Raw genomic sequence first — 144,179 nt, 5'->3', positions numbered from 1 at the left:
GGCGTGCTGTACCGAGCAGCACCTGAACTGGACCCGACTGCAGTGCACAATCAGTGGGGTAGGATGGAAAATGCCACGAGCGCCCCAGCCCTCGCAGGCCTGTCACAGACTGAAGGTGTCACCCCGAAAACAGCAGTTAAATTAACCTCAGTGGGCTCCAACCAAACACAGCCTGCAGCATGCCAGCAGAGCCCGGCCAAGCCAGCACCATTTCTGCCCAGGCCAGTCAAGCCTTCTCTGCTCTGGAGTCTGGACATTGCTGAAAGAATATTGGAATCATATTAGTACACTGTCAGTGTCATGCAGGATGGAGAAAGGTTTGGTGAGTAGAGTGTATCAAATTAATTAATCCCAGCGCTGTGCCTTGGAAGGCCACAGAGTAGCCATCCCCAAGGAAAATGTGAAATATGTAAAGCAGTATATAACTGTCTAGTGTCTGATGATCATTTGATCATTTTAAAGCGCCTGAGTGTTGCTAAACGGCACTTCAGCAGGGGCTCACTGGCTGTTGCAGGGTCCAACCTTCCAATAATGGGACAGTATTCCTAAGCACCAGGCCCCCCTGAGGCACGAAAGAATTTGACATGAAATATTCCGCCAATTTCAGATGAATCAGATGATCCTATCAATGAGATAATGTTTGTTAAATTCACATTTCCTCACAACAATGCATTTTCTATCTGCAATATAGAGGATCTGGTGGCCAAACTTCCATCTAATTGAAGAAGCTATGCAAAAGCCCAAAGGAGGCATACCATCAGAGCACACCAGAGCTGAGTTACTTAGAAGAAGCTTTCTCTTGTTTGCCTTGGAATTAGCTTGGAGCGCACAGACACACAAACACAGCCATTTCAGCACACACATACACTCACTCACAGCCTTTTTCACCCTTCTGCATCAATCTGTTCCCAAGCTGTTCCCACATTTTGGTGAATTTCCCAGGCTTATTCTCTGGCACAAGTGGGTACTGGGGCTGATTACTTTAGTGTGAACCCAACAACTTTGCCCAAATGCCTGCAAAGTGTGCATGTTCAAAAACCAGCCAGCCACCTTCCTCTTTTTGTCTTGAGCATCTCAGAGAAATTGAAAACGTGTGTATATGGACGTAAGGCGACGACGACACTGCTGTAAGATGCAATATTAACAATAACAGTGGTTTACTGATGAACAAGGCACACACACACCCTCTTCCCAGATGTGCCAATTCTAACACAGCATTCGCATCGATCTTTTATAAGGAGCAAACCACCAGCAACAAATTCAAACCTCATTAAAGAATATAAATTCAAAATCTATTCTGGCACTCAATCCACTGCAGATTTCCCCCTCTTTCTCTCCCATAAATTACAGTTCTGGTGCACTGTGCAAATATTACCAAGCTGTAAGACAGCTGTGCCCCATTAAAATGTGTTATGGTTGCTGATTTCCTACAGCACATGGTCATCATGCCAAATCTACAGCCAGTAATTAGTGGAGATGAAATGTTTAATTGTGCCTTAATTTTGATAAAATTTATCTGTCACCCATCCTATAATCAGACATTATGCTCACAAATCAACGTCAGCAGATTTAGGCAGGGAGACGTCCACTAACCTGACAGGCATGTCTCCATGTCACTGCCCTGCTCTCACTGCTCACGGCCCATGAAGGAGGGGCCATGTAATTACTGCACAGAGTACTACTGAGAGGGTAAGATATTACTGCACAGAGTACTACTGAGAGGGTAAGGTATTACTGCAGAGAGTACTACTGAGAGGGTAAGGTATTACTGCAGAGAGTATTATTGAGAGGGTAAGGTATTACTGCAGAGAGTACTACTGAGAGGGTAAGGTATTACTGCAGAGAGTACTACTGAGAGGGTAAGGTATTACTGCAGAGAGTATTATTGAGAGGGTAAGGTATTACTGCAGAGAGTACTACTGAGAGGGTAAGGTATTACTGCAGAGAGTATTATTGAGAGGGTAAGGTATTACTGCACAGAGTACTACTGAGAGGGTAAGGTATTACTGCAGAGAGTACTACTGAGAGGGTAAGGTATTACTGCAGAGAGTATTATTGAGAGGGTAAGGTATTACTGCAGAGAGTACTACTGAGAGGGTAAGGTATTACTGCAGAGAGTATTATTGAGAGGGTAAGGTATTACTGCAGAGAGTATTATTGAGAGGGTAAGGTATTACTGCAGAGAGTATTATTGAGAGGGTAAGGTATTACTGCAGAGAGTACTACTGAGAGGGTAAGGTATTACTGCAGAGAGTATTATTGAGAGGGTAAGGTATTACTGCAGAGAGTATTATTGAGAGGGTAAAGTATTATTGCAGAGAGTATTACTGAGAGAGTAAGGTACTACTGCAGAGAGTATTACTGAGACGAGGGTAAGGTATTACTGCAAAAGGCCTTGAAAGTCTGACATAACATAGAAGAACACAAACCTTTGAACTTCCGCATAAAATGAAATTTAGAGAATAGAGAAAATGAATGGTGTTTGTTTCACTTTAATTGTTCCTTAAGCTTAAACAAATGTACAAATGTCATGTAGCATTTTAAAATAATGGGGAAAAACATGAATTTCTTCCATTTGCTGTCTAGTTTCCGATGTATAAATCTTGAAAATGCTAACACAATTGAGCGAAATATCAACATGAATTCTTTGACATTGTAGTTTCAGAAACAGTAACCTAAGGTTTGTATGTGCTGAATGCAATATCCGGTTTACTGTACAGTACAGTGCACCAAACAAAAGATGTGTTGGGTGTGTATTAGGGGTGTCACCATACACTCAGTTCACGATACGATACGATACACGATATTGGGTTCACGATAACGATAGGATACGATATTTTAACAATATTTTTTTGCGATAATTTTGTAAGTTGAGGGGGCATCCTCCACGCTAACTTGAGTAATTTCACCATTTTCATCCTCCGTGTCTGTAACGTCCCTCGTCTGTTCAAACAAAGCAATGAAAAGGAGAGCGCGCATGCAATCAGATGCAGATCAGTGCCACCATGTTCAGCTTCTTTTTCTCGTGATATGAGATTTCATCGCAACAATACATATTGTCACGTTTTGATATCGCGATATATTGTGGGACGATATATTGTGACATCCCCAGTGTGTATCTCTCTGTGAACAGACACTACGAGGGGAGCCTGCGGGTGAATGTTGTTAGAATAACAGACAGGACAACAGGAAGAAAGCAATCGCTGACAGATGGATGACAGGAGCGCAAGAGGGGGAGAAGGTCAAGATGGGACAGACACAAAGCTTTCCACACTGACTGGGAGAGAGAGTGTGCGATGTCTCAGGGCACAGAAGCGCGTGGGCCTGCCAAAGCACGGCCCAGGCAGGCTGAGAGGGGCCGCCGCTGGCTCTCAGCGGTGACATCACTCTCCGGGGGATACCAGGACCCAGGCTGAAGTAGTGGAGAGGACCATTTATTAACTCCGCTCTGATGCTGAGGCTGAAAGAGATGGCTAACGACAACATTATCAATTTATCAACACCTGTTTGAACACTGCGGTCAAATGATTACAGGATAAACGATCAGCTGCTGCTCAACCCGGCAAACATTCTTGTTATGCTTGAGCGTGTGGCCTTCATTCCACATCATCTGATTCAAAGCAAAAATAATACATAACACACGTTAAAGTCACAAATTTGTCAACTTCTAGAAATCACTATTTCGTCTCAAACTATATAAATAACGCATTCTTAAGTATACAGTGAGCGCAACCTTGAACTGAACCAAAGCACTCTAAAATGTGTTTGCGAAATAACGTGCGCTAAGGACAGCAGCTGTTTTGCATATTTATGACTAATGTTGTCCCTGAGAGAGGCGGCCCCCTCCCCAGGGGCATTATGGGTGATTATTGTCATCTCAGTGCAGCCAGTTATTCACCAACATGCAGCGCATAAAACACATCATTACAAAGGGCCGCGACAGGAAATGAGAAGTAGGGCAGGGCTCCAGGAGCAGCCCTTTCTAATCACAATGGCCAACTGTCACCCTGTGCATCCTCTCGTCAGTCTGCCACGGCGTTAAGCAGCAGTGTGGAAGGATTTCACTGCAAACTTTTAAGTGGATCTGCAGTGGTAGGGACACCCTGCCTAACATGTGGCACCCATGATAATTACGGCAGAATTAACACAGGCGGGTTTATGGCCCTTCTGCCGCCAGGCGACGGCTGCCAGATAGACACAGGCCTCGTGTTTGAGCAGCAGACTCGGGTCCAGACGCCCACCCGTCTCTAACGCTTCTCACCACAACAACTGTTCCGGAGGAGAGGACCACTTTCAGCAGAGCTGCCTGTCACAAACCCTCTCATCCTCGCCGCGGAGCAGAGTGAATAAATTGAGCACAGTTCTTCTAGCAAACTGGCAAATTACAAACGCACACAGCAGCCGCCAAATGAATATTGTTAGTGCTAGACTTATAGCTTACATTTCTGACTATGATCAATATTGAACTACAGTACAGGCCAATGGTATAATAAGCACAATGAAGAGGCACTCCTAATCCATTTAGCATTTTTGTCACACTGCCAATCAAGAGCCATGATTAAAAAAAAGAATGAGAAAAAAAACATAATAATATAAAAACGTACCCATGGATTATGGATTAATTTAATTCACTAAATAAACAACCGGTGAGAAAACTTCGAAACAAAACCCTGTCACACTGCTGATCCTCTGCACCTCAAACAGAGGGTCTTCTTTTCTGCAGATGACAGAATACAAGATACCCTAACATTATTAGTTTCATAGGGTGACTGAACACTGACAACCAGGCCCATCAAAGCTTTTGTGTGTCCCCACAGAAACTCCATCTACAAGGGAGGGGACATCAATTAAAAATTAAAAAAAAGAGCGCCACCCTCCCGTCCTTGATTTCTTGCTTTTTGTTCTTAGATTAAAGCAGGACATTTGTGAATTGCATTTTAAAACATCATGATCAAAAACAATGATCCGCCCCCTTCTGTATTTCCCTCACAACAAATGAATGAGATTACAGGCCTTGATGAGCACCGGCTTCTTATGGCCTTGTTGCATTGATAATATTTGAAGTTTCCTGCAGTAACTTCATTAAGCGCATTTTGTCCAGAATTAGTGGAGCGTGCTGAAAATGGCTAATGACAGATGTTTCTCCACACTGTCACACTCCTTGTATCATTTGATTTGGAAAGCAACATACGGTGTTCTGCTCCATCAGTATGTCACAGACTGTCTGCAAACAGCTGGTCATAACTCAGTTCAGTGAAAACCATTACTTTCCAATGAAGTGCTGGACACCATCCAAATTGGGTTTTGGCATGGCCTCAGCTGCACCCATGATGCAGTGCAGCCCAGTGTTGCAGGTACACGGTGAGGAGAGAGAGGGGGGGGGGGGTGAGGGGAGCAGGTGAAAGGAGAGAGAGAGGCTTTCTAGATGCTCTCTCTCTCTCTCTCTCTCTCTCTCTCTCTCTCTCTCTCTCTCGCCACTCCAGCAGGGCAAAGCACTCTGCTATAGGATAAAGGATGAAATCTGGGTTAACCATCTACAGTGCGTGAACAAAGACGAGACTATTGACTAAATAAGTGAATCCCCATGGTGAGTTTATAGCCGGTGCCCTCTTCCTTCTATAGAACATAAGGGTTTGGTGGAAAAGGGGCATAAGTGACCGAAAATAAGTATCATACACATAGACTGTAAAGAGATCATCCATTGGAAAGCTCTCGTTGAGTTTATTAAGATGGTCAAACAGAACACACGTGATCGTAAACAAATTAAAGGGATAGTTGGGATTTTTTTGATGTGGGGTTGTATGAGGTACTTGCCGACAGTCAGTGTACTACATGCAGTAGAATGCAGCCAGCACGTTACCAGTTTGCAGAAATGGAGACTGGCAAATAACGTTAGAGCTGTCTGCCGAGTGTCAACAGGGTCATGAGCAAAAACGTTAAATAAATAAATAAATAAATAAATAAATAAATAAATAAATAAATAAATAAATAAATAAATAAATAAATAAATAAATAAATAAATAAATACAATTATTCCACACTGCTCACCTGGCCTAAGAGAAAGTCTCCACAAGCCCTGAGATGCCAAGTTGACTTGAAAAGACATCATTTACACCTTGTTTTTAGCTGAAATCTTCATTGTAGCCAGGTGCTCTAAGAAGTGGTGCTCCACACTTATATTCTTGGAGCACCTTGCTACAGTGCAGATTTCAGCTAAAAACAAAACATCTAATGATGTCTTTTCAAGTCAACTTGGCATCTCAGGGCTTGTGGACACTTGGATTATGCCAGGTGAGCAGTATGGAAGCATTTTATGTTTTTTTCCTGTTGTTTTTTACCTTATTCACACTCAGCGACAGCTCTACTTTCCAGTCTCTATTTCTCCAAACATTCTACTGCATGTAGCACACTGACTGTCTGCAAGTAAAGCCACATAAAAAAAGCTGAACTACGCCTTTGGAATAAAGGGGAAAATCCAAAAGACTCAAGCCACCAAGTCTTACTTAAACCCTTGATGAAATTTGGTGCGGAAAGGGTGTAACTGCACGTAGCTTTACACAGAAGATCAGTTTTCTGAATTTTTATATGAAAGGTTCCTGTGTTCTGTGCATGTAATGTACATGCAACCATTTAAAGTTTTCTTTTTGCACTGCCATAAAACAAAGAAAAGTATACTCATCTTCCACTCTAAACCCTTGATAATGTAGTTACTATTGTAAAAAAATAAAGAGAAAATAGAAGAAAAACCATCCAGTTAGCATTGACACTAAATTCTTCCATATTATAAACAGCCTATCACTGCCATATAATACTGTAATTAAAAGGTGAAGATTATACGTGCTCTGCTACAAAGCTCTGGCCAGGAAGACTCAACTGTGTGTCAGGCCATCTCATGGCTCAGCTGCTGCTTCCATGCAGCAGAAGTGTCATTGACACCTCGCTCCATCTCAAAAGGTTGACTCAAAAGTAATGACGTGCAAGTAATGACGTACCAGTAATGACATACCAGTATTCTCGGATTGTCTAGCCTGGATCTTATTCACTATTTGGCCAGAGAGGTAAAGAGCTCAACAAACAAATGACATGCTGGGGGGAAAAGAAGGAAAGGTGCTAAATTAATCTAAAATCAATTCCTTTCTTTGCCTTCCTCTCAAGACTACTGTGTCAAACATGTTGTTTTGAAGCAGGGGAACTTTGTATAAAATTATGTTTTGAATTCATTCATTCAGTGATTCACCCCCCCCCCACCCACACACACACACACACACACACACACACACACACACACACTCTAAACCATGGCTCTTCAATTGGCGGCCCGCACTGGAATTGCAAAAAAACAAAAAACAGTGCACCTGAACGCAACATGCAAGATACAGTACCCGCTGAATAAGGCTGTGTGTCCATCTAGCGTGTTTTTCTGATGGTTAAACGCTGGAAGTACGCTGGGGAGCGCTGATCTCAGCGCACAATATACAAGGAAGCAGTCTGAAAGTAACGTTAGCTCAATGCGGTAGCTAGCTTGATAGCTGACAGCTAACATTAGCTAACAACACACATACAGTGATTTAGCTCAACACTCACCAGAAATATTAAAGGAGAATTTTGTTTTTTTTTAACCTGGACCCATCTCCTGGCAATAATTATGATTTGGCCACTCACCCAGCGATGTCCGCGGCGTTTCTGGCCGTCCTAGCGTTGTTTTGAGATCAATAGCGTCCAAGTCAGTTGTAAAATGGAGCTGATTTGGGGCCAAGTGTGAGCCTGTCTTTCCTGCATCTAAATAGCTATTTTTATTCCCGTTTTCACCACATATCGTCGTAATGTGATCCCTCAACATCCACCAGAGTGATATTTCGCCCCAGGCCATTTCCTGGAGTCTCCCAGGGATCAAATTGCCTCAAACGTGATCTCGGTCACCAAGTCTCGTAAAGTCCCGCGATACTTTCCTGCCGACTGGCCAACTACAGGTAGGACGCTTTGCGGTGGTGGTTTTAGCGTAACCTATGTGGGGTTTGGCGTAACCTATCTGGCCCGACACTTTCTGGAAGAGTTCAAATATTTTCAGCTGGAAGCGCTGGGAGCCGGCGCACAAAATGCCGGAGTGCTGTGAAAATAGACGCTGGGCGCAGCGCACTTTCTCTAGACGTCCGTGTGCGCACGCATACGCTCACTCCTCATTGGAAACAACTGAAAAAAGACAGAGCTGATGAAAAGATGCTAGGTCAACACAGGCCCTTTAAGCGCAAATTATGCTCGAGCGAAATCGACGGCGCTGAATGCGCCGAGGGGGTCGCCGCAGCTGGGCGTCCTATCGGCGCAGCTCGGCGTAGGGGGCGTGCAGCTCCTCGAAAATGTCACTCTGCGCGTCTAGCGCCGTCAACTCATTGTTGTGAGAAATGAGGAAATGCCATTTCCTCATTTAACATCTAGCAAAGCCTTCTGCAGGCTCACCGGAATGAGTTTTGAAATGGAGGGACAATAAAATGTTCCCCCACCGACATGATTGCAAGTTCTTGGTAAACGACACGATAACGTTTTGGACGTGTTTTGAACGAGTTACGTTCGAGTATGCACAGTCTCGCTGTCGCCGCTCGGTGGCGGCAAGGCTCCAAGTTGTGGCTGCGCAAAACCATGCCGGGCGCTTTAGTGTCCAAATGTTCATGTCATTCTGGCCAATACTCCACTTCTCTTATAACATTTCAGTCTGGAATATGGAATATCTTCCATTAGAACACGGCTCTCTCGAATACTCGATTCTGATTGGTCAATCAACAATATTCACCGGTCATTATTTCTCGACAACCGACCGCTGCTCTGCCACACCTGGATTAATCAGTTGGTAAGAGCATTTTGTCCGCAGACGCTACTAATTAGGCCAACCAGTTGCAGCTGTGGTGTCTTGTGTGCCAATTACGAATGAAACCGCTTTGTGTTGAAAACGCTATTAAAAAATCTATTTGAATAATTATTTTTGTCAGATTATTGAATGATTTAGTTGTAGGCCGTGTTCTAAGCGGGATAATGTATACTGAGCCGGTGATTACTGGAAATAATGACCTTCAGGTGAATATTAAGCCCTCCGCTGCGCGTCGGGCTAAATCATTCACCTGTCGGTCATTATTTCCACAGTAATCACCGGCTCAGTATACATTATCCCTTACATAATCTTTATGACTAAAAGGCTAAAAGTAATATCATGTGTAAGAAATTACTGTTCTACATTGAAGTAAAAATTTAAATAATTAACTTGTTGGTTTTGGTTGGTTTGGTTTTATTTAGCTTCAAGAGTGCCTTTTTGTACTTGTGTGACCCTCAACAAGCTTTGAGAATCTCCGGCCACTTACTGATACTTATGCTTAAATTAACCCACTCATATTCTCGTTTATCTCAAGAAAAACATTTTGGCTAGTGGAAATTCTAGTTGGCTGGTAACTTTGAAATCTAGCAGCCATATTGGCAGGTGGTCAAAAAAGTTAATTTCAAGCCCTGCAGGGAGAGCAGGTGGTGACATAGGAGTGAGAAAAGGATAAAATATTGGTGGTTAAGACTGAATAATGACATGACAACTGTTAATTTAAAATGAGTTATTCCTCTAAACCTGCCTTCAAATGCTCCACATTTTTCGGCCCCCAGCCCTCGGCCCTCAGCAAAATGTGGCCCTTGGTGAAAAGTAATTGCAAACCCCTGCTCTAAACCCTTGATAGTAATGTATGTAATGTAAATGGTGTAGCCTATTATGGTAATGTTATGTAAATGGTCAAAAACACCAGCACCTAGTCTATCAATCTGGCAATATCTGGTCCTTTTTTCCTCCTCGCTTATAACTGTTTGGTAGCAAAATTGACGAAACAGAAGAGAATTGGATTAACGAAGACAAATGTGTGAACTCAGTTGTATGAATGTGGCGTTTCTCTCGCTTTGGATGGTATTTTATTTTAAGGCCTGTTCTCTCAATCATCGGAATCAGGCTGATCCCACTCAGAGGTTTGACAGCTCAGACAGCAACACTGACTGTACTACAGCAAGCTAGCACAGATAGCCTCAAATTGGACAACAACGCCTCAAAATGCGCCTCAATGCTTCACTAACGCTAGCTGTCTCTAATGAACTTATGAACTTCAACGTTACTTGTTCCTACCTCTCTTCATTTTCAAGAAGCTGACGACGACCCAGACCTTCACGTCCCCACTGTCACGCCGAGTGCCGCCCATGGTGCCGCCTAGCTTGTAAGTAAAGTCATCTCACGAGACCCCACATTTGACATGCTAATTAATTAAACCAACAAGCTAGCATCATTTGAGATGCTGCGTTCATGTCGAATGGGAACTTTCGGAACCACTGGACGGTTACAAGTGGTTTCAACCGGAAGTATCGTGAATTTAACTTGAAGTCGTAGTTGTGTCCTGCTGTACCTTTTTCAGGGATTAATTGATTTATATTTCAAATTAATTTGTTTCTTGATTATGGCAGAATTGAGAAATTGAGATCTAACTCCAAGTCCCAATCTATTACAGTACACCTGTTCACCTAGCTGAACGTTGACGTGAACAGTATTTTCAAGTAGTTCTTGTATTTCCCATGTGACACGAAAGCAGCATGACCTCCACGTGAAGCAGGCCAGAAAGGGTTATGCATAAAATCATTAGTATCAATCACAAACTTTTGCTTAATATGTAGTGTACAAAATTGCCCCACTGTAAAAACAACAACAACAACAACAACAACAACAACAACAACAACAACAACAACAACAACAACAACAACTTGGTTACAGCCTTGTTATGGAGTGTGAACAATATTTCCCAGTTTGCCCATAGTGTTAACAGAATAATTCACGAATAAAGAATTATTGTCTAAGAAAACAGACAGCTGAGCTAACAGCAGAATCCTACATCATTCATATCTAGTTTAAGGATGAGAAGCTGCCTTAATGTATATGGGTGTTATTATTTCTGGCCACATTGTTAGACCATAAGCAGCTCATAACCGCACACTACAGTGGAAAGTAGCACACAGAACATCTGTACAGGAATATTGTCCCATTAAGCGGCTTAGATGTCTCCCATGTGGATAAACCCTTTTATTTCTAGTATTAATGTTAGGTTAGTGGTTCTGTGGACTGGAGTACGTTAATGTGCTGTTTAGCTGTTTAGCCGAGAAGATGTGAAAAATGAAGCATCATTTGTGTTTTCATGGTTGCACTAACATTGAGCACACTATTCACAAAGCATATCATGTCCTCGCTTTTAATGGGGTGTTGTTTATTCCCAACGTAGGGAGACACGTCTTAATCGAGCTGCCTACCTTAACACTGTGTGGCCTAGAGATAGTTCCCATCAAGAATACCATTGCATTATAGTAGAAAGTGACAGCACTAATACTGCTAATAAAAGCTAATTACCTCCAATAACCCTGAATCAAGACATTTTACCATGTTACTATGCCCATTCTCATCTTCCTTCTCAAGACTACACCATGGCCCAAAACTGACAATTGTGTTAATTAGATTTGATGAGGTTAGTTGACACAAAATTACGTTTAACTAGATTAAAGTGAAAGGAAGATGACTTCGCCCTTTATGTCATCAGCTCAATCAACACTAATGAGTCTAATGCTTCTTCAGATTTAATACTGTATAGACATCACACACTTCAGTGAGGCTCAGCTCACACAAATCAGAGAGGGAAGGTGAAGGAATGGTGCTAAATTCTCTCCTATTCTCCTATTGTATTGTCATTTTACATGATTAGATTATTAAATGATTTGGGAGCTAGAGCTGGATGTCAAATAAAATCTGTTTTCCTCCCTGTCTTCAAGTTCATCCCTTGACCTTGACCTTGACGTTCTCCCCTGCTGTTGTCTCCCCTGCTCTCATACCAAACCGCAGTAGCGATCAGATTTTCACGCACAGCGGGACCCTCTCTCTCCATCTCTCCACTCACTCTAGCATGCTCTGAGGCGCTCCCCTCATTTCACCACAAGGATCCCGGGCAAAACAAAAGTCACATTTATCTCTGTAATTGGCCTGCAGCGTTTAAGTGGATAATGTGGTTATTACTGCATTCTTTGCTTCATTTTTTTCCCCTCTGCCGCTCCGTAGCCCTCTTTCCCCCTTTCTCGCCTCACCCCTTTTTTTCTGAAACTGTTGAGCTGCTAAGTTCAATGCAGAGGCACGTATGCACTCTGGAAAGGTAATCTAGAAGCCAGTTGAGCCATGACAAATAGGGACAGCTGGCCTAATTGAATCATTTGAGCTAAGACAGCTCAACTTGGTTATCCCCTCTGCAGCCCACACTGATATTAGTGCGGGAATCATTAGCCATGAAATCATGTCTGCTCTCTCTGACTGCATCCTTTATGACATGACAGCCAGCTCAGCCTGTCTCTTTCACTCTCGCACCAAAAGCAGCCCTTCATCATCATAAACAGAGGTGCCGGCACCTAGGGCTGTCTGTACATCAGCTGAGTGGGATGGATTTTTTTTTTTTTTTTTTTAGGATGCACATTCTTGTGATGTGAACCTGTTTTATCAAATGCCATGTACTGTGCTTTGTGGTTACATCAAGGCATTACTGTACCACTAAATCACAAACATGTCGTTTTAATCATATTGTGCTGCAATGGCCAAACAATCTGTTGTTATGATTGTCTCCAATTTATTTTTTCACCCAAAAAAAAGTTTGTTTGTCAGAACGTGTCTGTGTATGTGTGGTACATATTGCTTTGGAATTATAATTTTTTTCTGTGGGACTATCAGGCAATTTTTTTTATTATTTTTTTCGTAGGCGCTGCCGGTCACACTTCGGAGACCTTAATGAGACACAATTACAATCATTCCTGAAGATCATTTGCCAGTAATGCAATCAGGTGGGCATGATGGGGTCCTCCGTAGCATGGGGGCCTCTCGGTGCAGTGAAAGAGGGGTGCCACATGTTCTGGGACCCCTCCTGCCGCGCAGCCTGTTTTCTCTGGTTCCTCTCCGCGGGACGCCCCTTCATGCCAGGCTGGGCCATGGGCATCTACAGAGCCGAGAGGCATGGAGCCGCCAGACAGACATGGAGAGCGACATTTGGTCGGGCAAGAGAGGCTAAGGCATTGTAGCATCGGTGCATGGCTGTGTTTGATTTGTTCTTTACACATGGCTTCACGTTTGACAAAACCAAATGCACAATGGAAACACTGAAACTTTTAGTCACTCTTTATATGGCCAACTATCCTCACTATAGTCTTCTCTTGTCTTAGTGTAGTGGTGAACAGAGGGGTGCTAGTATATGATTAGATGATGGTGTATGAATGGATGGTCCTTGTGCTCAGTGTAATAATCTACATCCATCCCACAGTGCGGATGCCTAGCTTAATGGAGCTCAGACTGGGGATACTGTGCAATGTTCAGGCCCATTTCCTTTTGACTCACATTCCACAGGGGTGGCATGACCCCAATGAGACGCCTGCTTTACCCAGGTGGCAGTGAGCGATGCTCCCCCACAGTCCCGGAGCAGGGGAGCGAGGAGACCCTTCTTCACCCAATGGGCTGGGCTGGGGAAACAGACGCCACACACACACACACACACACACACACACACACACACACACACACACACACACACACACACACACACACACACACACATCTCTTACGCACACATACACTCAGTTGCACCCTGCACACCCTCAGGGCTCCGGCCCGCTTTCAAGGAAAATTTGACATGAGCAATTATTGAGGTCTTGGGAATGACAGGTCTATTCCAGGTTTCAACAGGCGCACGGAGGAAAGGCGTGCTGCTGACGATGGTCTGGAAAGACAGAATTACCACTCGTGCTAAGGCAATGTCCTAAGTGAGTTGCATCTCTCTGTCTCCCTCCCTTTCCCCCTCAGGGCTTTTTAGACGAGTGGCTCTGCCTCTCCCTGGATGTTTACACATCATTAATGTTCCTCGTCTCGTCTCTCCTCTGTCCTTTAAGGAACAGGGATGGAGATCTGAGGGGGAAGAAAAGACAGTTCCTGGTCAAGCGTGAGGGCAAGAAACCAGTGCTGTAGCACTTGATTATTGGAGAGGGAGCAGAGTCCCACAGACTGAGAGAACACTTCAGTTTATGTCAAGGAGAGCAGGGAAATACCTGTCTGCCATTAGGATCTTGACACTTTCTAGGGTTTACTTGATGTTCTCAAACAAACCTCTGCAATAGTATTATTATACGGTACAAGCAATAGCCAATTTGTAAAAGTTTTTGTTTTGTTCTGGCGTCAATGCGTCATACTGTATATTTATTGCATCATACAATGAATTGTATCCGTCACAGTTTTGCCAAATGAGAACATGAGAGAAAATGTTAAATTATTATCATTATCAAAAGTAAAGCAATCAGGAATGTTTTCATGCAAACGTCATCAACAGTGCTTTTAAAGAACTTTAGAAATCTTTTACTTCTGAAAGAGGGGGGGGGGGGGCGAGCAGGAAAGTCTGGTGGGTGGCAGACACGTTAGACAACACTGGTAATGAAGCATTGGCAGAAAGTGATAATTATTTTAATTAATGATAATGGTTTTAATGATTCAACATTTTGGCTAATTGATTATGATTGATTGCACATTACTAAACAAGGAAAGTGAATCAGGGAGGTAATCAGGGAGATGACAGCGCAGGTCAACACTACAGCGTGACGGAACATACACTACACATGCTAATCAGACCCACAGAGACAGAGAGAGGCAGAGACAGGCAGAGGGAGGGAGGGATGGAGTCAAAACACTGAATGGTTGCTGTAGAAAGAGATGCAGCAGGAGGGTGTAAAGAAATGGAGTAGACTGTAGAGATTTTTTTTTTACAGATTTGGAGAAACAGAGGAAAAGAGTGAAATAAATATAACACTTCATCCGCCTCAAAATGTGTATGTGCAATATATGGACCAAAAATCGTATCACCAAGCTGAATGGCGATACACATATCTCTGTAGGTATGTGTGTGTGTGTGTGTGTGTGTGTGTGTGTGTGTGTGTGTGTGTGTGTGTGTGTGTGTGTGTGTGTGTGTGTGTGTGTGTGTGTGTGTGTGTGCGTGCGTGCGTGCGTGCGTGCGTGCGTGCGTGCGTGCGTGCGTGTGTGTGTGTGCATACATATATAGACACCTTAGAAACCTTGTCAAACTAATTTTAGTTCACGGCCACATGCGACCCAGTCTGGTCTCAAGTTGGCCAGAAAAAGAAAATCAATAATAACCTATCAAAGATCGATCGCTCAAAGGATCTTCATCGATGAAGATGTTTGACAGGCTAACTCAGGCCCTAGACCCATGTTAGCATGGTGCAGCCCACAGAGGCAAATGGCAGCCAAGAGGAGAACACAGCGAACATATTAGGCCAAGAAAATCTCTAGTGATTGTTTTGGTGACATCAGTCAAAAGAAAAAAGTTTTACTTTGTGATGGTGGTTTTGCTATGATCATGTTGAGCCGGTCGGTGGTTAGCTAGCTAGCAAATTATTTTATGATAGCCTATGAGGAAGCTACGTTCTTTGATGCTCCTGTCAACGGTCGGATTAACAATGTTTACTCTCGCTGCAATTTTATTCATTATCTTTTTTTACACTCCACTGAATTTTCCAAGTAAAATGTCATTGTAACTGTTGAATCTCAGTTAAAATTGGCTAAGTGGTGTCTGTGGCAGCGGTGTGGGTGGTGGTGTGTGTCACGATTGTGATGTCATCAGTGATGTCACGTGAGCAATTGTGACATCATCAGTGATGTCATCAGTGGTGTAATCATAGATGTCACTTGAGCAATAGAGAGCCGCAGTAACGAGTCCGGAAATCATCGATGCTAACAGCCCTGGTTCTTCACAGTTTTCGCCTATGGGAGTTTTGAATGGGTTTTTGGCGCGATGCTTCTAATAAGCTCTCTGGGCAACGCTGGCTTAATCAAACGCGAACCAGTGTTTAGTAATATCATCTTCACACACGAGGACCACTTTTACGAGTTTTGAAGCTTTTACTTGCCGTTAAAAGGACGGCTAGCTAGCAAACGGCTAAATGAGACTACACTTTTGAGTCGATGGGGATATATACGTCAATAACGTCACCACTTCAAAGGGCGAACACGGAAATTCTCTCTCCCTCACCTGGTTCAGCCCCGTTCAGCCCGGGGTAATCAGTGCACACATCAACAACAGTCCAGGTTGAGTGCTGACGTGACGTGGAAGCCTATGCGACAGTGTGTAGTTCTGGATTAGCTTAGCTCGAGCATTTTACTTCTAGGGCTCGCATTTACGCTTCAAAACTCATGAAAGTGGTCCTCATGTGTGAAGATTATCCGACGGAACTCTGGTTCGTGTTTGATTAATCTTGCGTTGCCCAGAGACCGTATTTGAAGCATCGCGGCAAAAACCCATTCAAAAATCCCATAGACAGAAACAGTGTAGAACCAGGAAGTTCGGGACTTCCGCATTCTGCCTACAAAAATACGTCATCCCTGCGGCTCTCTATTGTGCCGTTATCAGTGATGTCATCAGTGATGCGATGTGGCTGAGGCTATAAGTGGTGGGAGTATAAGTAGGGACAAGAGGAGATGGAGTCGGAGCCGTCGAGCAGAGAGGGAGGTCGGCGTGCTGGCACGAGGGCCGAGAGGTCCGGGAACCACAGAGTTCGAAGAGAGCGAGGCAGCCGGGGGGAGGAACATTGAGGAGGGGGCGGCCCCCCGAGTCTGGGATTTGTGTAATATTCTGTGAGAGGCAGCAATGTGCTGCAAGATATCCATTCCAGTCTGCCGGAAAGCCATTAGAAGAAATAGGGGCAAGAGGACAAGTGGCACCTCATCTCCAGAGTAAGTGGTGGGAGACGTATAAGTAGGGAGGAGAGGACAAGTGGCGCATCATGTCCAGAGTCTTCCAAAAGACCAAAATGTTCTGAGTAAACAGAGCAGAGTGGTTGGATGCAGTTGCTCAGCCATGTTTTCTACTTTGAAAAGAGTCTGAATTTACCCAGAATTCATTATAGTCCTGCTTATAGTCAAGAACTAAACTGATTAGTGCAGTGGTTCTTAAACCTTTTCATGTCATGATGTCAAGGACCAGTAAACTGACACAATTTAGACCACGGTCCCATTTGATAAGATTTTGTGCATCTGAAAAGATTTTCGCTTCTAGATGTCTTATTACAGAAAGTGTATGAAAACCTTGTCGACAGATCGTCTGTGGCGCCCCAACGATCCTTCGGGCTTATGGGATAGGTGAAGGTGAATGTGAAGATATATGAAACCCATGACCAAAATAGTCATTCTGTCATTGTGTTACTTATGGATGGAATTGTGAAAATAAATGACTCCCCTTTTTGCTGGGGCCCCCCTGGAACCCCCTCAAGGACCCCTGGGGGTCCCCGGACACCAGTTTGTGAATCACTGGTTTAGTGCAATGGAGGAATTTAGACATCTATCTGAAGTCTGACTATTTGTTATATCTAAGCCATAGTCAAATCTAAACTGGCCCCTATAGTGTCTATGTTATTTAAGATGACTTTCAGCAAACGATATCAGAGGCATCGGCAGCCTCTGCATCCTCATGTCATAGAGTCACCCCAACCCAGCCTTACGCTACATTTCTCTCTTCTCCATCTCTTCCTCTCTTTCTTCTCTCCACAGTGTAGACACTTGTCAGAAGGATTTTGCTTCCCAGCCCCGCTGCCCACTCCACCCCCATCATCAGTTGCTATTGTCTAAGGCACCCCCCCCCCCCCCCGCCCCCCCAGAAGCCCGTGACATGCAAATCTGTCCCCTTGATTTCACTTTGGAGAGATGTAGTGAGTGGAGTGCTGGAGTGTCCTGCCCTCTGCCACCTTCCCCCCACCGCCGCCTCCGTCTCCTGCTCTCACCCTCCGCAAGGGGCACTCCTCAGAGTAGAGTGACTGGGTTCGGATTTAATTAATGAAATGTATGATAATGTGATTTCTTTAATAGAATGACATAGTCTAATGGTGTTGTGTGATTATGATTAATATAGTACTTTGGTAGGAGAGAGAACATCAGCCAAGGGCTAAATGAGGACCTTCTCTCTCTCTCAGTTCCAACCCTGGATCTATTTCAGCATTGCCTTGGACCTCCGCACTGCGCTTGTGTCTGTCTCTCAGCTGATACTGTGGAATTTATTCAAAACCATGTGGGTTGCTTTGCCTCGGTGGTCTACACAGCTTCTAATATCCACTGCTTTGCCTCGGTGGTCTACACAGCTTCTAATATCCACTGCTTTGCCTCGGTGGTCTACACAGCTTCTAATATCCACTGCTTTGCCTCGGTGGTCTACACAGCTTCTAATATCCACTGCTTTGCCTCGGTGGTCTACACAGCTTCTAATATCCACAAACATTTCCACTTATTTGGCCCAACATCCATTCTCTGTACATTGACAATTTCTAAGTCCAGACAAAGGCAAAAGCTTTTGTTGATTCCATCCTTGCTTCCCGAATTCAGATGGAACATATACCTCATATTTAATGTGCAACATGGTGAAGATTAATGTCTTAAAATGAACACTCGCGGTTCAGTACATCCTCTATTTGGAATGGACCCCACAGGTCAAAGGTTGCCATTTTCTCTTTCAGATGTAGTCTAGTCGAGTGGCAGTCAAGCATGAATCATATTATCCTTGAAGAGATGAATGTGTCTGACTGAATGAAGAGGGTAATGATGTGAACAAAGGGCACTTATTTTCCCTTTATAATGGGAGTGACTACTTTGCGCCATTATCTGTGTATAGTGTTTTCTTCATTCTGCAATTTATGGCCTAATTTTACCATATGGCAACAAAACTTTCCTCGGAGGCGAACGCTGTGCTGAAGCGTGGAAATGACAAAAGCCTGTGGAAATTTGGCTTTGAGCTTCAGAGGCCTTTGGCAGTCTGTGGGAGGTGATAAATCAAAATAGATGTTTCTCCTTCTCCCTCAGACATCTCGACGACACAAAGCCTTCCATCATATCTAACTGTTTGAAGGTTGCTTGAAGGACAGGAGTGAAGCCGTCGTCTGGAGAAACAGGAGGTTTGAGGGAAGCGCCTCTCCACAACCGTTTGTCACTCTGATATCTGGTAAATGTGATAATTAATACTGTAATTTAACTAAACCCACTCTGCGAGGTCTGTAATTAAAACTGATGTACCTACTTAGCACACCAAGCATCACAGGTGGGCCCAAATTAATCTGCAAATAGAGCTAAATTGCCTGCGCTTAGCGTTTTCGTCAACGTCACTCACTTTGGGGGGAAATATCTGTAATTAATTCTGATATAACAAAGTCATAAATTTGAGGTTAAATGCAGCCTTGCCAACAGACGCGGTGACAGCAAGAGACCTCATCTAGCTGTCCCAGATGGGATCCGACCGAGACTCTGCTTTCTCCCAAGAACTTGGCCAAGACTCCCTCTGAGCGGGTAAGACAAGATGTCATATTCAAAGATAGAATCGTTGTTTTCTCACATTCTCTTTAAGTCTTTTTTCCATTTCTGAGCAATCGAAATGAACTGGAGTGAAAACTGACTTCCAGGCTACAGAACGGAAAATGAGAAGATTAGTTCTGGGTGAAAGCCAAATGAATGCATTATTTTGAGTCACTATGAAATGAAGCTGCAGCCACACTACATGATGCACAACTCTGTGTAGTGTGAGGTGTATTTTTACTCCTCCCCGATGATCTCTCTGTTCATTCAGACTAAAATACTGTTCAATGTATACAGCGTTTTATTACATAATTTACATGACCTCCTGCTGCTCGTATGACACAGTTTGGTTTCTAATAGTAATGTAAATGGAATGATGACTGTTTTATTTGAGAAATAGCAAAACGTTTTTCCTTGCATGGATTTCACCAGATGTGGAGCATTTGAATATATATATATTTTTACAAACCTCTTGTTAGTCATCATGACCTCTGACATTACAGTAGCAACCAATGACCTTTCCAAATCATCCAAAAGCACAAAGCCAATGGGATTTGCCATGGGGATAATGTAAAATAGAGGTGTAATGACATCTAAGAGTAAAACAATTAAAGACAGCATTCTTTTATTTTCTTGGGTATTAGATCTGTGGACGCGCAGTATTGTTCATTGTTCCCTTCTGTGTTTTTGTTTTGCTTGGTGTACACAGCACAAGATGGCACGCCGCTATTGTTGAGCAAAAATAGTAGATTAAACTGAACGACAGTCAAATTAAAGAAATAATCACATATTTATGAATATTTAATATGGTCATGGCAAATAAGGCAAGTAATTAGGAGTTTCCATAAATTAGCAAATTGTTATTTTTTATGTTAATGAAAGATCTTCAGTCTTTCTCATGAATAATTTATGAATCAACAAAAAAGTTTAGCGTGAAGGAATGAAAAGTCTGACTGTTGTGTTGATCAGACACACACCTGCACACATACACACAGCTCCATGCTTTCCTTCAGTCCCTATTGTTTTGTTCAATTTGTCACTTGATATTTATTAGGATGAAGAGTGCAGATTTGAGAAACAGCTGAACTGACATTGCAGCCTGGTGTTGTTTTTACAATGAAAGGCGATGCTGGCATCACAGGCTACCGAGAAGAAGCCACTAAACCCTTGTTCACACTACAGACTAGCTTCCACCACAGTACAGCTAGCTTCCACCACAGTACAGCTAGCTTCCACCACAGTACAGCTAGCTTCCACCACAGTACAGTTAGCTTCCACCACAGTACAGCTAGCTTCCACCACAGTACAGACTAGCTTCCACCACAGTACAGACTAGCTTCCACCACAGTACAGACTAGCTTCCACCACAGTACAGACTAGCTTCCACCATAGTACAGACTAGCTTCCACCCCAGTACAGACTAGCTTCCACCCCAGTACAGACTAGCTTCCACGACAGTACAGACTAGCTTTCACCCCAGTACAGACTAGCTTCCACCACAGTACAGACTAGCTTCCACCCCAGTACAGACTAGCTTCCACCACAGTACAGACTAGCTTCCACCCCAGTACAGACTAGCTTCCACCACAGTACAGACTAGCTTCCACCACAGTACAGACTAGCTTCCACCACAGTACAGACTAGCTTCCACCACAGTACAGACCAGCTTCCACCACAGTACAGACTAGCTTCCACTACAGTACAAACTAGCTTCCACCACAGTACAGACTAGCTTTCACCCCAGTACAGACTAGCTTCCACCCCAGTACAGACTAGCTTCCACCACAGTACAGACTAGCCTCCATGACCACAGTTAGCTTCCATGACCACAGTACAGACTAGCTTCCACGACCACAGTACATACTAGACTAGCTTCCACCACAGTACAGACTAGACTAGCTTCCGCCACAGTACAGACTAGACTAGCTTCCACCACAGTACAGACTAGCCTCCATGACCACAGTTAGCTTCCACGACCACAGTACATACTAGACTAGCTTCCACCACAGTACAGACTAGACTAGCTTCCACCCCAGAGGAACAGAACAAAAGGTCCATTCCTTGGCTGGAGACAGAGTGTATAAGGTGGGAGACCGAGAGGTGATTAAAGGAGCACTTCACTGAAAAACGACAAGGATTTATTTTGCACATGATCTCACACATATCCGAAAACTGTAAACAGTTTTGCAGGCATTCCTTTCCTTCGTCAGTTATTGAGAGTTGATTTGAGTAAAGTGATGTCACTCACAATGCAGCGACATCAGCTTTGATGGAAGGTTGACATTGGAGTAGGGACTATTGAAGGTTAGTCTAATTGAAGGATTTGGAAATGATAGTTGAGAGGGGCTGGAGGTGAATATGTGAGAAGAAGGGTAGAGAGCGAGAGGGGGGGGAGGGGTCTCGCCTGGCTGAAGGGGTTAATATATGAAGGCGGAGGAGAGGAGTGGGTGGGGCAGGAGGGGGCAGTGAGTCAGAAAACAAGAGCAAAACAAATCTGTGATCTGGAACTTCGAGAGCAGCCACTCGGGAGGGATTAATGAGAAGTAGGAGGCTGTGAAATGATGTGGCCTTTGAGTGGGGAGAATGGCCCTAGCAGAGCATGGCCCTGCAATGAGCTGAGACAAACTTCACCTGATCCACAATTAACGGCATCACGCGGATGGTTGACAGAGGGTCACAGCAGGGGGAGGGAACAAATCACAATTCGCTTTGTGGCAAATTATCACCCCTCCGAAAAGGGCAGCCATCGGAAACCGGGACTCAATGAGGAGGGGAGAACAAGATTTTACACACCTCTCGTCTTTTTAACAGACAGAGAAGAGAAAGAGAGGGACGAGAGCGACGCTTGTTAGAAAGATTTATGCTTAACAAGGAAAGACAGTAGCTGGAGAGGGAGACAATTAACGGTATGGGAAAAAAAACATATAAGAGGTGGAGTGAAAGAGTGAGAGGGACAGAGGAGGTAAATAGGCTAGAGTGAAGGAGTGAGAGCGACAGAGGAGGTAAATAGGGTATAGAGTTGATTGCACAGGGGGTGAGGAGCCATAACAGGAGCATAAATGATTAAGTGGTGTTAGGGACTAGGAACACTTGTTTGCAAGGACAATCTTTGTGTGCTTCTGTTGTCTGCCGGCCGCCTTTGTCTTTGTGTAATTCTGCGTCTGATGAAATGTGTTTAAAGAGATGAATTGGGATCGGAGGAGCCGTCCTGACATGATTATGAGGGATTCATCTGCAGCCATCTGCCACCGTTATGAAAGGGGGGTGGGCGAGGGAGGGCTAGCAGAGAGAGAGAGAGAGAGAGATGGGGGGGGGAGAGGGAGGGAAGTGCAGACCTTCTGTTCAGCAACCCTGCCACAAACCCGCCGTTACACAGGCCCCTGGCCCACAGTTTAACATGGAGACTTCCTTTGCCCTAGTATTCTGAAGGTGAGCGCCGGGTCCAATTCAATCACAAGGAAGTAAAACGGGTTCATAAAACCTGTACACTTGACTGTGCATTTAAATAGCCATCGTGTCAACAAACAGAAAAGACACCAAACACGTGTTCTATAGGAAATCCATTTCTAATATGAGATATGAGGGGTGGGAATCACTGGTGCCCCACGATATGATATTATCACAATACTGAAGTCACAATCCAATAGTATTGCGATATTGCGATATGCTAGTATTGCGATATATTGAGTATTGCGATATTGCGATATATTGTGATTTATTACCTTTTTTCAACTGCAAATGATGTCCCCAAAGGAAAAAACTTTGTCAACATCTGTTTTATCTAATGAAATAAAGTTTCCAGTCTGTTCATCTCACTTCAATCATTTTTATTGGAGCAAAATGGGATTATCAAGCAGACAGACTGAGCAACACTGTCATAAAAACATAAATGTTGTCATAAATGTTGCATGCACTTGACATTTTGTATAATAAAATATCACGATACTTGGAATTGGATACGATACGATATATTGCCCACAAAATATCACGATACTATGCTGTATCGATTTCCGCCCCCACCCCTAGAAAATAAAGGTGCCGAAAATGGTTCTTCAGAGTGATGATAGATAGAAGAACTAGTTCTGCTTCCATAAAGAACATTTCAGACCCAGATTCTTTAAAGAACCCTTTCTGCACTCCTTTGCTTAGACATGCATTGTGTTTTTGTTTATCTGCTCTTGTATAGCCTCATATTGCACTATATATACAGGAGGGGTTTGGTTATTTTCCACATTTATGCCCACCATCCAATCACTAACTAGGCGTTCGCACCGGCGTGAATCGCACGAGTGACACACATTTTTGTGCCGTGAATGAGGCGATTTTCACCTCATCGCCGTGTTCGTTCAAGTTGAAATTCAACTTGAGTGAATAGTTTGTGCAAATAACACCGATTCCTAACTGGACATGATGCGAACGAACATGTGAACTCACAGTAAGAATTAAGAAGCTTTTTAATACCCCATATATATGGTTCTTTGTGGAGCCAGATATGGAGCCAAGGTTCTTCTATAGCAGAGGTGTCAAACTAATTTTAGTTCAGGGGCCACATGGGAGCCAATTTGGTCTCAAGTGGGCCAGAAAAATAAAATTAGTGCATAATAACCTGTAAATAACAACACCTCCAAATGTTCCCGTTTCTTTTAGTGTAAGGAATTAGGCCTATATTATGTACATTTTAAGAACATGGTTTCACATAGGGCTATCTCAGCTACCATAGGCCTATCATATCAAATCTACTGTCTGTAACTGTGCATTCCAATTGACGGCAACTGTGCAATTATTTTCTATATTATTCAAAGGTAATGAAAATAGTTTAACATTTAGTGATGAATACAACAAACATGAATAGGCTACTGGTACTCAATATGCTAAATTGCTCCTGGAAACTGCAGTAAAGTGCATCAATTTTAGGTGTCAAATCCTGAGCTTGAAAAATTGGATTGAAGGATTTCTCAGTGCAATTTTCACACTGTGCAAAGTTATCATCCGGGCCGGATTGAACCCATTGGCGGTATAGGCTATGGCATCATTCCGAGGAACCATTTTCAGTTCCGGTTCGCACCATTATTTTTCTGTGTGTAGGACTTGCTTTGATGCTCAGCCTAGACATGTGCCAATACTCGTACACTGAATGTAAGCTCCCACGTCAGCCTCTATGTGTTTTCAGTGTCACACTTAATGTACAGTAAGATCACACTTTGATCATCACTTGCGCAGAGTTTGTTGGGTTATTTTCCAGGTACCACTGGTATTATATTCTGACTTCACCTACAGAGTACACCATATTCACACACCAGTTGGAGGAGAGGGCACAGCAGATGAGTCCATTGCTCATCACAATGTCCACTTGTTCTAAAGGAGAAGCGGGGGCCTCAGACAGCATGTCTTAAGTTGTGTAACAGGCTTTTATTGTCACACGTGAAGTAACACTTTTCCCCCTGGTTGTTGTTGTGCTTTGCTTTTCTGACGGATTTTTTTTTTCACACCGCTAAACATCTATAGGTAAAATTGGATGAAGTGAAATTTATACTAAAGATTCAGAACATGCAGAATCTGATAGAGAAACAAAACTCGCAATGATTTTGCCATTAAACATGTTAATTTGTCAATATTAAAGTGCCTAGTCATTAATTGATCACTACTGGCAATATTGGATGGTTCTGGTGACTATCTCATTCGGTACGCGTGTGACAGCAGTTTATGTAATGGCAGCTATTTAGCTGTAAGTTTGTGTATCAGAGTATCAGAACACTGTGACTTACTCGTGAATAAAGCTGTCTTCTCTTTATGACTAGGTTGTTCTGTGGAGAAAGGTCTATAGCCTTTCTTTGTATAAGAAAAACCCTCTAAAAGTGTGATAAGACAAGGCCCCCCTCTCAGTTCTCCTGTGTTTTAACAAAGTGCCTATTTCATTCCTGCCCATTACGACTCTGCCATCACTTCATATTACAGGTCAACGTTATGGTGCTTAATTATGTGCCGGCTGCTTGGGGCTCCTAATAACCTGTCATTGAGGGAGATTTGAATGTCACACCATATTGTTGGGCCCTAATGGCAGCAGGCAGATCCACTGATGAGCCGTTTTGGGACAATTACAGCAGATATTCAAATCACAGGTGGGGTGTGTGGAGTGACCCGCCACACACCGCCTGACAGGGGTTCACATGCGGACACACACTCAGAGGCAAAGGCTGAGAACACACACACACACACACACACACGCACACACACACATGGGACGTGCGTGCATAAACTGATTATAAACTCACGCACGCACGCACTTGTTGTATCTCGACCCTGCAATCCGCCACTCCTGCCACATAAAGCAGACGCCTCCGCCCGCTGCTGCTGGAATAGTTTAACTGTAGCCTGATCGCTTTTATTATCCGCCTAATCCAGATATCAGCGATTTCATCAGGCCAGGACGATATGCATATCATGAATTATTTTGACACTGGGACCTTTTAATTTTCCCCGGCAATATTTCATCCCACCAATCAGTGCCTGGAGTGGTTGTCGCCGGGCGGACGTGGCGGTGTCAGAGGACGAGACTCCCCCCGGCGGCTCCAAATCATCCTCGGGGGCCATAATGAGCTACGGCCACAATTATGAGCTGCCTGTGTGCACGCATCTCATCAGGGCCCCAAGCTGCTAGGGCGGGGCGAGGACTGCACACACACACACACACACACACACACACACACACACACACACACACACATAGTGAGACGCACGCACGTGCACTGCACACATGCACACATGCACACATGCAAAAATCCATCTTGTAACGACTCGTTTCATCTTGTATTAATACTTATGATCCAATTTTTCTTAAAATAGGCGAAAAATCTGGTAAATTGGATGTGAAAATTTAACTTGTTTCCAATGCAAATTAACTTGATTGAAGAATTTTGTGAAGTTGCTTTGTGGATTTACTTAAAAAAAATATTGTGTACACTCGTTCCATATAATTGAAATGTGTTAAGTCAACACAAATGATTTGCTTTGGATTGAATTCATCGTAATTGATTATTATATAGCGTTAAGAGCAGACATAACAACATAATTTAATTGAGTAAATACAACATATTATGATTTTGTAAAACTGATAACGAATCTTTCCCTTTCCTTTTCCTCACGCATGTCTGTAGGCTGTATGGATTCACCTAACCCAGCTGTGTCTTTGCCCTCCTCTCTACAGAGCGGCTATTACAGTAGCCTGCGTGAGCAAATTGGATGCTCAAACAGTCAGTCCGTGACCTTCCCTCATCCTGGATGTTGACCCCCGTATAAAGAGAGACATTACATCTCGTTACACAACAACACGCCTCCGGCGGCTCCCGCTGCAGATAAAGAAAAATGTCTCAATTAAATCTTCGCCGGGCCCCCTGCCGAAGAGTTATCGCTGCCCCGGTAGCGCTGATCGCTACACTCACACATCCTCAAAAGTTATTTGACATAAATTGCTGGAGTCACATCATTTCCTGCCGCACTCTGAGCGGGATTTACGGCTGATCCCATTGACTGGGAGCTGAACCTCCAATAAAACTCCTCAAAGAGCCCCGGGGCCGAGAGACTCACCTATCTCCCCCTATCAGGCCCTCGCCCCGGCCTGCACACAGATGAACCATGCAAATACACACAGGTGGGCGGGTGATACCGGCAACACATTTATGCACAAATTATGCAATGTGGTGGATATGGCTGCGTGCAGAGGGGCTGTACACAAGACAGCCACTGATTGTGTTTTATCTGATGTGGGATGGGGAAATAGCAAGCTTATCTGGAGAACTCAAGGAATGAGAATGAGATTGTCTGTGCTTCTAATTTGAAAATGAGAGGTGAATGCCATTTTGTGTTCTCTGGAGGATATCTCCTTATCTGCAGGAACTTGTGAGTGCAGTAATATCATTACAAGGCAGCATATGAATCCACCAAGAAAATGATTTTAAACGGGAAGCAGAACTTGGGCAGAGCTAATGCTCCAACTTGAGTGTTATTGCTTTTTCCGCAGACATTATGTGCCCAGGCATTGTGAACAAAGGTGCAACAACCTGGCTGTAACCTACAATTCCCTTTCTGGCATCCCTGCCAGATGCCCTCGGCTATACAGTAGCTATGCTAGCATGATGTAAACAAAGATATCGTCCTAATCTTGCAGTATCAAAACTCAACTCTACTCAAACTGACCAGATGGAACAACAGCAGTTTCCAGCAAGGGTTTCAATAGCATTAGGAAGCGCAAGTCATCTAAAGCCCCTTTTAGACTGGCCAAAAATCCCACTAATATCCACAAACTAGTGGCATTTTCTTCAGTCTAAAAGTTTCCAAGCCGGGCCCTTTAGCCGATAGAGTGACCCTGCAAGTTAGGTGGGTTTTTACGCGACGGCTCTGCACGTCATGGCGATATAAATCCAGGTGGTGGTCCAACGCGTGATTTTCCGACCTTGCTTCTCTCCTCCTGAGTCGCCCCTTTTCCAGCGTGAGTCAGGAGAGATTCAGTGATTCCCACCGGCTGATTAATTAGGGGTTATGCCTTTTTTATTTGACTTTTTCATCAGATGTTTTGAGATTAAACTCCCGACCTCACATTTTTAAGTTTCTTCTCTTTGCCAAGCGTATTGTCACTCTCTAGTGGTGATGTATGAGAAATCTGAGCCAGCCCCACTTGCCCCGTCTCCTAAATGAAGATACTCATAGGTTTGCTCACTGTGAATTGTTGTATTTATCTACAGACTACGAACAAGCTGTCTGTCTGACGTACAGTAAGCATCAAGGTGTTGAAATGTAGACACACACTCTGTTTATGTACAGCCTACAGATTACTTCAGATTTTGGTGACATTATCTATAAGCCTGCAGCTGCCTCTACCTTGAAGGCTCTTAATGCAGTACACAATAAGTTATATAGAGCGCTCTGGTACTGTATAGAGGCCTACTGTTTCCACACACTGTAGCCTTTACCAAAATGTGGGATGGCCGTCCCTCTCAGAGAACAGATTGCCATGCTGTTCATTTACAAAACTCTCCTAAGCAAGTTGCCTTTTTCTTTCTTTTTTACCACGACCTGACCTGAGTACAAACATGGCTACTGACCCAAGGTTAGATTGGAGTAAAAAAGAAAAAAAGAGTCAGTTCTATGCCCCAAGAAAATTTAATCAATTACAAGCTGTGTTGAAACTGGAATTTTCTAATCACCAATCACTTGAAACACTTTTTATAGTGACTTCTTATTTCTAACGTATATTATTGTCTGTCCATGACGACATGTTGTAATTTGTCTGTTTTGTTTTTGGCTGTGCACATGGCTCCTATGTAAAAGAGATTTCATTTTCCCTGTATAAATGTTTAAGTAAATAAAATGATGGCCTGGGTCGATTCGAAATCATTCTGGCAATGGCTGATACGCCCGGTGTTGTCCAATACTACACACTAGCTCTGTAGTCTAGCCACCCTCCATCCAGATGATCAAGTTGTGGAGTGAGAGCCTCCTCTCCAGCTTGGCACACCATCTCCTCAGAGGCTCGGCAGTGGAGGCAGCAGCAGCAGTGGCTCCAGGGCTTCCAGCTGGGGCTGGCTGCTGCCTCTGCCTGCCTACCAGCACTGGGGCTGGGGGAGGTGGTGGGCAGACCACAGAATTGCCCCTGGGGCACCTCACTTATGCACCAGTAAGGAAAACACAATTTTATCTCTCTACTAAGAATGGTCGCTGCCCTCAGCAATTTCGTCTGACAAAGTACGGTCTCTGCAGCACTAGTGTCAGAGCGGTCACTGCAGATAACAAAGATGAGATTATCAGTGATATCTGGGAAGTGGCGGGTCGAGACCACCCATTCATATTCTTTCACTAGTATTGGTTTAAAATGGCCCTGAGAATGAAACGCACATGAGACACAGTTTTAACTTGAAGTCTGTTTAACATTATTTGCTTTAACAGTGAATGGGAATCAACAATTTTAAGATTGCAATACATTATATTACATTTGATGACTGATGCGCTCTGTACACATGAAGTTTCATTTCGGAGGACTTGCTTTGTCAACCATTCAGATGTAGTGAAACGAACAGTGGGAAGCGGGAAATTAACACTGAGGTGCATACAGAAAAGGACAATTCCTAGAAACAATGTTCAAGTATTCTATTATTCTATACAGGTATGAGGTGTAACAACAAATAAAATTAAATAAATGGTGCAACTTAAGAGACTTTGATTCTGTGCACACCGGACAAATAAGCAAGATTCAAGATAATTAAAATTGAATACTGATGATTTCAACTTGGCTACTATGACCTCTTATTCAAAACACATTATTTTGGAGGCTGTTGTTTGACAGAAATTACTGAGTTTAATTAAAATATGACTTGTGAATGTCTTATTGCTTTTCCAGTGAATAGCCACAATCATCTCAGGTCATCCAATGCCATTCCTCTAACAGACTGACCCCGTCACCCCAACCAACTGTGACGTCTCCACCATCAAAACAACCAAGGTTGTCTGGTCGGAATTTGATCGAATAAATGTGAATGACACTCACACAAATCCAAAGGGATAACAATCCAAACTGGTGTGAGCCACAGGATTGTAAGTGTTAAAGAACAAAACAATATCTCCCATTCTATGCTGCTACAGCCTCTCATTCTATTTAGCTAATCTAAGAAATTCAGACGATGCGACCAAAAATGGCAAATTACTATTACAAAAACAAACAGAAAAACAAAGTTTTGCAGCCTCTGTGTAAAGTCTGAGATCACAAGGTATCAGGCACCATTTACAAAATGTACAAATCCACACCCCTGATACAGTTTACCATTACTGCCCATATGACAGCATTGGTCAGTCCTGTGTGTGTGTGTCTGTGTGCGTGTTGCGTGTGTATGTGTGCGCGCACCAACAAGATCTTTGCTTTAAGGACACTGCTGGCTAAAGTGAAAATGAAAATCAAACAGGTGGGTTTACAATATTGTAAAATATCAATGAGCCTCCAGGATAACAGGATTTGGCAAGCATGTGTCAATCAAGACTTTTCATCAGGTTGTCTTCACCATGCTGACTGGGGTTATTGCTAAACTAGAAAAAGACGATAATCTTCATGTAAAAAAAACATTAGGCTAAAAGCAGAGGTAGCCTAAATCTGTGCAATTAACACAAGAGTTCAGTCAATTCATCAGCACATAAACACCAACTAACAGGACTCGCGCTTTTCTCTTCAATGCATCAAAGGAGTCCCAATTCTTGACAGAAATGACTAAAGCACAAGAAGGGACAGTATGTTAATTAGCTTAGCTAATCACTTCCCTTTTCAGTATGCACCAAGGAGTCGTACAGGAGGCGAGGCAGCTAATGTCAGCCAGCGGCTGAGTGGGCTACAGTCTCTTGCTGGTGTCTAGTTTACTAATTCTACTGAAATGAGATACAGAATAAGCTGGGGGGGAAGCCTGTTGCTGCTCGGGGGGCATTTCAACCCACCTGGGAAGCACAAACATTACATCGCACAAGCTAAAAGCTCTCAAATCATCTGAATCAAGTTACAATGGTAAATAAATAGTAGTTACAGTGAAGTGTCAACAGGCACAAACAATAATCATGGAACAAGCATGAACCGTAATAAGGGCAGTAAGCAAGAGTGGCACACGAGAATGACAGCATGCTTTAAAAATGTCCCTCAGGGGAGGGGAGGGGAAGTCAATTAAGTCTAATCAAATGCTTGACAAATAAAGAGAAAGGATGAAAACGGGACAGTGAATGGGGGGAAAAGAGAAAAAGCCCAAACCCATGCACAAAAAAGGAACTCGAGATTCGAATCAGCCTCAGAACAATTAAATATGACGTTCTGCCACAAGTCAACTCTGGCAACGCAGCGCTACACATTTCTGCAATACTATTTGCTTTCAAAACGTTGCCCGCATCAGAAGTTAAGGAAAAATGACAAGTTATGAAAAACAAACGTGGGAGACCAATTCTGAAGTCCTCTGGCTATGGCTTGTAAAATACATACAGTATGCAGCCACTATAGAATTGTGCATGTACAGCCAGTGGTGTGATTCTTTTTAGCTCAATGCATCATATTTACACAGGTTAAAGTTATTGCAGCTTCCACTTGGCAGTCCAGCGCGTGTTGCACATACAAAGCCAAGCTCTGTGTGCTCTGCAGAGGGGAGTCTAGACTAGTGGAGGCCTGAAAGAGGATGAGGAAGAGCTTAGGCCGGGACTAGGCTGGCTGACAGAGGCTAAGGTGGAAGTGGGATGGTATGTTGGGGGAAAGGGGGGAGCACAGAGCACGGGAAGTGGTCACCAGTAAAAGGAACGGGACAGGAAGTTGGCAGCGGTGCTGAGCCAGCCCATGCCGTCGGTGATGGAGCCTACGCGCGTCACGGCCTTGTCTTGCTCCTGGGACGGACTCTCCTCCTCGGGCAGATAGTCTGGGATGTCTGTGTTCTCCTCCACCAGCACTTCAGAGTCCTCCTGCAATGGCACCATCAGCTAAACAGACAGAAGAAATATATTAAGGGGGGGGGGAACAACACAATGATTTGCGTTTGAATTACCACTAAGCACACAAATGAATTACCACTAACCACACAAAACTAATTTATAAGATTTCAAGATCAACGCAGTTACAAACCTCAGGCGTTTAACAGCTGAATCAAAATACCATCTACTGTACTCTGATAGCCTACATGACTGAGTCAGGTCTGACCCCTGCTGGCCACAAGATGTATAACTAGAAATGTAACCTCAGCCTTTTTAACTGGCCCATTTTAATTTGAACAACACACATTCACATTCTTTATGCAGTAAAGAAAAACATGGGAGTTTCATTTGGTTTAAAGGCAGCAGTTTGAAACATGGCTTCAGCTTGCGTAGGTGCTGCAGATCGGGGCAGGGCATAATTGGGACTGGTCATGTGGAGCCCACAGGCTGAGGCAGAGATGTGACCAGCTAATCATGTCAGTGTGAATAACTCTCAGCCATAGGCAAGGGGCTATGCTCCCTTGTGAAGAGATACAGATACCAAACATAGCCCTATCAATTGACATATTACCATCTATGTAAAAAAGTGTTATGTGCAGCCATTATGGGTGTCCTCCTATCTTGAGTTTCAAATGTCACAATTTTTGCCTTTCTCATGTCTCCATCTCAACTGTCCTTACCTCTTCTCCATCCTCTGCCTTCAACACCTGCTGAGCCGTCATTACTTTGGTGGAGTTGATAGCTGTGCCCAGCGCCTGGGACAAACAAATTGATCGTTTTGCTTTCATCTCTGAACATCAGGACATTTAGCTTTCGGTCAAAATAGAACACTTTGGGGGTCATTTATTGTCAAAGAATGTTATGCCTCTATCATTGCGCAGTAGAAGTTCCTAGGGAGTTATCGAACCGTTTTCCAGACAGACACTTACCTCAGCTTTCAGGTCGGAGCGGACCCTGACCACACACCTCTTGACAGCCATCTGAAAGGTGAAGCTGATGACTCCTCTGATCTTCAGCAGGGCCTCCTCACACAGACTCCTCCGAGCCTGACAACAAACAGTATGATTAGATGTGATCAACAGCCAGGCAAACATGGTAGTTACTAGTTGGGAAGTCACTGTGGCTTAAAGCCCCTGATCCACTGATCCAGGCAAACCAAGATTCAGAGGAAGATATATTATATTTCAGTACATTATATTATATTACTGGCATTCTACTGCTACCAACCACATTCCATTGAGACATGCCGTTTACATGGCAGAGCTCAGCTGCCAGTCTTGTGTGCCTCTGCTGCAGTGTTAGCGTTGCTGCCCTCCAGAGGCCATCTGTCGGCTGTAATGTGATCTGGCTAGGTGCAAGCTTCCTGTAGAGCAGCATTCAGGTTCAATCTCAACGTCCTGCTGTTCAATGGCTGACATTTCACTGACCCGCCTCCACCCCCTACCCTACACCAGATAGACATGTTAAGACATCACCGTGACAACCACCACCACAATGCCCGCCTACCCCAACAAGGTTTTTGGTCCCAGCTAAACTGATCCTGTATCAGGATGTTTGCCTGCGCATTAAAGGGTGGCTTTACCGGTGATCAACCCACTTTGTAACATATATAATCTCGGTAATATAAGCACATGGGCAGTGTTTTACCTTCTCTCTCCTTTTACCTCACGGAGAAAAATGCTCCCGCTGCTGCCTGCAGAAACTCCGCCCTCACCAGCTGCAAGTCATTAAGGCTTGTTAAGGCTCTCCATGCGATGCTCCTTGGATGTGCACATACTTAAAAAATAAAAATAAACAATAAGAGCCGCCCTCAGAGCAGATTCTCCATTGTGATTCGTTGTGACGTAAAACACGTCACAACGGAGCGCTTTGCCAGAGGAGGAAATATGACATCTCCGTGAGGAAAAGTGGGTTGATTATCGGAAAAGCCATCCTTTAACAGACATTCGGTGTGTGTAACAATATGCATTTAAGATGTGTGCTAATGCATTATGTTCCTTCCTGCATGTGCGATGTATTATTAAGCACTTACGGGGTCATCGAGTCCGTCGATCTGCAGCACCACGGTCTTGGCCCTCTTGTTGGTGGAACCCAGGAAGAAGTGGGCTTTACGCCGGCAGGAGGCAGCGGCCGCTTCAGCCTGTTCTGCCTCTTCTTTCCCAGCTGCCTGCAAAATCTCATAGATCTCAGAGGCCAGCAGTTTGGTTTCCCCAGGGGATGTACTCCTGTAATGGGAGAGGAGTCAAGAGGATGAGTGGTGGTGGCGGCTGGGTCTGTTTAATTTCAGTTTGATTTAAATACAGTGGTTAAGACTATTGTTGGGTGCTACTGTTGAGTTTTTGAACTCCCAAGTGGGCCATTTCAAGGTAGAAGGGCCAAAGCTTACAGGTGATAAGACTTGAAAAATGATCTGCTGTGTTGATGTGTGTTAAGTTTAACAGTATGAGTACTGAGTGGTGGAACTGTAGTGCAGCTGAATGTAGGTATTATCAGTGTCACTGTCAACATCACCTGTGTAGAAGAGGATGGTTCTGTGATGCTGGAATTTTACTGTTAGCCCCCAATTCAGTTGTAATGACAACACTCACGAAGCCGGGTTTCTACTTATGTGCTCATGCAAGTTCAACAATAGGCATTTACATCAGATTTTGTGCACTTGAAAATGCCTATTACTCTGCCAAAATTGTTCTGTTGAAAGACAAAAGCATGCCAGCAATACAATTGCAAAGCCAGACCAATTATGACAAAATTATGTGTGAGACAAGAAGTTTAAATCCAACCTAAAATTGACATTCACCAAATAAGCTCACATTTACAATCTCCAATCTACACACTATGATCTCTTGTTTTATCTACTGTTCTCTCCAGAATGGCTTGTGGCCAGAATCGATCCCAGAGCCGAGAGGCTGATATTTCTAAAGGTCACTCTCCTTTGGCCCGACGCTGGAGAGCCAGAATCCAGCTGCAGTCAGGAGGAGGTGGTCGTTCTGCCACAGGGGTACCGCCACCTAACCTTTCCACAGCAAAAACAGGCACCCAGGTCCCATCCTGTCACAGTATATCCCACATTTATTTATATACATAACTTATGCCAAAATGTTAGGCTGTACCACTAACACACCATACCAGTCAACCCCACATTCACTATACTTAGTGCTTCACTAAGGTTTACTGCTATCTGAGCAGAAAACCAAAGCACAGCATACTATTAGTAGGCAGCAGCTTTCCTTGAAGACGCCACATGAGATCCGCTGTTGTGCCAGAACTGATCCTCTGTGTGGGATCCTGAACTGATCCTCTGTGAGGGATCCTGAACTGATCCTCTGTGTGGGATCCCGAACTGATCCTCTGTGTGGGATCCCGAACTGATCCTCTGTGTGGGATCCCGAACTGATCCTCTGTGTGGGATCCTGAACTGATCCTCTGTGTGGGATCCTGAACTGATCCTCTGTGAGGGATCCTGAACTGATCCTCTGTGAGGGATCCTGAACTGATCCTCTGTGTGGGATCCTGAACTGATCCTCTGTGTGGGATCCTGAACTGATCCTCTGTGAGGGATCCTGAACTGATCCTCTGTGTGGGATCCCGAACTGATCCTCTGTGTGGGATCCTGAACTGATCCTCTGTGAGGGATCCCGAACTGATCCTCTGTGTGGGATCCTGAACTGATCCTCTGTGTGGGATCCCGAACTGATCCTCTGTGTGGGATCCTGAACTGATCCTCTGTGAGGGATCCTGAACTGATCCTCTGTTAGCACTTTCAGACAGACACGGTTCTGGTTCTGGCTCTGGCTCCGTTCTGGAGTCTCAGAACCTTGGTGCTTTCTGGTGAACCAGCCCGTGTTCAGTTTAAGCGGAACCAAAGTGGGAGGACATTATTCGGTAGTCCTTCTTCAGTTTATTTTTATTTTTTTAAGTTTATTAATTATTTGGTCTGGCGTTCGAGTGAACCCAGCCTTGGCCCTCTCTTCTACAAGTTCAGCATATGACTTGCTCTTTCTTGTACTGCTTTCTAGCTTTTCTTGAGATTCGGTAGATGCCCAAATCGCCACTAAACATTTGGTTTCCTCAGGAGACCACTGCAAATTATTTTTCTCTGTGTTGTCACTGCCTTCTTCTCCTTCCTGCTCGTTTTCACAGCCTAGAATGAGACACGCCCACTGATGATGTCACGGTTCCCAAGGAAAACCAACAATTTTTTGGTTCCGCTGAGAACCAACTTTTCAGGTTCCGAACCAATTATTTTTTCGGTCTGAACGCGCCGGCCAGTTCAGATTAGGGTTCTGGAACCGGAACCGGCACGGAGCCCTGCCGGTGTGAAAGCCCTATGTGTGGGATCCTGGGATACGCCTGCAAGCTGTACTGTATGTGTCACCAAGCCATCACTCCATGAAGACTAGTAGGCAGATACGACATCAGCTGTCTGGCACAGTGTCCCTCTGGGAGCCTCGTGCTCCCCGGAGCTGTGCAACACATTCCTGCCCCAGCTCAGTGGAAGACTGTCGGCCATGCTGGAGGCCAAACATTCTCTTTCACTGAGCATGGACGAGCAGTCTGCTGTAAACAACTTCTCTCAGAACTGCAATTGCTCTGAACACTGTCTTCATTTTTTTAAGAGTTGAAGGAGTACAAATGATTTTCACACCTGTTTGGTGCAACTTTGCTCGGCGTTCCCCCTCAGCCATGTGTTTCTGCTCTGTCCAGCTATGATCGACCTCTACCCAAAGTCAGAGTGACTGGATTGCCAGGAGGGGGAGGTGCTACAGTTACTGCAGGGCTCTTCTTGACGGCACCCTTCACTAGCTGAAGTGACTGGCATATTCCAGGGCCAGCAAAAGCTGCCTGGACGGCAGGAAGATTTTTTTTATATACAACCTGCTATCGGCCACTTGAAGATAGGCCTATCCCCATCTGGGTGCTAATGATAAACAGCAGTCACCTAGCACAACTGCCACAGAGCCTCTGGTAACACTATCTGGAGCACAACACCCTCGTGACACTATGGGTGACGAGGATGTGTTAATACCATGTTATTTTAGGCAGGTGGAAATGGAATTGACGGTAAGTGCTTCTAAAGTAAGAAAGAAAGAAGGGAAAAAAAGGTCTGAAAGATATCAAGAAGACCCTTTTTACAGCAACCATTTTGAAGTGGTAAAGCAGGAAGTAAAGCAGGTGTAACCAATACTATGAATGATGGTTCCATTCCATTTAGTTGTTCCAGTGCCCTCATTAATGTTATTGGTTACACCTGCTTCATGACCCCAAAACAGTTGCTGTGAAAAAGGCCTTTTGAGCTACAAAACCACCAATGAAGAAATCCTCTTAAAAACATACCATACAAAATGAGCTGCCTCTGCGAAATGACCTGCCAACTCCCGCACAAAGCGAGAACAAATATAAGCCTACATCAGTAAAAACACTGAGTAGCTTCATCTTAAAATTCGAGAGAGGTGGCAGGATGTATTAAAATCTTTGACATGCAGAAACAGCAAATGAATTGTTTACCACCCTATTCTAATTCAACATGAATCACATTCATCCTGACATGGAAAATGGGAGGACATGTTCATGCCTGGAAAATGTGCAGACAGGCACACATTGTCAGCGCAAAACAAAATAAATCCCAGATTAAGGTTTGTGGGGGGAAACGCGCACAGTGAGCGTGTGTGTGTGTGTGTGTGTGTGTGTGAGGCGGTGGTGACAGGGACTTGCTTCTGCATGACATTCTGCAGACTCAGCATCATGCCCAGCTCGCCCTTCATCTTCTCCCTGTTGGCTCGACATTCCGCCAGGTAGCGCACCGCCTGGAAGGACAAGGGCAACCATTATCCATTTACTGCTCAAAGCCCAAGACCCGTTGAGGTACTATAAGAGAGAGCTGTTTGAGTTTGTGCAATGGTATACTATTACCTAACCAATATAAATACACAGGCACTCTCTCTGTGCTTATATGCTTCATGGGTTAGCAACAAGGGGAGCAGCTATTACATAAAGCACTTAGCCTTGTGACGACCCCCCCGCACTGCTGCTGCTGCTGTGTGCTGTAGCCTGCAGGAGGCATCGTCCAGCGAGTGAGTCTGAGTGAGGCTTTATAAACCTTAAGACCGTGCATTCAGTAGCTGTTTCTCAATGTTACGGTTTGTTCCTCGGCAGGACGAGTCCTTCCTAGTCAAGTCCTACAGAGGGCAGGCAAGAGTCCCTTCCTCACATTCAAAGAGGAAACATTTTGGAACAGGCTAGCAAGTGTGAATGATTGAATCAATGGTCTCACCGTCAATTCCATGCGAAAACACAATAAAGGAAGTTGACAGAGCTAGCTAGCTGTTAGCTAGCAGGCCACCTAACAAACTTAGCCATGAAAGCTCAGTTAGTCCAATGGTTCAACATTACTGAACGTTACTTTGTCCCACTGGTGACATCACTGATGATGTCATAGGCATTGTGACATCATCAAGCAGGTGAGGCCGAGTAGTGGCCGAGCTGCGTATGTGAGCTGCAAGGCCAGCTCGGCGAGATGCAGGGCGGGCGAGGCCGCGCAGCGGGCAAGTCTAGGAATCGAGCGTGCATAGCGCGCAAGACGCCTCGTACTCAAAATGTCCTCTCTGCTGAGGACACGGTCCTTTGTAGAATTTGAAGAATGGAACAGGACTTTGGCGGCCTCCGATGAGTATCCTTGAAATTCAGCCATTTGAGGATCTTCCCTTGACATTGAGAAACAGCTAGACTCTCCCTCCTCACCGATGCATTTTTTGTTCTCTTCTTTTGTTTAATGTAGTTGGTGATGTCTACTTATTTTCCTGTAGATTTAGTGAGTAAATTATTGTTATAACTTTTACTTTGGCGTATGACTCCCATCTTTTTTTGCGACCTACAGCCAGGGTGTAACATAGAATGGAGTCCCGAGAGGTCCGGGGTTCAGATTCCGGACGAGGCCCTCATATGTAAACTATATGGAAACTACAAAGAGAGCAGAGCAAAAGGTACATCGGTGAGGAGGACGGAGAGAGACACTGAATGGTCTTCTTAAGCTTTTTAAATCCAATGAGTACACCGGGCCCAGGTGCACCCAATCAGCCAGGAGAGACAAGGTACAGAGCCACAGCAGAACGGGAGGGTCGTCACAGACTTGTACTCACATTCTACGACGTAGAATCTACGTCATGTACCAAAGGGAGGTTACTACAGTGTAGAGTTTATTTTTGATTGTGTTTACACTACATACAGTGTGGGGGTAAAAGCATTGGTATGACATTAGAAATGCAAAACAGACCGTAGATGTCACCACTGCCATAATATGTTGCGGGTTAATGCCACCATGTGTCTGTCTGTGGCAGGGACAGTTTAGCCTGGGTAAACCCAGCCTCCACGTGACCTCTATGTGCTATCAGTCACGAAGAAACCTACGCTACAGGCATAGCCTGTGACGTCACATTGAAGGCTGGGTTTACCCAGGCTAGGGACAGTTAGTGGGAGGGAATGCCCTTCGTACTGTCACTGCAACCTGCTCTGCCTCCACTGGACAGCAGGGGGGGACAAAGGATGGCAGCAGCAGAAACCAGCTAATTTAAAGAACCAGCAGGGATCTCAATCTCAACTAATTATTCCCCTGAACAAATTCAAGATCATTTTAATAGCCATAGTGAGTAATCATATTACAAACAAATGTCTTCTAACATGCCATTTCAATACCAGCTATATGTTCTAATCGAGACAGTCAACATTTCATATTCTGCCCTTAGTATTTCCTTTCAGACAACAGTAAAGGCTTTTGCACACCAAGTCCATATTTTTCGTCCAGAATTGTCGCACATTTAAAAATAAATACGACCTCATGTTTTGTCACTCACGTTTACACACAGACTCCAAAACTTTCATCCGAGCATGTTCGATTTTCTTCTTTCCCCCCCGCATCAGTCAAAAGCCTTTTGTGAGCTGTTTGACCCGTCTGTGTCTGTGTTTGGGGGAGAGAGACAGACCGAGCGGGAGAGGCAGCAGCTCGCTCCACCTCACCGGCCCCTCTCTGCTGCTTCTCCCCCGGGAGCAGTCTTGCAGCACCCAGCCACAGCGCACCACAGCCAGCTTGGCGAGGTAAAGGTGAGCATGGGGCCCTGTGTCCAGTATGATATGGTTACCATTCCCTGACCTGCTGTCATCTGCCTTCTCCAGTCCACATCACTGCTGCTGCAGATCAGCCGCTGCAGCCTGTCAGTAATGTGGATGGATACAGGTGAGGACGAATATTTGTCTCGTATTCCGAATAGAATGATCAACATAATAATAAAACACATTAGACTCAGTGTGCAAGGTTTCTGTGCGTGACAATTTTTTTTCTGATGACGGATTAAAAAAACAAAAAAAATTGACTGTGTGCAAACTCCTTAACTGTCTGTATTATGAATAGTCTTTCATGTCTACTCTTAACTGTCTGTATTATGAATAGTCTTTCATGTCTACATGCAAATGGATTCATCTTACCAATAGTGCAGAGTAGACAATCTGTGGGCTGGGGTGGTCCAGGAAAAGGATGAGACCTGGTAGACAGCCTTCATCTTCTACTATGGCTCTTCGGTTGAGGGGGTCTGCTGCAAGATCTCGCAGCTGGTTCACCACAGTTAGTGCATCCAGCTCCCCACTCATGGTGCCTCCTCTCTTGATGCCATGCGCATCAAACCAGCCTCTTTACTGGCAATGGAAGAATATGGTGAGCTAGGGACTGATATTATTGCTTGTGTCTTTTATTGAAAAATTCACATGCAATTCTGAACCTCTACACTATGTTTGTATTACCAAGTTATATGCACACAAAAAACGATTGGAAAAGAAAATCTCATTGCCGAAAAAGATCATGACGATTGCATTGTCGTGGACTATTTTCCATTAGCCTGCGATTTTAAGGACTTTTTGGTTATTTTTGTATCATCTTTGAAGTAGGGCTGTATTATCTGACTGATTGTGATTATTGACCCTACTACGTGGCTTGATTAGACTCCTGCTACAGGCGAGAAGCGGGTAGCTTAGCATGGTTAGCTTTAACTCCACGTAACGTTACTCTCAAACGATTTTCATGAGGCGAAATATGTATTTGTGTCGTAACATTCTTACACTACACGACCCCGAGCTAACCTCAAATAACGCCCTGTGGAACAGAGGCGACTCAGCAGCTAACTCACATGCTAGTTAGTTGACAATAGCCTACCTTTTCGTCAGTTCTCAGTAAAACCATAAGACAACTTCAGATGGACAACCTCAGTCCGAAATGTACATACGACCTTGTGAGAGAAACACAGTAGATTATCGATGACACCTTGAAAAAAACCTTCAAAATAATTCCCCTAGGCCTGCCACTCTTTCTTTGCTAACGTTAGCCTTAGCGGTAGCCACTGGCCAGTGTTTTGGGTTTTGATCCATCAAAATGGGTACAACTGTTTTGTAGCTAAGGACATCCCAGTTTTCTATACGGATTCCATTGGTTTAAACAGGAACACATCTCGCCTGGACAATCGAGGGATGTGTAACGAACATCCACATAGTTTGTGGCATATAATTGGACAGTATACATTGATCGACTGATATAAGACCCAATCACCAGAAAGCTTTATACCAAGTGTCCATCCCAGCAGAATGCCAGGTGGCCTTGTCCGCCACTCAATCTGAATAGCCAACCGTGGCGCTTCACAGTCACCGTACCCGCCCACATATTATAATGTGTAATCCAATTGGCTCAAAAAAATATTCCGTGACTCTTCCATGGACTCTTCCCGGTTCCCACAAACATTACTGCGGTGGATGTGACAAGGTGGAAAAACAGAAACTTGTTAGCTGACAACGTTAACTTTGTCTCGGTAAGTTTAGCTTTAAATTCACATGAATAATTGACCCTCAAATATGATTGTAACATATCTCTCGTTAGGGGATGCCCAAATTGTCTGTCTTCAACAGATCCTAAGTTACTAGATGGTAAAAGTGTAGAAGTTCGCTAACGTTGTTAGCATAGCCACACTGCCCGCTAAAGTTTAGCATTAGCCTGCTGTAAAGTTGACTTGTCAGTGCAGTAGCTCCATGAGTACGACTGTGCCATTCGTGTTTTCTTTGGGTTTTGCTTGTCTTTTTAGTTTAGAGTCAGTGAATAAACAAGCCTCGAGTCGGTAAGGTAAAGTTAACAGTCCCTTCAATGTCCCAGCATAAAAACAAATAGACCCAGGGTTATCAGCCCTTTTATGTAATGTTAGTTGAAATCCTGACTCGCATCACTGTATTCACCATTGAGATACGGTATTCACACGTTGATCTAACTACAGTTTCTTAAGATTGAGCAACTGAAATTCCTCTCCTTTTTGTGTTTCTTGCAGATTTCCCTGTTGAAGATGCCCTGGCCGTAGTCTTATTGGGGCTTGCATGTACTAGCCCCTGTAAAACACATCGACAGGAATGAGTAACGACAATGCACGGATTGAAATGGACCTGGTATGTGACAACCTGTTGACATCTGGCCTGATATGTGTCTAATCAACATAATGTTGTTGCTATACATTACATTATCTACATTAGTTCAGCCCATAGTCAATTTAATGCCGAAAGAGTCAGCTTCTCACTTGCCAGATATGAAAAGTACTACCCACTGCTGGTGTGAACTGTGTTGAATGTCAGTTAACCATCATGGACAGAAGTAGTCCAATTTGTTCCTCATCCCCATTTCCGGTGGCTCCGGGACAGCGTCACATAAGGTTACCATCCCCGGTGATGTACCAAGTGGTTAAAACCGTTTCTTACCCGTTTCCGACATCCAATCGCAGATTCAAAGATATAATATTCCCCTGGAAGCCAGTAGTAGTATGTCCGGCGGTGTTAAAATGATATTCCTGCGTGAACAACCATTTAAAAGCAGTCTTTCAACAGCCTGTCCCGAATTCAGGAGAGGAGAGGCGGCCCAGTGCCGACAGGAACCTTGGGAGTTTGAGTATTCCATGACGTGTCATTTTTTCCTTCCCAGGTGCGCTGGAATTGTTCACTGCGCCACCGTATCCATCCGTGTGACTGCAAGCGGTGCACCGTGATAGTAATATCAAACACACTCTGCTGTAAATTCGGCACAGTCTGTCGAAAGACTGCTTTTAAATGGTTGTTCACGCAGGAATATCATTTTAACACCGCTGGACATACTACTGGCTTCCGTAAGGGGAATTATTATTCAGAATATTATATCTCTGAATCTGCAATCGGACATCAGAAATGGGTAAGAAACGGTTTTAACCACTTGGTACCTCACATCACGGAGAGTAACCTTATGTGACCCAAGTCGCAGAGCTATTCATTTGACGGTGAGACTTGGTCACAAATGGGGCTAGGACAGAACATAGACTCACATTATTTTTTTCCCCTTAATTCGTGATGTCAGTTTTCCCAGACGTATGATGATGACATGCATATGTTTTGCAGGTTTTTGGATCAGCCAAGCGCTATGGGTCCTCAAGGAGCATTGTGAGGAGAATAGGTACCAGTCTTCCTTTTAAACCCTGTCCAAGGGTCCATTTTCAGGTGAGGGAACATTTCCACTGTCATTATCCAAGTTGAAAGTGTTGAAAAGAGTGTTAATGATAACACTTGACTGACAGGCCTGACTGACTTTGAAGATGTACATGTATACAATCCGTTTTGGCATTTTGACCCTCTTATGGTTAGAGATTGCTTGAATCTGTCACATTACATTTAGGCTTTTCTCTAGTCATCTCTTCTGTCTTCTGTAACTGTCTCCTTACTCCTTACTGGTGTAACAAATCACACCCCCTGGTCTTTTAAGCTGCGTGACTTGTCTGTTTTGTTTTACGAAGCATAAACAGAGTGGATGAAGTAATCAGATTGGACATATTTGCTCATAATCAAAGCTCTGAGAATGTTCAGAAAATGTTTTATTAACACATTGACTGCCAGACGTTTTTTTTTGCTGTAGATAGCTTCTGCCAAGCCGTTTTTTGAGGATTATGGCTCATTTTATAAGAGCCGAGGATTCGTTTCAGCTTGGAGTTTGTGAACATACAATATCTCAAAAGTACTAATAGAATGTGTACTTTCTCTGTCTAAAAGAGTTAGTTTGTAGAGTTAGTAGTTATGTAAGCATTAGCAGTTGAATACAGCATGGTTTTAGCGTGAAAAAGAATATTCAGAGATAAACGGCTTTTTGTGAAATTGGATGGAACTGTCACTTTAACCATTCATTTTTGGCTCTCTCTCTCTCTCTCTCCCTCCCCCTCTCGCTCTCTCTCTCTCTCTCCCTCCCTCTCGCTCTCCCTCCCTCTCTCTCTCTCTCTCTCTCTCTCTCTCTCTCTCTCCCTCCCTCTCGAGTTGCTTCAACTCCGCCCTCCGTGGGCGGACAAGCTTGTCACCAGTCAGTGCTTTGCTGCTCTCCTGTGCCTGTCTGCACAGCCGCTGTTTGAGGAAGTCGGGATGGACTCACTCGTTTGGAGTTTTGGTTGAGAGAAGCTTTTGCGATTCTGGTCATATTTATGCTGCGTGTTTCAAAGTGTGTTCGTCCACCTGTAATCTATCACCCGATCATAGTAGATCGGCTGAATCTATTATGTAAATTTGCAATCCCGCATCGCCAGCAATCAGCGCGAAAAGGAGAATGGCTGGGCTGAGAATGGCTTGACAAGTTAAAAAAATGCTTTCCTTCCTCTAGCAAGGAGAGCACTGTTGCCACTTAGTGGGTCGGTGGAATGGGTTGTAAACGTTCGGTGGCTCCAATAATTATATAAGAGATGTAAAAGGCTTAGATGCACAACCCACCGTCAAAAAAAAAAAATCGATGCCAAAAACGTGTAAACACGTTGTTGGCAGGGAACAGCTGGATTCTGAAAACGTGTTCATACGTTGTTGGCAGTGAATGAGTTAACAGTAATATCAAATTAATGTTGTGGTATTCCACTCTTTTACGTATATTATAAAACACAATCTTTCAATTTTTCTTGTTCCTTCAATACTGTGCTTTCTCTTTTCTTCTGTTTTCTTCTGTCTCCAGCTATCCTCCCTACAGTAGCTATGAGGAATGCAGTATGTCTGCTTTAGGTCAGTTCACTCAGCGACCTACATCAAGCTTGTGCTGACTAAAGACCTGCTGAGTTATTTGTCAGAGGCTTTCATTAACAACATATAGAGCAGTGTTTCTCAACTGGTGGGTCGGGACCCAACAGTGGCATGTGAAAAAAAGTTCTACTCATTGAGGACGCTGGCATCCGCAGCTGAAACTACTGTCTTTTAGAGGCTGTAGCGGCCTCATTTTTAAAGCCAGAGTGAAGGTACTGGTACCATATGAAACTAGAAGACCCTAAGGCATCCATTGGTACCAACATGCCATGCTAGCTTGTTGCGAAGGGGTCTGAATGACGCTACAAAGTTAGGCTAAATTCAGAAAATTGGGTTGCGACTTACACAGTTGAGAACCACTGATAGAGGGCCCTTAAACTATTTTACTACCCCCCCCCCCCCCCCATCTGTCCTCATTTCCGCTTTATTCATTCCTTTTCTCTTTAAACGTAAGAAGAAGGAGCCTCTACATTTAAGCAAAGGCTCGTCTTTGTCTTTGAGATGCTGTGTTGTGCTGTGTTCCTCTCTGCTGTGTTTTGGAAAGTATTTTTTGTCTAATTGTTGGAACATGGTACAGCTTTATCCTTACAATGAGGACGCTGGTGTCCTCAATGGAGCCAGGAGGCACAACTGTCCAGTGGCCTCTCTGGCCGACGTCAGCTGGATCGACGGGGATGAGGAGGATGATGAAGACTACTTTGACAGACCCGGGTGAGATAAGGATGGGGGGACAGAACTGTTGTCTGATATGCTTTTCTCAAAGTAATAAAATCAAAGAACCACACACAACCCGCTCACTATCAAAGACTCCATAGTGATCCATTATTGATTTTGAGGAGATACAAGTTAACAAGCTGTTAACACGGGAATTCCTTTTAGCAGTTTCCACATGTGAGTGCGTTTCTGCTGTCTCTAATCATAACTGCCCTTGTTGAAACACAGGTCAGGACCACCAATGGGCCTTGTTTTCCGAGCCCAGCAGCTGCAACCTCACCGAAGACCCTTAACCCGACAGAGGTCTTTACCCAGCCTGCAACCCTTAACCCGCCAGAGGTCTTTACCCAGCCTGCACAAAGGGGATCCGGACCCCCAGGGGCCCACAGTTGCCAATGATGAAGCCTTTCAGAAGATTAGTGCGCTGGAGTCGGAGCTTGCCAAACTCAGAGCCCAGATAGCGCAGATTGTACTGGCTCAGGAAAAGAACACACAGCCAGGTATGTCAAACAGTAGGACACATTCACCGGCTTTCACTGACTTATCTTGCAGGCATGCAAACATGTCACCTTTCAGCGAAATTCACCGTTTTGAATCCTCTATGTATGCATGTACTGTATGTACGGTATATCAGATCAGATAAACTTTATTGTCCCCGAGGGGAAATTTGTCTTGGGCAACAAGTGCATTACAGCATATCCATCGGCAGTAACATATACCAACAAAAGGAAAACAACAACATGACAGCAAGACAACAGTAGCATTTGAACAAAGACATTGCACAGAACCTGGGTGGAACAGGCGGTGCCTGTTTAGGCAAGAAAAATTGCACCCGCCCATATTACACTGACCCTTATTGCACTATCATGTAAATAATAAAATAAATAAAAGCATAGAACCATAAAACCATAAAAACATAGAAGCATAAAACCATGGTGAAATAAAAGCAAAGGGAAACCACAAGAAGTATGTATGTATGTATGACTAGAAGGCACAGATAACTGCTCCCTTCTCATTTCAAAGAATTATAGATAGCTGCACTTGTTGGGCTTCTCTGCGCACGCATCCTAATTAGGGCTGGGTTAAAAAAATAGATTCTCCGATTTTTAATCGATTTTTATTTTAATCCTTTGATATCGAATATGTCCAGAGATCTTTTTTTTTTTTTTTTTTTTTTATAAATGAACAGGCTAAAATATTATGCTGTCTGTGGTAGTTGAAACATAGTTTCAAGTTGACGTTTATTTATGTTTGTAGTTGAAACAAAAACATAAATACTGTAGGCTACATGAATGGAAATGTTTGATCATTAATATCTACTTTTAGAAATTATATAGGCTGAAATCAAATCACTGCATAATTGTGAAAGTGTCTTTATTGACAGATGAAAAGGCTGTTATTTACCCTTTGTCACCACCTGGTGAGTAAATATATGTGTAACTAAAACCATTAAAATTGACAACAGGTCTGCAACTTTTTTCCCCCATGTATCTACTTGGCGCAAAAAAGGTTGGGAACCCCTGTCTTACATAACTGGACAGTCATGTAATTCAGGTTACAGCTCAAAAAACACGTTTTGGTATCACTAACCAAATCGATATTGAAATTAATCGAATCGGAATCGAATCGAATCGGGATTAATCAATTCGCAACCTTGTGAATCGGAATCAAATCGATTCTTGAAATTTGAACCAATACCCAGCTCTAATCCTAATCTTGTCACCTTTTTCACCCCTAACCAGTTTGCATGTCTTATGCTGGTGATTTGATCTCTCAATTTTTCCCCACTGACACTGTGATCTTGTGTGCCTGCCTCTAGGTGGCAGCAGAATGTCACATATTACATGGCCGTAAAATGTGTTTTTCCTCCACCTCTCTTAACCTCTGCTGCTGCCACAGGGACCCCCCCTCCTCCACCCTGCGGTGCTCCTCCTCCTCCTCCACCCCCTCCACCTCCACCTCCTCTTCCACCACCCCCCAGCCTCCAGCGGACCTTCTCAGCCATTGACTTGATAAAAGAGCGCAGAGGGAAGAAGACAGACAGCCAGACAGATGTGGAGTCAGGGCCAAAGCCAGCAGAAATCCCCAGCATGCTCGATGTGCTGAAGGACATTGGCAAAGTGAAGTTGCGTTCGGTCAAAAGGTGGGTGTCTCGTTCTGAAGTCAATGATTTCTAGACCCAATATGTTTTTACTCTCATATGTTCCCAGGAAACACTGTAAATGGGACAAAATGATTGTATTCAAGATTCAAGTTTATTGAGTGTCCCAGAAGGGCAATTTGGTTTGCAGCGAGCGTAAAAGAACACATAGACATATGCACACATGATTAAAACAAAACATAAAAGCAAACACAAAGCAGTAGATTAAAATGCACAGCAATTCAAAGTGCAAGTAAAAGTAAACTAAAACAGATACAAAGTGCAACTAAACAGGCATAAATAGTTTAAGGTGCGCATCAGTGCAAAGTGCAAGTAGATGCTACGGTGAGGCCAAGAAATTGCCCTGACAGACTCTCAGCGCAACATATTACAAGAGAGATGCTACAATGTACCATTGTATAATGAAACGCAAATAAACCCATAAAACAATAGCATGCAAATAAATCAAACTGTCACTAGCATCATGATAACCGTCCTTGTTCCTTGTTTATTGTTGCAGTCGTCCAGAAGAGGTCAATGCCAAAGCCAAGGCCAGCGGGCCTGTAGACGCCGCAGCTCTCATTGCCGAGGCCCTGAAACGCAAGTTTGCCCATCGTTATCGACACAACAGTGTCAGTGAACAGGAAGACCTGGACGATTTCAATCTCCCTGTCCCGGAGGTGAAACCTAAAACGGAGACCGCTTTGATGGTGAGAGCAGTTATACTTGGTAGTATAACAGTAGTAATACGTAAGAAGGGCTCCTTCCTCTTGCCTCCTGTCTTAAGCGTGTGTAATGTCAATGACGAAATCTTGTTCTTCTGTCTTTTCTCTATTCTAGTTTGGGCAGCACATGTTGAAAGCCACTGGAAAAAGGAAGTTCCTCTGAACGAGCGTTGGGTTCATCGATGAATGACGGTTCTGAACTAGAGGTCCAGATTGACCGCGGACACTCTGACGTGACTTATATCAACCTTTTAATACCAGCTGATTCTGTGGAGCAACAAGAGATTCTGCTGCAACCAGATGGCAGGCTGCTCCAGATACTGGTCATCTCTCTTAGTGTTGCATCTGGAAGTCATCTTGACCATCTACATAATTTTTGCACTTTGATAACTTATATTTGCTTTCTGTTTTAGATGTTTTGTTTGTTTAACCACGTCTTGTGTTTTTGTGTTCAGAAGTCTTAAGTTCCTACTCGTAAATGTGTTTTATTTTAGACTGCAGGTGTATATTTTAGGCAACACTACAGAGTCCTTATTGGTTATTACTTTTATTGTTCAATCGTTAGTTTTCTGTGTTGTTGAAACCAATGCACATATTCTGGTTAGTCATTTTTGCATTCCCCTTGAGGGGTTTGCGAAAGTGTATGGTTCATCTGTCACAGGAGAAAGGGAGCACTTTCGGAAGTTCTTGTGGAATACTGTGCTGTACTGTTCATGTATAATGCCTTGTAGTCAGCCTAACTTATGATTGGGGATCTATTTATGTCATGGTTTCAATAAATAATCTAGTTTTTAATTTAACACAGGTAATGTGTGTAGCGGCGTTATCCAGTGATCCTGTCAAAGCATGCACAGTATTTGATTTTAGCCAATTTAACTGCACCATATCCTGTAGACTTTGATGCCAGTTGTATTGTGGAAAACCCAGTGAAGTCTCAACATGAGGTCTGAAAGGACCTTGTTCTATAGCTGTTGAGGCTGTATAATGTTGTCTTGTCTCTTAACTGACAGTTTGTATGACTTGCTGGATCAAATGTGTGCATCCCAGTGTTGGTCACCATCACTATTCTCTTTACTTTGATCCTGTCTAATGGCCAAAGACATTCCAGTGGTGGTCTGTGAGGTTCTGCCTTCCATTGTCAAATGTCAACTTTGATACCCCTTTACCTCCTTAAGCCATAGCTCTGCAAAGCTCATGTTTGCTACAGATTGAGGTTTGATTTTTCTCTTTTTGGTTTTAGTCATGGGTCCTAAGGTACCTACTATTTAAATAATATCCCAAAGGATTCATGCTTTCATGCCAGCAATCTTTTTGACAGTATTGCATTTTCAAGATGTGTGGGCATCTCGTTTTGGATTTCAAACACTTTTTTGGACCATGCCGTGGCATGTACTATGTGTCAGACTCTGGGTCATGGGAGGATAACTGTTGTCAGGCAGTATTTTGTTCAAAGTGACACTAATCTGTTGGGTGACCTGAGTCCACACAATCTTCACCATTTCTGTTCACCATTTGCTGGTATGCCAGTGCACTTGGCACTCCAAGTAAACACCATTATTACCTTTTATAAGGGAAGGTGGATTAGATGTGCAGTAATTAAAGCTTTATTTAGTATTTGAGATCTGTATGGGAGTTTTCCCACAATTGCTGTTAATTGACTTGAATGATCAAATCTCCAAATAAAAGTAACCTGGAATCTCAAGTGTTTTATATTGTAGTCAGTTTTGACTTTGAACTAAGTCTGACATGGTTAGAATAACCTTATCAAAGTCACCTGCCTTCAAGTTGTGTTAGTGGCTGAGTGCAATTAATTATGATAGATAAGTTATCTACTTTCATGTTTGCATTATCGTTCCACGTGTTGAGATATCAACCTTATCAACGTTTTGAAAGTCCAAGAAGCACATTTGTCAACAAACAGGTTTTATTAATCAAATTGTAACTGCAACAGGCATGTATCAAAAAGGTCAATACAGCAAAGCCTTTACAAAATCTGGCTCGACACTGAAGTCTTCGCAAAAATGGCTGTCGCAACAAATTGTAAACGGTTTTATCAACAGTCTTACAGCACTTACAGCAAAATACAAATCAGCTAAAGTAAGAAAAGCACCGGTTATCTTTCAAAATGTTTAAACACAAACACAATTTGTGCCACTATACAGAATCAAAGTAGACAAACCAAACAAGGAAATGGAATGTTCAAAGTCACTCGAGCATTTTGTTTCCGTACAAAAAGGACAGTCGGGAGTTGTTGTTCCTCACAACAAAAAGGCAAAGGGATGGGACAGTGCATTCAAAGACAAGCACACCATGCACTTGATGGGAATACGAGTTGGTTTGGTCACTTAGCATAGTTTGTGCATAGTTATAAGGCATCGATCAAGCAGTCCTTTAGGTTGCATGTGGCAAACGTGAGGCATTCTGTGGAGAGAGTCTCCCGTCAGTAGACTCCCTCTTGATAGGAGATTGGCAAAACCCTGAGCGAGGTGAGATGCATGGAGTTCCGGTGAGATGTTGGAGTAACTGTTCCCCAGTGTGGGAGGCATCAACGCCCCCGAGTTCAACCAGCACAGAAAATTACAATCCCTTCACAGAGCGTCTTGAAGATCTCGTGGAGAAGAAGCTGCACGTCCAACACGGTCGTTATTTTGGAGTGTGAGGAGTCGAATGCATTGTTGCACAGGTTATGGCATCTGGTGTGGTTGGATAAGGTTCTGCTCATGGCTTCAACAGTGGGATGACAGGTCAAACGAGTGGTTCTTTACATCTGTGCTTTAGAAGGCAAACCGCAGAGCCAACGGGATTCAGTTCAGTTCAAGGGAAAGGAACAACAAACAAACAAACGAGGAGTAAACAGTCTTCGTAGAGGCAGCAAAAGGACTGGGCTTGTCACATTTTCGTTTGTACATGAGGAAGAATCTTCATTACGAATGCGACACACAGCATTTTACTCTCAAGTCTTAGGAGAGTCTCATGTCTGAATACTCAAGTTGTCGCAGTCAAATCAGTTCAAATCATTCTTCAAATCTTTGTTTTCAAATGGCACTTCAAAATACCAGAAAAAAATGTTTTCTTCAGTTTCTATACTGTTTGTCCCTTAAGATTCGCCAACAAAAATAGTGGTGTCTTCAGATCAGTAATGCCAAAACGACAGTGGACAAATAAATAAAACAAAGCAAATAAATGAAAATACAGCAGTAGCCAAATGAGGTATCTATGTATTGCTCTATGCAAAAACAAAAAGAGGATTTTTAAAATTAAATAAATTAAATAAAATCAGTGGTTTGTCAAGGTGGGAGGCAAAAGCAACAAAATATAAACAAGGTCTTAGGATAAGGTGGGGCAGCGGCAGGGGTGCGGGCCACGCTCCATCCCGGGACGCCCCACCCGGACCCCAGTGTGTGGTGAGAGCCCGAGGCCGGGGTCAGGGGGCTGGGGTAAAAGGGGCCAACATGGAGTGTCAGGATTCTCTGCTTCCCTGAGGTATTTCTTTGGAGCTGCTTCCTCGTCTTGTGGCTGTAGCTGTGCCGCCGTCTGCTTCGGCCTCGGCGGCGGCTCCTGCTCCTGTGCTGGGTCCCTCCTCCTCGGAGACGGAGGTTTGTTCCTGCTGCAGGCTGCTCCAGCTGGCCTTGTTCAGCCTCAGGTGGCCCAGCATGGTCTGGGACAGACGCGTGTCGGAGAAACGGGCCCACTCTGCGAACAGCGGCTCCACCACATATGTCATGAAGCCTAGGGGGAGAGGAGGGGAGCTAACAGATTAGGGGCTAACAATGAGAACCAGACTGTAGCCGTTTGCTGAATACAACATTAACTTTTGTTTAGATGCAAACTCAAAAACCTACTCATTTAGCATTGCTGATTTGTAAACTGTGTATATGATGCTTTTGTTTAACTGTGTGTATGTGTTTGGGTTGTACCTGGCTTTCTGTCTTTTTATTTTGTGAAAGCACATTGAAATACTGTGTTATAAAATGGGCTTTGTAAATAAAGTTGGAGTTGAATAAAGTTACTTGCCAATTTGAATGTTACCGACTGTGTTGATCGCTCTGTCACAAAGTGGGCTGACTTCAAGTTTGTGCTTCTTCTCAATATCTCCTACAGAAACACACAAATGCAATATAATTAGTATTATATGCAGTTACACATTTTATTATTATATAATTGGGCACAATGAGAAGAAACCACATAAATAACAGAAAGAAGAAAAAGTCAGGGATTCAAAGATGGTGAGAAAGAACTGGAACAGGATCAAACAAAACATGGAATGAAAGAGTAGGACCCTTTCCGAGCAGCCAATGTGATAGAAAAGGCAGCAGAGAGAAATCCACCTTGTTGGAAGAACTCCTGCGTCACTTTCTCACTCCAGCGTTTGCTGAGCTCCCAGGGTCTGCAGGGGTTGCAGATGTCAGCACACTTCAGAGCCATCTGTGCGGGGATGGAGCCAAAACACAATGAGAAAGCCAGGCTTTGGGTAGATGCAGTCATGTGCCTTACGACAGAGGAGCTAACTGACCTGCAGGATGAAGTGGCGGTGGCTTGCGCTGCTCAAGCACAGATCCTCGTGGTCCAGGTGCTTGCGGAACTTGGACAGGTAGTCGTTCTGTCTGCTGATGTCCGTGGCCAGGATTAAGGAGCCCAGCTGCCTCTCCATGTTCAGGCTGACGAGTCAAATGCAGATTGATTAGATCAGGTTGTGGAGCAAAGACTTTAGCACCTGCTGGCATTTCCATCTTATAAAACTATAATATGAGGTCAAGAAAACCTTTGAAAGTAACATTTGTGAATGCTCAGCAGTAAGGAGCAGCTGTCATTTCAGGAATGATGCAAAACCCCAACAAGTGGCATGTAGCACGCATCTAGCAGTTTGCTTGGTGCACTTGACAATTTCAATGTCAGACTGACCTGTCCTCAGCAGGCAGGTGGGAAAACAGCCCAGTCTCTCTGAGCAGGCCCACTGCAGACCTCCAGTGGTGGTTTTCCAGAACTGAGGTATTCTGCACATTACAAGGACAAATTGTGCACAAATGCAGACGCATGATTTAATCATTTGAACAATGTGTTTCCACAGGAGTACATTCATGTCAGAGATGGCTGTGATTGGCTACAGATGGATTCCTTGACTGTGCGCCACAGTGCGTGCTCACCCTGTAGAGTGTAGCTAGGTAGTGGTCGGTCTTGATGAGGAAAGGCTGGTTGACACCAGGATGGTCCAGGTCGTGAGTGGCGGCTGCTAGCAGGCCAAGTAGGATGTCACAGGAGGTCAGAGACTTGGCGAGCTGCACAAAAAACATGATTATTCATCTTTAAAAAAATCCCTTATTAGAGTGGCTTTCAGTCCAACAGATCTTCATCAGAACATGCATGGCTTTGAGTAGGTTTACAAACTACAACATCTACAAATGATGTCACCTTAATTAAGATGTTTCCTCCCTATGGATCAAAATGCATGTCTCACCATGGGTTCCTGTAGATAGCAGTACATGGCCTGTGTGACGTCCGCAGCGTGGACAGCATTGTGGTAGGGGTTGTCACTGTGGTAGTCCTCCTGGACCATTACGAGGAACCTCCAGAGTTTCACCATGTCCAGCTGGAAGAGCTCCACCAGTCCATACTGGTTCAGCAGGTGGCAGGTCAGGGTGATCAGGCTGTTTCCTGAACATGACCCAACGAGACAACGAGGACCATCGTTCAGCTTTTGTTTAATTTACCAATTTGCTTTTCACTAGTGCTAAAGGAAAAATCCACCCTCGGGTACTCTTAAGGTCCTTACACATCAAGAGTGATGCGAATATACGGCACAAAATTGCGATGCGAGTTTTGACCCACCTGTCAATCACAGCCACAGATGTGTACACGTCGGAAGCGAATTTCTGAAAAATCGACCGTGGTTCGAAAAAATAAACACCGCAATAACGCTGGGCGAAACTTCGCCGTTGGTATGGACGGTTGCATTGACTGATATAGGTTCGGAAAATATTATTGACGTGCGAATTAATCGCACGAAAAAAACGTGCTCGGTGTGTAAGGACCTTTACAGTTACACTGTTATATGTCATCAATCTGCCATGTCATTCCATGACTTCTTTTCAGATGAAGTCTTGTCATTTACATTTACTCGATTCCTAGTCGCCCTCGCCCGCAGCTCGGCTGCTGCATGGCTTCACCCGCTCTGATGACATCACACACTGATGACATCACTGACTGATTACATCACAATGATGTCACAATGTCTATGGTCACTGATGATGTCACAATGCCTATGACATCAGCGCCTATGACATCATCAGTCATGCCATAAGATGATTTTACTCTTATGACATCATCAATGGGACAAAAATGTAAACAGAGAACAGACACAGATTGACCACTTGCCCCTTTTATATACTGTATAAGATAGACAGATGGTGTATCCAATTTCCCTTAACCTACCTTGTCTATGTCAAGTCAAGTCAACTTTATTTATATAGCACATTTACAACGACACAGGCCGATCAAAGTGCTTTACAAGTAAAAACACAGAGCATAAAGCAAGTACAAATGCACTAATCAGAGAGCAAGGTGCAGTACAAGGTGCAGTAAAACAAGTAATAAAATGGGTAGAAGTTGAAAGACAAAGTGAATAAGATAAATAAAATGAATAAAATTTGTAAAAATAATAAAATAAATGAACGAAAGGCGCAGAAAAAGCTCAACTCGAGTCGAAAGCCAGGGAGAAGAGGTATGTCTATTTCCTAGCCTGGTTAAAACCATCTGGATCGGTGAACTCACATTCTGTTTTGTTCTGCAGTTGTCTGGACTCCAAGTAGTCCACAGTCGGGTTTGAGTACTTGCATTGACAGACAACTCCTTCAGCCAATCAGCATCACCAAATCAATCTAGTCCTTCAGCCAATCAGCGTCTCATAGTCAAATCCAAATCCACTTGGAAGGACGGCGAAAACTTATTTTCCGCCGAGAAACTCTGTTGTTGCATACTCCTGTTCTTGTTTAATTGTTGTTATTGAGTCTATTTCTGCACTAACTGCACCTATGGCTGTGTAAACTCCACGAACGATGACGTTACTGCTCGAGCCACAAAGGCATGCGAGTGCCATGTCCAGCCACTATATTTACAGTCTATGGTCCAGCCATTACTACTTTGCCAGTGGCGTCCCTGATTGGCTGGTTACGATGTCAACTATGAGGCAGGTCCCTGATTGGCCCGTGCACCATGGAGTTTTCAGCTGAGGGGGGGAGAGGGGGGTGGGGCACGCAGGGCAGGACACAACTACACCACGTCACTACATCCGAAAATATTAGCTAGAGTCAGTGAATGTGCTTGAAATGCTTCATTTCACAAAAGGCGGAATATCTCAGCTTATAATTTGAAATGCCTGAAAACGCTGAAAACAACCTATCTTCTCCGGCTCATAACTAAAGAACGGAAAGTGGTATCAATAAACTTTTTTTTGCTGATGATTCAATAGAGTCTCCTTGTTCTTTTTGCGTGTTCGGTGTTTACATCGTAATATCACACAATATTCTGTGGGCCTCGAGAAATCACTGAAAACGCTCTGAAACTCTGGCACTGGGAGCGTCGTTCTCCAAAAGTGGCTGGCACTCAATGAGTTAAGAGTGAATTTTTCCAGTTCAGAGAAAGTCAGAGTTCCATCTCTTGCTCAAAACTCCCATGTCTTGTGGCTGCCAGGGGCGGACTGGGATCATAATTCAGGCCGGGCATTAGATACCAAGCAGGCCAGGCCGATACGGGCCGACGTGCGTGAAAAATTTGGGCCGTTTGAAGCTCAATTTGGGCCGTTTGAAGCCCAATTTGGGCCGTTTGAAGCCAGATTTGGGCCGTTTGAAGCCCAAATTGGGTCATTTAAAGCCAGATTTGGGCCGTTTGAAGCCAGATTTGGGCCGTTTGAAGCCCAATTTGGGCCAAGTCCAATTTTACAATGAGATGCACCCACTTTAACCCTGAATAAAGTAATAAAACCACTAGTAAACCAGTAGGCGGCGCCTGGCCTGCTGTTCAGTGAGTGGCCTGGCATGCAAAAAAAAAAAAAAAAAAAAAAAAAAAAAACAATTTGCAGGCCAGGCCACCGGGCATTTGCCCGACGTGCCCGATTATGCAGTCCACCCCTGGTGGCTGCAATGCATTCTGGTTTACTTTGGCTACTGTGGGTGGACAAACTGGTATCACTCCACCCTCTAGAATGGATTTCTCCCAGTATGCCTGTTGAATGGTGGTGCAAAATGGTCGCTCTAGAAAGAAGCCCTTGCTCTTTGACAGGGAACGCAGAACCTGATATTTACCATTGATGTTTTAGATACAAAAACTTGCCAACTCCATTGTAGATGTGCTGAATATATTAACAGCACAACAACACATCGCTTACATTTAAGCCAGTTATCCCCAGGAATAAGAAAAATGCAAAAATAGAAAAAGCTAAACAGGCACAGAAATCCAAGGTACATCACCAACAACAGCTGTTAAAAGTAGTTTTTCTTTAAGAAATGATTAAGTAGTGATTACAGCTCTTTACATATCTTACATAATTTTCTTTACATTGTACATAGCAGAATGTCAATATGAAAAATGTGGTGTGTTCCATCAACAGATGGCGCCATTGGTGATATGTGGTATCTAAGGCCAGGCTGGAAAGAAGTACGGTATGCAACATTATGCTGGATTCTCTTGTCAGCACGCATTATTATGGCCCATCTTATCATGATGACATTTGCATCAACTTTTGACCAACATTTCAGATCCTATTTTACAGCCACAGCTTACCGTTTGTCAGCCTGTCAAAGAGGAAGATGTCAAAATTCCAGCTCCCAACTTTTTCCAGCATGCACTACAAGAGAGGGGAAACAAGAGCACAGGAGTCTAGTCATGTGACAAGTCCTGTGTGAACAAAGCATGTGCGTGTTGTTATAATATGCATAAGTATATGTTTTAAATAGGTTATAATATATAATATGAGGTGTGTGTCATACCCTGGCCTGTCCAGTGTAGTCCTCATCGAGGAGGTGGAGGGGGATCTGCTGGGGGTTTCCCCGCAGCAGACGGGACGAGTGCAGGTACCTCTGGAAGCTCAGCAGCCTGTGGACCCTCGTCTCAGGGGCAGAGCTGGCTGAGATGGACCCAGAGCCCAGCCGTGCTGCGAGGGTGCACGTGTGCACACACACACACACACACACACACACACACACACAAAATTGACTAAAGGTGTCAGAGGTGAACTGAACAGCACAAATAGTTCATTGAGTCTTTGTTTCACAGGCTTGTCAGGGTCGGCAAATCATTTGGGTCACACAAACTCAAGAGTGGATCTGACACCAACACAGTGATTTACAAACACACTCACTGCTGACACTGCCACCCACTCTTAAGCCTCTCGTCTGGGAACACACACCAGTCATGCTTTGTCAGTGGACATACACGCACATGCATGCATGCACGCACACACACGCACACACACACACACACGCACACACACACACACACACACACACACACACACACACACACACACACACACACAAAAGCACTGTCTGTCTTTACAAACTATGGCTGCAATGCGGAAACACGTCAGCATGAGGTAGGATTACATGTGGGTCAGAATGTCAACACGCACACACTACACTAATTCTATATAGTTGTTTGACGTTTTCTGAAAGGAATCAGTGTGTATGAAAGTAGTTTGCCTATCACCAGTGGTACAAAACCATGAACACAGCTTTGATAAAAATCTTTGCACAAGGTTTACGCTAAGACACACCTTGGTCCTTATCAGCGTGTGAAATAGCCAAGCTGTGCACAAACATCTGTCAATCTGGCTGGAAGAGCGGGAATGTCTGCAGGGCTACAATGTAATGGCACCATCTCTTGTGATCAGAGGGTGGCAAGTCGAGGCTGTGATTCATACTCACTGTGAAGAGTTCGGAAGTCGATGCACAGGTATGGGTGAGAGCTTCTTCGTTCCGGTTCAAACCCAACCTGACTTCTCACTCTCACATCTCCTAGAAGAAATCAGCACAAACTTCCTCAAAAGTCATGCTGCTTGGAGAGAGACATTTCTGAATGTGCGGGGCTAGCATTTACAATTTTTCAATACTATATTTTCTCCTGGTTAGGTGTCACATGGTTGGGCTTTGCCACAGGACAATATTATGCAATGAACAAAATGAACACAGATTATTTACACAATTACAGATGATCTATAACTGAAATAACTAAAATAATTCACTTACTGAGCCTCCTCTCAAACTGTTTGAGCCCCCCTGGGGAGGCCCACCTCCCACTTTGGATTCTGAACTGGGGAGTTATAGTGTTCAGGCTAAAATCAGACTAGAGTAGGGGCAGACTAGGCTGTAGATTAGCTAGATTCCTCGTGTTCTAGTTAGTTCCGGCTAATGGCTAGAGTAGTCAGATTGTCTGAACTGCTGCTCATTTGGCCTGGCCCCTCTGCTGCTGGTTCCGGTGTGCCGCTGTTACCTGGGGCTGGGCGATAAATGTTAATTCATTTCTTGCTTATTGGCTCTTTTCGCCTGATAAGTAAAAATACATAACCTGATTGCTAGATTTTACTGTCCCCTGTGACTATTCATGACCATATCGCCCAGCCACAGTATATTCTATCAGTTCTGCTCTCCTCTTCCCCCCTTCCCTCCCCACCTCCTCCCTTTCCCTGCTCTCTCCTCTCCCACATTCCCTGCTCCCCACCTCCTCCACATTCCCCTGTTCTCTCCCGACCTCCTCCTGTTCCCTGTTCTCTCCTCCCCCACATTCCATCCCCCTTTCGCCCTTTCTCTCTCTATCACATGATTGTTCAATCATGTTGTTATTATTACTACTACTGTAATTGTTACTGTTGTGTCAGCTAGATTTAGCTAGACATATTCTCTGTGAAGTCCTCTGAGACATGCTTGTGAATTAGGCCTATACAAATAAACGTGACTTGACTTAACACAAAAGATTGATTTGCAAATACAATTTGACCCAGATCTGGTGTGTACAGCCCATGTGCGTGCATAGTCAGTCACACACACACACACACACACACACACACACACACACACACACCCACCCTAAGAGAAAATTCAATGCACAGACAAGTCAATCGAACAGCGGAGCATGCAATGCCATGTTAGGATAGTCAGCTCTACCATTAGGATCCAGAGCTACTGAGAGTGATCTATTGTTTATCAGCCCTGTCAGTAGGCAGACAGAGGAGCAGGAGCAGGTCTGTCAGTAGGTAGACAGAGGAGCAGGACTGTCAGTAGGCAGACAGAGGAACAGGAGCAGGCCTGTCAGTAGGCAGACAGACAGAGGAACAGGAGCAGGTCTGTCAGTAGGCAGACAGACAGAGGAACAGGAGCAGGCCTGGCAGTAGGCAGACAGAGGAGCAGGAGCAGGTCTGTCAGTAGGCAGACAGAGGAACAGGAGCAGGTCTGTCAGTAGGCAGACAGAGGAGCAGGAGCAGGTCTGTCAGTAGGCAGACAGAGGAGCAGGAGCAGGCCTGTCAGTAGGCAGACAGACAGAGGAGCAGGAGCAGGTCTGTCAGTAGGCAGACAGACAGAGGAGCAGGAGCAGGCCTGTCAGTAGGCAGACAGACAGAGGAGCAGGAGCAGGTCTGTCAGTAGGCAGACAGAGGAGCAGGAGCAGGCCTGTCAGTAGGCAGACAGACAGACAGAGGAGCAGGAGCAGGTCTGTCAGTAGGCAGACAGAGGAGCAGGAGCAGGCCTGTCAGTAGGCAGACAGACAGACAGAGGAGCAGGAGCAGGTCTGTCAGTAGGCAGACAGAGGAGCAGGAGCAGGCCTGTCAGTAGGCAGACAGACAGAGGAGCAGAAGCAGGTCTGTCAGTAGGCAGACAGAGGAGCAGGAGCAGGTCTGTCAGTAGGCAGACAGAGGAGCAGGAGCAGGTCTGTCAGTAGGCAGACAGAGGAGCAGGAGCAGGCCTGTCAGTAGGCAGACAGACAGAGGAGCAGGAGCAGGTCTGTCAGTAGGCAGACAGACAGAGGAGCAGGAGCAGGCCTGTCAGTAGGCAGACAGACAGAGGAGCAGGAGCAGGTCTGTCAGTAGGCAGACAGAGGAGCAGGAGCAGGCCTGTCAGTAGGCAGACAGACAGAGGAGCAGGAGCAGGTCTGTCAGTAGGCAGACAGAGGAGCAGGAGCAGGCCTGTCAGTAGGCAGACAGAGGAGCAGGAGCAGGTCTGTCAGTAGGCAGACAGAGGAGCAGGAGCAGGCCTGTCAGTAGGCAGACAGACAGAGGAGCAGGAGCAGGTCTGTCAGTAGGCAGACAGACAGAGGAGCAGGAGCAGGTCTGTCAGTAGGCAGACAGAGGAGCAGGAGCAGGTCTGTCAGTAGGCAGACAGACAGAGGAGCAGGAGCAGGCCTGTCAGTAGGCAGACAGACAGAGGAGCAGGAGCAGGTCTGTCAGTAGGCAGACAGAGGAGCAGGAGCAGGCCTGTCAGTAGGCAGACAGACAGAGGAGCAGGAGCAGGTCTGTCAGTAGGCAGACAGACAGAGGAGCAGGAGCAGGTCTGTCAGTAGGCAGACAGACAGAGGAGCAGGAGCAGGTCTGTCAGTAGGCAGACAGAGGAACAGGAGCAGGCCTGTCAGTAGGCAGACAGACAGAGGAGCAGGTCTGTCAGTAGGCAGACAGAGGAGCAGGAGCAGGTCTGTCAGTAGGCAGACAGAGGAGCAGGAGCAGGTCTGTCAGTAGGCAGACAGACAGAGGAGCAGGAGCAGGTCTGTCAGTAGGCAGACAGACAGAGGAGCAGGTCTGTCAGTAGGCAGACAGAGGAGCAGGAGCAGGTCTGTCAGTAGGCAGACAGAGGAGCAGGAGCAGGTCTGTCAGTAGGCAGACAGACAGAGGAACAGGAGCAGGTCTGTCAGTAGGCAGACAGAGGAGCAGGAGCAGGCTTGACAGCCGGCCGCCTTGTAGACTGCAGTCAGGAGCAGTGAGGGGTGACAGGATGCTGCTCTGACGCTGATGCAGAGCCATGCTAGTGTGTCGATACAGCCGTGGTGTCGATACCGATCGAGGTGCTAAGAAGCACAGTGGTTTCCATCATGGCTCCCCTCATTTCAACGTGTGAATGTGTAGTAATGTGCACTGGATCAAATGAAAGCAGACAAAATACAGGTGTGTTCGCCAAACTAGCATGTTACCGAGTTGCAAACAGATGTGTGAATACTTTACAAGCTCAACATTATTTGAAGAAGCTGTAAAGTTGTTTGTCTGAATGGGCAAAGTGAAACCATGTCAGTGGCATTTCACATGCAGTAATCCAATTATTTTGGCATTTCACATGCAGTAAACAAATGATGACCAAGTCAACACTGACATTCATGCACTCTTGGGCAGTGAGTGAGTGAGTGAGTGAGTCCACGTGTGTGTGTACATCTGTCCCGTCATGTGCTAGCACTGGGCACGTGTGCACTCGTGTGATTAGTGCATTTGGAGAGTCACAGGGTGCACGAGAGCTGCTGCTTTGGCTTGCTTGGATGTAGGTCATGTCATCATTACTGATGTGGCCAGAGCTCAGAGTCCTGCTATTTGAAAGTACATCAGCATTAATTTGGCAGACTTAACCCTGGCCCGGCAACCACTGGCCTACATTAGCGTGCCTCTCCTCATTTCATATCAAATGTACAGAGACAGATGCTTTATTCCAGCGATGTATGAGACTGCCATCATACTTGGCCAAGTCAAATGATGAAAAAGCTCAGGCTCCTTCAGTCAGCGCAATCAATTGTAACAGCAGTTGCTGTTACTGTGCGTGCCAGGGATTCCGCTAGACATTTTCCCAGACGGCCAGTGCAGCCGGTAACGTTCCAAAATTCCGGCCATATCGAATATTTACCGGCCACTATTGTCATTAAGAGGCCGATGTCGCAGCAAGAATATTTAATTGGTCGGCACGTCGTTCTCGGTAAGGACGCTTTCGTTATTGAAACAGACAACATGCATGCATGCTCCTACTGTAGCCTATCTATCTGCATTTGCAGACACTCATGAACCCATATCTTCTGGACATTGCCTTGATGATAAAACAACATAGCGTTAGCTAAAAGTAATAAGTGCGATAGTGTCAGTGCAGCGCACAACTTGAATCTCCAGCAATAGGCTACGCACCTTAATCTTTCCCACTCGACACCTGGCACCTGCGTCAGCTCTCCTGCACTCGTTCTCGGCTCCCATGTGGCTTTATTTGTGGTAAGCATTTTGATTAATCTCCTCATCATACGAGCGTCGGGCAACAAGCGCGAGCCATTGATTGATTGATTGATTCGCCCGACATAGGTAAAAAGGCTTTTTACCTCCGCTAAATTGACAGCCTATACGTCAGGTCTCTTTCGCTTTTGACGGCAGCAGGCACGCTTCTGTTTCTTTGCTGCCGTCTTGCTGGCCTCGGCTGAAGTAGGCTACTTGTTGCATGATCTCGATTAAAAAAAGGACTGGCCTAGCAAGGGATGTCTGTTTTGACATTTCGGTTTCCTCCTGTGTGTTTCCTCACAGCGGGTCCAGCGCTGGCCGGTGGGACTGATGCTGCTTGTGCGGCTTTTAAACGGCGCTCTACAGTAACGAAAGCGTCTGCTATATTTTTCTTTTTCACCAACACTCAACATACAGGGGGGCGGAAAAAATATGTAATAAGTCTCTATTTAAGTCGTAGCTTATTGGCAACATCACTTAGGCTATAGGTCACACAATATTAGGCTATTTTATATAAGGAATTTATTTATTTGGCATATTTTCAGCCGGCCACTTGAGCCGGTGACCTTTCAAATGGCCGGCCCACGGCAACAAATACCGGCTAAAAGCCGGCAATTGCCGGCTAACGGAATCCCTGGTGCGTGCCCAGACATATGTGGCAGCAGTCAACTCATGGATATGATCAAGCTGGCAAGGATCTAATTGGCACCGGCAAAGTACAGCGATGCAGTGTGAAAGTTACAGTAAACAGTTAAGGTAACGGGAAAGTTACAGTAAACAGAGGTAACGGGAAAGTTACAGTAAACAGTAGAGGTAACAGGAAAGTTACAGTAAACAGTAGAGGTAACAGGAAAGTTACAGTAAACAGTAGAGGTAACGGGAAAGTTACAGTAAACAGTAAAGGTAACAGGAAAGATACAGTAAACAGTAGAGGTAACGGGAAAGTTACAGTAAACAGTAGAGGTAATGGGAAAGTTACAGTAAACAGCAGAGGTAACGGGAAAGTTACAGTAAACAGTAGAGGTAACGGGGAAGTTACAGTAAACAGTAGAGGTAACAGGAAAGATACAGTAAACAGTAGAGGTAACGGGAAAGTTACAGTAAACAGTAGAGGTAACGGGAAAGTTACAGTAAACAGTAGAGGTAATGGGAAAGTTACAGTAAACAGCAGAGGTAACGGGGAAGTTACAGTAAACAGTAGAGGTAACGGGAAAGTTACAGTAAACAGTAGAGGTAACGGGAAAGTTACAGTAAACAGTAGAGGTAACGGGAAAGTTACAGTAAACAGTAGAGGTAATGGGAAAGTTACAGTAAACAGTAGAGGTAATGGGAAAGTTACAGTAAACAGCAGAGGTAATGGGAAAGTTACAGTAAACAGTAGAGGTAATGGGAAAGTTACAGTAAACAGCAGAGGTAACGGGAAAGTTACAGTAAACAGTAGAGGTAACGGGAAAGTTACAGTAAACAGTAGAGGTAATGGGAAAGTTACAGTAAACAGAGGTAACGGGAAAGTTACAGTAAACAGAGGTAATGGGAAAGTTACAGTAAACAGTAGAGGTAATGGGAAAGTTACAGTAAACAGTAGAGGTAATGGGAAAGTTACAGTAAACAGAGGTAATGGGAAAGTTACAGTAAACAGAGGTAATGGGAAAGTTACAGTAAACAGTAGAGGTAACGGGAAAGTTACAGTAAACAGAGGTAATGGGGAAGTTACAGTAAACAGTAGAGGTAACGGGAAAGTTACAGTAAACAGAGGTAACAGGAAAGTTACAGTAAACAGAGGTAACGGGAAAGTTACAGTAAACAGTAGAGGTAACTGGAAAGTTACAGTAAAGAGTAGGGATAATGGGAAAGTTACAGTAAACAGTAGAGGTAATGGGGAAGTTACAGTAAACAGTAGAGGTAACAGGAAAGTTACAGTAAACAGAGGTAACGGGAAAGTTACAGTAAACAGTAGAGGTAACGGGAAAGTTACAGTAAACAATAGAGGTAACAGGAAAGTTACAGTAAACAGTAGAGGTAACAGGAAAGTTACAGTAAAGAGTAGGGATAATGGGAAAGTTACAGTAAACAGTAGAGGTAACAGGAAAGTTACAGTAAACAGTAAAGGTAACAGGAAAGATACAGTAAACAGTAGAGGTAACAGGAAAGTTACAGTAAACAGTAAAGGTAACAGGAAAGTTACAGTAAACAGTAGAGGTAACAGGAAAGTTACAGTAAACAGTAGAGGTAACAGGAAAGTTACAGTAAACAGTAGAGGTAATGGGAAAGTTACAGTAAACAGAGGTAACAGGAAAGATACAGTAAACAGAGGTAACAGGAAAGTTACAGTAAACAGTAGAGGTAACAGGAAAGTTACAGTAAACAGTAGAGGTAACAGGAAAGTTACAGTAAACAGTAAAGGTAACAGGAAAGATACAGTAAACAGTAGAGGTAACAGGAAAGATACAGTAAACAGTAGAGGTAACAGGAAAGTTACAGTAAAGAGTAGGGATAATGGGAAAGTTACAGTAAAGACAAGAGTAGAGGTAACGGCTCACAAAATTCACCGTTCGGTTTGATGCGACACAGTGGTGTCACAGTTTGGTACGTCTTCGATACAGCAAAAAAAAAATGCCAGAGAAATTTCCTTGATTTTAACATAAAAATAAAAGTATTTTACTTAATTACTTAATTATTTTCACAGTCTAGTTTACATACATTTCAATGTTTTTCAACACCTTTCGTCGTTTTTCATCTCAGTTTTAGTTTACCATGGTATCCTAGTAGAGGACTTGCACTGTTCAGCAGTGAGAGATTGTTTGGGTTTGCGACGCGTATTGAAAAAGCCTGGTACCTAAATGATTCAATATGAACAGGCGTATTGTTACACCCCTGGTAAACAGTACATCAACCTAGTCATTCAATAGGCCCTGAAGTGCTCCTACTGTACACGGCTCCATTTCACGCACCTCTGCATACTCACTACCCTTCACAGCTGTGTGGCAACCTGATATCTAGAACAACCCACACTGACAGGCTGACAGTCAGCAATTCCAGTTTCCAACTTGCTGCTCACTCCCAGCCAACACTGTCAGAGCGCTGACGTCTACATGAGAGGCCAGACCTGTCTGTCTGTCTGTCGGTGTGGAGTGTGAGCAGGGAGAGACCTTGGCTCTAATCCCACCATCATCCCCAGTAACCTTGTTCATGGGGCGGCCATGTTTCCCCCAACAGATCATGGCCTATCTGGCTGGTCGCTGGACGCGTTTGACTCCATCTGCTCAGCAGAGCTACGAGACAGCAGGAGGCAGAGACAAACACAAATGCACACACACAGATACAGTACGCACGCACACACACACACACACACACGAACCCGATGGTGTGCCAAATCAAATGCTGGACTCTTAGCAAATCTGATACAAATTCAAAGAAACACTTAACACTGCAGACACACCTAAGCCTATTGTGATTGAGAGATGATCAAAAGAGCAGAGATTGAGTGGACTCTGAAAGCAGAGTCTAGTGCAGGGGTGGGCAACTATTTTTCATGGGGGGCCACATGAGAAACCCAGATTGTTGCCGGGGGCCGAACAAATATTGTCATGCCGTAACCCATGGATGGGCAACTTTGATGATAGAGAGGGCCACAAAAAAAATTCCTCGTTACCAGATTTTGCTGAGGGCTGAACGGCGCCAGCGCGAAAAATTTGGGGCATTTGAAGCCAGGTTTAGAGGAATAACTCATTTTAAATTAACAATTGTGATGTCATTATTCAGTCTTAACCACCAATATTTGATCCTTTTCCTCACTCACTCCTATGTCACCACCTGCTCTCCCTGCAGGGCTTGAAATTAACTTTTTTCACCACCTGCCAATATGGCTGCTAGATTTTAAAGTTACCAGCCAATTAGAATTTCCACTAGCCAAAATGTTTTTCTTGAAATAAACCAGAATATGAGTGGGTTAATTTAAGCATAAGTATCAGTAAGTGTCCCGGGATTCTCAAAGCCTGTGTTGAGGGTCACACAAGAACAAAAATGCACTCTTGAAGCTAAATAAATCCAAAACCAACAAGTTAATTATTTAAATTTCTACTTCAATGTAGAACAGTCATTTCTTACACATGAGATTACTTTTAGCCTTTTAGTCAAATATTATTGAAAGATATTCCATATTCCAGACTGAAATGCTATAACAGAAGAGTATTGCCCAGAATGACATGAACATTTGGACACTTATTCAGCGGGTATATTGCATGTTGCGTTCAAGTGCATTGTAAAAAAAAAAAAAAAAATTGCAATTCCATCGCGGGCGACACAGGGGGCGCCCGGGAGCCGCATACGGCCCATGGGCCGTATGTTGCCCATGTATGGTCTAGTGCGTTCCTATCTCGTCATAAGCTCTACATCCCCCTGCCCATCTCCCATCCATCTATTCCTCTTCCTGTTTCACTGCTTTTAAGCCACTGTGTGATAAGAAATGGACAATAACGATAAATCACTCACTGAGCTGAGTAGGGTGAGAGACAGTGTGTGTGTGTGTGTGTGTGTGAGAGAGGGAGAGAGAGCATGCACGTGTGTGTGTGTGTGTGTGTGTGTGTGTGTGTGTGTGTGTGTGTGTGTGTGTGTGTGTGTGTGTTGACAGTGGAAAACACTTACCTAGCATACGAATGTATAGTGCTGTCTGGTCCGAGCTGTCATAGGAGATGGCCCCTCGTCTCTGAACAAACACAGAAGGAAAGATATAATCAAAAACTATTGTCCTACCATTGGCGTGACAGTATGTGAACAAGACCCCGCCCACCCCAAAACACGAGAAAATGTGAAAAAGATAAGATAAGAATAATTTAACAAATAGGACACAATGTTGGTGCAACATTATGTATTCAGCGCCTGTGATTAGTGAGCAATGGCGTAACATTGCTACTGTTGGTTCTGCTCCGCTCTGTGAGTGTGTGTGTGTGGTAGAACCGTTACACTGATACACATGTTCTAGCTCCAGATCATCTGGCTGATTGGGCGCGCGCACACACACACACACATACACACACACACACACACAATCAAATCATGTGAGAAACACACACGTGTAATGGAGACACATGCCCAGGCACACCCACACACAACAAAATAACAAAACTGCAATTGACAACTAGTAGTGTTTCTTGACGTGGTTACTGTTAATTGTAGATTTAGTGGGTTAAGTGACTGGAGGAGAGCTCTGGTACAGCCCCTTCAAATGGAACATGGTGGGGGAAAAACATTGTTTAGTCCAGGGGAGATAGAATCTTATTTAGTTACCAGCACCTCATGTAACAGCTATTCCAGTGCCCCTTCTCCTTCCCTTCCTATTAACAATAACATCCCCCTACCCACCCCGAACCCTGACTCTCTATGAACTTCCTATCCCTAGCTACGGCCTATTTTCTCTAGCACATGGAATGGACAGACATGCGGCCACAGTGACCTTGAACTTTGACCTTTGTAAACCAAAATCTAATCAGTTCATCCTTGAGTCCAAGAGGATGTTTAAGCCAAATTTGAAGAAATTCCCTCAAGGCGTTCCTGAGATATCATGTGAACGAGCATCAAAATGGAGGTTGTGAGGTCAAAGTGACCTTGAACTTTGACCACAAGAATCTAATCAGGTCATCCTTGAGTCCAAGTGGACGTTTGAGCCAAATCTGAAGAAACTCCGTCAAGGCATTCCTGATGTTAATTAACATGAAAATGGAGGTTGTGAGGTCACAGTAACCTTGAACTTTGACCATCAAAATCTATTCCGTTCATCCTCGAGTCCAAGTGGACGTTGAGCCAAATTTGAAGAAATTCCATCAAGGCGTTCCTGAGATGTCGCGTTAACGAGTCTCGGATGGACGTACGGACGCCAGACGGACATACATACATACGGACAACCCGGATACATAATGCCTCCGGCCACATCCATCGCCGGCGGAGGCATAAAAAAGGTAGAAAGGATGGAGAGAGCAAAAGAACCATCAGTGAAAGACAACCTCCTTGAGGTCCATGGCCACGCACTAAGCACTACATTCATTGCACTTTTGAAAATAGGAACACTATATAATACTATGTGATCTTCACTTGAAGGGGGTAGCTATTCTCACATCAGAGCTTCTATTCTGATACTGTTGGAGTCGGAGATAGATGACTACATATGTTTTGAATGCCTTCATGATTTGGCCTTGGGTACTTCCAACTTGTATCCTTGTTTTTGCCCCAAATATATCAACACAGATCAGGGCACCTCTAGCTCGTTGAGGGAGAAATGCGCTGGGAGGAGCGCTAGTAGTGCCACTTGTTTGAAATGGTTCGACGCACACTAGAAGTATCAAGCGGTGACGTTGATGATGAGTCTGCTCCCAACTTGATTTTGGAGCATCAACATAGTACGTTGAGTGGAGTTCAGTCAAGTCAAGTTTATTTATATAGCCCTTCATCACAAGCATGTCTCAAATAGCCTGGGTCAACCCTGCCATCAACGTGACGTCACAGACTATATGTCTGTAGCGTAAGTTTCTTATGTGACTGATAGTACATGGAGGTCACGTGGATGCTGGGTTTACCCAGGCTATGTCTCAAAGGGCTTTAGGATGAGCCTACATAGATCCAAAATCAACAATCAACCATAAAAACAAAACAAAGCAATACAGTATGCAACAATATTAACCAAATGAAATAGAACTAAGCACAAGCCCATGTTAGAAAGACATAACAGGCCTACCTATCATACCTCACTGAGCCTAGTCTGCCTGTATTCACTCTACCTCACTGAGCCTAGTCCGCCCGTTACCTCACTGAGCCTAGTGTGCCTGTATTCACTCTACCTCACTGAGCCTAGTCTGCCCGTTACCTCACTGAGCCTAGTGTGCCTGTATTCACTCTTGTTTTGAGTTGCTTGGTGGATTGGATGATTGCCCTCTCCCACAGTGATAAGGAAAAAACAAGACATATTGTCCATTTTTACACTTTATTAATTTGACACTGTCAGCGACCTCAGTAGTGTGTGGAAGATCCATACGCAGCCACAACAGCTTGGCACCTTGGCACCGCAAATTAGGTGCCAATCAGGTACCAGTCACACACCTGTGACTGGCACACACCTGCCAGCACTTGAAGCTCAAAACAAGAGTGAATACCAACTGAAGAATATTGCAGAAGATTTTGGCACATTCTTTGGGGCGCTGCCCACACGTTTAGCTGTGTTGCTCATTCCACGAATGCACGATCCTTATAAGTTGCACACTGTTGTAAAGGTGACTAATCAGGCTTTCCAACGATATAAAAGACAATAGCAATTGGTATTATTAAAGGGGGAAAATAATCGACCGAAATAACGTTTCCGAACTTTTTTGAGGAGTTTATGTATGTATATACTGTATATACACATACTACACACACACACATATATATACACGTGTGTGTGTGCACGCGTGTGTGTGTGTGTGTGTGTGTGTGTGTGTATATATACACACCAGTGTTGGGGGTTACTGTAATCACATTACTTTTGTCGGTAACGAGTAGTGTAAGGCACTACTGTCCCTAAGTGCAGTAATCACATTACAGTTACTAATCAAACACTGAACTCGTTACTTGCGTAGTATGCGTACTAGCAAGATAAGTATAGAGAGAAAAGATCTCCGTTTTAACTCATTGAGTGCCAATGACGACTTTAGTCGTCAATTGCTTTAGTAACGTTGAGTGCCAAAGACGACTAAAGTCGTCAATTGCGTTTTTTGACGGTGGGACGTGGATCAAAGCCAGATCCATCTCCTGTAAAATTTTGGGGCATGTTGAATGTGTAAAAGCTATTTTACCGACCCATTAGGTGGCGACAGTGCTCTCCAGATTAGAGAAAGGCCAGGAGAAAAGAGAGAAGAAGTCATGAGGAAACGGAAATCGCATCGATCGATATGCATGAAGCATAACGTTAGCTGTGCCTGTGAACAGCAGTCAATCTGCTGCCACAGCCCCTCCGTCTCCGCTGCAATAGCCCCTCCATATGATTTAGTTGGCGACACCAGCGTCTTTCTGAAAAGTTACATTATTCTCAGCTGGGAGCCGGCGACACGATGTGAAAAAGCGTGGGGATGCAGCGCACTTTTCAGTGCAGAGTCTGAGCAAAAGCAGAGCGAGAGCAAACGCAGCATTGCCCCAGAGACACGCCCACGGAGGAGGAGGAGGGGGGTGGGGCACGCAGGGCAGCAGAAAGCCCAGAAAGCCCAGAATCGGACGCAGCTTCACAGCTCACAACCGAAACCCCAGAAACGAGCGAGCCCGATCCAGACTGCCCCTACGAGCGGCCGCCATCCAGGCAGCAGACTCACCTGACACAAGCAGCACTCAGAGCGAGCAGAGCCACCAGAGACACACCCACGGTCACGGAGGAGGAGTTTGCAGTAGAGGGGGGTGGGGGTGCTGTTATATTGAAGGAAATTACTGTTCAGATGTTTCAGGTCAGAAAATATTAGTTTCAGAGTCAGTGATTTGCTTGAAATGCTATATTTCACAAAAGGCTCAATATCTCAGCTTCTAGATGGAAACGCCAATTTTTTCTGTTTTTGACCCATCTTCTCCGGCTGATAAGTAAAGAACGGAAAATGATATCAATAAACTTTTTTTTGCTGCTGATACAATAGAGTCTCATGGTTCTTTGTGCGTGTTCGGTGTTTACATAGTAATATCACACAATATTCTGTGGGCCTCGAGAAATCACTGAAAACGCTCTGAAACTCTGGCACTGGGAGCGTCCGTTCTCCAAAAGTGGCTGGCACTCAATGAGTTAATAGGAGATCCTGTGTCCCATCAAGACGGGTCACTTAACTGCACAACAGAATCAACCATGGTGCCAATATTTCAACTTTGTATTAGCATGCAGAACAGCACTATTAGTCGACACATAACTTATCAGATAACTAACATCATGCATATAGAACAAGAAATCATTTTAATCTCCAAAACACATTGACAAACAAACAGTTGACACAAAAACACAAAACACACTACCCCAGGGCATGCTGGGAACTCCGCCCACTTTCCTCTTCCACAGGTTACATTTCCCAGAAGCCTTTGCATAACTTTTTACGCTCTGTTTTACAATTAAATCAGGCTAAAAAGTGTTAGATAGAAATAATATTTCTTTTAACACAACATGCAATTCTGGAATATTTGAATATTGGACAAAATGAAATGAAATGAAATGTAAACTAGGGATGGGCATCGAATTTCGAATTTTCGAATAATCGTTGTTATTATCAAGGTCGACTTTTATTATTGAAATTCGAAATTCGAAAAAAAAAAGAAAAAGAAAAAAAAAAAAAAATTGAGTGAAATGTTGCATTGTCTCCCCTGATTCTAAGAAATCGCTTGGTTTGAGCAAGTAGAACAATTTTTATAAGCATTTTAAGCAAGGTTTATGGAAAAATGAATGGCGGATGAAATCCCATGAAGAGGGAGAGGGGGTGACTTTGGCACCCCTTTAGCACTCAGACCTGAGCCTACTAAATATTTAATGAACCACTCATGATTGTCAAAACTGTTTTTTATTTTCGAAAATGTCAATGTCATGTAACATGTTCTTTACTTCAGTGGTGCAATGCTTGTTTGAGCTAAAAATCCACAGCAGAAGCTTTTTATATTAATTAATAAAGCCGTAGACTTAGAATCAGGGGAGACAATGCAACATTTCACTCACAAAAAAAATAAAAAAATAAAAAAATAAAAAAATAAAAAATTTTTTTTTTTTTTTTTTACATTTTTTTTTTTTTTTTCGAATTTCGAATTAAATTCGAATTTGGCCAGCGAATTTCGAATAGTGTTTTTGCTAGAAATGCCCATCCCTAATGTAAACCATAAGAGAAACCCACATTACAGGTCTGTAAATACCCCTCGCAAATATAACGTGTTCTAGTGAAATGGGCACAGTGGGTATGCTCCGTAATAATTGAATTGCAATCTGCCAGAAAACGAGCAGTAGCACCCGCCTTGCCGTCCTCTACAAAACAACTTTTGAGGGGTGGAGATACGCACATTACCTCGACCCCAAGCAAGCAGCAAAAGCTTGCTTTTCACCAGAGCCCTTTTCCCACATGCGCTTTGTACCCGCAAAATGACCGGTATGTGGTCTAATGCCTGCATGTGAGAAAGGCACCGTGCCGGTATAAGCGCGACCCCGTCGTCGCGGAGATTTCACCACTTTCTAGCCTGTCAGAAGAGCGGTATGCGTTTTAGCGGATACTAGTGAGAAACGGGTGCAGTCATTTTCCGCGACACTCTCAATGGCGAGGTGTACACACGTTGCTTAATGTTCCAGCGGGCATAATCTAATCATTCGCGCACATTAAAGCAAACTGGCGAAATGATCTTGTGATAATAAGAGCAGTAGCCTATGTCAGCTTCATGTGTGGGTGTGCTGTGCTGATTTCCCCCTCTCCTCTCTGCTCGCTCTCTGGCCACAGTCCGACTCCTCCTTAAGTCACAGCCCGACAGGGACTAAGCAAATGCACGAAGCGAAAGTGGAAGTATTTTGCTTACGTTGCCGACAGCCAAGGCAAGCCCGGACACATCAAATGAAGCCAGTCTGTAAAAAGTGCTTCAACGCGATGCAGGTGAACGGATAAACAAGCAAACTTATTTCACCATTCGGAGTTTTGCCGACACGTCACTCCCCACCCGCTCTGCAGTGCAGGTAACATCAAAATCAGAGATGTTGTTGCCTCGTACATGGTAGAGGAAATGTTGCCAGTTTCAACAGTATGAAATCGCCAGCAAAATACAGATGGCAGAGAACGGACAGCCACCATCAGACAGAAAAGGTTTTGCAACCTACCTTATTACGATAGAGATTTGTGCTAATAGTAAGGTTTAATGTTGTATTGTTAACTGGCAAATTATGTGACAATGCATCTCAGGCAATGTTACGGAGTAACGCAAAAGTAATGTAACGAGTAGTGTAACGAATTACTTTCTCCAGGGAGTAATCAAGTAAAGTAAAGCCATTATTATAGTAATGTGTAATACATTACTTTTTTGAGTAACGGACCCCAACTCTGATATATACACACACGTGTGTATATATATATATACGCATATATACACGTGTGTGTGTGTGTGTGTATATATATATATATATATATATACACACACACACACACACACACACGTGTATATATATATATATATATATATACACACACACATATATATACACAGTACTAAAAGTATTGCCCACTCATTTTTAGCCTCGCATGCTCATGAGCGCTATATAACTGAGCGGGAGAATGATCTATCTTTACTATAGTCACGAAATGTCTGTCCGTCTCTGAGCACATTTATCTCCGCAACAGTTATTCCAATCACATCCAAAATTTGCCAAAACACTTCCCAGGGGTCTGGAATGAATCATCAGTGATGTCATAAATCTTACATAATATAGTAGGGTGGAAAAGAATCCGCCCACGGAATTTGGAAACCCTCATCACTGTTTTGCTTGCACCCGTTTTCCCTGCCTTTTTGACACAAAATGGACCCCGTGAATAGGGTCTATTATAGTAGTATACCAGAGTCTCCACCTTAAATCGAGTGCACGCAGCACGTGAGATAAAATATACTACCAATAAAAAATACTAGGGCTGGGCAATAAAATCGATACGGCAATATATCGCAATATTTTATTTCCCGATACTGTATCGATACTTGGACGCCAAGTATCGCGATATATAAAAAAAAAAAAAAATGCATCTGCATCTGCATCTGGTGATTCCCACCCCTAATCGATACTGTATCGATATTTCCCATATCAATGCATTCAGTAACACTCAACACTCAGTAGTTTTGACTAAATGTGTCCACTAACTTATCAGTATAAAGTGATGTACATATTATTACACTACCTGGGTGGTACACAGTGTGTTGTATCTTTAGCTCTATTATTTAATTTTGAGTAAATTCTGTAGAATATCGCAATATATCGCAATATGTATCGCATCGCAATATATCGTGATACAATCGTATCGTGACCCAAGTATCGTGATACGTATCGTATCGTGAGATCCTTGCCAATACCCAGGCCTAAAAAATACTACCAAATAATAAATAATACCAAGGCAATATCAAAATAATCGCGATAGGATTCCCCCTCCCCCCCATATCGTGCAGCCCTAGTGCATACTACTTTAGCTAGTAGTATACACATTTTCAGATATGTGGAGAAAATATTAAGACTAGACAGTCTACTTGCTGGTCTCCAAATTTACGAGACAGACTGTAGAAAAGGCTGTGGAACAGGAAATGTGATTTAGTAATAGTGTGGTGAATGCAGTGGTGAATGGGTGAAATCCAGGTGGCAGTCGACAGACATTTCAACACTTCTGCCTGCAGTGCACCACAGAAGCGTCAAATGTTGCACATCAACTACCACTCTGGTGTTTGGGTCTTTACTGGTGCATCTGCAACACCTTCACACGTGTACAGTATCCCTAAGCAGGAGGCAGCTGCAGCCGCAGCACAAGTCACAGCAGCGTAGCAGCAGTTGCAGTGGACATGATTCTGGGAACGGCCTAGCTTGTGCTCTGTAGACAGACAGCTGCTCAGGGGCTAGACTGAGATGCTGGCTCACCTCTCCATGCACTCCGCACATCCTGGCCCGCCTCCAGGCCTCCTCTACTCTGCCTCCTGGGGCTACCCTCGTCTAGGGTTACCTTTTCTACAGCCGCGGCCTGCATGACTGGCTGCTTGGCTCATTGACTGACAAGTCGACTTGCCGGGCGGCTGACCGCCTAGCTGCCTGAATAACTGACCAAGTGGCTGAGTAACTAGCCCGTTAGCCAGCTGTCTGTTTAATGGTGTTTAGTTGCGAGCTGCAGCTCTATGTTTGCTGACCACCAGGGTGTCCCACGTGGTACACACACACACACACACACACACACACACACACACACACAAGCTCTGACGTCAATAGACTCAGTCTATCTGCATGCATGATTTTAATTCATTAGCATTCTCTTGCGCTCTTGCTCAGCCTCTCGCCCAGCTTCCCCCTCCCCCCGCTCAACCCAAATGGCTCCCCTATCCTATCTCCTCACCCCCCCTCCCCCCTCCCCCCTCCCCCCTCCACCCAATTCTCAAAAGGCTGGGAAACCATTTCCCTTGTGCTGAAAATGTGAACAAGTCTGTGCCAATGTGACCAAAATGCAATCAGGCCCATAGTACTGAAGCAGAGGGCAGGTACAAAACAGCACAGCTGATATGACTGTCTCTACATCCTGGGACCATGTAATAACCACCATCATCACTAGTCTATACACAAACACAAACACGTGCACACACAAATGTACATGATGCACGCATTCTCATTACAACATATCCTAAGGATTAGTGTGCATCGTCTCCATACACACACACACACACACACACACACACACACACACACACACACACACACACACACACACACACACACACACACACACACACACACACACACACACACACACACACACACACACACTCTGTCCTCTATGCTCATGACAGCAGCCAATCCAAAGATAATATTTTACCGGCTAGCAAACAGCTTGACTCAGGGTGGGTAATCTGCAAAGCTGTATTTTAGTGTCAACAGGCCTCCCTGTTTACACACAGCACCGGTGGCTAGTGTGAGCAATATAGATTGTGTGTGTGTGTGTGTGTGTGTGTGTGTGAGCTGCAACATACGTGGGAACTGCATAGTGCTGGCACTAGGACTGGGGATGGGGGTGTGTGACCAGGCTTGCCAACGCCTGCCCAAATAAACCTTTTGGACACAACTTGCTGCAAACACACACACACACACACACACAGGCAAAGAGCCAGTAACCAGCTGGCACTGAAGTGGACACTGGCATGTGCTCCCTTGAGAGCTGGTAAGGAGGAGGAGGTGGTAGTGCAAACACTTGGTCAATGTCACAGCCGGCGCGCTGTGGAGGGGGGCGGGCGCAAAGTCACGTTTTACCCTTGAAATGGACGTCCCGCACCACATGCCCCTGCCACGCCTTGCAGTGCCAACGCGCGCACACACACACACACACACACACACACCTTTGTAAGTTCAGTGTTTTGGCCATTTATGCTTCACAGCAGAGGGTGATGGGGGAACACGAGAGAGAGAGAGAGAGAGAGAGACATGATGATGACATGCAAAAGAGGTCAGAAGCAGCGGTTGAGCCCACAATGTCACAGACACATGACATGGCACACATGCTGCGGCTCGCTGATCCGCCCTGCGTCAGTCAGTCCACTCATTATAAACTGCATCAATTTGATTTGCTTTGATTTTGCTCTGCACACAATTATCCTACATTTCAATTACATGGAACAGTGCAAAGCGATGTGGTCCGGCTGTGGTTAATTTCATTCTTGCAATGACACATGCACTAGAATAAAAGCAATTTCCAACAAATAGTGTTTGCTCGTATGGTCACTTGTCAATTATTCTGAGGTATTCCGGACCAGTTCAGTTGTCTACCTGATAGGGCTGCACAATATTGAAAAAAATTGACATTACAATATATTTTCTTTCTGCAATATCTATTGCGATATGAAAAAATACAGTAATTTTCAGCAAATGACTTGAATAGCTCTATCAAGCCTTGCCGCTTTAAGAAGGTGGCCTAGTGGCTAACCTGCGCTGGTGACAGTAGGAAGTGAGTGTGTTTTTAGCAGAGCCCGACCGATCACCGATATATCGTATCGGCCGATATTTTGGCCGATATTGCTGATTTTTTTTTGTTTTTTTAAGTTATAGACAGCATGTTGTGTATATTTGATATTTTTTCTTAACTGTTCTATTTCTTGTGTTTTTGTATTTCTAGTTATTTATCATTATTAAATTCCCAGTTAAGTTTACTGTTTCATTGCATTGATGTCATTTTGGACAATAAAGTTTATTAATAAGCTGTAAAATATCCTGCCTACATTACATATTTCAATTCATGTCAACTCATATCTTTGTCAAGTGTTTGATATTTGAGGGATCATTGCAAACAAATCGTGTAATATAATGTGTATATATAATGTAATGGGGTATGGTGGCGCAGTCGGTAGCGCTGTCGCCTCACAGTTAAAAGGTCCTGAGTTCGATTCTCGCCTGGGACACTGTGGGCGCTGTGGTTGTGTTCCCCCCATATCCTCAGTGCCTACTGCCCAGGTGGGGTATCTCGTCGAAAGGGCCTTTCTCTCTGTGTGGAGTTTGCATGTTCTCCCCGTGCTCCCCCCAGGGGGTTCCTCCGTATATAACCCCCCCACTAAAAACATGCAGAAGATCAGATCGTCATCGTCATCCGACCAGTGACAACAACATCCGAAGTTGGTCCCCGGGCGCTGTACGAGAAAGCGACCACTGCTCCTGGCCTGCCCCTCGGAGGAAAGGACATGCCTGGATGGGTTAAATGCAGAGGACACTTTTCACCGGCCACGGTCAGCATGAGTGTGTTGTGGCCGCATGCATGTATTGTGGTGTTTGTGTGACAATAAAAGACGGGCTTGTCCGTTACGAGAGAGAGAGTTTTTTTTTTTTAAGAATATCGGCCGATGGGGGGTACGGTGGTGCAGTGGTAAGCGCTGTCGCCTCACAGCTCGAAGGTCCTGGGTTCGATTCCCACCTGGGTTGCATGTTCTCCCCATGCCTCCCGGGGGTTTCCTTCATACAGGAACCCCTTCACCAAAACATGCAATATCCTGGTTGCTGATGTGGTTCCTCCTCTGGTCGTTAAGGGCGCCTGTTCGGAGGGAGGGGAACTCGTTGGAATAGCGTGAGCCTCCCACGTGCTATGTCCTACCGGTGAAGCTTTCCCTGTCAGGTGAAAAGAAGCGGCTGGCTAACTGCCCATGTCTCGGAGGAAGCATGGAGCCAGTTTTCGGCTCTCCCCAGATCGGCAGAGGGTGGAGCAGCAACCAGGATAAATGAATTAAAAATTTGCACTAATGGGGGATAAAAATTGGATAAAAAATCGTAAAAAAAAAAAAAAAAAAAAAAAGAATATCGGCCGATATATCGATATGGGAATTTTTTTACTCCCTAATATCGGTATTGGCATCGGCCTCAAAAATCCAGTATCGGTCGGGCTCTAGTTTTTAGCCGCAGCCAGAGTGAGTTGCAGGATGCTATTGCTAAGTGAGTAAAGTTAGCATAGCAGGAAAAGAGCTTAGAACGTCACCAAGAGGCTGCGCATTGTTGTTGCGCCTGTACCGAAATAAAGTGCAAGTTCTCCACCGCCAAGCACAACGCCATCTGAGGCTTCCCAACTACGGTTTGGCGCCATGAAAGCTGGAAAGGTAACATACGCGTACGCTAGCTACTACTAGCTTGTACCTTAGTCATGGAAAATGAGAACTGTGCGAGTTTTACATTTGTATCAAGCAGCAAAAAAGTTGTAGCATGACGTGTTTGAGTTAATTTGCCTTACTTGACATTGTACGTCCTGTGATCATGTGACTATTGTGATATATAGTCCCTGGCCTAAAACTTTCTATCCTAGATGTTAACATTTTTTATAGTTAGGCCATGTCACGATACTAGGAAAATATTGATAGTCTATATACCATTTTTGATAGGGGGGGGGGGGGGAACAGATCAATCAATCAATTTTATATTTCTAAATTATATAGCGCCAAATCATAACAAGAGTTATCCCATCATGCATACAAATAATGGAGACGCTTCTCCATAATGTAGGCCAGATAAAACTCAAAAACTTTGCACATACACAGCAGATGACCCCTGCTCTATTCATCAACCTATCAGAGAACACTTTTAGCTTGTTGAAGCAACAGATACCCACCAACGATAGGGAGGGACAAATCTGTAGTATGTCGCACTAGCTGGTATCGATATTAGTTGCAAATGAGTATTGTATCCATTTCAAAATGTTTGTTTCGATACTTTTGACAACCTTATAGCAGCAGTTACCAGATACAGTAGATGAACGTCTCTTATGAAAGTCACAACCCTGTTTGACCCCATGGCTTCCGACAACAAACAAGATTTCGGGGCTAATGCTAAACTGGTATGGGGGTTAATAGAGAAATTAGTATTAGTTAACAACAGCCATCTAGACACACTGGGTTAAAAAAAACATTCAACCCATTCTAAACTTAGACGTATAGCGGTATCTGAAAGAGTCCCCATCTAGAGCTAATACTGCCCAGATGAGAATAAATGTGATGAAGCAGTCCTCCTAGCCAGTGATGGTGGACAACTGCTTTCTATTGAACACTCCTCTCATCTGTCCCTTTGACCCTCATCATGCAACACAGAAGAGTTATTATCCAGAAGAGGGTCAGGATACACCTGCATGCATTGTCCTATCAAGTCAAAGTTGTAGTTTATTGGTACAGAATCAAGCACACAGGCACAAATAATAGCCTATATTGTCACCCTCAAAGCACAGATTTGGCTACGTCAACGTGGACGAGCAACCTACCCAAACTGGCTACTCGTGAGAAGAACAGTGTGAATTACGGCCTAGTTCACATGACATATGCTGCCTTGTGGAAAAATGTTTGTGCTACCCTATCCTCTCAACGTGCACCAATAAGGCTATTACTTTATTTAATTGCCATTATTGTGAAGGTTCTGAACTTCTACCCGGAAGTTTCCATTTTATTCTGGCTGACTTGACGCTTGCTCAGAGTTGGCGCTGCATTTGCGGCTCCAGTCTGCACGCGAAATCGTGATCACAAACGCTGTGTAAAAACGACGCCGAACCAAAGGCCAGAACGCAACGACGACAGCTTGCCGTTTTGTGCAGAGAGCGTTGTCATCTAAATGTGGCCTATAACAGTCTGCTCATTGTGCTCATGCAGGCTTGTTCTCATGTGGCTCCGCCTCTTATCTGGCTGCAGATAAGGCTGGGTCTGGGCTCGGAGAGTGCTGACGTTTCTGATGTCACGACCTGTGTGAGTAACCCCCCCCCCCCACACACTGCTTGAATATTGCCCATGTTTCTGACTCCTCCAGTGAAACACAGTAGATGGAAAGGCGACATCACAAAGGCTCAGCCATGTGAACTGAAGTGACCTTACTGGAAGCAGATGAAACCCTGGCGTATATTAACAAAGGTGTGTCAAATATCTTGCCTTTTGTCCCCATTAACAGCCCCCCTTATTGTTATGGTGATGTGTGCACAAAGCAGGCAGAGTAAGGCTTTGTGTGCGTGTGTGCGAGCTGCGCTGACTATTGTAAACGTACTCTCTTGTCGTCACAGCGAGGCGATCCAGCTGATACTGTAACTCTCAGTCTGCAGCCTTTTCAACCGTGTGCTCAACGGCCCGCTGAAAAGTGCAGCATTCTCACACGCCACTTCCCTGTTTCAACCACAGCGATAAAGCGTGCCCTTCCTCATGTCATCCATCATAAAACAAAAACACAGGCATTGAGCTGAGGGTATTACACAGAGTGACGGCCACACAACGGAGGGGGGGGGGAGCAGCAGTATTCCCAATAAACTCGGACATATCAGCGTACAAACACGCAGACGTACACGTTCACGAGATGAAAGCAGCTGCTCTCAGTCAGCACGGCTTCATAAACCCAAAGCTTCCTTCTGAGTTATGAGCTCTGTGCAGGACGGCACATTCCAGTAAGTGAGTGCTAGCCCATAAACATGGACTTTACTGCACAGGTTTTGAGTGAGTGAGAGTATACTGACTGTATGTGTGTATGTGTGTGTGTGTGTGTGTGTGTGCGCACACACCAGCCACTGCTTACACAAAGCCATAGCTTGAGTCTACCTACGAGTGTTTTATGGGAACACTGTCCACTCTGGACACACTCCAGCTCCAGTGAGTCTCTAAGAGGGGGGGAGGTGGGTCGAGGTATGAAGGGGGTGGGTGGGGGATGTGTGTGTGTGTGTGTGTGTGGTGGGGGGGGGGGGGGGGGAGTGGCCCAAAGCAACAAGGAAGCCCAGGCCTCTGACAGAAAATGACATGGCGGTGGTGTTGTCACTCACTACAGGACAAAGAAAAACATGCTTGTCATAATATTATATCTGCAACAGTTTTTTTTTTTACTGGAGAGTTAAGTGTCATAAAGTGATTTAAGGCTTCTTTACACAAGGCGCTTTAAAAGGGCCCACTGTATAAATGTGCCTTTAGCGGTGTGCTATGAAACAGGCAACAGTACAGGGTGGGGGATGGGGGCAGCAGAGTGTCTACCCTGCACTGGAATTTCATTCATCTCAAACATCATCCCCAGGCCGGCTTAACGCTCCCCTTGTGAAGAAAAAGCCTTCACCTTCTAAGAAGAAGAGAAAAGGAAAAACAGCTCTACGTCTACGACCAGTCAGTGTGCCTGGGGGCAACGTCTAAGATATCCTCTCCTTAAGCCCGTACATGGATGTACAATATTTGGCGAGTAAAACTAATTATCAGGGTAAATTAATTCCTCTTTTCTGGATATAGTCTCCGCCCACCTCTAATAGGTCTCAATATATGATTCATATTCAGCCAGAGCAGTTGGCCCTGACACTGTCGGTTAGTGTTGATGTGTGGACCCCATATTCTCACGGCCGATTGCACTCAACACCGCAGCACAAAAACAAACTGGTCATGTGATAAGAGGGGCCCCTTAGAGAGAGAGAGAGAATATCTTTAACTTATGAGAGGATGTAGGGTTTGTTTGGATCCTGTTTATTACCTACAGCATCCACATCCTACTTGTGTACGGTCTAATGAAATAATCAGTACCGTACTCTCTGGTTCATTGCCGGCGTTCATTGAGGTGAATTTTGCAGAAAGCTAACTTTGGCGCCGCAGGGGTTAACGTTTTTGTGAAAGGTTGTGAAACCGAGCTCAGAGTTTGAACGGCCCCTTCAGCATTCTTACCACATCCTGAAACGACGTCAATGCGATGGCCTTATCGGTTCAGTTAAGATCAACAAACTGACTCCCTCCAAAAGAAGTAGTGCAATGTATTCCTTATCGTACTCTGCACAGAAACACCCCTCTAGCGCAGATGAAACAAGCGCTGCTAATCTGCTGCTCTTGCGTACAGGCCTATCATTTTCTCCTGGGCCGGTGTGTGTGTGTGCGTGTGTGTGTGTGTGTGTGTGTGTGTGTGTGTGTGCGTGTGACTGTGTGCGTGTCAAACATCTCAAGAGGAGACAAGTTGATCTGGGGTCAGTGGTCAAGGTACAGTAACTCTAGATGAACTCATTGACTAAAATGTGAAGGACTGAACTGATGACAGACCAGTGTTCCCCACTCCAAGCTAGTTTCTCTCCCTGTTGTCAAAGCCATGTGACTGCCTGACCTCATCAATATCACACATCTGTTCATTGATTCTTGTATCTGAGCTGGATTAAAAACAATGGTAGAAAGTCGATTACTCAGCCTTGTCATCAGAAGTGTGTGCGTGCGTGTGTGTGTGTGTGTTTTTTTACTGGTTCAAAATCAACACATAGCCAGCCACATGGCACAGAAACCTGCTCACAGGCCTGCACAGAAACCTGCTCTCAGGCCTGCCATAAGCAACACTCTGAATGCAAACAAGCAGGCACTGATGCCAATCGAGCCGTGTGTGCACGTGTGAATGCATGTGCGTCGTGTACATGTGTGTGTGCATGTGCGTCGTGTACGTGTGTGTGTGCATGTGCGTCGTGCACGTGTGTGTGTGCATGTGCGTCGTGCATGTGTGTGTGTGCATGTGCGTCGTGTACGTGTGTGTGTGCATGTGCGTCATGCATGTGTGTGTGTGCATGTGCATCGTGTACGTGTGTGTGTGCATGTGCGTCGTGCATGTGTGTGTGTGCATGTGTGTGTGCATGTGCGTCGTGCATGTGTGTGTGTGTGCATGTGCGTCGTGCACGTGTGTGTGCATGTGCACGTGTGTGTGTGTGTGTGTGTGCATGTGCGTCGTGCACGTGTGTGTGCATGTGCGTCGTGCACGTGTGTGTGCATGTGCGTCGTGCACGTGTGTGTGTGCATGTGCATTGTGCACATGTGTGTGTATGTGCATGTGCGTCGTGCACGTGTGTGTGCATGTGCGTCGTGCACGTGTGTGTGCATGTGCATCATGCACGTGTGTGCATGTGCGTTGTGCACGTGTGTGTGTGCATGTGCGTCGTGCACGTGTGTGTGCATGTGCATCGTGCACGTGTGTGCATGTGCGTCGTGCACGTGTGTGTGTGTGCATGTGCGTCGTGCACGTGTGTGTGTGTGTGTGTGTGTATGCGCGCGCGCGCATGTTAGATGACCTCATGACTCATTGCTGTGTCCTCTCCATGTCCTGCACATTATACCAATCTGTCTCAGTCCTGTATTCACCGCTCACTCCAGACAAGCCAGAGGGGACCTGCACGCATCTCAATGTACAAGCAAGCAATAAAGTTCAGCCAATCATCTTCCGGCCTTGCTTTAACGTATTCATCAACATGCGGCTAACATGCATGGTAATCAAACTAAACAACAGTAGAGAGAGGCACTCTTTAGCTAAATGAGCCCATTTACTTCAGGCCACTGCTGCTTGCACCGCCTCTTCCAGAGCATATTTACACCCAAACATATGCATTCCAGGAGCACATAATGACACATTCTTCTGAGACTCTGTCGTCTCCTCAACGCTGCTCTTTCCTCCTCTGTTTACCAGAGGAAATGTCTTCATCTGAGGGGGGCGGAGGGGAGCGGGGGGGGGGAAGCAAGAGAGGGAGCTTGTGAGTGAGCGGAACAAGATAGCCAGAGAAAGAAAGAGACTGAGACTCCGGCCATCTGCGTGTCTGGCAGCGGGCCAAACCACTGCCCCCAGAGCCCAGGCACATGCCTAACTGCCTCTTTCTCCAGTGCTAGTCCGGCCCTGCTTCCACAAACAACAGGCCTGTTGGAACCACACACAAAAACACTGCAGCCACCAAGGACAAACGCACCCTTATGGTCATGCATAGGGCCCAAAGACACAATATTTAGAGGAGTGTAATTGCTCTGTGACAAAGGCTGAGTGACTGCGCTGTGTGTGCGTGTGTGTGTGTGCGCACACACGCGTTCATAGCCCTTATCCAATTCTGACCATATTCAGGAGGAAAAACAAAAGTACAAATAACTATGTCAGCAGATCTTTCTAATTATCACTGAATGTGTTTGCTTTGCTTTTGCACAATGTAGAAAAAGTGTTTGTGAATGTTAAATTGGTCTCATCATCGTATCCACAGAAATCACATGCAAATCATTATCGTTTCAGCAGAACCTCACTTAACACTACAAAGCCTACCTACCGTTTGCTGCAAGTGAACCATTTTTCACGACTAAAGGAGCACGATGGCGACAGCCGAGCGGCGCACCACACAGACTGAACAATGAACTGTGGCCCAATCAAGAGGAAGCAACCGGCACACCTGACCAAGAAACATCACGGTGTTACACTTGTGTGTTTGTACGCCAAGCAGGGTGAGCCGTCTAGTGATGTGCTGAGATGGGTTTTGGGATCCCTCCTTTGAGCTGCGGTATGTGAAGCATGGCCAGTCACACAGGGCTGCTCCAGAACACAAAGGCCAATGTATGGTGCAGTAACAAGACTCTGCTCTGCAGCTCTGGACAACATTACTTTCATACATCTGCCTCACAAAGGCGTAGAGTGACGACGGAGACGTAGGTTGGTGGCCGCCCGCCCGGCAGCATGGGTGGAAAGATGGATGGAGGGGCAGTTTAGGCTTGTCCAGCATTCCTCGACATCTGATGAAACGCCAATTAACCCGAGAGCCAAAGACGAGCCCAGGGGCCACAGAGGACGAGCGCGCTGAGGGCCTCTGACAGACAGGGCTATAGCACCCAGCCTGTGATAGTGTGGTAGGTTCAAAGGAGACACACATGGGTGGTTATGTGGAGCAGGGGACTGGACAAAGGGATAATGGACGGGCCCATTGAAGGGGACGCTCACACGGTCAACAACGGTGGAGAATGTGTTGGGAGATGCCGCGCAATGCCGTGGGAGTCTCTGTACATACATACATGAGCACCTAGCAGAGCGTAAACCCCAAGATATCATCCGGGTGCAGGGTGTTGCTTTAGTGCACAAACGACAGAAGCGTTAGCAAGGAATGCTGTCAAGTGCAACACACTGGGGAATGGGTGCGTTCAAACTTTGACTCGATGTGTGACGTTTCTCTGAATCGAGGGTGCAGCAGGCACATGTGGGTTGCGGTCGGTGAAGCAAGTGTCCTGGACAAAGGCCTAATGGATGGTGCACCATCTGAGGCACATGCTCATACACAACAACAGTGACTCAATGCTTGGCTAATGCATTGAGGAGGCATTAGTGTGCTGCTGCCATGCCAGTTTGTGTGCACATGAGACAAGCAGGCAGAATGTGACCTCACAACATTAGGACTATTGTGTAGTAGCCTACACCTTTTCTCAGTCTCAGCACAAAAGTAGAGACATCAGAGGCAGGCTTACCAGAGAGCTACATTTCCAAGAGTTCAACACTGAGAAAGCAGGAAGTTCAAGTATGACTCAATGATTTATGTTGCGCTTGTCAATGTGTCAAGAAGGGATGTTAACATAATGAACAGTGTGCGTACCATATGACGCGTGGCAACAAGTCCCGGGGTGACAACTGCTAGAGAATGATATACTTTGTGTATTACGCTGTCAGTGAACTGGCTGAAGTGGGTGAAAGAGGGCCTCTATCTTTGGACAACACGAACACATGCAAAGCAGTTACGAGACGGGCTGTGTGTGTGTGTGTGTGTGTGTGTGTGTGTGTGTGTTAGGGCCTAGGAACCAAACAACCACCTGCAAGATTCCAGTGGATCATTCACATCTTTGTTGAAACATGCTGGTTGGTTGCAGGCCTGGGTGATTCCCCAACACCAAATCCCATGGTTAGCTACTAAATAAATACATACATACATACATAAACAACTTGAGAAAATGTAGAGGATTTTTCTTGTTTTACCTGTGACAGCTGTCTCGGATCAGGGGCCCCGAACAGAGATGAGCTGGAGCTGAAACTAATGGCTCCCCTCCGGCTGAGGACATGCTTGGGAACCGGCCTGTCTAGAGGCAAAACCGGCAGCTGATAACATACTTCCATTGAATAGTCAGGGCTGGATCCGGATTTTTAAAAAACAAAAAACAAAAACAATCAAATGCAAAAATAATAGATGCAGGGCCAAAATAAATGAGTGGACAACTGGAGAATCTTGCAAAACCGAGAAAAATCTGTCAATATTGTTGAAACGATCTGTTATTGAGCTGCAAAGTATTTCTGTTCATTATGAGCGACTCAAAACTTGTCCAGATCGCCTTCGTTGATGCTGCGTCTTCACTAACGTTACCTTCATCGTTTTACCTCCTTTGGTGTCATTCTATGGGGAAAATGCAATCATGCTTTTGCTCCTTTCCTCCTCATTTTACTCAAATCCGGGCCCAGGGACGACGAGACTTTACCATTTTCTGGGTCTTTATAACAACGCTTCCTCATTTTCGGCCAGGGAAAAAAGAAAGAAAAAAACGTCCGCTCATATGCGTTTCGTTGCGTTACGGATCCGCATATCACATATCCCGAAATGAAAACAAAAGGCACGACCACTTCCAAAAAATGTCAACATATATTAGATGCAACACCGGTGGATGAAGTGAGACGGATGTCCAGGATGTGTCCGCCGGTTTTCTCATTCAGACTTGCTGTAGAAGAAAACATAATCAACATGTAGGGCTTTTCTGTCTTTTTGTCTGCATGAAGAACCAGTTGTCTAATTCACCACAGACCGTAAAGCACAAAGTGTCTGGCTCAGAGAGGGAACCCCGACGGTCATCATTCACTGCGGATCCGGCGGATTAAAAAAATAATGGATCTAATGGCACGCAACGCAAAACGATTCACCAAAACGACAGAATATTAACGCAAAGTGTGCTGATTTCCCCTACAACTACCTACCTATCGTCCTAAACATTAGCCTAGTCTACTGTATGAAAGCACACACACCACCTGCCAGAGATGGTGCTGTTGGAGCGACTAAAAAAAGGAAAGAAAAAACGCCCTTGTGTGAGCTCGTCCAATGGCATCGAGGCGGCTAATGTCACGTCTGCGCTGATTGGACGCATCCGCTTTGCACGTTTGAAACGGGTTACCCGATTGGCTGTGCGACCAGGGCGATCCCCAAGACCGATATGAGCAGTCGTTTACAGACGGCGTGGACCTTCACAAGGGTATTCCTCCACAACGGGGCTTGCTCTGCAGCGGGCCACATCATTGCCTGTGATTACCTTCCTCCCATGACTCATACTAGTACTTGGGAACAACTCACTAGGAGTTTGAAACGTAGCCTAGGAAGTATGCTGTGTCTCTATTCGTTTGTTCCATAGGTCCAGCTGCCTGTGATGATTCAGTAGACATGGAGACTACATTGTAGCGCAGGCTGACAGCTGCGTATTGTTTCTGACGTCAATTACCCACACTTTACTGTCTACAGGCAGTCAGTGGTACCTACAACTGCCTGTTGGATAGACATTGCTTTCCTGACTGATAAGAAGCAGTTTAACCTCAAGCTGCAGCCAAATAGCTAAAAACAACAACAACTAATTCCTCCTTTATATATTTACCAACCTTTTTCCTGGAAGTTTTGTGCTGTGTTCGGTGCTGGGGGGCAATGGTGAGCTGTGCCATGACAACAGTGCAACAGTGCAGAGGCTCAGTGGCAGCAGAGGGCATAATTACTATCCCCTCCCTCCATGCCCTGGTTGTGAATGCAGTTCCCCACAATCATACCCCCTGCAATGAGGTCCTGGCCTGCATCTTTTCCAGGCAACACTGTCGCACACACTGCCCTGTCAATCTGCCTAAAACCAGGGCCGGCCCCAGGCTTACATGATAAGCGAGTGCTTAGGGCCCCCAAGAGTGTTTGATTTATTTTATTCTTGTGTGTGTGATATATATTATGTCATTGGTAATCATACAAAAAGGCAATATTATGTTAACGTGCTGGCTAGCTAAGCTAATCAATTCTCGCTGCCTTTGTCAGAGCTGGTGTCACGTTCATGAGCACAATGCACACTTTTGATGCAAGCAGTCAGTCAGATTAACATTTGGGTTAGTCCTCTCTGAGTAGCAAACAAGGACACAATATCCTTCTGGAGCAGAGAAAATACATAATGGTAGTCTATGACATCACTGATGATGTCACAATGTCTATGACATCATCAGTGCCTGTCATAAATCACTGATGTCTATTGGAGGAAAAGTTGGAGATGTTCACTCGATTAGGATCACTAGAAGTCATGTATGGTTGTGATTGAGTGTGTGTCTGAGAGTCAGAGGAAGAAAGCCTGGAAGATTAGTGAGACTCGAGAGTATCGCGATGTGAAATGTTTCCAGCTCGGGTCAGAAGCCAGGAAGAAAGGAGTGGTAAGTGACAATGTCGGGAGATGCCGAAACATTTTTGGAGGTGAAATGTGTGTGTGAGGTGAGAATGACAAAATTTCGGGAAGGGATGAAAGAGGAGTCTAAATCTGTGTGTTTAACTTTTGAAGGAGAATTGCTGCCAAGAGTGATGCTTGAGTATGTGTGTTATACAGTGAGGCCCTTGTGAGAGCTCCTCTCAGGTGCTTCTGCTGTCAGGAATATGGGCATGTGGCTGCTGTTTGTACTAAAAGCAAGATAATGTAGGAGATGTGGGAAGACTGTCAGGGAGCTCTGTGGGGTGGAGAGATGGAAATGTGCGATGTAAAGAAGGAGCAAGCCAAGTGCCTACCTACACTGTGAGGGGAACCATGACACGGAGTCTGCTCAGTGTCCACAAAGAAAGAACCATGACACGGAGTCTGCTCAGTGTCCACAAAGAAAGAACCATGACACGGAGTCTGCTCAGTGTCCACAAAGAAAGAACCATGACACGGAGTCTGCTCAGTGTCCACAAAGAAAGAACCATGACACGGAGTCTGCTCAGTGTCCACAAAGAAAGGAGGAAAGGGAAGTGAACAAGATGAGAGAAGAACAGGGGTTATTATGCTGAAGCTATCATATGAAGAGGTGCAGATGGGAAATAAATAAATAAAGGATGGAAGTGCATAAGGATCCGGAGAAGAAAAATAATGGAATTAGTCAGAGTAAAGTGATCTGCATGGACAAGAAGCAATTCCTAGCCATCATTGCCGTGGTTATAAACTGTGCTGCTGGTTTGAGTGGGAAGACAGAGAGGAATGGGATTGGGCTTGACGCTGTTAAGAGGTTCCTGAATGAGATGGACGTATCGGGAGCAGATGTAACCGAGTTGAATCAGCGTGGATTCCTCGTGAGTCCCGAGTGGTAGCGAGTGGATTGGTTAAACTCACTCCCCAGGTATAAAGGCATGTTAATCAGCTCCCAAGGGAGCTAGCTCTCTTGGCGTTGCGGTTAACATGTCGGACTCCCAAGCCGAGGGTCGGCAGTTCGAATCCACCCCTGGACAAGCCCTTAACATGGGTTGCTGCAAGTACCACCTACACAATGCCGTTACGTCTGGGTGAGAAGAGGAAGACTATTCCTTAACTGTGAAGCCGCTTTCAGACATGTCTTGGAATTCGGGAGTTATTTAGAGGGCATCCGGATGGCGGTGTATGTATTGTAACGTGTCTGGTAATCCAAGTATTACCTGTAATGTGATGTGCAACCTAGGTGTCTGGATTGTAGCTAGGAACTAATGTGTGCGGGTGTGTTCCTAGGGGAAACGGGGTATATAGGACCAGCGGCCGGGGTGCCGCAGGGAGTCTAGCTATGGAGTGAGCGAGACCGGTTGTGGTGTCTAGAGCTAGCGGTGTGAAGCTAGCTGCTAGGAGCTAAAGAAGCCTGTGAATAAAGACCCTGTACCAACTACAACTCTCCGTTCTTTGGCGTATCACCGATACGTTACATTGGTGTCAGAAGTGAAGCGGTAGCGCCTCTGATTCGGTCGAGAGGAGAGAGAGTGAGGAGGAACGGCGGAGGAAAAGTTGGAGATCAAAGGCTCGAGCGACCTAGCAGTAGCGAGCTAGCTGTGTGAGCTAGCTGCTACGAGCGCCACGTGTGATGGTGCGCCTAGAAGAAAGCCTGTCGGCGAACGGGAGAAAAGAAGAGCTGACGACAGAGATCAGCTCGATGCTGGCGGCCATGGAAGCCCGTGTGTTGAAAGAAGTCAGACGGCTGTTGGAGACGATACCAGCCTGGGCAGAGGGGCTTATGGAGCTGCTACGAGAGGTCGCGCAGCACGGAGAGAAGCGGACGGAGGAGCCACAAAATAGACTGTGTTGGAGCTGTGGAGAACCGGGCCACGTGGCGAGGTGGTGCCGAGGCGAGCCCGGGAGACGGACCGGGTATGCGGGACAACGACATGGACAGCAGGGAGCCTGCTGGGCATGCGGCGCGATCGGACATTTAGCCAGAGAATGTCAAGAAGCTGTCGGGGATTGGAGGACAGCGAGAGAGGAGAGACAGGTGAGGCTTTGTTGGGCTTGCCAGTCGCCTGAACATTTAGCTAGAGACTGCACTAAGAGTGTGAACGTTGGAAGAGACACACAGCCGGGGGAGCAGCCCGAGCAACAAGCAGTGGAGCAGCCTGAGCTACAAGCAGAGGAGCAACGGGGCAGTACAGAGCCGATTGTTCTGGGCAGGAGAGTGACTGTTGAGCCGGCCCAGGCTAGCTGCTCTGGAGCGGGGATCGTTTTGAACAGCCAGAGGGAAGTGAGCGACATCACCTGCAATGCTGTTACAGTCGGGGGAGCGGCGCTCGTGTCCCCGGGGGAGCGAGAGGGGTCAACGCTGGAGGAGCCGACCCAACCAAGCCGCTACACAACCCCCACGGCTGCACTGCAGAAAGTCGAGGTGGAGATCGACGCCGATGGTGTCCGCCCTGCTGTCCTCAACACGCCGCCCCCTGGGGGAGCGGGACGGGAGGACGAGCGAGTGCAAGACCGGGAGGATGAGAATGTGACTATGGAGGATGTCGATCTGGAGGAGTGGATACGCAGACAGGCGGAGGACGCTAGCGTTGGACCGGTGTACAGGTGGGTGGCGGCCGGATGCCGGCCTCGCCTGGAGGAGATATGCATGTATTCAAGTACCACGAAGGAACTGTGGGAGTTGTTTCCGGACTTGAGGGTGAGAGAGTCGGGGATTCTGGGGTTAGATGGGCGCGGGAAGAGTGGCAGCGTCGTGGTGGTGCCCAGCTGCCTGCGGGGACTGGCGCTACGGGGGGCGCACAGGGGCCGCAGGGGTCAGGGGCATCGAGGGGCTGAAGAAACACTCAGCCGCCTTTGTCGAGTTTTCTACTGGGTACAGATGAAGGGAGATGTAGAGGACTACTGCCTTAGCTGTGTCGACTGTAATGTGCTTCAGATGGGACAGAAGCTTTAAAAGGGGGGATGGAAATAGTGGTTGAAGTGAAGTGGGATAATGTGAATAAGAAAAAAGGTTTAAATGAAGGTAATGGGAAAAAGAATGATGTCAATGTGATGGGTTTGAGTTAAATTGAAGATGAGTGCAAAGAGAAAAGAGGGAATGTAAATGTTGGGGCTTGTGTTAAGTGAAAATGTTGGGGAAAAGGGTGCTAATGGGAAGTAACTAAATGATGGTGGGAGTGAATGCAAAATAAGTGGTGTTAAAGAGAAGGGCTATTGGAATGGGAATGTGAACAGAAATGTGGGTTGAATTTAAAGGAATGGGAAAAGAGGGAAGAAATGAAAAGAAATGCAAATGGTGGTGGTGGAACGGAAATTGAAAAGTGTGCTGAAAAATAAGAGACAAATTGGGGGAATACAAAATGTTGTGGGGTGGTGTGTTTTGGTACAGGGGGATATGTGTGGGTTGTGGGTGTCAATGTGGGCATTGAGCTAATGTTGGGTGAGGAGTATGTAACGTGTCTGGTAATCCAAGTATTACCTGTAATGTGATGTGCAACCTAGGTGTCTGGATTGTAGCTAGGAACTAATGTGTGCGGGTGTGTTCCTAGGGGAAACGGGGTATATAGGACCAGCGGCCGGGGTGCCGCAGGGAGTCTAGCTATGGAGTGCGAGACCGGTTGTGGTGTCTAGAGCTAGCGGTGTGAAGCTAGCTGCTAGGAGCTAAAGAAGCCTGTGAATAAAGACCCTGTACCAACTACAACTCTCCGTTCTTTGGCGTATCACCGATACGTTACAGTATGAACACATTTTGGTGAGCTATGCGCGCTCCCGCGACCCTCCTACTATCCGGAGGTAAGACAACCTCGAGCCCTAGTATCAGAAGCGGATTGTTCCCCCCCTCCGTGAAGTAGCCAGCTCAGTGAGTGCATGAGGCGGGGGAGAGAGACAGAAAGCCAGCGTGACAGATTATTATTGTATAAATAGTCGATGTGAATGAGCGAGCGAAAAAAAACATCATGCAGTTTCAGTTGTTCCAAATGAAGATCAAACCTGCTCCGTGTGCGTCAGCCAACAGGCTACATGTTGCTGGATTGAAACGCTCATGGCTCTGATCTTATTTCATTTCTGCATAGCTTCGCACAGCACACACATTTAAAATAGAGCATTTTTGGACGTAAGGGTTGTCCTGCTTCCCAGTATTGGACATCGCTAGGTAGATCTGCCATGTGGATGTGGTTGCTTGCGTTCATGCCTTTGTTAACGTTTACACAGCGTTTGTGAAGATTCACGTGCAGAACCACAAATTCCAAGTAGCGTCAAGTCAGGCAGTATAAAACGAAAACTTCCGGGTATAACCGTCGCAATAATTGCAATTAAATAAAGTAAATGCACATGTAATGTTTTTTTGTGTGTGTGTGATGACTGTGATCCGAAAGATACAGAACAGAGATAAACTGGATGAATATCTGCTCCCTTCGAAAAGTCTATTTTAACCCGTAGTGAGTCGACCGTTCTGATTTTTTGTTACTAAGTAATACATTTATTTTATTTTGAAGGTAAAAACATCTAGCTACCTGTATTCTGTATAATTCTAGTAAGATTGATGCAGTTTAGGACTGAACATAGCAAATACCTGTTTTCTTTGTAGCGCTTGAGACTCGAGGAAATCGATGCATCTGGGCGTGAGTTGTAGGGTTGTTTAATTAATTACTAAGGTTATGCGCAAACGATTATATGCCGTGAACGTTAGGCAGTTATCGCCCATTATGTATTTTTAGCAACTTGTTTTCAGACTGCACGTCGTGATAGTTTGTTGAATGTCAATGAATGCGATTCACTTAAGGCTATATGCTCAGACAGTGAAGTACACTTAACTTACTGAAACATACCTAACTTACTGAAACATACTTTAACTTACTGAAACATAGGCCTACCTAACTTACTGAAACATACTTAACTTACTGAAACATACTTAACTTACTGAAACATACTTAACTTACTGAAACATACTTACCTTACTGAAACATACTGAACTTACTGAAACATACTTACCTTACTGAAACATACCTAACTTACTGAAACATAGTTTAACTTACTGAAACATACTTAACTTACTGAAACATACTTAAATTACTGAAACATACTTAACTTACTGAAACATACCAATACTAGAAAAGTGCACTCGGTGGAGTGCAGATCCCCGCCAGGCCCGCGTTTTCCCTCAAGCTGACCCATAGACCATGTGTGTGACAAGACATCGCCTGAATGTAATGTGTTAGTGACTGTTATCATACTGAGATGCTATTGTAAATCATATATTATTATTATTGCCTGCTTTGATTGTAGTGTTTTGTTTACTATTCATGATGCGTTTATTTTATGTGTTGTCACCCACGTACAGGTGACATCTAAAGACAGAGGGAAACACATGTAACTTGCTGAAGCAGCTGTAATATAATGTTAGCTAGGTAACGTGGTGTGGCTGCCATGAGGGCGGGCGCAAGAAGCAAAGTGGTTGCTGTCGTTAGTGAAGTGTGTTAAAGCCACCGTGACAGTCCGTGTCCCGGTCAGCAAATTAGGCAGGGGCAGGCAAGAAGTCTCAAAAATCCATAGGCAGGGGCAGTCAAAAAGTCATAGCAATCCATTTCACGACTGGAATCACAGATGAAAATACATTGGCCGACTCACGTCTTTTAAATGAATTCTAAGACGGTGCCTGTGTTGGAATACCTCTACTAGCCTGTCTACTCTTTCTCAACGTGTATCTACTGTATACTAACTACTATTATGAAATTATGTATGCGTGCTGTTTACACTACAGTATACAGCATGGTCCCAGAACATCAACATTTATATTAATTTACAGACATCTTATAATGTGTATCCAACTGTGCCCATCACCAGACAACGGAGAATGAGCTTGTCTGCATGCAATAGCCTACATGATGTCACATGATTTAGCACATTATACACAACAACACAATCTTTGGAGGCAATATGTTTATTATGATGCAAGCAATTATGAAGCAATCAAATAATATTCTCCGGTCATGAAAATCTAACTACCATTGCACTGACACAGATACTGTAAATGTTCAAATTCCTCAGCATAGTAAATCATTGTATTGTATCTCTCAAATCTAGCAGTATTTTGACTGGTTATTAGCAAAGCTCCCAGGTTAACGACTAAAGTCATCAGCAATATGTACTAACGTTCTAACCTACATGTCAAGAGGGTGCCATGGCACTAGTCCGATACCTCACGAGTCCGACACCTCACGAGTCCGAAAAAAGAGGCATTGGACAGGGGATCATGTCTATGTTCCCCGGGTTCTATATTCCCCGTTTTTCACTAACCCTAAACCTAACCTCCCCCAGACCCTAACCCAAAACCTAACCTCTCCCACCCCCACGCCTAAACCTAACCTCCCCCAGACCCTAACCTAAAACCTAACCTCTCCCACCCCCACGAACCCAAAACCTAACCTCTCCCACCCCCACGCCTAAACCTAACCTCCCCCAGACCCTAACCCAAAACCATGAGGTGTCGGTCTCGTGAGGTGTCGGACTAGGGGGCAGTCCCCGTCAAGAGAGCATACGAGTAACAAATTCTGATGAGCGATGCACATGCAGATTAACGTTACACAGTTTAAATGTAATTTTCACAAAGCCTTTCATGACAGCATCAGTGTGGCTGTTGGTCTGCAACGTTAGCTTCCATCCATGGTGCTCACCGCTCGGTCGGGTTCAACAGATCAGTCCGGTGTCATGTCATCAGTCCAGTTCCTTGAGGAAATGAACAGCGGTAGCATGTGGTTAATCACTGTTAACGTTACACATTCAGTTGCAGTTATCTAACGGTGCCAAGCCTTAGCAAACTCCCTAATGTTAGCTAACGTTAGCGTATTATGCTAAAGCTAACGTTATCTAAGCTAAGGCCAAGGTTAGCTAAGCACCATTGAGCAGACTGGACTGGTGAAAATGGTAAAAACGTACCGTGGTCGGTAATGGCGGCAGAGAAGTTGTTTCTCCCATCTGTTTCTCCACTGTCTTGAACTCACAACAGAAACTAGAACGACCGCAACGCGGACTTATGCCTCCGCCATTAGTTCATTCTACAGTCCAAATCGCCATTTGAGGCAAATTGGAAGAAATTCCGTCAAGGCGCTCCTGAGATGTTGCATTACAGAGCTTGAAAATTGGGTGTGTGAGGTCACAGTGACCTTGAACTTTGACCACCAAAATGTCCTTGAGTCCAAGTCGATGTTTGAGGCAAATTCGAAGAAATTCCATCAAGACATTCCTGAGATATCGCGTTAACAAGCTTGAAAATGGCATTCGAGAGGTCACAGTGACCTTGACCTTTGACCACCAACATCTAATCAGTTCATCCTTGAGTCCAAGTCGATGTTTGAGGCAAATTTGATGAAATTCTGCCAAGGCATTCCTGAGATATCGTGTTAACAAGCTTGAAAATGGCGTTCGAGAGGTCACAGTGACCTTGACCTTTGACCTTTGACCTTTGACCACCAAAATCTAATCAGATCATCCTTCAGTCTAACTGGATGTTTAAGGCAAATTTGATGAAATTCCGTCAAGGCGTTCCTCAGATATCGCGTTAACAAACCTCGTACGGACGGACGGACAACCCGGATCCATAATGCCTCCGGCCTGGCTATCGCCGGCGGAGGCATAAAAATAAGCAGCAATCTGACGTGACCATACTAACCATAAGGAAGCTAGACAGTTTTAGTTTCAAAATAAAAGAGCCATGAGCGCCAATGTATTACTGCATTACTCACTAAGGGTTAAAATTGACTTTTCGAAGCCACAACATTACGTTAATTTAAAACAGGTTTCTATGCAAATGTGTTCTTTACTGTATTTGGGGTATTTCGGATGACTGTTGCAATGGTAAACTTTAATTGTGAAATTTGTAACGGAAAGTTTTGGTTGTATTCTTTCTGACTTAACCGTGAGCAACGAAGCCAGCCAGACAGAGAACACACAAAACACACAGAACACACGCACAGACAGACAGACGCACGCACAGACAGCGACAATCTCATAATCTCCTGGCGGAGATGAAGACAGCGACAATCTCATAATCTCCTGGCGGAGATAATAATTACTGAAACATACTTTAACTTACTGAAACATACTTAACTTACTGAAACATACTTTAACTTACTGAAACATACTGCGTGAGGCTGCTCACAGGAATGTTGTGTTGAGTGGCCGGGTCATGGTTTCTGGAGACATTGCTGTTGAGTTTTTCAAGTGTGTTTGTTTGGCTCTTTAGGCACCGGAGACAGAGTGCCATCTAGTTCCATTGTGTTGGAGAGGGCGCCGGTGTCTCCGGTACTCAAGCAACTGGCACAGGGCGATCTGGATGGATGGGTGGCACTGCAGGTGAGAGGAGAGGTGTTTGATTTTAGGGTGAGCTCTCCCTTTAAAGGCACTGTGCCTCAGATGCAGTTATGTTTGATATACAGTATGTAATGTTTATGGAGCAGGTCAATGTGTGTATATGAAGATGTATTTTATCCTTGTCATTATGATATTGCTTTTTTTTTACGGTAGTGTCTTGTAAGCACATGCGGGCTGGGCACCTTTTGGTGCATGACAGTTTAAACTAGAACGACCGCAACGCGGACTTATGCCTCCGCCATTAGTTAATTCTTGAGTCCAAATCGCCATTTGAGGCAAATTGGAAGAAATTCCGTCAAGGCGCTCCTGTGATGTTGCGTTACAGAGCTTGGAAATTGGGTGTGTGAGAGGTCACAGTGACCTTGACCTTTGACCACCAAAATGTAATCAGTTCATCCTTGAGTCGAAGTCGATGTTTGAGACAAGTTAGATTAAATTGCGTCAAGGCATTCCTGAGATATCGCGTTAACAAGCTTGAAAATGGCGTTTGAGAGCTCACCTTGACCTTTGACCTTGGACCACCAAAATCTAATCAGATCATCCTTGAGCCTAAGTGAATGTTTAAGGCGAATCTGATGAAATTTCGTCAAGTTGTTCCTCAGATATCGCGTTAACAAGCTTGAAAATGGCGTTCGAGAGGTCACAGTGACCTTGACCTTTGACCTTGGACCACCAAAATCTAATCAGATCATCATTGAGCCTAAGTGAATGTTTAAGGCGAATCTGATGAAATTCCGTCAAGGCGTTCCTCAGATATGGCGTTAACAAACATCCGTACGGACGGACATCCGTACGGACGGACATCCGTACGGACGGCCGGCCGTACGTACGTACGTACGTACGTACGGACGGACAACCCGGATCCATAATGCCTTCGGCCTGGCTTCGCCGGCGGAGGCATAATAAAATGAACTAATTAACTAACTAACTAACTAACTATATCTCTGCTACAATTGACATGAAGGCGAGCTCTGCTGGTAAGCTGTGCATCTTGTTATCTAAACTGTACACTAATTTGTTCTCCGGTTTTGTTACCGATTCATCCTCTGTATAAATTATTTACGACACAGGGAAGCAACAAGGGCCTGGTATCCAAACATCTTTTTTCTGGAGCCTTCCTATAGTGACCTTACCTACTACCATTAGACAGGCTATGGAGGTGTGACTGTCCAGGCTTACACAACAATTTTGATTGGCAGCATGTTGGGGAAAACATCAGGGAGGCTTCCCATAACCCCGACAAGCAAATACTTTTGAATTATGTACACAGAACTTATCTTAGCCCGCGTAGCCTTCACAGCGTGAAACTGGTAAATGCTGGTTTATGTACGTACTGCTTCCTTCACATGATGTGGGACTGTCCACCTGTTTCTCAGTTCTGGACCAAGATGGCTACTAAACGGTCTGACTTAGTATCAGTAACGGTTCCAGTGACTGTTACCGCCTTGTTGTTGACTGATCTGTCGGAGCTTCATATCACCAAGGCAAGCCTACAAGGCACATTGTACCAGCTGCTAAAAAGATGGTTGCGTTGTGTTGGAAGCTTCCTCACCCCCAGACACTGGATCCTTAGCCTCCTCACCACCAGACACTGGATCCTTAGCCTCCTCGCCCCTTCACCACCAGACACTGGATCCATAGCCTCCTCACCACCAGACACTGGATCCTTAGCCTCCTCGCCCCTTCACCACCAGACACTGGATCCATAGCCTCCTCACCACCAGACACTGGATCCTTAGCCTCCTCACCACCAGACACTGGATCCTTAGCCTCCTCGCCCCTTCACCACCAGACACTGGATCCATAGCCTCCTCACCACCAGACACTGGATCCTTAGCCTCCTCACCCCCTCACCACCAGACACTGGATCCTTAGCCTCCTCACCCCCTCACCACCAGACACTGGATCCTTAGCCTCCTCACCCCCTCACCACCAGACACTGGATCCTTAGCCCCCTCACCACCAGACACTGGATCGTTACATTTTTAGATATTATTTCTCTAGATGTCAACTGCCAGGATTAATGGAGCTAATGAGACTACTTTGGGCAATTTGCATAGTGCAGTGAACCTGCTTAAAGACCTGTTGCCTTTCGAGGTGATGTGAAATGTGACCCTGCATATCCCAATGAGTGTGTGTGTGTGTCATTGTGTCTGGGGCGTGGGTGGGGGGTGGTGCTCCTTTTATTACCTTTTTCCTTTCTTTTGTATTGTACTACTTGCTTCTTACTTGCATTTGGTTTCTTTCAGATGTATGTAGCCGCCCTAATTGTGTTATTTGCTGTTGATATGGTCTCAGAGATTTTGTTTTTGTTGTATGTAATTACTTATCTTCTGATGTGCTTTTCTGTTGACGTTAAAAACATTGGTACAAAAAAGACATTAGCGAGGCATTTCTATTCTATTTCTTCCACAGCCCTTTTTTTTGCAGCACACATACACACGCACACGACACACACCTCGGTCCCCATGTGAGGTGTGTTTAACCAGCAGCCTTCAGGGCTTTTGGGAAGACAGGAAACAGGTGAACTGCATACCTGCTGATTCCCCCTGGGGTCACAGGTATCTCCTTGCAGGCCCCCGCCCCTCCCGGCTCCTCGTTTCTGTGACAGCTCTCTGGAGAGGGCCTGGGATCAGCCGTGGTCTCCCTAATTGATTTAACTGTTATCATCTGACTGCACTGTGAGCATCACAGCACTGATTATCTGTTTGCTGCATCTCTTACCGTCTACTGCTCTCTAGCGCGCACACACACACATGCACGCACGCGCACACACACACATGCACGCACGTGCACACACACACATGCACGCACGCACACAAACACAGATTTGTTTGAGTCTGTTTGGTCTCATTGATTGAGTAATTTGTTATTATTTGATTCATATCTGATGTTTTGAAATTATCATGTTTTTTAAAGGGGGTTGCCTCTTCTCTGTTTTTGTAATGTTCATACTGTTTAATTGTGTGTGTGTGTGGGGAGGGGGGGTGGAGGGGGAATCAGCAGGTATTCAGCTCACCTGTTTCCTGTCTTCCCAAAAGCCCTGAAGGCTGCTGGTTAAACACACCTCACATGGGGACCCAGGTGTGTGTCGTGTGCGTGTGTATGTGTGCTGCAAAAAAAAGGGCTGTGGAAGAAATAGAATAGAAATGCCTCGCTAATGTTTTTTTTGTAACAATGTTTTTAACGTCAACAGAAAAGCACATCAGAAGATAAGTAATTACATACAACAAAAACAAAATCTCTGAGACCATATCAACAGCAAATAACACAATTAAGGCGGCTACATACATCTGAAAGAAACCAAATGCAAGTAAGAAACAAGTAGTACAATACAAAAGAAAGGAAAAAGGTAATAAAAGGAGCACCACCCCCCAGACACAGTGACTATGTTTACATGCACACAATATCCCACAATTATTCGGAAAATGACAATATTCTGAATTTGATAAGGGTCATGTAAACAGCATATTCCAGTTGCATTTTCCGAATTTGCGTTTTTTTTTCAGAATTCGCATTTTCCGATTAAGACATCTGGGTTATTCCACTATTATTCGGGTTTTAGGAGGATTCTTTGATCATGTACAGTATACACTGCATTCGGAATATGCGGCATCAGGGTTTTACCGCAGTTTGCGACGCATGTTGCCTGTTTGTGGTCAACTGTTTTGTGCTAGAAAGCTCTGGAACAGGCGATATAATCATATAATCCATCACTTCTGGCATAAAAGCCGACATTTCTGATCGGGAAGAGATGAGAAACATCGATTTAAAGAGAGAGATATTTAAAGAGAGTATAGTGCCCACGGAAGTCCACAATGCTTGCGAGCCTGCAAAGTAATAACGTAGGCTACTAACCTACTTTTTATGAAAGACTTGGATGTGCAAATATCGCAACGTCAAACTTTCCAGCAGCAAGCTCCTGAAATGGACCAAGTGATCCTCTGTTTATTCTCAACAGAAAAACTCCGCCTACGTGCATCTCTCCCTCCGAGCGAGCTACGGCTGGATGTAAACGGGAATATTAGTGGATTATTAATTTAGTCGGAATATTGTCATTTTCCAAATATGGGCAAAAACCCGGAATATTGTGTGCATGTAAACGTAGTCACTGACACACACACACACACACACACACACACACACACACACACACACACACAAATTTAAATGATTTATTTATGTCCACAATGGATACAAGATACAAAGGACACAAACACCATTAATGTAATCAAATGCCGGGAGTTTAGTCAGTTAAAAGAGTGCCTAATTGGCGACCAGATTAATGCATACACACAAAAAAGATAACACCACACAGGGTGATGACAATGGCAGGTGGACAAATAAAGTTATACTGTAATACTAGATAATGGTCAGTATCCACTTCATGGGTACAAAAAGCAGCGCCTCCTCCATATTGAGCAGCTACCATAATAGCAGATATTGAACAATACCTTGCTAACTGCTTGGCCCTTCTCTTAGGTAGACCAGCCATCTGGAGACCTCTCACAACCAGCTTATGAACATGACCCAGCTACCAAATGTGAAAACTAAAAGTTCACACACACATGGACGCACGCAACACGCACGCACGCACACACACACACACACACACACACACACACACACACACACACACACACACAGATTTGTTTGAGTCTGTTTGGTCTCATTGTTGATTCTGTTATTTGTTATTATTAGTTATTCGTTTTTAAAGGGGGTTGCCTCTTCTCAGTTCATACACATGTTCATACATAGGTTTCCTATAACAATGTTTATGTTGCAACAGCTTTTTATACTGCATGCCATTCATCCCTGCAAATGTGTTGCTGTGTGTATGTAGCGCCATCTTGTGGTGGAAAAGAGATTTTACAAGAGCTGTGTGCTCAACACCCTGCGTTCATGTCAGATGGGGGACCATTGATTACTTTATACGGTCTATGGATGGGACCAGGGTGGGAATCTTTGCCATTTTAGGGGCAAGGCCATTTGGCCTTCGCCGTCACAATTATGGCACAAGGCTACATGCTATGGCACAAAGGCCATTGCTCTATTGACATTGTGAAGACTAGGCATCTCGCGTGCATTCCTAGGCTTGCCACTGATGACATCACAATGTGACAATATCTATGACATCATCAGTGACATATAGATGCTATTTTGCACAGATATATAGGTGTGCCTTCACTGCCTTGAGATTTTATCTTCCCCTTTGGTGCGCCTTTGGCACAAAAAGTTTGAAAACCACTGGTTGTAGCCTATTGTTCTGGACAAAGCCTGGCATGGCCTCTTTCTACCACTAGATAGCACTCTTTCACTTTGTTGCTTAAAGCCCAGTACAGCTCTTCTAAACACAAACTATAATTGTTTGATCAATATCACCCTGTCCTGAGTTAGGGTTCATAACCACATAAACTGTAAAAACATTTCATACTAAATGTCTTGATAGATAGATGGGATAGGATAGACACAGAGGTGGTCTGTTTTCTTCATTGAGAGCCACTGACAGCCGCCACAGACACCTGACACCACTGACCCGTGTTCCCTCGACTAGTGGAGGACGGAGCTGTAGGGAGTGGAGGTAAGCATGATCCACACACTCTCAAAAACACAGATCTTTTGCTTTGTCGCGGCGGCGCCATGCCTGCCTTCACATGTATGCAGCCCTTAGATCCACGGATTGACATGCCTTGTTATGTTAACATGCCAAACAACGTAACTTTAACAGCAAACAATGACTATTTACTTGACAAATTAGTGGAAGTAGCCCAGACGCCACAAATACTGATTATCCCATCAGAAAATAAAAATAAAGATAATCACCAAGATTTCAGCTACGTAGTTGAGATATATTTGATCCGTGTTGTTTGTGATCCCTTAAAATCGTCTTGCAAATCCCTTTGGGGTCCTTAATCCACGGCTTGAAAGCCACTGCATTGAATAAGTTGTATGTGGTAAGAAAAGGTGTTCCTGTATTTACATTATCTTTATAAACATTATGCAGCTACAACAAGGAAGCTCAAGCCAAGAGTAAATGTCACAGAATGATGATACTACAGTACACTGTATAAATTGGCTGTGCTCTTAGTGTCATCTGAGCGGTATGTATGGTATAGGCCAGTGGTTCCCAACCTACGGTACGCGTACCGTAGGTGGTACTTGCGCCCCCTGCTGGTGGTACTTGGAAGGCTCTGTGATTTTTATTTTTTTATTTCTTATTTTTGTGCAAAATCCATGGTGGTCATTAGTAGTAGTTTTCAAACATGTGAAAGTGAAATAATAATAATAATTATTAATATTATTGGCAGTGTTTCTCAAGGTAGGTGGTACTTGCGCCCCCCCCCCCCCTGCTGGTGGTACTTGATCCCTGGAATCCCAATGTTTAAATTATGAAATAAACCCAACTTTAAAATCAATTGTAAAATAATACTACGAATGAAAATAAACTTGTGATGTTTGAAATTGAGGTTTATTTTGTTGTCTTGAGATTTAGAAACAAATATTTGTTTCTGACGGACACTATACCTGTTGCGCATGCACAATTACCTGCCCGCCCCGCATGGTTACACAAGTGGTGAACAAAGACGAGGAGGGATGCTAAAGTGGATCAAAATGGGAGGGAATCGTAAAAGAGCTGTAGTAGAGGAGAGCAGCAACGATTTATTGTTTGTTTACAATAAATACTGTTATTTGGAATAAATTTGCCTCCTGCGTGAACTGTGCATAGCTGAATAGACTGTATTTTAACGTCGGTCATATGGTGGTACTTGGAGAGCCAACTACTTTCTCAGGTGGTACTTGGTGTAAAAAGGTTGGGAACCACTGGTATAGGCCATTGGGATTTAAACTCACACCTGCTATATGTTGAAATCCTCCTGCTTCTCTATTTGAATTAAAGGGAAGCACCTGAATGCTAAGTGCACTCTAAGTTGTGTCATCCCCCCTCCCCCATTGCACCTCTATTTTCCATGATCTGTAGGCTGGTGATTGGATATGGGACCACGTCAATGTGTTTTCATATAAAGTTCATATTGATATCTTACGAAAAGTTATGCACCCTTGATTCATGCTTTGATTCAAATGCTAGTTATCTAAGAAGTCGTTGCTACTGTACTGTACTGTACTGTACTGAAACACCATTTAAATTAAATGAGCACTATTACATGTATTTTTTCTCTTAACAAGGATGGCTATAAAAATGGCATTGCCGTAACTTTCAAATTGAAAAGAAGCTTATGAACAAGAGGTTATTTAAACCTCTTACATTGTAAGAGGTTACTTCTTTACTTTAGTCCCACCAAGATGATCTTGTAAGATTTACAAGATCGTCTTGGTGGGATTAAAGTAAAGGTGTACTGATTGAGATGTGAGGAAAAGTCACAAGTGTCAGTAGTAGCTTTTCTTTTGAATTTGTGATATTATTTTTGGAATGTCTGGTTCAACTTTCAGTACTTGGGTCTTTTATCTCACTTGTGCCATGCAGGTCGTGATGCGGCAAGATGTCAGACCCAAGGCAGACCCAGATGCTGTCCGCCTCAGGAGAAGATCTGTACTCTGTTCTGGGGCTGGTGAAGACCTGCACACAGGAGGATATAAGGAAGTCTTACAGGTACACATCTACCAGGGACCATGCATGAGATGCTGTAACAACAACAATAGTCTAAAAGCATAAAAAAGACACAATAGCTCATAACCTCTGGATACAGGAGACTTGAGTTGAGTGTCATAACAGAAAAATGTTGAACCACAGATTAGATTCTTGTCAAGTGGACGGCCGTCTGCTTCAACAAAGACGAGGGGCAGTTGAACATCGGCCTCTTCCAGCTCCAACAGCTGCTGTCTGCTCGTCAAAACTGACCAAAGTGAAACATTAATTGCCCGCATCGCCGGAACACGGTGGGGACATGATGGTAACAGTGAACTGCATATCATCCAAATGGGTGTTTGCCTATAGGACGATAAACTAATATGGTTCTGGCAACGCAGTAGTCTCGCACAGCCAGGCCTATCTCCACACTTCGTTGTAGTGCTGTGCCAGCGCTGGAGAATGTAATGCAGTAACTTGAGGTTACTTGGATTTCGTAACTTTAATAATAATTACTTTTTGGAAATGGCAATCCCTTTGATTACTAGTTACTGGGGAAAGTAATACAATTACAGTAAGTTACTGCCCAACACTGGAGATAAACAAGACCATCTGAGAATGCCAAACTATTGGAAGACCTTTTCAAAATCACAGGCGGTGACGGCTTTCTGCATGAATACAATATGTCTTCTATATACGGTAACTAAAATATTCATATGAGGGAACAGATGGCACCTTTCGCTTTGCCCTCTATTCCGGTCAGGCCTTATAAAATGTCTCCCCATTCACATGTTTATCTTTTTCATGCTTATATGCTTGTAGACCTTTATATTTATGTGTGTGTGTGTGTGTGTATATAAACACATAACACTTCCTGTTGAGCATTTCATGACCTTGTCAGTGTAGCTTACCTGCAGAAGTTTCTATATGCCCACAGCACCATGTTCCACCACTGAGTACAATAAAAGAACAGGAGAACCTTGTAGGATTTGTCTTTGCTACTCTGAACTCCCACTGGTCCTAAAACCCCCAGCAGCTTGCCCTGGCCTTCATATTGGACTTTCATGTTCAAGCAATCTTTAAATTGCTCTTACTTTGTCAATATTCACAACAATATTATGTTCAATTCACTACACTATTATGAGTCAGACACAAATGGCTTAAAAATTATGAAAATTCACTTCAATCACAAACACATAATCCAGAATGACTTCTTAATTAGTCTAATTTGAATACACTTTTATGAGCCATCTTAATGGTTAGCATTTGAACAGTCATTGCTTGTTGTTAATGAATATGTAATCATACTAGCTGAGCCTTTTTGGGGACTGTCTGAGCCGGTACTGATGAAAGATGAATGAGCTGGCATGCACACCGCATCATAAAATGATGAGAAAACATTATTACATTATTTGGATCACAGAAGAAAAAAATGCAAATAAAAATGAGAAATCGGGTAAAAGGTACAATTATGTTATGGCAAAAAGCAAGTTGTGAATTTTCTTAGCCATCCTAGCGGGCGAGCCTAGAAATCGAGCGTGCATAGCGCATGCGATCCCTAGTCTGTCAAAATGACCAAAACCTGCCTATGTTGTTGTATTAAGAGCTGCAAATAAGATAATCTTCTGCCTCATTATAGTGTGTGATTAAAAGACGGTAGTTCTCCTTGAAAACTGTCATACCTTACATTCCTCTACACCTCACCACAGTCACATAATTTAAAGGGTGTGGTGCAGGTAAAAAATAATAATAATTTACAGTTAGGACTCAAGATTCTTATGAGAATACCCCAAAAAAACTAATTTAAAACATGCCCCCAGGGCAGAAATCTGGAGAAAAAGGTGGCATTATAATGCACAACTTCAAAAAAGGAAGCCATCTGGCAGATAACACCTGTGATGACACTTGGGCTACTGTACTTAATACTTACTGTAATAATAATAATATACAGTCAATGTGTACAGCAGAAAACTCTCCAAAACATTTGTTTATTTGTACGATAATTTACCTCCAACAATGATCATTTTGACCCTCTGGTAAGATAACTCAACACTGCCCAGAATGCATTTCGGCACTGAAGGAGCAGAGAAAACTCCGCTCTGCCACCCCCCCCCCCCCCCCCCTTCAAAGGCAACTATTTAGTTTATGTTTGTTTGGGCTCTATCTATGATTAATATGGCACTTTATGAAGTTTTAATAGTTTCAGTAGTCAAACGTACCTAGTAGTAAAACTAGTTGACCCCCGATATGCAATCGGTTTTTCAAAATAACGCCTATTTGGAAATATAATTTTGGAGAGCCATCAGACCACACAGCAGACCGACCATCTCAGCTCGTGTAACCCGACTGCAGAATGGTCTCAGGTGGATAACTTTATCGTCAGAGACGGACGCAAGTGGCACTCTGGAGCTCAGGAGGAGAGGAGTTTTAGCTCCAGAGTGGGAGGAGTTTTAGCTGCAGAGTGGAGGTGATGTACTGCAGCGAGCGGCCTCTCGACGTATGGACAGACCGGGACAGATGCTGGGCGTACGGAGGTAATGATCCAAGGGAACATTTATTGATTATTGTGTATTAAAATCGTCACAGGTGTCATTGCTAGATTTGCGGGTTTTTATGTGTGCGTGCCAGATGCTTCACAAAAACCAGTCTAGATGCAGCTATGTGTGGGGGGGAAACAAAAAAGAATCCTAATTGCCACATAAAAGTCCCACATATTAATGCAAAGTGGTGTCTAACCTGCACCATGCTCTTTAATGAAAATTTTATTTTAAACAAAATTTTCAAGTTGTTGCAGTGCACTGCTAACCCTGTACATGCATGGAATAGTTTTGGTGAATCTTTAATGTGTTGTTCTTCTTCCCAGAAAACTTGCTTTGAAATATCATCCTGACAAGAACCCAGAGAACCCAAACACCACAGATAAATTCAAGGAGGTGAACCATGCCCACTCAGTGCTGTCGGATGCCACCAAGAGGAACATCTACGACCAGTATGGCTCCCTGGGCCTCTATGTAGCCCAGCAGTTTGGAGAGGAGAATGTTAACACCTACTTTATGCTCTCTAGCTGGTGGGCTAAGGTGTGTGCTTATTCAATTTTGTGTGTGTGTGTGTGTGTGTGTGTGTGTGTGTGTGTGTGTGTGTGTGTGTGTGTGACAGATGATCACTGATCTATCTTATGTTTTCTACGTCTAGGGTTTGTTTGTGGTCTGTGGGCTTGTGACTGGCTGCTACTTCTGCTGCTGCTTGTGCTGCTGCTTCAACTGCTGCTGTGGGAAGTGTAGACCCCGCACACCTGCAGACGAAGACCCCGACTTCTACATGTACTGTGAGGACCTGGAGGAGCAGCCACTCATAAATGAAGAGACAGGTGTGACCACTCCCCCGCCCCCACCCCCCCCAAAAGAAACCACCCAACAAAGATCTATAAATCATGAAGATGAAAACAAAAAAAACACTTACATTTCTACATTTATTTGCAAAACATTGTGAAGTACAGTACATCATGATTATCTTGAGCCAAAGTATTTGAAAACAAAATAATGAAAACTGAACAATAATGGGCCTTCAACATTTACCATAACCAAATCCTAACACTGTACTTATATTTGTACTGTATACAAATTTGTACTGACTTGGCATCAGCCTCTCCATCACTGACAATATTTAACAAACTTAAAACTTAATTAAATCGAACATTCCGTCCTTTCTTCTGTTCATTTCTTACATGGACTCTTAGCTATATTGGAACGTTTTTTTTCTTATTATTATTGTTATGTAACATTGTCTATTCCCATTTACTGCCTCTTGTATTTATAGCCCTGCCCCTGACCAACACAGATATATTAAACAGATTAAACTGGTTAATCTCTATGGTCCACACATCCAAACTTCTTCCATTTTCCCGACTCCCTTACAAAATCTCATTTAGTCGCTCTCGAGAAGAATCCTGTGATGCATCACATTTTAACATGCATGCACTAACACAAAAAATGGCACCCACCCATTACATTAAACAGACATGTAATATCAGAGCCATATGTGTGGCAATAATATACTGCTCATTTGAAAGTGTTTTCAAAGACAATTCCAGTCACCAAAGTAGAACTAACATTTGTAATCTAGCCTATCCCTCTTGTCTGAGTGACAGTGCAACACTGGGCTCTCCTCACTACTTATCGGTTACAACAATACAGTGCCTTTGCAAATCTTTGCATTTAATCTACTGTGCAGTTACCGTTTTTAATGGTCAGTTGTTGTCAGGTTAACCCAGGGCTGCTTGATCTTTCCCATTCCTTCCTCCAGATAAGGACCCAGTTTTTCCTTATCTGTAATGTCAAAAGGCCACAAAGCAGCATTAAATTCGGCACAGATTATGTCAACTCCTCCTCACAAGTGGGCCGGCTAAGAAGTCATTTCTTAGTTGTAGTTTGCAGTAAAAAAAAACATAATATTTAGTGACTTGATTTGCTAGAGATTAGTGTGTTATTTTTACACTTTTTGGGATCATTAAATCTTAGCCTTGTACAGTAATTTATGTTGATCTAAACAAGGGAGAACCACCACACGATTTGTTAAAAGTCAGTATATGCATAGGGATTGATTTTGAAACTTTGTATCTCTGCCTAGATGGAGGTATCCCAATGGTACATCAGCCAATCAATACAAGAGAGAAGACACAGTTCACTGGAGATGAATGCCAATGCCTGGGAATAGAGATTAGCATTCCTGTAGTGGTGACTGACCCCTGCAAGAAGACGTTCTTTCTGAATTAATTCTAGATGCAGGAGAGGCTACTTTCAGCCTGTAGCCTACTATTATTCTTTGTAAATTATGTAGGCTATTGCCTTTGTTTGTAAATTATTAAATTTGAACATCAAGTTCCTAATTTCAGATATCTGTATTTGAGTTGTTTTGTATTTGGGTACAGTAGTTTCAAAAGAAATTGGGATAGCCTTGTTTGCACTGTCAATTCACGAATGCCGGCTGGTGCAGGGTAGCAACAAAGTCCCTCCACTGCTGTCTCTTGCCTTCTTCTCGATGGTTCCCCAGCTTTGTTGCATGTTGGTAGTTTCGAAAGAAATTATGCCTTTTTTATTTACCATGCATTCTTACATAACCTGAAGAATATGAAAATGTTGGCCAAAGTGCAGCACTTGAATTATATTTTAAAAGAGACTCTCCTTCGAGCCGGATTTGAACCAGCGACCTAAGGATTACTATGTATCCGCTACAGTCCTCCGCTCTACCAACTCCGCTAAGGCTGGGGAACATTAGTCCGTAAAGAAGGGGGGGGGGAAAGGGGAGAAAGGGGGAAGAAGGGGGGGAAAAGGAGGAGGAAAAGGAAGAAAAATTGGGAGGACGCAGGTTCGAATCCAGCTGTGGACTTACTTGAATTTTGTCCAATGTCATTCAGTTATTGCCTTGGTGCTCTGAAACGATGTCAATGTGCTGCAACTCAAATCTAATTAAACTATAATGTGATTTTGATCAACTTTTAATGCACCATCACATTAGGCTACTTGTGTAAAATGGAAGAGACAGGTTTACAATCCCACCTCAAGCATGTTGGTAAATATATGCAATGCATGGTTTTAAAACTGGGTCTTTATTATTGTAATAGGGAAAGAAAGTATGCACTTTAAATATTTAGTTTTTTTAGGCTATCTCAAAAGTGGGTAATGCCCTAAAGAAAAGTTGAAAGTAATGATTGAATGAGTGATAACTGATTTGAGCACTTTATTGGTCATTCAGTCAAGTATAAAACGTATTGGCTATAATGTATTATGTAGTAGATTTAAATATCATGGTATTATCAAAGACACGAAGAGAGAATACATTTCAAATAAATTCATCATTTACAAAAACAAAACGATTAGACAATGTGCAATCTAAATCAAATAAAGAACACAGTGGACAATGAATAATAATAAACAGCAATGAAAGGAAGAAAAAGAAGAAAAGAGACAGAGAGGGTCCTTTGAATGAGAGTTCACTTGTCTGATCCCAGAGTGTCCAATCACAGCTAGAGAGCAGGAGCTGACACAACCAAATGGCAGCATCAGAAAGGGTCAGTGTGAGTGTAACTTTGTGTAGATCAGTGTCGAGTGTGTGTGGTGAGTGTAACTTTGTGTAGATCAGTGTCGAGTGTGTGTGGTGTGCAAAAAGCTGGCATCTGTATGCTGCCATCATGCTGGCGTCAGCAGCTCCTGGGTCCAGGTCTTGATGATGGTGGGTTGTGTTGGAGGCGAGCAGGCTCTGCAGACACCACACTGACACTTCACCACTGTAGGGAAAACACAAACATGGGACACATCAGACTGATAGATACACGTTGTAGATGATAGATGAAAAGAGACATAGTTGGCATGGATTAAACAGGATGAATCACATTTTTGATGTAGATCCTGGACCTGTTTTAATGCCAGGTGTAAATTGAATCCAGCTAAGTAAGTAAGCAATTAACTAAGAAAGTAACGTTTATTTGTAATGTTTATTTATATAGCACCTTTCACAGAGCAGTCACATTGACTGGTGATGTAGGGATGGATCAGGTCACAGATTTACACAGGTGCCTGACCATGCAGGGCTTTATAAGTGATTACAAGAACCTTAAACTTGATGGAAGCCAATGTAAGGAAGCTAAGATGGATGTGATGTGACATGTCGTGCTGGACTAAGCAGCTGTGTCCACAGGGAACGTCTGTTTGAGCTGCCAGCGCCTTTCTGCAATTCATTCTCTATGGTAAGGACGCTCTAGGAGCGCTCCTCTTCCCAGCACCGCACCTGGTGTTTAAACGCTCTCGATGGCTAGTGTTTTTGGGCAGGGTGCTCTGGGCGCCTCAAGCAGAGAAAAGTTACACTTTTGGAGAGGCAGGCTACTCATCAATGTCAATTTTTTTCAGCAGCAACAAATAAATGCTGTGTCTGTGCACGTTGGAAGCACTCTGGACATGATTTCCAAAGCATTCTGACCTGGGAAAAAAACAAAAAACAAAAAAACAATCCCTGTGGGCATGCGGCCTTAGTCAACAGCAGTGTACTGGACCATTTGTAGACAGTCCAGGGACCGGTGAGGCATGTCAAAAGGGAATTACAGTACTCCAGGTGGGATGATACAAAAGGCATCAATAATAATCTGTGTGACACAACAGACCTGAGTGTTTGTTTCTAAAATGGGTGTGTGTGTGTGTGTGTGTGTGTGTGTGTGGGGGGGGGGGGGGGGGGGGGGGTGGCATGTACAGGACAATGACTTAACTTGATCAAAGGACATAGCCTGATCAAAATAACACCAATATTTCTAAGATTAGACCATACAGTTAAACACTGAACAACCTTGGAAATTATTTTGTCTGAAGCAATAGTAATGACTTGAGTCTTGTCTGTGTGAGGTTGTTAAAACGTTTTTAACACAATCTGGACAGGAGACACAATCAGGTACTCACTGTCAGGAGTCGTGCAGGCTGGTCCACGCTCGCTGTAGCAGGTGGGATGTGTGCCTGTGCAGACAAGATGTGGTGTGCTGCTGGATGACGAGCAGGAGCTCCTTCAGATACTCCAATGCCTGGGACACGCTGTCTGGAGTGTAGGCGCTCACCTTGAGAAAGATACACAGAGGGAAAAATAAGTCCCAGTGAAATTAAATATGACTATTTCACCTTGTTGGCCAAGGAGGCATGAGTGGGTGAAGGTGAGGTCATACCTGAAGCCCTGCTTGGAGTAGAGGGTCACCTTGCTCCATCTTGCTGGGATACTTCAGTAATCCCTGAGCTGTGCAGATACCTGGCTGTGGCAGTCTGAAACACACAATGCACATACGGTAACTTAACTGGACTTGCATACATGTACCATCACATACTGTACCTGATGTTACAGTGTATTGTGTTAGGGTCATGTTGTTAACTTGAACATGGATAAGCCATATAATCTTACCTCATGGTCATGCCATCTCTCTTTTTTTGGGCAAGGAGCAGGTATGTTTCCCTCACTGGATGGCCATACCAGACACCCCAGTAGAGAGCCACTCAGTGTCACCTGCCATAGCCTTGTTGTTTCGTAATGACATCTGAAATTATGTACAGTAGACTAAATTATACTTACACAAACATACATTAGATACTAAAAACATACAAACAGAAACACAGGCATAGACAGGCATTTAATGTTTATATCAGTAGGCCTACCTGCTGTTACTTTTATCTGTGTATGAGTTTCTCATTATGCAGATTACTGATAACAAGGTTTACTATTTCTTATTTAGCTGTTAACGTTAACGTGAAGTTGGGTTCAGATAGCGAAAACACAGCCACAGCTAACGCTAGTTAGCTTCTCGTTACGTTATGCTGTGATATTTACGTCAAAGACCGCGATCAAAAATATGCGCAAATATCAACGATATGGCCAAAGTGGACGTGAAATATGTGTATTTAATTAAAACATGAAAAGGATCGGCAGTTGCTTACCTGTAACGTTGTGTAGGGATAATAATAAGAGCTAATGGCTAGCTATCCGTTAGCCAAACAAACCACACACTGGGGTACTTCCGGTGAAGAAGAAGAGGGCGGTGACCTCTCGGCGGTCGGATTCGCTGGGATTGGCTGAATGAAAGATTGGATTCGCCTTCTGATTGGATGGATTTGTGAAAGATTCACTTGGTCATTTGATAGGCTTCTGAATTATTAGGCTCGCCATGTGGTTGGTTCTTGAAAGATTAGGCTCGGCATGTGGTTGGCTTTAGAAAGATTGACTTCGCCCTGTGATTCGTCGACTTGTACAGACGAGCAGTGCTATCGAAGGGAGCAGGCTGGGGAACATTAGTCCGTAAAGAAGGGGGGGGGGAAAGGGGAGAAAGGGGGAAGAAGGGGGGGAAAAGGAGGAGGAAAAGGAAGAAAAATTGGGAGGACGCAGGTTCGAATCCAGCTGTGGACTTACTTGAATTTTGTCCAATGTCATTCAGTTATTGCCTTGGTGCTCTGAAACGATGTCAATGTGCTGCAACTCAAATCTAATTAAACTATAATGTGATTTTGATCAACTTTTAATGCACCATCACATTAGGCTACTTGTGTAAAATGGAAGAGACAGGTTTACAATCCCACCTCAAGCATGTTGGTAAATATATGCAATGCATGGTTTTAAAACTGGGTCTTTATTATTGTAATAGGGAAAGAAAGTATGCACTTTAAATATTTAGTTTTTTTAGGCTATCTCAAAAGTGGGTAATGCCCTAAAGAAAAGTTGAAAGTAATGATTGAATGAGTGATAACTGATTTGAGCACTTTATTGGTCATTCAGTCAAGTATAAAACGTATTGGCTATAATGTATTATGTAGTAGATTTAAATATCATGGTATTATCAAAGACACGAAGAGAGAATACATTTCAAATAAATTCATCATTTACAAAAACAAAACGATTAGACAATGTGCAATCTAAATCAAATAAAGAACACAGTGGACAATGAATAATAATAAACAGCAATGAAAGGAAGAAAAAGAAGAAAAGAGACAGAGAGGGTCCTTTGAATGAGAGTTCACTTGTCTGATCCCAGAGTGTCCAATCACAGCTAGAGAGCAGGAGCTGACACAACCAAATGGCAGCATCAGAAAGGGTCAGTGTGAGTGTAACTTTGTGTAGATCAGTGTCGAGTGTGTGTGGTGAGTGTAACTTTGTGTAGATCAGTGTCGAGTGTGTGTGGTGTGCAAAAAGCTGGCATCTGTATGCTGCCATCATGCTGGCGTCAGCAGCTCCTGGGTCCAGGTCTTGATGATGGTGGGTTGTGTTGGAGGCGAGCAGGCTCTGCAGACACCACACTGACACTTCACCACTGTAGGGAAAACACAAACATGGGACACATCAGACTGATAGATACACGTTGTAGATGATAGATGAAAAGAGACATAGTTGGCATGGATTAAACAGGATGAATCACATTTTTGATGTAGATCCTGGACCTGTTTTAATGCCAGGTGTAAATTGAATCCAGCTAAGTAAGTAAGCAATTAACTAAGAAAGTAACGTTTATTTGTAATGTTTATTTATATAGCACCTTTCACAGAGCAGTCACATTGACTGGTGATGTAGGGATGGATCAGGTCACAGATTTACACAGGTGCCTGACCATGCAGGGCTTTATAAGTGATTACAAGAACCTTAAACTTGATGGAAGCCAATGTAAGGAAGCTAAGATGGATGTGATGTGACATGTCGTGCTGGACTAAGCAGCTGTGTCCACAGGGAACGTCTGTTTGAGCTGCCAGCGCCTTTCTGCAATTCATTCTCTATGGTAAGGACGCTCTAGGAGCGCTCCTCTTCCCAGCACCGCACCTGGTGTTTAAACGCTCTCGATGGCTAGTGTTTTTGGGCAGGGTGCTCTGGGCGCCTCAAGCAGAGAAAAGTTACACTTTTGGAGAGGCAGGCTACTCATCAATGTCAATTTTTTTCAGCAGCAACAAATAAATGCTGTGTCTGTGCACGTTGGAAGCACTCTGGACATGATTTCCAAAGCATTCTGACCTGGGAAAAAAACAAAAAACAAAAAAACAATCCCTGTGGGCATGCGGCCTTAGTCAACAGCAGTGTACTGGACCATTTGTAGACAGTCCAGGGACCGGTGAGGCATGTCAAAAGGGAATTACAGTACTCCAGGTGGGATGATACAAAAGGCATCAATAATAATCTGTGTGACACAACAGACCTGAGTGTTTGTTTCTAAAATGGGTGTGTGTGTGTGTGTGTGTGTGTGTGTGTGGGGGGGGGGGGGGGGGGGGGGGTGGCATGTACAGGACAATGACTTAACTTGATCAAAGGACATAGCCTGATCAAAATAACACCAATATTTCTAAGATTAGACCATACAGTTAAACACTGAACAACCTTGGAAATTATTTTGTCTGAAGCAATAGTAATGACTTGAGTCTTGTCTGTGTGAGGTTGTTAAAACGTTTTTAACACAATCTGGACAGGAGACACAATCAGGTACTCACTGTCAGGAGTCGTGCAGGCTGGTCCACGCTCGCTGTAGCAGGTGGGATGTGTGCCTGTGCAGACAAGATGTGGTGTGCTGCTGGATGACGAGCAGGAGCTCCTTCAGATACTCCAATGCCTGGGACACGCTGTCTGGAGTGTAGGCGCTCACCTTGAGAAAGATACACAGAGGGAAAAATAAGTCCCAGTGAAATTAAATATGACTATTTCACCTTGTTGGCCAAGGAGGCATGAGTGGGTGAAGGTGAGGTCATACCTGAAGCCCTGCTTGGAGTAGAGGGTCACCTTGCTCCATCTTGCTGGGATACTTCAGTAATCCCTGAGCTGTGCAGATACCTGGCTGTGGCAGTCTGAAACACACAATGCACATACGGTAACTTAACTGGACTTGCATACATGTACCATCACATACTGTACCTGATGTTACAGTGTATTGTGTTAGGGTCATGTTGTTAACTTGAACATGGATAAGCCATATAATCTTACCTCATGGTCATGCCATCTCTCTTTTTTTGGGCAAGGAGCAGGTATGTTTCCCTCACTGGATGGCCATACCAGACACCCCAGTAGAGAGCCACTCAGTGTCACCTGCCATAGCCTTGTTGTTTCGTAATGACATCTGAAATTATGTACAGTAGACTAAATTATACTTACACAAACATACATTAGATACTAAAAACATACAAACAGAAACACAGGCATAGACAGGCATTTAATGTTTATATCAGTAGGCCTACCTGCTGTTACTTTTATCTGTGTATGAGTTTCTCATTATGCAGATTACTGATAACAAGGTTTACTATTTCTTATTTAGCTGTTAACGTTAACGTGAAGTTGGGTTCAGATAGCGAAAACACAGCCACAGCTAACGCTAGTTAGCTTCTCGTTACGTTATGCTGTGATATTTACGTCAAAGACCGCGATCAAAAATATGCGCAAATATCAACGATATGGCCAAAGTGGACGTGAAATATGTGTATTTAATTAAAACATGAAAAGGATCGGCAGTTGCTTACCTGTAACGTTGTGTAGGGATAATAATAAGAGCTAATGGCTAGCTATCCGTTAGCCAAACAAACCACACACTGGGGTACTTCCGGTGAAGAAGAAGAGGGCGGTGACCTCTCGGCGGTCGGATTCGCTGGGATTGGCTGAATGAAAGATTGGATTCGCCTTCTGATTGGATGGATTTGTGAAAGATTCACTTGGTCATTTGATAGGCTTCTGAATTATTAGGCTCGCCATGTGGTTGGTTCTTGAAAGATTAGGCTCGGCATGTGGTTGGCTTTAGAAAGATTGACTTCGCCCTGTGATTCGTCGACTTGTACAGACGAGCAGTGCTATCGAAGGGAGCTAGGCTGGGGAACATTAGTCCGTAAAGAAGGGGGGGGGGAAAGGGGAGAAAGGGGGAAGAAGGGGGGGAAAAGGAGGAGGAAAAGGAAGAAAAATTGGGAGGACGCAGGTTCGAATCCAGCTGTGGACTTACTTGAATTTTGTCCAATGTCATTCAGTTATTGCCTTGGTGCTCTGAAACGATGTCAATGTGCTGCAACTCAAATCTAATTAAACTATAATGTGATTTTGATCAACTTTTAATGCACCATCACATTAGGCTACTTGTGTAAAATGGAAGAGACAGGTTTACAATCCCACCTCAAGCATGTTGGTAAATATATGCAATGCATGGTTTTAAAACTGGGTCTTTATTATTGTAATAGGGAAAGAAAGTATGCACTTTAAATATTTAGTTTTTTTAGGCTATCTCAAAAGTGGGTAATGCCCTAAAGAAAAGTTGAAAGTAATGATTGAATGAGTGATAACTGATTTGAGCACTTTATTGGTCATTCAGTCAAGTATAAAACGTATTGGCTATAATGTATTATGTAGTAGATTTAAATATCATGGTATTATCAAAGACACGAAGAGAGAATACATTTCAAATAAATTCATCATTTACAAAAACAAAACGATTAGACAATGTGCAATCTAAATCAAATAAAGAACACAGTGGACAATGAATAATAATAAACAGCAATGAAAGGAAGAAAAAGAAGAAAAGAGACAGAGAGGGTCCTTTGAATGAGAGTTCACTTGTCTGATCCCAGAGTGTCCAATCACAGCTAGAGAGCAGGAGCTGACACAACCAAATGGCAGCATCAGAAAGGGTCAGTGTGAGTGTAACTTTGTGTAGATCAGTGTCGAGTGTGTGTGGTGAGTGTAACTTTGTGTAGATCAGTGTCGAGTGTGTGTGGTGTGCAAAAAGCTGGCATCTGTATGCTGCCATCATGCTGGCGTCAGCAGCTCCTGGGTCCAGGTCTTGATGATGGTGGGTTGTGTTGGAGGCGAGCAGGCTCTGCAGACACCACACTGACACTTCACCACTGTAGGGAAAACACAAACATGGGACACATCAGACTGATAGATACACGTTGTAGATGATAGATGAAAAGAGACATAGTTGGCATGGATTAAACAGGATGAATCACATTTTTGATGTAGATCCTGGACCTGTTTTAATGCCAGGTGTAAATTGAATCCAGCTAAGTAAGTAAGCAATTAACTAAGAAAGTAACGTTTATTTGTAATGTTTATTTATATAGCACCTTTCACAGAGCAGTCACATTGACTGGTGATGTAGGGATGGATCAGGTCACAGATTTACACAGGTGCCTGACCATGCAGGGCTTTATAAGTGATTACAAGAACCTTAAACTTGATGGAAGCCAATGTAAGGAAGCTAAGATGGATGTGATGTGACATGTCGTGCTGGACTAAGCAGCTGTGTCCACAGGGAACGTCTGTTTGAGCTGCCAGCGCCTTTCTGCAATTCATTCTCTATGGTAAGGACGCTCTAGGAGCGCTCCTCTTCCCAGCACCGCACCTGGTGTTTAAACGCTCTCGATGGCTAGTGTTTTTGGGCAGGGTGCTCTGGGCGCCTCAAGCAGAGAAAAGTTACACTTTTGGAGAGGCAGGCTACTCATCAATGTCAATTTTTTTCAGCAGCAACAAATAAATGCTGTGTCTGTGCACGTTGGAAGCACTCTGGACATGATTTCCAAAGCATTCTGACCTGGGAAAAAAACAAAAAACAAAAAAACAATCCCTGTGGGCATGCGGCCTTAGTCAACAGCAGTGTACTGGACCATTTGTAGACAGTCCAGGGACCGGTGAGGCATGTCAAAAGGGAATTACAGTACTCCAGGTGGGATGATACAAAAGGCATCAATAATAATCTGTGTGACACAACAGACCTGAGTGTTTGTTTCTAAAATGGGTGTGTGTGTGTGTGTGTGTGTGTGTGTGTGGGGGGGGGGGGGGGGGGGGGGGTGGCATGTACAGGACAATGACTTAACTTGATCAAAGGACATAGCCTGATCAAAATAACACCAATATTTCTAAGATTAGACCATACAGTTAAACACTGAACAACCTTGGAAATTATTTTGTCTGAAGCAATAGTAATGACTTGAGTCTTGTCTGTGTGAGGTTGTTAAAACGTTTTTAACACAATCTGGACAGGAGACACAATCAGGTACTCACTGTCAGGAGTCGTGCAGGCTGGTCCACGCTCGCTGTAGCAGGTGGGATGTGTGCCTGTGCAGACAAGATGTGGTGTGCTGCTGGATGACGAGCAGGAGCTCCTTCAGATACTCCAATGCCTGGGACACGCTGTCTGGAGTGTAGGCGCTCACCTTGAGAAAGATACACAGAGGGAAAAATAAGTCCCAGTGAAATTAAATATGACTATTTCACCTTGTTGGCCAAGGAGGCATGAGTGGGTGAAGGTGAGGTCATACCTGAAGCCCTGCTTGGAGTAGAGGGTCACCTTGCTCCATCTTGCTGGGATACTTCAGTAATCCCTGAGCTGTGCAGATACCTGGCTGTGGCAGTCTGAAACACACAATGCACATACGGTAACTTAACTGGACTTGCATACATGTACCATCACATACTGTACCTGATGTTACAGTGTATTGTGTTAGGGTCATGTTGTTAACTTGAACATGGATAAGCCATATAATCTTACCTCATGGTCATGCCATCTCTCTTTTTTTGGGCAAGGAGCAGGTATGTTTCCCTCACTGGATGGCCATACCAGACACCCCAGTAGAGAGCCACTCAGTGTCACCTGCCATAGCCTTGTTGTTTCGTAATGACATCTGAAATTATGTACAGTAGACTAAATTATACTTACACAAACATACATTAGATACTAAAAACATACAAACAGAAACACAGGCATAGACAGGCATTTAATGTTTATATCAGTAGGCCTACCTGCTGTTACTTTTATCTGTGTATGAGTTTCTCATTATGCAGATTACTGATAACAAGGTTTACTATTTCTTATTTAGCTGTTAACGTTAACGTGAAGTTGGGTTCAGATAGCGAAAACACAGCCACAGCTAACGCTAGTTAGCTTCTCGTTACGTTATGCTGTGATATTTACGTCAAAGACCGCGATCAAAAATATGCGCAAATATCAACGATATGGCCAAAGTGGACGTGAAATATGTGTATTTAATTAAAACATGAAAAGGATCGGCAGTTGCTTACCTGTAACGTTGTGTAGGGATAATAATAAGAGCTAATGGCTAGCTATCCGTTAGCCAAACAAACCACACACTGGGGTACTTCCGGTGAAGAAGAAGAGGGCGGTGACCTCTCGGCGGTCGGATTCGCTGGGATTGGCTGAATGAAAGATTGGATTCGCCTTCTGATTGGATGGATTTGTGAAAGATTCACTTGGTCATTTGATAGGCTTCTGAATTATTAGGCTCGCCATGTGGTTGGTTCTTGAAAGATTAGGCTCGGCATGTGGTTGGCTTTAGAAAGATTGACTTCGCCCTGTGATTCGTCGACTTGTACAGACGAGCAGTGCTATCGAAGGGAGCTGCACTGGGTCAGGGAAACATACTACAAATTCACAAACAAACACGATGGAACTGGAAAAGCATCCCAGTCAGAAGTCGGTTCAGGGAATAGTCTCGGACGTTACAGCGGTGTTGTCGAGCAGACGGTAGCATGTTGTCGAGCAGAAGGTAGCATTGTACATTATTTCACAGGGTGAAGCTGAACCAGAAACAAAATGGCGGCGTACATTAGCCGCAATGGAGGGGAATTAGCTCAAATGGTAGAGCGCCCGCTGCGCGAGGCGCAAACGGGAGGTAGCGGGATCGATGCCCGCATTCTCCAAAAACACTTTTTCCCGTTCTTTGACATGCAACATTTTACATCAGGCAACCATCACGATAACGTTAAGCAAAATCAGTTTAAGTTGTCAGAAATGCCGTTATGTATTGCTTTTAAAGAACTTACCTGTTACTCTAAACTTTGATGTCTAACCTTACCACACCCAACGTGAGCTAACGTGAACAGTAACGTTATGCTAAATTGAAAGCCAACTTGCGCTATCATATTGTGCAAGGGGCGGGCATAATGCCCTGCATTATGCACTCAAGTATGCGGAAGCAAAATTTTGTTTACTGCTAATATGATACGAGTTTGAAGTGTTTAGCATAACCTTAACTAATGTTACCTTTTTCATATGGTTGATGTAATTAAGCTAACGACACGTGTAGGGCACCTGCCCATATACAAGCGTCTCAACTTGCTAGCATGCTAATGAATAGCCTCGACGCGTAGAGGCCCTATTTAATATAGCATTAGCTCAGTGGTAGAGGCTACCATGCGAACACAACGTCAACGTTAACGGTACTTACATGACTGGAACAGGTAGAGGTAGCCTGACGTTACCACGTTTCACAAGATATAGCTAATGTATCTTATTAGATACAGGGGGGTTAAATCACCATGTGATTACCGAGCGCGGCGCACGCTGCCCCAGGGGATGGGTCAAATGCGGAGAACAAATTTCACACATTGTGTGACAATCAGTGGGACTTTACCTTTACCTTACATTATTTAGAACACGTCCAAAATGCAATTTTTGGCATGCATTTGACAGTGTGACAAAATAACGTTACAGACTGAACTAAAAACAAGGCTAGGTCGGAACCTAGCAGGTCAGCCGATAAAGCGTCCATGAGCCTGCCCTGTTGTAGCAGCGTTGTTAATGTAGACTGGGTTCTTGGTGATGTTCAAAGTCCTGATGATGTCATAGACATTGTGACATCATCAGTGATGTCATCAGTGACATCATTATTGACCAAAATAATTTTATGACATCACTGATGATGTCATAGGCATTGTGACATCATTGTGATGTCATCAGTGATGCAAAGTTGGCAACTGTGCTGCGCATGCCAATAGCGCAGAGATGATGTCATGCACTGATGATGTCACAATGCCATCAGTGATGTCACGCGTGTCACGCAAGCAATTTGTTTTTGGTTACACTCGTGCAATTGTGACATCACTGATGATGTCATAGACATTGTGACATCATTGTGATGTCATCGGCACTGATGATGCCATAGGCATTGTGACATCATCAGTGATGTCACTCGAAGCGCTGGCCAAGAACCTAAATTGGTGACCAATGGGGATGATGGCTGGGCAAGTTTGTGAAATTATGGGATGAGAATGTAAAATTATAGACAACAAATCGCCTTAGCTTCTGCTAGTGTAGTGTAGAGGAGCACACAGAGGCAGCTGTTCAGTCCTGCCCTGCTCAACTGCCCAGGATCAGTTTCAAATATGGGCACACAACCTTTGACGTGACAGCTAGCTTCTAAAAACAGAAGTGACTCCAGCTAGATTAGGACCCTGCACCCACTGTAGCGAGAGCAGCAGGCCTAGCCTGTGGTTATCCTTCCCTGCCATCCCTGACAGAAGAATCGGTATTACCTATATAATAAAGTAAAGCATCCCAGTGCATAAACATTGTCCCCTGCTTTTGACATGTATGTGCATCCTAAAGATCTACATGATAGATTATATCAGTTAAATCAATACATACGTGGATACATGTGGAAGTAACCTGCAGATTACAAAGTGTCCACTAGAGTCCCATAGACAAAGGACCCTTTTTGGAGGATACCAGACTTGCACATGTGGATTTCACATGTTAAAGGTAAAAGAAACATAATTTCCGTATGTGCACAAATTGTTTTTACCTGTAAGTTGAATTAATTAATTTTTGCTTTTCTAGACTCAGTCAATCAGTCATCCTGTGACTTCAGCACCAACCTCTTCCATGGCCTCTCCCCCAGTGCAGAGTCCCCAGAAGCCTGCGCTGGCATTGTCAATGGTAATCATTTCCTATTACTCAATTTAATTTACTGCTGACAGTTTAAATGTTATTCTTTATTAGACATGCTTTATTTTATTTTTTTACTTGTTTCTTTCAGTTTGATAGACCACACTTTGGTGGGCCACAATGTGCAGCTGCCAAGCTTAATTTAGTGGCCCGGAAGACTGGCCAGGTATTTATGATATAAAAAAAAAAAAAAAAAAACGTAACGGACAAGCCCGTCTTTTATTGTCACACGAACACCACAGTACATGCATGCGGCCACAACACACTCATGCTGACGGTGGCCGGTGAAAAGTGTCCTCTGCATTTAACCCATCCAGGCATGTCCTTTCCTCCGAGGGGCAGGCCATGAGCAGTGGTCGCTTTCTCGTACAGCACCCGGGGACCAACTTCGGATGTTGTCGTCACTGGTCGGATGACGATGACGATCTGATCTTCTGCATGTTTTTGGTGGGGGGGTTATATACGGAGGAACCCCCTGGGGGGAGCACGGGGAGAACATGCAAACTCCACACAGAGAGAAAGGCCCTTTCGACGAGATAACCCACCTGGGCAGTAGGCACTGAGGATATGGGGGGAACACAACCACAGCGCCCACAGTGTCCCAGGCGAGAATCGAACCCAGGACCTTCTGACTGTGAGGCGACAGCGCTACCGACTGCGCCACCGTACCCCTATAATATAATAGAGGCTGAATAGCTTTGTGTGTATTACTGTGTGTAAATATGTTTGTCTAACTATGTCTTTTTATTTTTGGAAATATTTTGCAGCAACTGTACTCCTCAATGTACTGTCACCACTGCTGGACCTGCTATGTCCCCTGTGAGGAACCCCGCCATGGACCCTCCCAGTCTTGCTCCATCCTCTGTGAGGACCACCACTCCAGCGACTCCCAGCCAGACTAAAGCCTCCATGACCAGCACTCCCTGCCCTGCTGTGACTGAGATATTGCCTGTCTCCATGTCTCTGGAGTCTGGACACATCTTCAGCTGTAAGTTATTGCTGTACAATAGAATGCTTATGTTTAAATCATCTCATAATAATTCATTCAGTTAACCTGTTTACATTTCTGGCATTGTGTACTTTTTTTGGCACCTTACTGATAATCTTTTATTTTACATTGTCTTTCTTTTGTATGTTTGCACTCTTTCCTACTTTGCACTGCAACTGCTGCACAGCAATTTTCCTTGGGATTAAATTATGTTCTATCCCATCTTATCTAATGGGTGAATAGCTTTGTGTGTATTACTGTGTGTAAATATGTTTGTCTAATTACGTCTTATTATTTTTGGGAATATTTTGCAGCAACTGTCCTCTAAAATCAGTACAACAGTGACTATCACCAACACTACTGTCACCACTGCAAGCCCTGCGCTGTCCTCTGTGAGGACCACCACCCCAGCCCTTCTAAAGCCTCCATGAGGACCAGCACTCCCTGCCTTGCTGTGCCTGTTTCCATGTCTCTGGACACCACATCTTCGGCTGTAAGTTATTGCTGTACAATAGAATGCTTATGTTTAAATCATCTCATAATAATCAATTCAATTCCTTTTTCAACTATTTTAAGGTAGTATTACATTTCCAATAATTGTCATGTACAATTCCTGTGCAGGATCAGAGGTGGATTGCCTCCACTCTCTACCATGCCAGAAAGCTACAAACTAACCTGAAGCTCTGGTATGAGCCCCCGGCACCATCACTGATTTACCATCAGGTTACAACACCAGACCGCTTTTTCAGCCACCGGTGTGGATGCCATATCACCAGTGGAAGGTGAGGGTGGTCTGCCCAACCTGTGGGAAACAGCTCACTGGATATGGTGTGCACAAGAAGGTGCGCAAAGTGCTGGACAATGACAGCTTCTACCTGCTGGTGTGTTGCATAACATATCTGTCCACCAGTCAGACTGTTCGTAACCAGCTCGACCTGCCCCATCAGAAGATGTTACGCCTGATCCTGACACAGAAGTAAGTGTAATGAGCTAATCTATTGAGTTGCTTTAAATTATCTTATTATTAATATAGAAGCACTAAGTGATTATTCAAATTTGTTTGCACAAAGATATGCCTGTCATCCAACTGCTGCGGGACCGGACACTTGGGAACAGCCCTACACGACTGGTGAAGCAGCTGACAGAGAACTATTATATGGGGAGGAATCGCTGAATCGCTTAGCCAATTACCTGGAGGAGTGTGCCACCTTTGTGAACCATCCCAGTCTGTTCCCAGTGCACTTCCAGGAGCCACCTGAACCCATAGCTGTACCCACCAGTCGCTGGGTGTTATCTGTGTATGCCAAGGTCATCATCAGTCGGTTGGATCACATCAAGGCCACCATCACTTCCACCTTTGGGTCGATTTTGAAAATGGACTCGAGCAAAAAGGTATTAAGCAGTGGTGAAAGAACTATTTAGATTGTTACTTTTTAGATTTTTACTTAATTAAACATAGCAATACCACACCATAAAATATTATAATAATATATTATTGGATTATTACCGATACATTAACAGGAAACCATGTGGTAGAGCTGATTTGTTTTAGTGTTGGGTAGTTTAGTCTATAACAATGCATTATATTTTATAAACTGTTCACGTTTCTTTGTAAAATCTTAAACTACACTACTTAACTAGACTAAAATGGACTGGAGTAAAAGTATAAAATAGTATAATGAAAAACAAGTTTGTTCGAGGTATTCAAGGGTTTTTATTGTCATTATACAATGATTGCACAATAATACCTCAACACTGGGTGACTGTACTGAGCTACTTTCTGCCACTGGTAAGTTCATGATAAACTAATGATAGCTAACATGTTCTCAGTCAGTACTTTCTTTTTGTGTCATTTCAGGGATGGGAAAGGGGACTGCATTCTGGATGACGTCTGTGGGCAATGAGATTGGCCAGATCCTCATCAGCATCCTCACTGTTGAGGAGGGAGCAGGTCTCGACCTGATGGTGGCGGGCCTCATGAAGAGGTACAGCCTCTTCAAAGGACCTCTACGTGGACTCCCACTGCTGTGTCAAGGCAGGGCAGAGCAAATTGCAGGCAAGGTTTGGACAGTGGCCTGCGCTCCATATCAGGCTTGACATGGCATTTCATGCGGAGGATGTCTGCTGGGTCCACCACAGATGCCCACCCACTGTATGCCACATTTATGTCCTGCCTGTCTGCCCCTTATAGAATGCATACAAGTCCAGCACTACTGCTTGTAAGAAACAGTCAAAGTCAAAGACATTAAATTCACAGATCACAGCTAGAACCATGCAGGGTTAAGAAATCCACAGGACAGGAGTATCCACCAAGTTCTTCATACAATTATTTAGAAGGACATAAGAAAACATATCCACCTTATTTCTAGCTGCCATGATGCCTTATGTGAAATATGGGTGCCTCTTCCAGTGTAATCCTCCCAGCCCCCTCCCACCGTTATGTTGTTGACACAGACACAACATAACATATATAACAAGAGCCCATCTGTAAACAATGTTTCAAAGCTGCAGGCAGGCGAACTGCGAACGGAGCAAATCACATCCAGTTGCCCAAAAATCTTGCAGATAAATATCCTGAGTCGTTCAAAGAGCAACAGAAATAGCGAATGTGATCGATAACATTATTACATTTCCTCAAATAAGTCGTGAAACGAGTGGTTTTTTTTCAGCGTTGGAGTTTTGAGGAAATGCGCCAGCTGCAACAATCAGTCACGATCTAGACTGGACCTTGCTCCATAATTATTTTACAGCGTGGCATTCAAAAATAAGGTAGATAAAGACAAGATAAGATCAAATTAAAGGGATTTCAAAGACAAAGCATTTTCTCCCAAGTCAAACTCCTCTCATACTTGCTGACCTGTAGTACTTGTTTGCTTTGGCAGCTTCTGATCAAGACAAAAAATTATAAAGTATTGTCAGAAAAAACAAGTTGTCTTTTAAAATACCCAGTTGTATAATGACATTTGCATCTCGGGCAGTGTAGTGCAGGGAAAGAATTCAAACAAATGGCAATTTATAAAACCACAGTTTTAAAGTAGTTTCCCCAACACCGACAGCAGCCTCTCATCATGTGGTAGGTTGTGGGTTCAAATCCAGGCTTTTCTTTTCCAAAGTCTTAAAACCTCAAAAACAAGGGTCAGAAATTTCCAGTATAGAACTCGTCCATTGTGATTTACTTCAAACAGCAATTTCTGAAGCTCTCCATCCAGACTGTTATTTACATTGTAATGACATTTTTATATTGATTTTCGCTGTGAATGCGTTCGTGTTTTAGGTCACTTGAGTGTCTGAAACTGCTCCCACATTGGTCACAGTGGAAGGGCTTCTCTCCAGCGTGAATGCGTTTGTGTTATTAGGTGAGTTGACTGACTGCAACTGCTCCCACATTGGTCACAGTGGAAGGGCTTCTCTCCAGTGTGGATGCGTTTGTGTGTTGTTAGGTGACGTGAGTCTCTGAAACTGCTCCCACATTGGTCACAGTGGAAGGGCTTCTCTCCGGTGTGAATGCGTTTGTGTGTTGTTAGGCGACTTGAGTGTCTGAAACTGCTCCCACATTGGTCACAGTGGAAGGGCTTCTCTCCAGTGTGAATGCGTTTGTGTCTTGTTAGGCTACTTGAGCCACTGAAACTGCTCCCACATTGGTCACAGTGGAAAGACTTCTCTCCAGTGTGGATGTGTTGCTATCCTCTTAGGTTACTTGAGTGTCTGAAAGATTTCCCACACTGCTGACAGGAGTAAGATCTCTCCCGAGTGAACTCTCTGATGATGCTTTAAGCTGTGAAGTCTTGTGAATGTTTTGTCACACTGCTGACAGTGGTGACGTCTGGGTCCGCTGGTGTCTCTCTGTTTCCACAGAGAAACATATAAAGAAAGCATTAGGACAGAGAGTGTGAGAATGTGTTGCAACTTCACTGATACGAGGATATTTTTCTCACCTCTTCTGAAGGATCCATTTCAAAAATGTTCCTCTCCTCTGACAGATGTCTGTCTTCCCGCCAATCAGCTCTAACATCATCAAACAGAGACAGACGGTAAGGCAGGGAACACCCACAAAAACAACAATTAACAGTAAGCACAATTAGAAGGTTTACAATGCCCACCGCTGTTTTAACAGAAGAAGACCTTACATTTTATTCACTTGCAGTAACTGCTCCATGGATTATACATTATGTATGTCAAGTTGAAGAGTGGCGACTGCCTGGTAATCAATTTCATGGTGAAGCATTGTGGATCATCAAAAAACTTTAAATAGGCTAGATGTTTTTTATACAGCTCGGTCGCTGCCTGCAAGACAATGGCACGTTTTGGGTTTTAATCAGCAGGCAGACAGCACAACTGGCTGCGCAGTGTGAGGGATGTCAACTGAACCGATAACCGTTTAACCGATAACCAACCGTTTCAACATTAACAGATTAATACTATCGGTTAAACGGTTAAAAAACGTCTGTTGGTGCCCTTTAACACACGTGACATGCCATGTGGGTGAGCGGCGCAAATGCAAGTACAATTTTCACAGGATGGCATTGGTGGGGCAAGTGCCTGATAATCATGTTGTTGTTTCCCTCCGATCTTCAGGTACGGGTACATCAGTGCGTTCATCATTGTGGTTGATAGTAAAACATTACTTCTTCACTGGCTCATTCGGTCTCTCTCGCTCTCTCTCTCTGCCTGTCTGCACCTTCATCGTGCACACGCACGCATACGCGCACACTGAATGATGAAACACGCGGAACAATTTAGTTTTTACCGTGTTCCAAAGATGCAGACATGAAGCGGTCTAATTGGTGATTGAAAAGTATCAATCAATGTTACTCTTTACCATCCAACACATGCCAGTTCAGAGAAATTGTTTCGCAACGAGAGACGGATTGTCTGTCAGGATGTGTAGAGCTGCACCGTCAAATGACAGACATGATAGAGCCAGAGCCAGATCCATTTGTATGCTCTGCATTGATTAACACTGACTGCCAGCTATATTATTGAACATACTAACTTACTTATCAAACTTTTATTGCATAAATAGAGCAGGTAGTTTTTTTTTTACTTTTATGGTTGAAAAACATGAAAATTAACTATCTATCTAGCTATCTCACCTTAGCCCCTGTTACACCACTCTTATGCCAGTAGCCTACACCTGTGAGCAGTGAGTACAAGATGGCATTCCAATGTGTGGATTTCATGCTTTTATCGGCAAAAAAGTGGATTTTATACAAACGTGTGGGTCTACCACTACACTACCACATTGGAGAAAAGACTTTCACCGTTCCAAACCCGTCTTCACCTGTAGACCTGTATTCACTTCATTGCCCAGCTAAGTTAAGTCATGTCTAGAGATGGTGGTATAGACCTGTCTTCACTTCACTGCCCAGCTAAGTTAAGTCATGTCTACAGACGGTGGTATAGACCTGTCTTCACTTCACTGCCCAGCTAAGTTAAGTCATGTCTACAGACGGTGGTATAGACCTGTCTTCACTTCACTGCCCAGCTAAGTTAAGTCATGTCTACAGATGGTGGTATAGGCAGAGGGGAAAGCATCAATGGGGAATCGCATGGTTAGTAGCAGGGATCTTATCCTAGGGGCATAAGAGCTGTGTAACAGGGCTATGCTCAGCCCAGATTACAGTGATATGCTGCATGTCAAGAGCAAAGTAAAACAACCATCAGAAGAAGCTTGTTTTGATCGAAACGTAAATACAATAAATCTACTGAGAGAAGTCTTTATGGAGTGTGCCGACACTGCCGACTCTACTTCTTTTACCATCTGATAGATGAAGATTTCCGCACACTTTTTCAGTCCAGAGATTATATGTTGGGGATCATTTTTTAAGCACTTAAGTGTGATACATTTAATTGCTGCTGTCAGCAATATTTGTCAGAGATATCTTTCAGATCTTCCATCAATGCCTTCTGGTATTACGCCCAGCAGTGCCACCTTTGGATCTTCTGTGACATTTTGGTGGAATACTTCTGTAAAAGCCTCAAATATCTCTCTCTCCAAAATGTTTTCAATTTGGGGCACGTCCAAAATATGTGGGTATGGTTGCCAATTTGTCTACCACAATTTCTCCAACATTTATGTGAGTGTGTTGGGCCCATCTTAGCCACTATTTCTGGTGTCTGAAAAAATCTCATGATTACCTTCCATTTGAACTCCCTCCAGGTATTTAAATTGGTTACTAAATGTGCTTCAGTGCAAATTTCTTCCCCTGTGTCATGTGATATGTCTGTGTTCATTTCAGATGCCCATCTCTCTTTTATCTGTATTATTCAAATCCATGCCTAAAATATTTGGTAAATGACCTACAGTAGTATGACTTTCTTATCATTGTTCCCTGTTTGTAGTCTTATCAAGAACTCTTCAACTGGAGTGGGCTCCAAGACTTTCTCCCATTATTTGTGTTTTGTTAAAAAGTCACTTGATTTTAAGTATCTGAAAAAGTCTGTATTAGGAAGTGTAAATTCCTCTCAACTGTTGATTTAAGTTAAGTTAAGTTATCCTTTATTTATCCCCATGGGGAAATTCATCCGCAAATTCAGCCGCAGTGCAGCGCCCGGAGACCAACTATGGTTATTTTGCTATTGCCTTGGTCAGGGGCACAGACAGGAGAATTAACCCTAACATACATGTCTTTTGGTGGGAGGGGAGAACATGCAAACTCCACACAGAAAGGACCTGGGACGGACCGGGGTTCGAACCCGGGACCTTCGTGCCATCCAAGGCTACCAGCTTTATGAAGTTGGTGCAGGCTAGTGAGTCCATATTCTGACCATTTTCTAAACCCTGCATCTATATGGGAGGGTACAAAAGCCTTCATAAATCCAATATTGGTTATTGCTGAAATTGCTTTAGCCAATCAAATTATAGTTTTATTTTCACAGCAACCGTCTTTTGAGGTGGCAAAGTAGGAAGTAAAGCAGTGTAACCAATAAAATTAATGAGGGCCCTGGCGCTGGAACACCTAAAAGTAATGGAACCATCATTAATCGTATTGATTACACCCGCTTTACCGAACTGCTGCAGCTAGCTAACTGTTAACGTTAGCTTTCTTCATCTAACTTGACACAACAACGGCTAGATAGGCTAGGCTAGATAATTATCCTGTCATGTGTTGACCTTCCATAAACCATCATAACTATTGAAATGCACCAATGATCTATTGTGTCTACAATAATGGAGAATATGACACAGTCCAACATGTATTGGCGTTTGTATTAAATCGCATTACTCACCCTGGATTTGAGTTGAGCTCAGAGCGCAAATGTGAAGGACCGCGGTGGATTGTGGGAATGTCGTGTGAGACTGGGAGGTGTTCAGGGACATCAAAGTGTCACTTCCTTTGCGCAGCGCTGCGCAACTCTGTCTTTCAACAGCAGACTGTATGAAAAATATTAATCTAATAGTCGGATCAAGGAGGTGTGTTGCTAGGGAAGAGTTTGAAACTTAGCTTATTTCCTGTCAGCTGTTGTCAAGTTAAAAGGCAAAAGCCTGGCCAGTCCCCTTTCCTCAAGAAAATAAATATTCTAATAGAGAAATTAAGCACTTCAGTGTGGTACAACAGCACATAAGATCCCTCAAACTGCAAAGTTAGCCTACATGTCCAGTAACACACAATAACGAATAAATTAATGAATGAATAAATACATACATAAATTGTGCTGTGATACTTTAATGACTTTATCACCATTCAAGTTAGAAACAGAAGGCCCATTTCACAAAGGTTTTGAGGTGGCAAATCAGGAAGTAAAGCAGGGGTAACATTAATGAGGGCCCTGGCTCTGGAACACCTAAATGGAATGGAACGATCAGAACTGTGTCTGGGCTAAAAGGGAAAGAGAAAGCACATGTGCATCATTTTCACATCATGCACGAATTGTACCATAACCGGGGCACGGTGGTGCAGTGCTTGCGCTGTCGCCTCACAGCAAGAAGGTCCTGGGTTCGATTCCCGCTTGAGACGGTGAGGGTGTGTCCCCATTCAGTGCCTACTGCCCAGGTGGGCTATCTCATCAAAAGGGCCTTTCTGTGTGGAGTTGGCATGTTCTCCCCACGCTCCCCTGGGGCAGAGAAAGATGATAGCCAGCATGCAATTGTCCTCATCAACACTAGGTGGTGCACACATGCCGCTGTTTGCCTATACAGCCACAGTGAACCAAGAGCTCCTCAACACACAGATATCCTAATAAACCCATACATATTAAGTGTCAAAGTCCAGGTTTGGCATGGGACACAAGAGATTCCATTCCCCATTAATTTCTCCATAGACGTTTTGAAAAATCCTTAGGGTTACTTTGTCAAACCAAGCAATTCAACGATATTCAGAATCAGGAGAGATCATAGAACATTTCACTCGGACCAAAACTAAAAAAAGTTAAATTATTTTTATAAGGATTCTTTTTTTAATGTCTATGGAAAAATGAATTGGGAATGAAATCCCTTAGGTCCCATGCCGTGCCCGGAAGAGGGCGTGACTTTAGCACTCTATAGACATGTTAACTGCATGTTGCTAGACTTTGTCCACGGGATTCACATTCAATGACACCAATGTGCATGAGTGTCACAGCTAGGTGCTTGTATCTGTGCGTCTGGTTTAGTATTACCATTTTTCACAATATTTGCTTACACATGTTTTTTGAAACTAGGGCTCATTTTCTCAAAACCAAATTACAAATGAAAAGGTCATTTCTGTTTAGTTTCCTCCAGATAAGAACTGCCCACTAAAACATGCAAGAAGGCATCATTTGACCAGCGAAACATCTGGCTGCACTATGGTCATCATACAAATAAAATAAACAAACCTTTTTCCTGAGTGTGGGTCAGATTGTAGACCTACTTTTCTAGATCAAACACGCTTACACTTTACTCTGTGTCAGTTCACTTGTACCTCTGTCTAACAATATGAGATTCCAGACTAGTTTTAGTTTGACAAGTATTTTTTTTTTAGAGTAGTTAAGATGTAGGTTAACTACTTTTCATTGGGAAGTAGCTACTAGTGTGTAGTAGTTTGATAAACTAGTTTTAAAGTAGTTTTCCCAACACAGGTAGCAGCCTATCATCATGTGGTAGGTTGTGGGTTCAAATCCAGGCTTGTCTTTTCCAAAGTCTTAAAACCTCAAAAGCAAGGGGCAGAAATTTCCAGTATAGAACTCGTCCATTGTGATTTACTTCAAACAGCAATTTCTGAAGCTCTCTATCGAGACTGTTATTTACATTGTAATGACATTTTTACATTGACGTTAACATTCTACAATCCAATGCCAAGATTTTATGGCTGAGAGACAAACATAGTTCTGCACAGTCAGACTTTGCTGTACTGAACTTTTATTAATTACATTTTTGGTTGGACAGAGAGAGGCTTGTTCCTGCTGCAGACAGTGGAGGGCGCTCTTCAGTAAGTTAGATGCAGCGGTGCTTCTTCAGTTTAGAAGACTCAGCGAACATTCTCTTACAGCGGTCACACCAGTAGCCCGTTCCAGTGTGGATGCGTTTGTGTCTTGTTAGGTTACTTGAGCGACAGAAACTGCTCCCACATTGGTCACAGTGGAAGGGCTTCTCTCCAGTGTGAATGCGTTTGTGACTTGTTAGGTAACTTGACTGACTGAAACTGCTTCCACATTGGTCACAGTGGAAAGACTTCTCTCCAGTATGGATGTGTTGATGTCTTCTTAGGTTATTTGAGACGCTGAAAGATTTCCCACACTGCCGACAGGAGTAAGGTCTCTCCCCTGAGTGAACTCTTTGATGACACCTTAAAGGGGGACTTACCCCCCAGATATGTATCAGAACAGTGATTTGAAAAAACCTATGGAAAAAACCAAGAAATGACATACGGTATACTCTTGTCTATACTATACTCTTTGGCTGTGCTCAGCTCAGGATTTTTTTTCAGAAATCGACGCCATTACAGTTTGCCCACCGCCTTGAAAATTATTTATTTGAGAGCTGCAATATCTTTATAAATATCAACAACTAGCCAACGCTGGTGGCCTGTATGGAAACAGCGTTGCTCAAAATGGTTGAAAGTTATATCAATTTGGCCATTGGCCATCAGTGGCGAACTAGAAATTTAATTATTTTTCTCCCATGTGTGTGCGGCGTCTTGTCTAACTACGTGAGATTAGTGACGCGAGAGCGCAGCACAGCACAATAGTCACGACAAACGCCCCACTCTCACGCTCATGTAAATCACAATGCGAGATTTCTCCACGTCATTCCCTCGTCCAACTTGCGATAAACCGCGCCATGAAATCCGTTTTTAATTTTCGTTTTGGGGCTTTTCGTGATTCTTGTTAAAAGTTACAGCACCTCTGATTTTTCCTCTCAGGGCGCAGCGCAGGGCAGAGCTGCAGAGCTCTCCTCCTCCTCCTCGGCCCATTCAGTCTGTCCAAACTCAATACCGATCTAATCAGTATGAGATGCAGGGAAATATATTATAGTAGCCGATGTGTTTAGAGCAGCTTTGTCACGTTGTCACATCGTAGTATAGCGTTATATTTTACATGTGCGCTAAACTGCGATGAGATTTGTTTGCGGAAATGTCAGACTGTTCTCATCCCATGCAAAAGCCCCCGCCTCGGCTCTCATGGCTCATGCTGCTGCTGCTGCGCGCGGCCCGGAGCTTGGGGCTCGTGCATGAGGATACGACTCTCTCCCGCCTGACTGGCCGGGAGAGAGTGCTTCCAACTCGGACTGATAATATAAACATCATCATTTGAGCTTATCCAGGTAAGATATTAAAGCAGCTACGAGCAACTTTTTCGATTGTTATTAAACAGTATAAATTTAATATCAATGCATCACATCTTACCTCTAATAGTCGACGAGACCAACGCAGAGTAGTCTCGCTTGAGCCCCGAGTGAATCGGCCAGTGTAGGCTATCTGTGGCCAGGGAAGATCAGGAAGTGAAATGAAACGGTTTGCAGCAGCCACTTCGGCCATAACCACAAAATAACTTCCAAAAAACCTGTTAGAATATAACTAGAGATGTTCGCGAGAATATGCGTGGTGTTCACATTGTTTATGTTATGTTGCTAGGCAGCGCAAACGGCGAGGCAGGCAGCTGCGTTTCACTTCCGGGTTTCACTTCCGCGTTTCACTTCCGGGTAGCCGGGCCGGCGGTAAGGAGAGAGAGAGAGAGAGCCCCCTGTTGACGCGAGTTTAGACAGACACAGACTTAATAATCATCCAAGGGAGCAATCTCCAATTCACACGGCTTTGATCTCAGCTACTATTATAGGTAAGATGTGATGCATCAATATTGTAATTATACTGTTTAATAACAATCGAAAAAGTTGCTCGTAGCTGCTTTAATAATGTAATGACACATTCAGCGATAAACTGTCTACAATGAAGACATGTGTCAAATATGACAACGTGGTGTTCAGTATTTTAAGAGCACAAGGTTTTTTTCATTTCCTGAAAAGTTGGCGTTTTGGAGAGAAGTGGCTTTCATTGCACAGTGACGATATTATAGTAGCCGATGTGTTTAGAGCAGCTTTGTCATGTTGTCACGTCGTAGTATAGCGTTATATTTTACATGTGCGCTAAACTGCATGAGATTTGTTTGCGGAAATGACGGCGGGGATGAAAGTGAGGCTCACTTTGGTGCTGGGGCTCGGAGCTGATGATGTTGCTGCAAACACACAATAACCCCTCCCTCCCTCCAATAGGCTTGGAGTTGTGAGGAGCCGGGAAAGGGCACAGGGGGAGTAGGGGAGTAACTATTGTGGGAATCCCGCATCTGTTTGCGTGAACCGCTGCATACGACTGGGCAAGCCGCTGGTCACAGACAGGCGGGCAGAGCGTCAGTGCAGCAGCTCCGTGTCCCCAGCGAAAAGGGGCACAGAAGATCAACAGTGGTCCTTGAGAGGATTCCAGCATTCTATGTTGTCTCTCAACCTAATTATATGGAATTCTGGACAAAATCATATCTAGGCTATAAAAAAAATAAAAATAATAATAAGATTTGCATCTGAGAGACCAAATCTCATCATAGGGCTCCTTAGTATGAAAAAGGTTGGGAATGATTTACAGCAACACAATGCCATGTCCTTCCTTTTATGATTATAGTGGCGTTTATTGATAGTATTGTGTTACATAGGAGTTGGTAGGAAAATAACAGGCGATTGTAATCAATTAACAGGTGATTAACAGGTCAAGTGACATCATGGGAAAAGGCTTGGAGTTGTGAGGAGCCGAAAGGGTACAGGGGGAGTAGGGGAGTAACTATCTTGAAATCCCATAGTCTTTGGTTCATCGTGACGTCACGACGTATCAAATATCCCATTCATTTTAGGGCAAAAAAAAGCAGTGTTCCGCCCATAGAGGGCGCTTATGCCAGGTATGCTGCTGAAAAATGATACAAATGGTAAAATGGCAACAGTTTGCTCACAAATGTGGAAATTTTGACCAGCATTCTTCACACATCACCCCCAAAGTCATATATATTGGTTAAAAGCTGAAAAAAAGTGTTTTGGGGGTAAGTTCTCCTTTAAGGTGTGAAGTCTTGTGAATGTTTTGTCACACTGCTGACAGTGGTGACGTCTGGGTCCGCTGGTGTCTCTCTGTTTCCACAGAGAAACATAAAGAAAGCATTAGGACAGAGTGTGAGAATGTGTTGCAGCATCAGTGATACAACAGCGATATTTTTCTCACCTCTTCTGAAAAATCCATTTAAAAAACGTTCCTCTCCTCCTCATCTGTCTGTCTTCCCGCCAATCAGCTCTGACATCATCAAACAGAGACAGACGGTAAGGCAGGGAACACCCACAAAAACAACAATTTAAGCACAATTAGAAGGTTTACAACACCCGCCGCTGTGTTTTAACAGAAGAAGAACATTTTATTCACTTGCAGTAACTGCTCCATGGATTATACATTATGTATGGTAAGTTGAAGAGTGGCGCCTGGTAATCAATTTCATGGTGAAGCATTGTGGATCATCAAAAAAACTTTAAATAGGCTAGATGTTTTTTCATACAGCTCGGTCGCTGCCTTCAAGACAACGGCACGTATCGGGTTTTAACTCATTCTCTGCCAGGGTCATTTCGGTCTGTGTGCTCCCAGTGCCAGGATTTTGAGCATATTTCCTGATCTTCCAGGACCCACAGAATATTCTGTGCTAGGAATAAAATTACACAACATATCTCACAATAAAGCAGAGACTCTCTTCTTACCCCTTGTAAAAAACTGAAACTCTCCCATGTTTCCTTGTTTAGTTACAAGCAGTGGAAGTTAGCTTGTTTTCACTAAAAATGCCCTCCTTGGGACAGAAATAGGAGAAAAAGAGGTTTTTAGTGAAGGACACCGTTTCAAGCAGAACTCTCTTTTGAGCCTTTTATTTTTTGCCTCAGTGACACATCAGACATATACAGTATTTGTTTTCCCAAATAAATAAATAAAAAATAAAAAATAAGAGAATGTATTTGAGGGAGCTGTGTCGGTCCATCCCGCCCAGTGAGCGGCTACAGAGAGAGAGAGAGAGAGAGAGTCTGGCCCCTGGGGTTTCTTGACAGATGAGGCTTGGCCGCAGCCTCCTTGCTACAGTATTGTCAGTAAAATGGAAGAACCTCAGAATAAGTTGGAACCTATTTCGAGACATGGTCTTTCCGAAATAGGTGGTGTAGGACTACACACAGGACTGGGACTAGGACTGGACTGCGCCTCCATCGACTCAGAGTCTGAAAACACAAAATATCAAAGTATGATAAATATGTGCACAAAATCAAATAAATAATTTACTTTTACAGTTGCCATGTGGATTTTTAGCTTAGCTTGATAAAAGCATAAACAAATGGAACGAACCCTTATGTGGTCACACTCACACACTCTCTCTCTCTCTCTCTCTCTCACACACACACACACACACACACACACACACACACACACACACACACACACACACACACACACACACACACACACACACACACACACACACACACACACACAGGAATAACGAGTGCTGTAACGTTACCTGCTGTCACGTTACCTCTCATAACTAACGTTAGCACAGAAGATCACACAATAGCTACGTTAGTGCTGTAAACTTTGAAATGTTTATGTGACACAGACGGCTGTGTGTGATCATTTCATCTCAAACGCGATACAAAAAATAGGCTACTTTTTACCATCGTCATCGCTCTCTCCAAGTGGCACCCATTTCTCCTCCTCCGATTCATCTGTGTCAGACGGATCAGAACGCTGTGAAGGGGAGCCTTCGTCGCCCTGGCGCTCCGTCGTGGAGCAACAACAAAAACGCCGGCGTCTTCCTCGCCATCGTCGCCATCCGAGAACTCTCGGACTCTGTTTCGACCACAGGCTCCACCCATAAATACTAAACTAGCGGGTTCCTTTTATCAGTTTGACTTGAAACAATGTCACAGGCTGGGAAAGTGTCTGATGTAATGTAAACACCCAAAACATGAAAGTACGTCCGAGTACGTCTTTGGCACAGAACGCCATTGTTAAAAGTACGTCCGGGTACGTCTTTGGCAGAGAATGAGTTAATCAGCAGGCAGACAGCACAACTGGCTGCACAGTGCGAAAGATGTCAACCGATAACCGTTTAACCGATAACCAACCGTTTCAACATTAACAGATTAATACTATCGGTTAAAAAACGTCTGTTGGTGCCCTTTAACACACATTTTTTAAGCACTATTTGTAAGAGATATCTTTCAGATCTTCCATCAATGCCTTCTGGTATTACGCCCAGCAGTGCCACCTTTGGATCTTCTGTGACATTTTGGTGGAATACTTCTGTAAGAGCCTCAAATATCTCTCTCTCCAAAATGTTTTTAATTTGGGGCACGTCCAAAATATGTGGGTATGGTTGCCAATTTATCTACCACAATTTCTCCAACATTTATTTATTTGAGTGTTTAGAATAGATGAAGAGAAGAGCGCTGCGTGGACTTAAAAATATAGCCACTTCTTAACATGCAGTGGAATCAGGATTATAACCAGCTCCTAGCCCGTTGGCCTGCATGTTAAACAACAATTAGCCGGCTTACGCGCACTCCCGCGAGTCCGTATCATATCCATCAAAACCCCTTGTATAAGATCCGCATTATAGGAAAAGCAGCTGTAGTTAAACACTGGCAGGTCATGATCCTGATCATGTAGCTGTTATGTCTGAGTGGGCGGGTGGTGGCACTTCACGTTCACGTAGTTTATTAATTAATGAATCGTTCGGGCAATCGCTTATATCAACGAATTAAACGAGCAAACTCACGGTTTCCTCAAGTGCTGCAAACGGCTTGAATTGTTTGGTAGAGCCTAGGGATCCCAACGCGCTTCAGCTATGCAGGCAGGCAGGTCCGGTGCATCACAGAAGAGGGACGCTTACTGCTGCGCTGCTTGCTTAATCCCATATCAGAAAAAGTGAGACATAGGCCTAGCCTAACTTTTGTGGGGAGAAATACATTGAAAACTAGTCAGATATGACTTGAATGCCACTTGTAAAATAAATCACCCACAGTGATTGACGACGGTCCGACCACTATTTTGACTGGGCGGCTTTATGTAACAAAGGCGGAAGCGCTCCTTTTTGGCACATTGCCACCCCTCGTGGTCGGAATGGACCCTCCGTAGCTCCGTTAAAACGGCATGTTTTTGAATGGAGTTGCCTTGTAGGGAATAACGTGCATGGTCCCGCACTCCCTCCCCCCGCCCACTGGCAGAGAGAATACTGACCATTTCCAACTGTTTCTAAACAAAGTCTCATTAAACTCATGTTTAAAAAGGTAAAACCGGAAAATATCCTGCTCTGGCTAGCCAGACATGATCCAGACTTCATGTTTAAAAGTGGCTTATGAGAGCCAGGTGCACGTGGATGGGTTAACTTAAAGTAATTGATAGAAAAGTAAAGTTTGTCTCCCGCAAGAAAAAACCTTTTGTGGAGAGTGGAAGCGAGCAAACCTTAAGAAAATCCCACAGCAACACTGGTCTTTTTAGTAGAAAATGTTAAAAAGCCTTTATTTTAAACATGGCTATAGATTAAAAAACACACCAACATGTTTCTGCTCACGCAGGAGCCTTCGTCAGGGAGTAAGAGGACAGGGGCGGCTGTGGCTCAGGAGGTAGAGCAGGTCGTCCACTAACCAGAAGGTCGGTGGTTCGATTCCCGAACCACCGAGCCTTCATCAGGGAGTAAGAGGACATGTGAATCTGACAGCCAGGGCCCGAAATTAGAGCCTTTAGGTTTGGCGAGTTAGATTTGGCGTCTGTCCGCCACGTGGCGGGTCGCAAAATAGTCATGTAATATTAAAACTGTGTGTAGCTGCCTGTGTCCACCTAGCGTCTTTTTCCGACTGTTAAACGCTGGGAGTGCGCTGGGGAGCGCTGATCCCAGCGCACAATATACAAGGAAGCAGTCTGAAACTAACGTTAGGGTAACGCTTTAGAATACAGCCCGCAAATAAGCATGTAGTTAGAGTATAACAACGGGGTTTAGGGCTGTAGTTATAGTCTAACTACGGGGTTTAAGGAGTGAATTATAAGATCTGTACTTATAGTCTAACTACGGGGTTTAAGGAGTGTAGTTATAGTATAACAACGGGGTTTAAGGAGTGTAGTTATAGTATAACAACGGGGTTTAAGGAGTGTAGTTATAGTCTAACAACAGGGTTTAAGGAGTCTAGTTAGAGTATAACAACGGGGTTTAAGGAGTCTAGTTAGAGTATAACAACGGGGTTTAAGGAGTCTAGTTAGAGTATAACAACGGGGTTTAAGGAGTCTAGTTAGAGTATAACAACGGGGTTTAAGGAGTCTAGTTAGAGTATAACAACGGGGTTTAAGGAGTCTAGTTAGAGTATAACTAGACTCCTTAAACCCCGTTGTTATACTCTAACTAGACTCCTTAAACCCTGTTGTTATACTCTAACTACACTCCTTAAACCCCGTTGTTATACTCTAACTAGACTCCTTAAACCCCGTTGTTATACTCTAACTAGACTCCTTAAACCCCGTTGTTATACTCTAACTAGACTCCTTAAACCCTGTTGTTATACTCTAACTAGACTCCTTAAACCCCCGTTGTTATACTCTAACTAGACTCCTTAAACCCTGTTGTTATACTCTAACTACACTCCTTAAACCCCGTTGTTATACTCTAACTAGACTCCTTAAACCCCGTTGTTATACTCTAACTAGACTCCTTAAACCCCGTTGTTATACTCTAACTACACTCCTTAAACCCCGTTGTTATACTCTAACTAGACTCCTTAAACCCCGTAGTTACCCTGTAAGTACAGTGTGGTACCCCGTAATTAGCCTATAAGTACAAACATTTGTCCCCTGCTTCATAATACAGCCCGCGACCCCATAGTTAGACTATAAGTACAGATCTTGTTACCCTCTAGTTAAAGTATTTTTTCACTCCTTAAACCCCGTTGTTATACTCTAACTACACTCCTTAAACCCCGTTGTTATACTCTAACTAGACTCCTTAAACCCTGTTGTTATACTCTAACTACACTCCTTAAACCCCGTTGTTATACTCTAACTAGACTCCTTAAACCCCGTTGTTATACTCTAACTAGACTCCTTAAACCCCGTTGTTATACTCTAACTACACTCCTTAAACCCCGTTGTTATACTCTAACTAGACTCCTTAAACCCCGTAGTTACCCTGTAAGTACAGTGTGGTACCCCGTAATTAGCCTATAAGTACAAACATTTGTCCCCTGCTTCATAATACAGCCCGCGACCCCGTAGTTAGACTATAAGTACAGATCTTGTTACCCTCTAGTTAAAGTATTTTTTCACTCCTTAAACCCCATTGTTATACTCTAACTACACTCCTTAAACCCCGTAGTTAGACTATAAGTACAGATCTTAATTCACTCCTTAAACCCCGTAGTTAGACTATAACTACAGCCCTAAACCCCGTTGTTATACTCTAACTACATGCTAATTTGCGGGCTGTATTCTAAAGCGTTACCAACGTTAGTTCAGTGCGGTAGTATAACATGAGTGCTTCCCGAGGCTGTTTCATTCTAGCTCTCCCGTATAGGCTACCAAACGTGACTGGAATGAAATGCAGTCTCAATTTAGCGGAGGTAAATTGACAGCCTAACGTCGGGCGAATCAATCAATCAATCAATCAATCAATCGCTTGCACTTGTTGTCGACACTCGTATGATACAGTAGCTATATATGAGTGAGGAGATAATAGTTATGTGTGTTTTGGTGCGCAGCTGGCTAACACGAGCGCTTTGTGAAACTGTTTCATTCTGGCTCTGCCGTATAGGCTACCAAACATGACTCTGGAGTGGAATGGAATGCAGTCGTCAATTTAGCAGAGGTAAAAAGCATCTTTTAACCTCTGCTAAATTGACAGCCTACATCGGGCGAATCAATCAATGAATCAATTGCTCGCGCTTGTTGCAGAGCTCGTATGATGAGGAGATGAATCAAAATGCTTACCCACCAATAAAGCCGAAGGGGGGCCGAGAACGAGTGCAGGAGAGCTAACGCGCAGGTGCCAGGTGTGGAGTGGGAGAGAAAGGTATGTAGCCCAAGTTGTGCGCTGTGCACTGAGACTGTCGCAGTTATTACTTTTAGCTACGTTGTTTTTTTTGCAACAATTTAAGCTCAAGATTGACTTGACATGTATTGATTAATCAATCATCAATCAATATATTAAAATAATTTGCTTCAAATTTTACTCTGGCCTCTTATTTAAGTGTGTATTCTTCAACGTAATACCTTATCTACTTGAAATGTACTGAAAAAAATTGATAAATATGGATATATGTGACACAAAAATGCGTTTTTTTTTTGGCCGGTAAGAAATATGCTTGGCGGGTAGATTTTTTCCATCTACCCGCCACTGGCCGGTGGGTCAAAAAGTTAATTTCGGGCCCTGAAGACAGCCCTTATGTAGACAATTAGCAAGATTACATCATTGGATGGCCATCCATTCAGAATTACACAATTATGCAAATAGGAAAAGAAGAGAAAATGCAGTCATCTTGGTGCTTAAAGGTACCCATTCTTTTTGACTAAAAGAGCAAATATGTGTTTCTATGCTGATGCTTTGGCTAATTCTGGTATTAAACATCTGTTTCAGTGATAAATATTGTCACATCTGTGTTTTCATGGGTTCTTCTCTGCATGTGTGCTGATGCTTTGGTTATTTCTGGTATAAGTCGATGCCAGCTGTAAATGTTGTTGCATTTCCTGTTTAAACTTTCATGTGGTCTTTTCTATATGGTTCTTGTACCTTTAAGCACCAAGATGACTGCATTTTCTCTTCTTTTCCTATTTGCATAATTGTGTAATTCTGATTGGATGGCCATCCAATGATGTAATCTTGCTGATTGTCTACAATGATTGTCTTAGATTCACATGTAAATGGCCTAATGGACTGCATTTATATAGCGCTTTTATCCAAAGCGCTTTACAATGTGCCTACATTCACCCATTCACACACCGAAGGCGGCAAGCTGCCACGCAGGGTGCTAGCACAGCCATCGGGAGCAATTTGGGGTTCAGTGTCTTGCCCAGGGACACTTCGACATACAGACTGGGGGAGCCGGGAATCGAACCACCGACCTTCTGGTTAATGGACGACCCGCTCTACCTCCTGAGCCACAGAGTAAAAGTAAAGTAAAGTAAAGTAAAAAAGACAGAATAAACACAGGTGCCAGCAAAACACTAATGAGGGTTTCCAAATTCCAATCATGGAAGTTGGAAACCCTCATTAGTGTTTTGCTTGCACCTGTGTTTACCCTGCCTTTTCGACACAAAATGGCCCCTGTGAGAAGGGTCTATTGGGAGGGTACAAAAGCCTTCATAAATCCAATATTGGTTATTGCTGAAATTGCTTTAGCCAATCAAATGATAGTTTTATTTTCACAGCAACCGTCTTTTGAGGTGGCAAAGCAGGAAG

The 144,179-nt window shown here is 44.1% G+C and overlaps 5 protein-coding genes across 7 annotated transcripts; 3 read left to right on the top strand and 2 right to left on the bottom strand.

The window, feature by feature from the left end:
- Positions 1-29,334: 29,334 nt before the first annotated feature.
- On the bottom strand, positions 29,335-41,232 carry armc1 (armadillo repeat containing 1). The gene is made up of 7 exons (XM_083632101.1): positions 41,082-41,232; positions 40,361-40,567; positions 37,598-37,689; positions 33,918-34,110; positions 32,815-32,931; positions 32,566-32,640; positions 29,335-31,894 (listed from the first exon to the last, which is right to left on the bottom strand). Exons 2-7 carry the CDS (start codon positions 40,520-40,522, stop codon positions 31,703-31,705), a joined length of 831 nt encoding a protein of 276 aa, XP_083488227.1. The 5' UTR covers positions 40,523-40,567; positions 41,082-41,232; the 3' UTR covers positions 29,335-31,702.
- Positions 41,233-41,632: 400 nt separating this feature from the next.
- mtfr1 (mitochondrial fission regulator 1) lies at positions 41,633-50,232 on the top strand. Its single transcript, XM_083660312.1, has 8 exons — positions 41,633-41,727; positions 42,235-42,349; positions 43,322-43,420; positions 45,543-45,676; positions 45,908-46,179; positions 47,579-47,822; positions 48,340-48,529; positions 48,660-50,232. Exons 2-8 carry the CDS (start codon positions 42,314-42,316, stop codon positions 48,705-48,707), a joined length of 1,023 nt encoding a protein of 340 aa, XP_083516438.1. The 5' UTR covers positions 41,633-41,727; positions 42,235-42,313; the 3' UTR covers positions 48,708-50,232.
- Positions 50,233-50,502: 270 nt separating this feature from the next.
- Positions 50,503-87,651, bottom strand: pde7a (phosphodiesterase 7A). 2 transcript variants are annotated; one of them, XM_083660273.1, is made up of 12 exons: positions 86,677-87,651; positions 67,398-67,458; positions 58,462-58,551; positions 57,526-57,689; positions 57,320-57,383; positions 54,000-54,196; positions 53,689-53,820; positions 53,447-53,538; positions 53,058-53,202; positions 52,873-52,969; positions 52,559-52,639; positions 50,503-52,273 (listed from the first exon to the last, which is right to left on the bottom strand). In XM_083660273.1, exons 1-12 carry the CDS (start codon positions 86,812-86,814, stop codon positions 52,005-52,007), a joined length of 1,530 nt encoding a protein of 509 aa, XP_083516399.1. In that variant the 5' UTR covers positions 86,815-87,651; the 3' UTR covers positions 50,503-52,004. The 2 variants fall into 2 exon arrangements, with proteins under 2 accessions (XP_083516399.1, XP_083516400.1); XM_083660274.1 differs by having other exon boundaries at positions 58,462-58,548.
- A 17,337-nt stretch (positions 87,652-104,988) lies between these two features.
- On the top strand, positions 104,989-109,862 carry LOC310800576 (dnaJ homolog subfamily C member 5-like; the record flags this gene model as incomplete). The annotated part of the gene is made up of 4 exons (XM_083663197.1): positions 104,989-105,114; positions 107,954-108,167; positions 108,283-108,457; positions 109,717-109,862. Exons 1-4 carry the CDS (start codon positions 105,005-105,007, stop codon positions 109,860-109,862), a joined length of 645 nt encoding a protein of 214 aa, XP_083519323.1. The 5' UTR covers positions 104,989-105,004.
- An 11,157-nt stretch (positions 109,863-121,019) lies between these two features.
- LOC310797885 (uncharacterized protein) lies at positions 121,020-130,556 on the top strand. 2 transcript variants are annotated; one of them, XM_083660323.1, is made up of 7 exons: positions 121,020-121,115; positions 123,188-123,286; positions 124,063-124,283; positions 124,598-124,776; positions 124,905-125,259; positions 125,354-125,675; positions 126,142-130,556. In XM_083660323.1, the coding sequence occupies exons 5-7, from the start codon at positions 125,045-125,047 to the stop codon at positions 126,169-126,171; spliced, it is 567 nt and encodes a 188-aa protein (XP_083516449.1). In that variant the 5' UTR covers positions 121,020-121,115; positions 123,188-123,286; positions 124,063-124,283; positions 124,598-124,776; positions 124,905-125,044; the 3' UTR covers positions 126,172-130,556. The 2 variants fall into 2 exon arrangements, with proteins under 2 accessions (XP_083516449.1, XP_083516448.1); XM_083660322.1 differs by lacking the exon at positions 121,020-121,115 and adding an exon at positions 122,897-123,109.
- The last annotated feature ends 13,623 nt before the right edge of the window (positions 130,557-144,179 follow it).

The sequence above is a fragment of the Poromitra crassiceps genome (genome assembly GCF_964638095.1).
Source record: "Poromitra crassiceps genome assembly, chromosome: 2".
NCBI classification, from domain to species: domain Eukaryota; kingdom Metazoa; phylum Chordata; class Actinopteri; order Beryciformes; family Melamphaidae; genus Poromitra; species Poromitra crassiceps.
This window is presented reverse-complemented; position numbering and strand designations above follow the sequence as displayed.

Coding starts and splice junctions, on each gene's coding strand:
- mtfr1 (XM_083660312.1), top strand. CDS start 42,314: ATGAGTAACGACAATGCACGGATTGAAATGGACCTG. Junction 47,823..48,339: donor AAGTTGCGTTCGGTCAAAAG/GTGGGTGTCTCG, acceptor TTATTGTTGCAG/TCGTCCAGAAGAGGTCAATG. Junction 48,530..48,659: donor AAACGGAGACCGCTTTGATG/GTGAGAGCAGTT, acceptor TCTCTATTCTAG/TTTGGGCAGCACATGTTGAA.
- armc1 (XM_083632101.1), bottom strand. CDS start 40,522: ATGAGTGGGGAGCTGGATGCACTAACTGTGGTGAACCAGCTGCGAGAT. Junction 34,111..37,597: donor CTGCAGAATGTCATGCAGAA/GCAAGTCCCTGT, acceptor CTCCCATTACAG/GAGTACATCCCCTGGGGAAA. Junction 32,932..33,917: donor TCGACGGACTCGATGACCCC/GTAAGTGCTTAA, acceptor GTTTGTTGTCAG/GCTCGGAGGAGTCTGTGTGA.
- LOC310797885 (XM_083660323.1), top strand. CDS start 125,045: ATGCCATATCACCAGTGGAAGGTGAGGGTGGTCTGCCCAACCTGTGGG. Junction 125,260..125,353: donor CGCCTGATCCTGACACAGAA/GTAAGTGTAATG, acceptor GTTTGCACAAAG/ATATGCCTGTCATCCAACTG. Junction 125,676..126,141: donor AAATGGACTCGAGCAAAAAG/GTATTAAGCAGT, acceptor GTGTCATTTCAG/GGATGGGAAAGGGGACTGCA.
- pde7a (XM_083660273.1), bottom strand. CDS start 86,814: ATGGAAGTATGTTATCAGCTGCCGGTTTTGCCTCTAGACAGGCCGGTT. Junction 67,459..86,676: donor ATCCGAGACAGCTGTCACAG/GTAAAACAAGAA, acceptor GTGTTTGTTCAG/AGACGAGGGGCCATCTCCTA. Junction 58,552..67,397: donor ACTATACATTCGTATGCTAG/GTAAGTGTTTTC, acceptor GATTTCTTCTAG/GAGATGTGAGAGTGAGAAGT.